The sequence below is a fragment of the Pantherophis guttatus genome, chromosome 4, assembly GCF_059756535.1.
Source record: "Pantherophis guttatus breed Tessera chromosome 4, ASM5975653v1, whole genome shotgun sequence".
Taxonomy (NCBI): domain Eukaryota; kingdom Metazoa; phylum Chordata; class Lepidosauria; order Squamata; family Colubridae; genus Pantherophis; species Pantherophis guttatus.
In genome coordinates this window covers 7,761,695-7,867,068 of record NC_142066.1, presented here as the reverse complement: position 1 = coordinate 7,867,068, position 105,374 = coordinate 7,761,695, and the positions used below count along the sequence as shown (strand labels likewise).

Below are 105,374 nucleotides of genomic sequence, written 5' to 3'. Positions count from 1 at the left end.
AAACTCCATTTCAGAAAAACTTAATTTTCTCTGTTTCGGAGGCCTCTGAAAGCCTCCGAAATAGAGCGTCAGAAAAACAAGCCTCTGAAGCTCTGTTTGGGGGCTTCTTTTCTGAAGCTCTGTTTGGGGGCTTCTTTTCTGAAGCTTCTTTTCTGATGCTTTTTTTAGCCTCTGAAACCTCTGTTTGAGAAGCTGGATGGGGCTACATTCAGAGTATAAGACACACCCAGATTTTCACCCTCTTTTTTGGGGGGAAAGGTGTGTCTTATACTCTGAAAAATATGGTAATGGGCATCAAAGATTAAGCTTAATTTTCAGCTAAGATGTTCTGCATTGCTTAGCTTTCTTTTCTTAAACTACAATGCCACTTACAGAAAATGAATATCAGGTGTCATGCCATAGCTGGGAGATGATTTGAATTGGTTCTATTAAAACTATTGATCTGGTACATATATTTGAAATATTTCCAACAAATTTGTATCTATATTCTTTAAATATTGGTAGGGGAAAATATTCCTTGGATATATTTTATATGAAAACAAGATAGGAAAATTAAATTTGATCAAAAGACTCAACAGAATTTTACTTGACTTTCTTTTAGCTGACATATGGCTCATTAGCCCCAGAGGCATTTTGGACCAGTAAGCTCTCTTCACTTTATTTTATGGTCCCCAAAGAGGATCATCAGTACAGTGGGATTATCCAACTGCTTCATCATTTCAGGTGGACGTGGATTGGGATATTTTCTATAGATAACAACAATGGAGAAAATTTCTTACAGAAAATGCAGCCTTTACTTTCCCAGAACGGAATCTGCTCAGAGTTTATAGAAAGGCTTGATCAACAAATCAACTGGGAAGCCTTCGGTGAATTTTTACAAACAATCTCACTGATTTTCATTAATATGAGGAATAGCAAAACCAATGTATTTCTTGCCTATGGAGAATCCTGGACAATTATGAGGCTACGATTTGTAGCATTTCTGGTGGATCCTGAAAGCAAGGAAATGGCATTATTTAGAAAGGTGTGGATCATGACTTCAAAGATTGATTTTGCACTGTCAGGCATTCAAATGAAATCAGATCTCAAGATGTACCATGGGGCTATTTCCTTCACTGTTCACTCAAGAGCAGTTGTAGGTTTCAGAGAATTTCTTCAGGCCATAAATCCTCTTTCAGACTGCAGAGATGGGTTTCGGCAATATGTTTGGGAACAATCATTTGATTGTTCATTTCCAAAAGCAGAGTTACAAGCAATGGACAATACTCAGTGCACTGAGGAGATGAAGCTAGAGAATCTTCCTGGGCCTGTGTTTGAAATGGAAATGTCTGGCCAGAGCTACAGTGTCTACAATGCTGTTTATGCTGTGGCTCATGCTTTGCAGTCTTATTACACATTGAGATTCAGTAGGAAGAAAACTATGATGGGTAAAAAAACTGATCTTCCAAATCTGCACCCTTGGCAGGTATTCCCTTTGTATTGGCCTCCTGCAACCCTCTGCCATTGAAAACAGGGCTCGGGAGGGCCCTTCAAAAGCTCCATTTTCACTGGCAGATACACTGCAGGCCGATCTTTCACTGTTTTCCAGGGTGGCCCTGCAGGCCAGATCTAAGCGCCCAGCAGGCCTGATACATCCACTAGGCCTTGAGTTTGACACCCCTGCAATAAGAGATACTTAAAATGATAACTGAGATTCTTTTTCATTGCTTCCTCCCAAAATAATCCATTCTTCAAGAACTTTCTGTGTGGCTCATGAAAATTTTCCTGTCTGACATACTGAACTTTCTGTCTCTACCAGCGTTTTAGAGGAGTGAACTAAAAGTGGTCCTTTTTACATGTGGCATCCATGGTATGAAACTAACATATGTTTGCCACAAACTCCACCTCTCATCTATCTATCAAAGAATGCTTGAGTCTCAGATTCCAAAATTTTGCTAAAGGGAGTTAGTCAGATTTCAAACTCGCAAACAGCTTTCTACCAATTAGGAAAGATTAGTTGTGATCTGTCTTGAATTAGTTGTTTAAGTCGGGAACCCAAATCATAAGTTACATAATGCCAAAAACCTATTTTCCTCCTGTTCCTATTCATTCTTACCTTTCCTTAAAGTAATATCAAATTAATAATAGACTGGACATATATATTTCTCTGCAATATCAATTATCAAATTTCTAAGCATAGAAGTTTAATAATAGTTATAGGAATAGTAGCAATGAGTGAATGAAATTTAAATATGATGTTTTCTTCTCTACTATATTGCTTTTAATTGCCTCTCTCTTCTCTTTCAAGTAGCTCCATTCATTTCTTCAAGGCATTTCTTTTAACAATTCAGCTGGGGAGAGTGTGTTCCTGAATAAGAAAGGGGAAGCAACAGGTGGATTCGATATTACCAACTTGATCACTTTTCCAAATAGATCCTTTCAACGAATTAGAGTTGGAAAGCTGGATCTACAGGCTCCAAACGGGAAGGAATTATCCATTGATGAAGATATGATTGTCTGGAATACAGCTTTTAACCAGGTATCGAATTAGTGAATTGACCGTGCCTTAATCCATTATGATCCCATATTGAACCTAGTCTCTTTCAAAATCTGATTTCTGGATTTTAAAGAAACAATGGAATATTCTTTTCAAATGTTGTTGATGATCAAGCACTCATTAAACTGACCTTGCTATGCAATATAAAAATTGCATTACAATACTATAAGATCCCAAAATGTACTTGAGTCACCAGAATGCCAAAGAGAGGGACCCAAGTAGAGGCTTGGAGAAAATATCAGCTTTTATTTGTACGAAGAAGAGCGGGATCGACCATACCACTACATGCAGACAAAGGGGATGCAGTGAAAGGCCACAACTTGCAGAACATATGACGTCCTTTTATACTTTCAGAGACTTCAGCTTAGTACCCAATTCTGGCCCCCTGGACCATGCCTTCCTTTGGCAGTGCATCAAGGAACAGCGGGGTTGAGTGACTAGCAACAGAGGGGCTGGGTGCTTAGCAACACAGGTATTTGCCCGATTTAACCCTGCCAATCCATGACATACCCCACTTCTTGAGATGTGCACTAGGCACCGAGTTATACAAAAAAACAAACCAAGATAACAGAAGTTTGATCACTGATAGAAGCAAATGACAGAGGCAATTCTAATTCTTAGCAAAGCAATTCTTACAGAAGCAAAACAGCAAATCAAACCAAGTCTACTGACTCTACTATTATCTCCCACTAATTCTACCTATTCTATTATTATTATTATTATTATTATTATTATTATTATTATTTAATCTTTAGTGAGATTCACAGCCTTTGAGGCTGGTTAATAGCTCAGCAGCTCGAGTCCTAACCAAGGACCTAGGAACTGTTAAGGTATCAGTTGAGGATGCAAGCTGTTCCGAGTAAGGTAGTTTTTTGTAGAGTCAAAATGTTCAAGTCCGGCAAATTTAGAATTTCTAAATAGCGGGGTAGCCCTTTGGGTATTATTATTATTATTATTATTATTATTATTATTATTATTATTATTATTATTATTTCCCTTCATCTTTCGGAAACTTCACACCATGTTTAACTATTAGGTTTGCATTTCCATTTGAAATCACAAGACTGGCCATGTTTCCATGAGATTGTCACCATATGCAATTATTTGTTCCCCCCTGCCTTTCAAACAGGAACTTTTGTACATCATTTTAATTTCTACTTTTAAAATTTCTACATCTTTTTAAATTCAGTGTCCTTTGGGAAGTCAAACATAATTCCTCTCCCTTTAGGAGGAAAAAATCAAACTGTTTTAAATATCTCCAATTTCAAAACCTTTTATGTTTATCACCAGGTTCCTCCACTTTCTCGATGTAATGACCCTTGTATCCCTGGATCCTGGAAGAAAGGGATTGAGGTGGATCAGTTCTGCTGCTATGACTGTGTTCCATGCCCAGAAGGGAAGATTTCAAATCTAAATGGTGGGTAGACATTCTTCTTTGAACTTAAGGAACTTTTACTAAACCAATTTAGGATGCATAATGTTAAGTGAGTTTCAATGGTGTAGAATTACTATAATGACAAATTCATTGATTTTTCTTCCAGATATGGATGACTGTTTCGAATGTTCAGAAGATCATTATCCAAATGAAGAAAAGAATGGATGTATCCTGAAACTGGTGATATTTCTAACCTTTGAAGAAACTTTAGGAATTGGTTTGGCCTCAGCAGCTCTTTGTTTCTTCTTCTTGACATCTTTGGTACTTGGAACTTTTATTAAGCACAGGGATACTCCCATTGTCAGAGCCAACAACCAGTCACTCACCTACACCCTGCTTGTCTCTCTTCTGCTCTGTTTTCTTTCCTCTTTAGTCTTTCTCAGCCAACCTGGCAAAGTAACCTGCCTTCTCCGACAATCAATGTTTGTCATCACTTTCTCAGTAGCTATTTCTAGTGTACTAGCCAAAACCATCACTGTAGTTGTGGCTTTCATGGCCACTAAACCCGGTTCTCAGATGAGGAAATGGGTGGGGAAAAGATTGGCTTTTTCTATTGTCCTTTCATGCTCCATCATCCAAGTGTGTATTTGTAGTATTTGGTTGTTGACATCACCCCCTTTCCCTGAGTTGGACATGCACTCAGAGCTCCAAGAAATGATTTTACAGTGCAATGAGGGGTCAGCTTTCTTCTTCTACTGTGTCTTGGGCTACATGGGTATCTTGGCCATTGCCAGTTTTATTGTGGCTTTTCTTGCCCGTAAATTACCTGACAGCTTTAATGAAGCCAAGTTCATCACCTTCAGCATGTTGGCCTTTTGCAGTGTGTGGATCTCCTTCTTTCCAGCCTATCTAAGCACAAAAGGAAAAGCCATGGTAGCTGTGGAGGTCTTCTCCATCTTGTCCTCCAGCACTGCATTACTGGGATGCATATTCTTGCCAAAATGCTACATCATTGTTTTGCGGCCAGACCTCAACCACAGGGAGCAACTCACAAAGAGGAATTAGTACATCCCTGACAGGAACCGTGACACAGTGATTTTTTCTTCTAACCAAACCTGGAGGTGTGTGTGGGGGTAGAGGTTGGAATGCATTGCCAGACAAAACACTGATCTTTCTCTTGGGAACCAAGGTCATCTCCACAAGTGTCAGATGAAGAATGGTAGTGCCTAAAGAGCCTGCCTAGAATATGACCAGTAACACTTGGGGAGGGAATCATTTGCTATTTTAATTATACTGAAATGCTGGAAAATGTTTAGAGTTGGTTTTCCATTTAAGTGTGCCGATATGATGTACCCAATAAAAAAGCTCTTTGCGGAAGATTTCAGCCTTGGAGTTTTGATTGGCTTGGGCTCATTAGGCGGAACCTGGACAGTATCCCTGGCACATCTGAAGCTGTGGTGCTACAATTTCTGTGGCAAATGAGTCATGGTAGCCTCAAAGATGCTTTTTTTAAAAAGGCAACTGGACTGGGTTTTTTTCATGGAGGAAGAAAAAATTTCACTTCTCATCCAAGAAGCTTCATTAATTCTGGCAGGGTGGTTGAACTATGAAGGGATCAGTTCTGACAGGATGGCAGAAGGGTTGGCAGCATCAAATTTTCTTTGCAGTCATCTGGTCTTAGCATTCTCCCTGAGAGCTTTTGAGGCCACCTGTATCAGAGTGCAAATGGGGGTGAAATCTCCTTGGAACTGCTGAAGGGAAGTTCCTTTGACGTTCCAGTTTTTCACCATTTGTTGCTGCTCAAAGAAGAGCCTCTAAGCACTATGTGTTCTCACCAACTCTCAGAATGATATTGTAGGGGGGGAAATTGTATGAATTGAAAGAAATGTTAGATTCTGGGTGAAGAGGTAAGGACATTCAGTATTTCATCCATTAGGGAGGCTAGTTTATGGAAAAATGCTAGGAATGTTCATGCCCCCAACTTTTTGCAGCAACTCCACCAGTATCTCTCTGAAAAACCCCATCACTCCAAACTCCCAGCTCCCTGCCAGGCTCCACCCCAGGAATTCATAGATGAAGGAGATAATAAGTGCTGAATGTTTGATGATGCACCACTCTCCACTTTGGTCATTCATATCCCAAGGGTGAAGGGTGACATTATAGATATTTTCCATCCCGCAACACCTGTGTCAACTGTTGATTTGGACAAGGGGAAGGCGGACTTCTTTGAAATGGCTTTGCTCCCATCACTCCCAACTTTTTATCAGAACTTGGATACTAAAGAAACCATGGAAGGGTGGGAGATTTGCTTTGAACATGTGTTATAAAGGTGGTGGACTGTAACTTTATATGTTTACAATCTATTAAATAAATGAGCCTCACGAAGATTTACAAACTAAACTGTTTTATTTACGAAAATAAATAAAGCCTATTCAAGAGAATATCAGTTGTCAGTTTCTTCCTTAAGTATCTTGTCAGCTCTTTCTACAATCATCCTGTACAATTGGAGTTCGGGCCTTTCTTCCTCAGAAGAGAGAGGCTTTAATAGCTTCAACTCTTCCTCTGATCCTGAACAGGTTTAGCCTGCTGGCAAGCAGCTTCTAATATACTGTTTCAGTGACAGTTAGGGAAGTGACAGTTAGAAAAAGCCCGAGAGATTCAAAGCCAGGAGCTGCACTCCGATTGGCTTATTCAATTATCTAAGCCAAAGGCCATTAATAGGCACAGCAACTGTGAGGGAATTTATTTTCTCACAACATGCAATGAAAGAAGGGGAGAGGCAGGTGATATAGGAGACTTTTTAAATTTGCTCTTCATTGTCTATAGAAATAAAGAAGTGAAGATGAATTAGAGGATCAAAGGTGGCTTGTGATGCAATTTCAGAGAAAGAATCTGATATTTTTGTGCCTTTGCAATCCAGACTACTCCTTTCATTGAACTTTCTCTATAATTTCTATTTTTTAAATGGACTTTAATTTGGTCTAGTGGTTAAGGCACTTGACCAGCATGCATGAGACTATGAGTTCAAGTTCTGCCATGAAATTTAACTGATTGACATTGGGCCAAGTCACTCTGTCCCTCTGCCAACTGACCTCACAGGGTTGTTGCTGTCAGGAAAATAGGAGGAGGAAGGTGTGAGCTGGATATGTTTGCCACATTGAGTTATTTGTAGAAATAGTAAATTCAATATTCAGTAAAAAAATAAATAAAATAAAATAAAGTAAAATAAAAATGAAATAAATGAATAAATCTGTGAGGGATCTCATGAAGATCGATGGTTCATTGAGGGCACTTCCAAGAAAAGTCAGCACACAAGGATGCAATCAAATTAAGTCTTTATTTAGAGGAGCCTTGGTGGCGCAGCAGCTTAAGCAGCAGCTTAAGTGGTGCTAAAGTGATACCAGCTGCCTGCAATTACTGCAAGTTCGAATCTCACCAGGCTCAAGGTCGACTCAGCCTTCCATCCTCTCAAGGTAGGTAAAATGAGGACCCAGATTGTGGGGGCAATAAGCTGACTTTGTATAAAAAAGAACACCGTTTGGGGGGAGGGCAAAAGCCCTACTAAGCAGGTATATACAAAAGTATGAAAGCTATTGCTTAACGCATTGTAAGCCACCCTGAGTCTCCAGAGAAGGACGGCATATAAATTATTTTTTTAAAAAAAAGTAAAAGTAGAGTAAAATAAGTTCCCTGGCATGGGGGCATCCATGCCTGGATTGAGCCCATGGTTCAGTCCTGTAGGAAGTTAGAACAAGAGCCAAAGAGCAGCCCCTGTGCAGGGGTTCTTATAGAGGTCCTTTGGCCCCTCCCTTATAAGGTGTGTGAGGGGCTGCAGGGCCATTAACCCACCCCAATGGGGCTGCAGGGGCCGGAGCCCCTTGACCCACCAGTGGGATCAAAAGTCCCTCTTTGCTCCCATCTGGTGGCCTTTTAAGAAACTGCCATGGCTGGCACAAAACACCTAACAATTCCCCTTCTTGCCAGCCAATGACATGTGATGGTGAATATGTGTGAGAGGGCGAGCAGGTGTCATAGACATACAGATGCATCGTTTACAGGACCAAACACAAACGCTTGCACAGAAGGTTGTGTCAGTCAATGGGCATAGGTTTTGTGAACAGGTCAGCTAACTGGTTGGTTGTGTTACAATGTTTGATGTGTAAAAACCCCATTCTGACAAGCTGCCTGACATTCTTGTAGTGGATGTCTATGTGGTGGGACCTAGAGCCCACCGCGTATTTATTTATTTATTTATTTATTTATTTATTTATTTATTTATTTATTTATTTATAATTTAATTTCTATACCACCCTTCTCCCGAAGGACTCGGGGTGGTGTACAGACAATTAAAACACAATATATATACATCAATTTAAAAACTAATTAAAAGTATTAAACAATTTTGGCCCAGAATTAAAACCCAAAATTAAAACACCCAATTTAAAACCATTTACAAGGATAGCCTGGCCTGGCGGAACAGTAGGGTTTTAAGAGCGCAGCGAAACACATGGAGGTCGGAGATCTTACGTATTTCCAGGGGCAGTTCGTTCCATAGGGCAGGAACACCCACAGAGAAGGCCCTCCCCCTGGGTGTTGCCAGCCAACACAATTTGGCCGATGGCACCCTGAGGAGACCCTCTCTGTGGGAGTGAACTGGCCAGTGGGAGGCTACTGGTGGCAGAAGTCGGTCTCGAAGATACCCAGGTCCTAAGCCATGGAGCGCTTTAAAGGTGGTAACGAACACCTTGAATCACACCTGGAAGACCACTGGGAGCCAATGCAGCTCGTGCAGGAGAGGTGTCACGTGGGCGCAACAAGTCGCGCCCATAACTACCCACGCGGCTGCATTCTGGACCAGTTGGAGCCTCCGAGTGCTCTTCAAGGGGAGCCCCATGTAGAGAGCATTACAGTAGTCCAGCCAGGAGGTGACAAGGGTGTGAGTGACCATACGCAAGGTGTCCTAATCCAGAAAGGGCTTCAACTGGCGGATCAGGCGGACCTGATAAAAAGCCCCCCTGGCCACAGCTGTCATGTGCTCTTCTGAAGACAGCCGTGCATCCAGGAGGACACCCAGATTGCGAGCCCTCTCTGTGGGGGCCACGATCTCCCCCTCAATAGTCAGCGATGGCACCAGCTGACTATATCAGGACGCCGGGAGCCACAGCCACTCGGTCTTGGAAGGGTTGAGTCTGAGCCTATTTCTCCCCATCCAGACCCGCACAGCCTCCAGGCAGTGGGACATCACATCAAGGGCATCATTGGGGTGGTCTGGGGTGGTCTGGGGTGGAGATGTACAGCTGAGTGTCATCAGCGTACTGATGGACTCTCACACCAAAACCATGGATGATCTCACCCAGCAGCTTCACATAAATGTTGAACAGAAGGGGTGAGAGGACCGACCCTTGTGGCACCCCCCAATCAAGGCTCCTCGAGGTTGATCTCTGCCCTCCTGCCAACACAAACTGCGAACAGTCAGAGAGGAAGGAGGAGAGCCACCGTAGCACAGTGCCTCCTATTCCTAACCCCCTCAACCACTGCAGCATGATACCATGGTCGATGGTATCAAAAGCCGCTGAGAGACCTAATAGAACCAGGACAGAGGAGCAACCCCTGTCCTGAACCCGCCAGAGATCATCCACCAATGCAACCAATGCCGTTTCTGTGCCTGAAGCCCAACTGGTATGGGTCCAGATAGATAGCTTCATCCAGATACCGGGGAAGCTGTCGTGCCACCACATTCTCAACAACCTTCGCCACGAAGCGAAGGTTGGAGACCAGATGGTAGTTAGCTAATATAGCTGGGTCCAGGGATGGCTTCTTGAGGAGGGGCCTCACCACCACCTCTTTCAAGGCAGCGGGAAAGGCACCTTCACTCAAAGAAGCATTTATAATCCCCTGGAGCCAGCCTCGTGTAACCTTCCAGGAGGCCAGTACCAACCAGGAGGGACACGGGTCCAATAAACATGTGGCAGCACTAATCCTACCCAGAATCCTGTCCACGTCCTCAGAAGCCACGGGATCAAATGCCCCCGAGATTCCAATTGTGGCCATGTTATCTTCCTGAATTTGGATGGGCAGAGTAAGAGGTGCCCAGTTGCTCGTTACCAGAGCATTGAACCAAATCAAGCCATTTGTAGTGTTCGATAGCCTGGCATATTCTGCCTTGGCCGTGGAACAAGAAACAAATTTTTGCTGCCTAACATGCCAATGGATAGGACAGCCATTTAGCAGTATGAGGAAACCAGAGGTGCTCCACCTACTCTTGGTGCACCAGCCCAGTCTGGGTCCGAGTAAGTGGAGAGCTGGGCCAGCTTCCCCTTCTCTGGCTCCAGCATAAGGAGGGCATCGTCCGTGCCCCTGAGGTACCTAAGTACCCTCTTGACATCATTCCAATGGAATTCCTTTGGTTTTTCCATGTGCCTGAACAATAGATTTATGGCTAGAGCTATGTCAGGCCTGCTCCAATTGCTAATGTATAGTAAGGAGCCATTACAGATCTGTATAATTTATTGTCTGTGAATTCAGGGCTGTCCTTGTGATCGTGGCCATAGTAGTCACTTTGTATGGGGCTACGCATTGGGTTAGACTCTGCCATTTTGCATTTGGCCAACAACTCCTCAATCTGTGGGATAATGCAAATCCTTTTTTAGTGGCCAAGATATGCACATCCAGGTACCTGTCAACCCGCCCAAGGACTTCAGGGTAAATTTTTCCCCCAGGGCCTTGGCAAATTCATCACATCTTTCCTTGCCAGGCCCTACATATAGGAGGTCATTCATGCAAATTCCCCCATCTTTTTGACCATGGGGAAGCTCACATGGCCTAACCTCCAATGAAAGAGGTGGGCACATTTGGTATGAAGTAGCTTCCCCACTGACACCCCCTTGGCTCTGGTTGCCTTGGGCTGTGCTGGCACCTTAGGCCTTTTCTTGGGCTTATCTGCCTTAGGTGCCTGCTGAGGTTTGGGTTTCTTGCCCGCATTGGCCTTGGAGGGCCGTGAGGCTGGCTGTGGGGCCTCTCTCTCTCTCTCTGCATGCAGGCCCCTTCTGGGATGACACCCTGTGGGCTGTCTCTTGTCACTGGGTATCGGGGGAGAAATATGGCAAACCATTTATAATGGTAACACTCCCAGGTTATTGGCAATAGAGGGAGCATGCAATACACCTTCAACATTGCCCAGCCCTGGTGGCCTTTTAAGAAACTGCCATGGCTGGCACAAAATACCTAACAAAATCAGATGTGGCAAATGAAAAGGATTAGAAGATGAAGCATGTACGATGAAGTTGTGATCCAAATTCCACCCATTTTGTCCCTGCATAGTCAGAAGGATGTCATTTCCATGCCATCAAGCATTCATTTCCTGTTATGTTTATTAAAATTGCCATGAATCCTAAATCCTTTGTGGAGGACTCAGCCAGCTGGATCAATTGGGCAGGAGAGTTTTTTGTTTCAACCTCCCTTTGAGTTGTATAGTGCATGTAGTTAAGTGCGTATAGTTAAGTGTGTATAGTCAAGGCTATGGTTTTCCCAGTTGCAATGTATGGCTGTGAAAATTGGACCATAAGGAAGACTGAGCACCAAAGAATTGAGGCCTTTGAACTATGGTGCTGGAGAAGACTCCTGCGAGTCCCTTATTTATTTGTTTGTTTGTTTGTTTGTTTGTTTGATTGATTTACATGCTGCCCTTCTCCAGAGACTCAGGGCGGCTTACAATGCATTAAGCAATAGCCTTCATACTTTTGTATATACCTGCTTAGTAGGGCTTTCAGCCCCCCCTAAGCGGTGTTCTTTTTTATACAAAGTCAGCTTATTGCCCCCACAATCCGGGTCCACATTTTACCTACCTCGAAAGGATGGAAGGCTGAGTTAACCTTGAGCCTGGTGAGATTTGAACTTGCACTAATTGCAGGCAGCTGGCAACTAAGTGCTACTTTAACAGCACTTAGTTCACTGCGCCACCTTGGACTGCAAGGCAATCAAACCGGTCAGTCCTAGAAGAGATCAACCCTGACTGCTCTTTAGAAGGCCAGATCCTGAAGATGTAACTCAAATACTTTGGCCACTTAATGAGAAGGAAGGACTCACTGGAGAAGAGCCTAATGCTGGGAAAGATTGAGGGCAAAAGAAGAAGGGGACGACAGAGAATGAGGTGGCTGGATGGAGTCACTGAAGAAGTCGGCCTGAGCCTAAATGGACTCCAGGGGATGGTAGAGGACAGGAAGGCCTGGAGGAACATTGTCCATGGGGTCGCGATGAGTCGGACACAACTTCGCGACTAACAACAACAACAACCACCTTTGAGTTATATTTCCGCTTCTTGGCTGGGTCTACTCTTCGTGAAATTCTTCTGGGAGATATATTCTACCAAGAGTTCACAGGATTACATTGTCTAAAATGTTGATCTGCTAGATGGAACGTAAATTCCTTATCAGAATCAGCTTCCTGTTTTTGCTCAGAAGAGCAGGCAAAATTAGGCAGTTTGGTTCTCCAACATGGCAGTGTTGGCAGCTGACAAGGAGTTCAACTAAAGGAAAAACTCATTGTTAGAGTTGAATAAAGCAATGGTGAGGCAGCTCTGAAGAGAAGACGAAAATCATTAGCCTCCATCTTAGAGATATATCCTTGCTATCTATTCTAATCCTTTCCCTGGAGGCTGGTGGACCTAGTCCCAAGCTGAGTTACCATCAGTGATGGAGACACAAGTAATTTTATAGAGTAAATTGAGATTTTGCCCTGGTTTTACAATATCTGGCCCTGATGAAACAAGTTGTACATCAGAAAGAAGTAAGAGAAATAAAAATTAGAATTTACATTCATTAGGAAAAATAAGTCATAGTGTTGCTTTCTCTAAAATTATGTACAGTGCACACCTGGCTATTAGAGAAAAGAACAACAGCAAGAATTCCATTGTGTATTTTTAAATGAATTTCCTGCAGTTTGACATATACAATTTTAAAAAAATGTAAAGGTACAAAATGGGGACCCTGCCTTTAAAATGGGACAGTTCATGATGATATTTGCATAAGCCCTTGATGTATAATGAGGCTCTTGGAATGTAAGGTTCAGTAAAGAATCTGTATTAATTTAGAGCTTCCTTCCTTCCTTCCTTCCTTCCTTCCTTCCTTCCTTCCTTCCTTCCTTCCTCCCTTCCTCCCCCTCACTCCTTCCTCCCTTTCCTTCCTCCCTCCCTTCCCTCCCTCCCTTTCTTCCTCCTTTCCTCCCAATCCCTCCTTCCTTCCTTCCTTCCTCCCATCCCCCATTCCTCCCTTCCCTTCCTCCCTTCCCTTCCTTCCTTCCTCCCTCCATTCCTCCCCTCTCCCTCCTCCCTCCCTCCCTCCCTGACAGCTAACAACCCACTACCCCAAATGAATGTAGTAACAAAAATTGTTCCACAGCTTTCTTAAAAGCCTCATCTGGTTCTCTGAGGAAATTTTCAATACTCACTATCTAAAAGCATAATTTGCTTGGAAGTTGACCTTTTGAATCCACTATTAAACTCAGAGAAAAGATTAGATATCACAGAAGATTACTTCCTTCCAGGGGTGGGTTCTAGTTACCTTTACTACCGGTTCGCAATGGTGCCACACGTGCACTCTTCTGCGCATGCGCAGGAGCATTTTGATGACATCAGGGTCAGTGGGCGGAGCCTCCCACCGGTTCTACTACTGGTTCTATAGAATCCGTGCGAACCGGGGGCAACCCACCACTGCTTCCTTCCCCTATTGGAATTCCTATCTTGATTTTGCTGTTTCATTGGGATTTAGCTACTCAGAAAATTAGCCTAGTATAGGGAAGCAGATGAAAACTTGCTCTTCCTGACATTTTGCTCCCTTGCACGTGACACATGACCGGCTTCCTCATATGTTCCAGAATTAGCTATCTGTCTATGTAACCATGCCCTGAATGCCCTACTGACCTCCTTATTTTTTTTTTCACAGCAGCCCAAAAATTGTCTCTGCTGTAATATAGAAAATTAAATGAGCAAAGATTTTAAATATAAGATTTTACACAGATCTCAGGAAGTACTGTTGGAAGAAATATTCATTTGGGATCAGTTCCAAGTGGGGAGAAAGACACTGGAAATGTGGAGGCTAATTGGAAAGAAGGTTTATTGGTGGACAGGACCACATGGGTTTGAATGCCTGGTGCAGCTAAACACATGAGTTGAGAGACAGAGGTATTTATACCCTCTCTTGAACCTTGCCCTTGAGCTTCCTATTCCTGTGCATGAAATGTATTCTATTGGTTGTTATCAAACTCCCAGGGGACTGTGCAGGGGCCATAGCAAACTTTGTAGGCAGTCAGAATCAGGTTTGGTTGAATCTTGGGCTGATGTAATGTCCCCTGGTGCCATGTGGTTAGTTCTGCTGCAAGATGGGTAGAGGGCTAATCCTATTATATCCTAGGGGTGAAGGTCTTTTGTCTTGTAGAAAGGCTGGCCCAGTCTTTTGTCTTATAGATAGGCTGGCCCAGTCTTTTGTCTTGTAGATAGGCTGGCACCAAAATATCTGCTTTGGGCAGGGAGCTGAGGCTGAGTTTCTGTTTCCTTTAAGATTTTTATTTCTGTTTTAGGGAAATATTCTGCCTTTTTAATAGTTTCTAAGATATTTCATTCTTCTAGGAGAGGGGTGGGTGCAAACTTTCTACAGTACATTGTGAAACACCTTCTAGGGAGATCTGGAAATGACGGAAAACTCCTTAAATTGAGGAAATTCCAAAATATCTATGCATGTTAATACTGTACAAAGGAAGGTGAACTGCATTTAGTATTCACAGTAAAAACAACATAATTTTCAAAAAAAAAGTGTATTTTGTGTTGAAATACACAACACACAATGTACATTCCCCTCTGTACATTTTATTAGCAGTTGTGTATTTCAATAAGAATTTAAACATCAGACACTTATTCTTTCATCAAAAACAAAGTAATTATCTCCTACAGGAATCACCATATTTTCTTCACTAAGCAACAACATCAAAGACTGTGGAGAAAGTTATTTCAATTCAACAACAGTCAATGTATCTTGAACCCCAGAGAGATTGACACAAAGATAATAATGGCTGTGTGTCAGTCATTGCTACAGGTTTCCTGCCTCTATTCTCCACTGCCAGAATATCTGTTCAAACTCTGTTGCTATTCAAGACACGAACTTGCACTCTCCTGAATCTCCAAATACCCAATGGTGAATTTTCTGATTAGATGCACACTCAGATATAAACCTTGAATTAATCATTGTATTAGCTATTGGAGTAATACGACCTTTCCTGTAGGATAGGATGAAAACGACAGAGACATTGTCAATAATGAACATGTTGCTGATTTTTCTGGTGCATAAAGTAGGTTCTTTGAGCTGCCCTGCAAGTAATGCTTTCGCTGTTCCACATGAGTGGTACCAACCTGGTGACTTCATCATTGGTGGGATAGTGTCTCTCACCTATTACAACCTTCATGAAATTGATTTTAAGGAACCTCCTTATAAAACATCTGATGACACACCAAGGTAAGGATTCTTTTTTTCTTTTTCTAATGTTAATCAGTTTCTCAAAAATTGCTTTTGAGAGTAAAAGGTTCTCAGTATAAATATACTGGCTTTATATCCAATCAAAATCTACCTTTCAAATGTTTTTAGTTATGAAATAAACCTTTTTCTTTATTTTATGGTGAAATGTTTGTCATATAATGTATGAAACTTTGGTGCAAAACATCTTTTGAAGAACATTTAGTAAACTTAAGATAATATTTTTTTAAAAAAAATCTGTATTGTCACTCTGAGAAAAAACATTAATTCAATAAATGACTGATACATGCTGGAATTGTTCATATTCCATTTTGGGCGAAAAGTTAGGGAATGAATTCCATGAATAGGTTTCCACGAAAAAAGCATTCTTTTTATTTCTTGTAGCACATATTTTTTTTTGCAAATCGTGCAAATAATGTAAAAAATCAATTTTGAAGTGTGTACAAATTATTGAGTATTTTAGAAAACCTATTACTCTCCTACCTTCATCAGAGAAAGAAATGTTTGTTATCTCATATAGAAAGGATTCTTATGAGAATTTTCCAACTTCCCTTTTTCAACTGGGGTGTTTAAATCATTTGCAGTATAATAAGCAAATTCTACCAGCACATCCTTGTCTTGGCCTTTGCTGTGAAGGAGATCAATGAGGACTTCCAGATCTTACCTAATGTCACTCTTGGGTTCCACATCTATGACAGTTACTATGATTCAAGGAAGACCTATCGCAACACCCTGGACCTGCTTTTCAAATCCCCGAAATTTATCCCTAACTACAAATGTGATCACCAGAAGACTCTCATGGCTATCATTGGGGGACTGGATTTTGTCACATCATTTTATATAGCTGAAATTACAGGATTGTTTAAGATTCCACAAGTAAGTTCTGAAAGGGTTGAGCAGAAAATTCTTAATTTTATGGTTGTTAACAGAATAATTAATGGGAATCAAACAAGATATTCTACATGGCTTAAGGTGTACTACTTGGCCTTCTTTTCTGAAACTACAATGCTAGTTACAGGAAGTGAGTATCAAGGATCAATACCTGAGGGAAGATTTGAATGGCTTCTTTTAAAACAATTGATCTAGTACATGTCCTTGAAATATTTTCATGCAATGAGAACATCCTCAGAATGACAGAGTTAGAAGGGACCTTGGCAGTTTTCTAGTCCAAGAAATCTGTTAGTATATTCTCAAAAAAAAGGTTGCTAGGGGGAAAACGTTCCTTGGATATATTTTATACAAAAACAAGATAGGAAAATTAAATTTAATCTAAAGACTCTAAAGAATACTACTGGAATTTCTTTCAGCTGACATATGGCTCATTAGCCCAAGAGGAAATTCAGACCAGTAAGCTCTCTTCACTATATTTCATGGTCCCGAAAGAGGATCATCAATACATTGGGATCATCCAACTGCTTCACCATTTCAGGTGGACGTGGATTGGGATATTTTCAGTTGATAACAACAATGGAGAAAATTTCTTAAAGAAAATGCAGCCCTTACTTTCAAAGAATGGAATCTGTTCAGCATTTATAGAACAACTTCCTCAACAAGTCCACTTGGAAAGATTCCCAGAACTTTCTCAAATGATCACCATTATTTCCATTAATATGAGGAATAGCAAAGTCAATGTGTTTCTTGTCTATGGAGAAGCCTGGATAATTATATGGCTAAGATTAATAACATTTCTGGTAGATCCTGAAAGCAAGGAAACGGCATTATTAAGAAAGGTGTGGATCATGACTGCACAGATTGATTTTGTATTAGCAGGCACTCAAATCACATGGGACCTCCAGATGTTCCATGGGGCTATTTCCTTCACTGTTCACTCAACAGCAGTTGCAGGTTTCAAGGAGTTTCTTCAGACCATAAATCCTTTTTCAGACTACAGAGATGGGTTTCGGCAATATGTTTGGGAACAATTATATGATTGTTCATTTCCAAAAGCAGAGTTACAAGCAATGGACAATACTCAGTGCACTGGGGAGATGAAGCTGGAGGATCTTCCTGCACCTGTGTTTGAAATGGAAATGACTGGCCAGAGCTACAGTGTCTACAATGCTGTTTATGCTGTGGCTCATGCTTTGCAGGCTCTACACATGTTGGGTTTCAATTGGAAGAAAACTATGATGGGTAAAAAAACTGATCTTCCAAATCTGCAGGCCTGGCAGGTATTCTCTTTGAATTGGACTCTTATTTCAGTGAGCACTTTGATGTAGAATTATGTTTTGAACCCATTCCGGAAAAGTCTTAATATTTTCTGCATGTAGAATCAAGTTAATTATGAGAAGACCATAGAAATAAGAAAGAATGTCTTGATAGAACAATGAAGTAATGCAAAAACTTGCCTTCAAGAATCCTGGGTGCTACATAACTGGAGATTTTAAGGATTGTTTTGGAGAGTCATTTGTCTAAATTGTTGTAGGGTCTTCTCCTTGAGCAGAGTTGTGTACTAGAAGACCTCCAAGGTCCCTTCCAACTCTGTTGTGTTATATAAAACAGATACAGAAAAATTGGTTTGTGTTCTTATTTTGTCATTCAGGTATTCTGCTATTCTGATCACTCAAAAGCTGCTATAAAAAAATCATGATTTAGGTATTAGTAGGAGTTATTTAATAAATTGCCATAGATTGCACAATGAGTAAGTTAAAATGTGGATAATTTACATTATTTTTCATTGTCTATTCCAAAAAATAATCAATTCTCCAAGAACTTTTTGAGTGGCTCATGAACTTTTCATGAGTGACAAGCTCAGCTTTCTGTCTCTATCAGAGATTTGGAGGAATGAAGTGGTGGTCCTTCTTAGATGTGGCTTGCATAGTTTGAAACAATTCTATGTTTGTAATCATTGCTTCTCATTTATCTATCAAAGAATGCTTAAGTCTCAGATTCCAAAATCTGTCTAAAAAAAGTAATCAGACTCTCAAATAACTTTGTACCAGTGAGGAAAGATTAGATATGGTTTCTCTTGAATTAGTTTTTTGTTTTTTGTAAATTTAATTGGATAAAGTGACATCATTCCAAAAGCTTATTTTCATTCTGCTTCTGTTGATTGTTATATTTCCTTAAATTAATATCAAATAATTAATGGAGTGGACATGTACACTTCCATGCAATATTGATGATCAAATATCTAAGCATACATATTTAATAATAGTTATTGGAATAGGAAGAATGAGCGAATGAAACTTGAATATGTTGTTCTCTTCTCTGTTATATTACTTTCAATTGTCTATCTCTTCTATTCTCTTTCAAGTAGCTTCATTCATTTCTTCAAGGCATTTCTTTCAACAACTCAGCTGGGGAGAGAGTGTTCCTGTATGAGAAAAGAGAAGCAACAGGTGGTTTCGACATCACAAACTTGATCACTTTTCCAAACAGATCCTTTCAGAGAGTTAGAATTGGAAAGCTGGAACTAGAAGCTCCGAAAGGGAAGGAATTATTCATTGATGAAGATGTGATTTTCTGGAACCCAACTTTCAACCAGGTTTCAAATTATTGTATCAAACATGCTTTAATCCATTATGTTCCGATATTGAACATCATCCCTTCAGAAATCTGATTTCTGGTTTTTTAAAATAAAGAGTGGCACGTTCTTTTCAAATGTTGTTGATGATCAAGCACTCATCAATGTGACAAAATGATATCATAATACAAAAGCCATCTTTGCATATTTGGTTTGCATTTCCATTTGAAATCACAAAAGTGGCCATGTTTCCATGAAATTGTCACCCTGTGCAATTATCTCCTCTCCCTGCTCTTCAAACAGGACCTTTTCTACATCATTGTGGTTTCTACATCTTTTTAAGTTGTGGATGAAATTAATAAATTCAGTATTATTTTTCATGAGATTGTCATCAAATGTTATTATTTTCTCACCCTGCCCTTCAAACAGAAAAGTTTGTACATCATTGTAATTTCTACTTTTTTTAATTCCTACATCTTTTGATCTATCCTTTGTCAAATAAAAAATAATTCCCCTCCATAAAGGAGAAAAATTAAAACTCACCAATTTCAAAACCTTTTATGCTTTTCACCAGGTTCCTCCACTTTCTCGATGCAATGACCCTTGTTTCCTCGGAACTTGGAAGAAAGGGATTGAGGGAGATCAGTTCTGCTGCTATGACTGTGTTCCATGTCCAGAAGGGAAGATTTCAAGTCAAAATGGTAGGCTAGGAATTCTTCCAGACTTCATTAGACTTAAGCAAACTTTAATAACCTACTTGGATGCATAAAATTAATAAGATGATTTTCAATAATATGGAATAAAGGAGAATATTTGTAGCTCACGGTTGGAATGAGGGGTCCTTGGTGCTCTCTGAGCTTGCTTGTTTTCTTGCAGTTATTTCATTACCGTAACTAGGTAACATCATCAGTGTGAGTAAGGAATGCTGTTTGTTGTCAGTTGTGTGGATATCCAGTGTAAGGACTTTATTTAATCTAGCCCAAACACACTTCTGCAACCCAGAAAAACAGAAAAAGGAAATGGAGCATCTATACAACACGTTGCAACAAAATATACACCCACACAACTTTATCAAAATGTCCGTTATAACTCAATCCAATATAGCACAACCAACACAAACCCTAAAAAGAATTATACTGCCATACATCAAGAATATCTCAAAAGCCATGATCAGACTATATCAGGGGTCTCCAACTGTGGCAACTTTAAGCCTGGTGGACTTCAACTCCCAGAATTCCCCAGCCAGCAAAGTTGAAGTCCGCCAGGCTTAAAGTTGCCAAGGTTGGAGACCCCTGGACAACTGCATGGAATCAGTGTAGCACACAAGCCAACAAGCCAACTGAAGCACTTCAAAACATCCTGAGCAAACCAAAAGACTGAGCAACCCCAGAAGAAAAACAAGAGTCATGTAAACATATAATGTAAGAACTGCAACAACCACTATCTAGGACAAATAGGCAGAAGACTGGCCGAATGCATCCATGAACACCAACTGGCGATCAGAATATATGAAGAAAATTCTTTAATTTCACAACATATAGACAGATTTAACTATAGTTTCAATTGGGAAAATGTGACAATCCTAGACCAGGCCAAGTCCAAAAATGCCAGGGAATGTCTACACTCCTGGCACTCTGACAAATCAGCCATCAATAAAGACATAGACATTAACAACATCTACAGACTATGCAAAAGAGGCAATCAATCAGACCAAAAGAGAACAAAAAGACTCCAGCACCTCTTCACCAGTAATCAGCACCCAGATCAGCATAAATTAACTCCAAGTTAACTTCACACCAACAATCAAGTAAAAAATACCCCAATCAAGAAAATGCCAAAGAGCCATCAGTAACAGCCGAACCAAAGACTCTCTAAGACGTCCCCATCCACACAGACAGGCAAGACACCAGAATATAACTGACAGCAAGCAGCACTCCTTACTAACACTGTGATGGGATCTAGTTTGGGGTAATGAAACATCTGCAAGAGTAACAAGCAAGCTCAGAGAGCACCAAGTACCCCTCAATAATATAGAATGCCTAAATGAAAAAAAATGCCCTTGATTTTCCTTCCAGATATGGAAGATTGCTTTGAATGTCCAGAAGATCATTATCCAAATAAAGAAAAGAAAGGATGTATCCAGAAAGTGCTGGTTTTTCTAACTTTTGAAGAAAATTTAGGAATTGGTTTAGCCTCTGCAGCTCTTTGTTTCTTCTTCTTGACATTTTGGGTACTTGGAACATTTATTAAGCACAAGGATACTCCCATTGTCAAAGCCAACAACCGGTCACTCACCTACACACTCCTTGTCTCTCTTCTGCTCTGTTTTCTCTCCTCCTTGCTCTTCCTCAGCCAACCTGGCAAAGTGACCTGCCTTTTCCGACAACCAACTTTTGGCATCACTTTCTCAGTGGCCATTTCTAGTGTACTGGCCAAAACCATCACTGTGGTTGTGGCTTTCATGGCCACGAAACCAGGATCTCAGATGAGGAAATGGGTGGGGAAAAGATTGGCTTTTTCTATTGTCCTTTCATGCTCCATCATCCAAATATGTATTTGTATTGTTTGGTTGTTGACATCTCCCCCATTCCCTGAGTTGGACATGCACTCAGAGTCCCAAGAAATGATTTTACAGTGCAATGAGGGTTCAGCTTTCTTCTTCTACTGTGTCTTGGGCTACATGGGTATCTTGGCCATTGCCAGCTTTATTGTGGCTTTTCTTGCTCGTAAATTACCTGACAGCTTTAATGAAGCCAAGTTCATCACCTTCAGCATGTTGGCCTTTTGCAGTGTGTGGATCTCCTTCTTTCCAGCCTATTTGAGCACAAAAGGCAAAGCCATGGTAGCTGTAGAGGTCTTCTCCATCTTGTCCTCCAGCGCTGCATTACTGGGATGCATATTTCTGCCAAAGTGCTACGTCATTATTTTCAGACCTGACCTCAACCACAGAGAGCAACTCATAAAGAGGAATTAGTTCCCCAAGTGTATATGTATACATCCAAATTACACTGTATTTTTCTCTGTGTCATTTAATATATATGTGGTTATGAGGGTATATGCATCATTTTGTATTTCTTTATTTTGTCATGTTTATGTAGTGTATATTGGAGGGGGTGGATCTCTGAGAGCTGTATGCAATGAAATTTCCTTTTAATGTATGCCGATTATTGTACATTTAAAGTGACAATAAAGTTATTCTAAGTCTAAGGTGCCACATTTTTAATATTTTCCAAGATTCTTTCATAAAGCACTACTTATATATAGTAAAAGGCTAATTACCATTTATGAATATATGTTTAACATAGCCTTCCATCATGCTCTGAAGACCCTATTATTCCAACAAGCTGGTCTGATGGGATAAAGGATTTTAAATTGGGTTTTGATAGGGGTTTTAAAATGTTTTTAGTTGGGTGTTTTAAATTCGGTCAACGATTGAATTATTTTAATTAAATTTTTGTTGTATATTGTTTTTACCATGGCTGTTCACCGCCCTGAGTCCTTCAGGAGAAGGGCGGTATATATATATATAAAATTATATATTTTATAGAAATATATAATTATATAATTATATATATATATATAAAATTTATATATATATAAAATTATAGGATATCAGTTTCGGATTTGTTAGGCTTCTTCGAAATGAAAACTTATTGGGTTTGTGAATCCCATACATTTAACTGCAATTTAGAATAGACTTTCATACTGGGTCATAGCCATTTATTTTCTGTCCATAAATCTATCTTCATTGAAACCTGTTTTCAGATTTCAGTAACATGGAAAATTTGATGAAATTAAATTAAATGTGTTTTCCTTCTGCTTCATCCTTTATTCAAAGTTGTGCTGACCAAAGAAAGAAATAACTTTATTGTCATTGTACGTGTATACACAGTATACCCATACAACAAAATTCACTTAACACCGAAAGACCAGGTCCAACACACATAACAACTCCCAAACATACTGCCACCCACCACAATTCTCTACCCCTAAACCACCCAAACATCCACACAACAGACCAAGTAATGCTGTCCAACAGCTCACTGATGGTGGCCCTTTAGTTCATTGTTGACTGCAATTATAGCTGTGGGATAAAAACTATTCAGAAAACGTGTGGTCTGAGTTTTAATTGTTCTGTATCTTCTGCCGGAAGGCAAAAGTCCAAAAAGATTGTAAGCAAGATGGGAAGAGTCTCTGAGAATGTTATGCAACTTTCTTAAACAGCGAGATTCGAAGATGTTGCCCACGGCTGGTTGCTGGAGTCCAATGATATTCTGGGCAGTTTTAATGATTCTCTATACAGCCTTTTTGTCCACTACAGAGCTGCTCCCATACCATGCAAGAATGCCATATGTCAGAACACTCTCAATGGTGCTGCAATAGTAAGACAGAAATAGATGCTGAGATAGATTTATTTTCCTGAGCATTCTCAGGAAGTACAGCCTCTTTTGTGCCTTCTTCACAAGCATGTTAGCATTCATAGTCCATGAGAAGTCCTCTGAGATATAAATGCCCAGAAATTTAAAACTATCCACCCTCACCATTTATGTACAATGGTAGAGGTACTTCTCTCTTCCTGCTGAAGTCAATTATAAGTTATTTAGTTTTTGTGGTGTTAAGTATGAAATTATTTTCATTACACCACAATGTCAGCCCTTGTACTTCCTTCCTGTAAGCAGACTCATTGTTCTTATTAATGAGCCCCATAAAGACCATAATAATGATTTGAATTGGTTTGGAATTAGAAGTCTGGCATTTTTTCATTAAAGCAAGGGTGAAATCCACTACAATTCATAGGAAAAAAATGTGTACTTGTCACTGATTGAGGAAGGGACGACAAAGATGAAAATATCTGGGGGAAAATTGTGAGTGTTTCCCTACATGGAGATGATTGATAAATATATAGGTATGTAGGTAGGAATGAAGAGAGAGAGAGAAAGAGAGAAGGAGGGACAGAGAAGCAGAGTGTCTATGGACAGGACAAGTGGCCTAAATTAATATGAAAGTGCAATCCTCATTGCAGTTATGGTCAATGTTATAAATATAAACTCAAAGTACAACTTAGAAAATTGTCTAGATCTCAATAATAGTCCAACCCCTTGCCCAAGCAGGAGAGCCTATGCCATGCCAGACAATTGCCTGTCCAATCTTTCCTTATAAGCCACCAATGATAGAGTTCAAAACTTCTTAAGGAAAGCATTTCCAATGTTTACTTATTCTCACTGTCAGGAAATTTCTCCTTAGTTCTAAGTTGGGTCTCTTGTTGGTAAGTTTCCATCCATTACTTCTTGCAAATATTGGAACACTGCTACCATGTCACCCATAGTCTTCCTCTCCATTAGACTTTACAGTGTGACAAATGGTCATAAGTTACCTTTTTCAGTGTTATTGTAGCTCTTTGCTGTCCATTAGAAGTTCAGACTCCTTGCATTTCTAATACAGTAAAACAGAGCTCTGGCTTCTACTATTGAGCTGATGATCTGAAGAAAGACATTAAAAATAAATGTTAGGCTACAATGCCTCTTTTCTCCTTTATATGCTCTATCACATACTGTAGATATCTACTGTGAATTCACACTTGGTGCATTTTAGTTTGTGAGATTTTCAACAGTCTTCTGTTCAGCAATGAAAGTAAAATGAAATGAGAAAGGGATGGGAGAAGAGGGGGGAGGAGGAGGAGGAGGAGGAGGAGGAGGAGGAGGAGGAAGAGGAAGAAGAGGAGGAGGAGGAGACCATAGTTAGACCTAAAGCTACAGTTTCCTATCCATTTCCAAACAGAATAAAACAACTTACTGCCTTCTCATAGCTAATATAAGCAGAAGGGTCACCCAACTGATACACAAAGGGGGGAAAACTATCAAATTTTATTTGTTTATTTATTAATTTGTTTATCAAATTTATTTGCTACCCATGGTTCAGGTGACTCTGAGGGTTTACATCATCAACAAGAGATATCCCCTCCCTTCTAAGGTGGTCCAAAAGGAAGAGGGGGCCAACTTATTTACCAAAGCACCTGAAGTTAAGACAATAAGCAATGGACAGAAACTAATTTAGGAGAGAAAATTCCTAACAATGAGAACAATCGATCAGTGGAACAAATTGCATTTGGAAATTGTGTGCGCCCCAACTTCCTTTTAAGGCTTTTAAGAAGAGACTGGACGGCCATTTGTCACAAATAGTATAGGTCTCCTGCGTGAGCAGGGGGTGGACTAGATGACCCCCAAGGTCCCTTCTGACACTGTTACTGTTACCTCTTAAAGTAAGTCAATGACAAAATATAATATCTATGCAACTTAATGCTATGCAAAGAACGGTGGACTAACTTATCATTCATTGTACAAAACAAAATAAAATAAGTTTCAAAAAATCAAGCGTATTTTGTATTGCAAATTCCCCTCTGTACATTTTATTAGCAGGTATGCATTAAAAAAAAACAACAGTTTAACCATCAGCCACTTATTCTTTAACCAAAATAATTATCTCCTATAGGATTCGCTATATTTATTAACTAGTCAAAACATCAAATTTTGCACAGAAGGCTATTCCAATTCAACAACAATCAACACATTGTGTCTGTATGGTTATATGAACTCCAGGGAGATTGACACAAGGGTAACCATGATTGTGTCAGAGCCATTGCTACATCTGTTCAAACCCTGATGATATTCAAGACACCAATTTGCACGCTCGTGGATCTTCAAATAGACAATGGTGGGTGTTCTGATTAAGGGCACTCTCAGATTAAAAACCTTCCATTAATCTCAGGATTCACCATTGTAATAATTCAAACTTCCCTCGGATGTAGGATAGGAGAAGGTGGAAGAGACACATTTTTAAGAATCAAGATGTTGCTCCTCTTGATGTTACTGATGAAGAAAATAGTGACTCTGAGCTGCCCTGCGAGTGATTCTTTCCTTGTTCATCATGAGTGGTACCAGCCTGGTGACCTCATCATTGGCGGGTTGGTGTCCCACATCATTTACAATTTCTATGAAATTAAGTTTAAGGAAAATCCTTGTATAAGACCTTATGACTTATCAAGGTAAGGATTTTATTTCTAATCTTAATAAGCTCCCCCAAAATTGTTTTTATGAGTAAAATGTCGGTGTTATGTGTAATCTATGTAAGGAGCTGTGGTGGGGCAGCAGTTAGAATGAAGACTATGAGTGAATGCTTTCTCCAGGAGTGGATCCTGAAGGGTTCAAGGTTGACTCAGCCTTTAATCCTTCCAAGGTCATTAAAATGGGGACCCAGATTGTTGGAGGCAATATGTGGACTCTATAAGCCACTTAGTGATGGCAGTATAAGTGAAGCCGTATATCTGCTATTGCTAATCTAATTATCTCCATCTCTTTCTACTTATGGGAGAATAAACAATTTTCTTTACTTTATGGCAAAGTGTTTGGCATATAATATATGAGACTTTAGTGCAAAAAATGTTTTGAAGAACCTTTAAGGTATTTTTTTTAAAAAAATCTGTATTTTCACTCTTAACAAAACTTGCGTACAACAAATGACTGATCCTGCTGAATTGTGAAATCAGTTAGAAATAAATGTGTACCGTGAAAAAAAGCACTGTTTTTGTTTCTAGTAGTAGATATTTGTGGAAAAGCATGGCAATTCTGTATTAAAAAAAAAAAAACTTTGTACAAATTATTGAACATTTTAGAAAGCCTATTATCTTCCATGAGAGAAAAGTCTGATATTTACATAGATATAATGCCATTTGATGAGAACTGTCAATTTCCTTGTTCAACTGGGGTATTTAAATCATTAGCACTACAATAACGAAATTCTACCAGCATGCCCTCGCCTTGGCCTTTGCTGTGAAGGAGATCAACGAGGACTCCCAGATATTACCTAATGTCACTCTCGGATTCCACATCTATGACAGTTATTACAATTCAAGGATGACCTATCGCACCACTCTGGACCTGCTTTTCAAATCCCAGGAATTTGTCCCTAACTACAAATGTGATAGCCAGAAGAATCTCATGGCTATTATTGGAGGATTGGGTTTCGATACATCATTTTATATAGCTGAAATTACAGGTTTCTTCAAGATTCCACAAGTAAGTTCTGAAGGGGTTGAAAAGAAAATTCTTCATCTTATTGTTGCTGTGGAATAATTAATATGCAGTTAAAATTAGGCTTAGGTTTGTGTTGATACGTTCTGCATGGCTTAAGGTCTAATACTTAGCTGTCTTTTCTGAAACTTCAATGCCAGTTATATGAAGTTAGTTTCTGAAGACATTCCGTAGCTGAGGGAAGATTTGAATGTGTATTCCATATTTCTTGGAATTACTTCAGATACATATAACAGTATTACATGTATTTGAAGTAATTCCAAGTAATCCCTTTCTATATTAATAATTTGAAGAAATGCAGGAAAAAAAACATTCCTTGGATTTATTTTATATAAAAATTAGAAAGGACAATCAGATTTGATCTAACAACTCAAGAGAATACTATTCCATTTTCTTGCAGCTGACATACGGCTCATTAGCCCAAGATGCATTTCAGACCAGTAAACTCTCTTCACTATATTTCATGGCCCCCAAAGAGGACCATGAGCACATTGGGATTATCCAACTGCTTCTTCATTTCAAATGGACTTGGATTGGGATTTTTGTGGTTGATAACAACAATGGAGAAAATTTCTTACAGAAAATGCAGCCTTTGGTTTCAGAGAACGGAATCTGCTCATCGTTCATAGAAAGGCTTTCAGAACAAATATACTTGGAAGACTACATAAAACTTGATCACACCCTCTCACATATTTCCATTCATTTGATGAGCAGCAAAACCAATGCATTTCTCGTCTATGGAGAATCATTGGCAATGATGTGGCTGAGAGTTGTCATGTTTCTGGTAGATCCTGAAAGCAAGGAAACAGCATTATTAAGAAAGGTGTGGATCATGACTGCACAGATCGATTTTCTACTATCAGGCACTCAAATCAGTTTGGCTTTCCAGATGTTCCATGGGACTATTTCCTTCTCCGTTCATTCAACAGCAGTTGCAGGTTTCAAGGAATTTCTTCAGGCCATCAATCCTCTTTCAGACAGCAGAGATGGGTTTCTGCACAATGTTTGGGAACAATCATTTGATTGTTCATTTCCAAACCAAGAATTACAAAAAATGCATAGTAGGCAATGCACTGGGAAGATGAAGCTGGAGGATCTTCCTGCACCTGTCTTTGAAATGGAAATGACTGGCCACAGCTACAGCATCTACAATGCTGTTTATGCTGTAGCTCATGCTTTGCAAGCTCTGTACATGTTAAGGTTTAATAAGAAGAAAACTAAGATGGATAAAAAACCAGACCTTCCACATCTGCAAGCTTGGCAGGTATTCCCTTTGCATTGGACACCTCTTTTATTTTAATGAGCAGAATTACTTTTTGGAACCATTCTGGAAAATCGTAATATTTTCTACATCTTCAATGAAGTTAAATGTGATCAGTGAGAAGCCACTATATGAAAATTTGTTTAGATGGCAGTAGGAGTTATGTGTTGGTTGCCTAATAAGAGATGATTAAAACAAGTCATTTAGATTACTATCCATTGTCCCCTACAAAAATAACCGATTGTCTAAGATACTTTGTGTGGCTCACAAAGTATCTTGGAGAATTGGTTTTCCAGGAATTGGCTTTCGGGTTCCATGGGTTGAGTTTTCTGTCTCTATCAGAGTTTCAGAGGAATGAGAAAAAAGATGGCCCTTTTTCAATGTGGCATCCATAGTATGAAACAACCATAGGCAGGGGGATGGGAAATCATGCCTCTCAGCTGCACCAATGGAATTTATTCCTCAGTCATAACAAGACACAGTCTGGCCGAGCAAGTCAAGGTCATCTCCATAGATACCAGCAATGGAAGGAGGGAGTGACTTCTACAACTCGTGAAATTACCTCGTTGGGGAATGTGACAGGTGAAACACTTTGGTAGGGGAGGGTGAAACAGGGTCAGAGGCAACGCGCGAAGGGGGTGAAGTCAGAATTGGCTTCACCTAGGTTATGCTGACATGGTGCTCCTAATAAAAGACTGGGTTTTTATTGCCAGATGGCTTGAGACTCTTAATTGCATTAGGGCACTGGTCAGAAGCCTGACACCTGTTTCCAATAATTTCCAACTCTCCTCTATCTATGGAAGAATGCTTGAGTCTCATGTTCTAAAATCTGGCTAAAGGAAATTAATCAGACATCAAACTGTTTTATAGCTTTGTACCAATCAAGAATGATTAAATATGACCTGGTTTTAGTCAACTGGAGGGGCCTATTTTATAATGGAAGACATTTGGATATTTTCTATTTTTCCTTAAAATAATACCAAATTAAAAATAGGGTGGAAATATACTCCCTGTCTCTTTCATTCTCTTTCAAGTAGCTCCATCCATTTCTTCAAGGCATTTCCTTTAACAATTCAGCTGGGGAGAGAGTGTTCCTGAATGAGAAACGGGAAGCAACAGGTGGATTCGACATCATCAACTTGATCCCTTTTCCAAACAGATCCCTTCAGAGAGTTAGAGTTGGAAAGATGGATCTCCAGGCTCCAAAAGGGAAAGAATTATTCATGGATGAAGATTTGATTGTCTGGCACCCAACTTATAACCAGGTATAAATGGAGTCATTGATGCAACCATGCCTGGATCCATTTTTTTTTAAAATTTGATTTATATGCCGCCCTTCTCTGGAGACTCAGGGCGGCTTACAATGCATTAAGCAATAGCCTTCATACTTTTGTATATTTATACAAAGTCAGCTTATTGCCCTCACAAACTGGGTCCTCATTTAACCTATCTTAGAAAGGATGGAAGGCTGAGTCAACCTTGAGCCTGGTAAGATTCGAACCTGCAGAAATTGCAGGCAGCTATGTTAATAACAGGGTGCATTAAACCACTGTACTACCAAGGCTCCATTAGGATCCCATATTGAACATAGTCAGTTTAGAAATCTAATTTCTGTTTCTTAAAATAAGACACGACATATTCTTTTCCAAATGATGTTAATCATCAAGCATTGATCAAATGGACAAAATGATATTATAACAAACAAACACAAAAGCCATGTTGCCATATTTGGCCTAAATTTCCATTTGAAATCACAAGAGTGCCCATTTTCCCATAAATTTTCACCACATGCAATTGTTTACTCTCCCTGCACTTTAAACAGGAACTTTTGTATATTATTGTAATTTCTACTTCTTTTAAATTTATATTTTACATCCAAGTCCATAAACTGAGAAGCCATTTGGGAATCTGAAAATAGTTTTACTCCATAAAAGAGAAAAAAATCAGAATTTGTTTTAAAAATCAAACTTTTCAAAACGTTTTTTATGCTTATCACCAGAACATTCCGTTTTCTCAATGCAATGATCCTTGTTTCCCTGGATATTGGAAGAAAGGAATTGAGGGAAATCAATTCTGCTGCTATGACTGTGTTCCATGCCCAGAAGGGAAGATTTCAAAACAAAATGGTACGATAGAAATTATACCAAAATTCATTGGAATTAAGTGAACTTTAATACGCTACTTTAGGATGTCTAAAAGTGATTTTTCAATAATTTGGAAGTTCTAGATGACAAATTCCTTGATTTTCCTCGCAGATATGGATGACTGTTTTGAATGCTCAGAAGATCATTATCCAAATAAAGAAAAGAATGGCTGTATTCTGAAACCAGTGGTGTTTCTCAATTTGGAAGAAACTTTAGGAATTGTTTTATCCTCAGCAGCTCTTGGTTTCTTCTTCTTGACATCTTTGGTACTTGGAACTTTCATTAAGTACAAGGATACTCCCATTGTCAAAGCCAACAACCAGTTACTCACCTACATCCTGCTTGTGTCTCTTCTGCTCTGTTTTCTCTCCTCTTTCTTCTTCCTCAGCCAACCTGGCAAAGTGACCTGCCTTCTCCGACAATCAATATTTGGTATCACCTTCTCAGTAGCCATTTCTAGTGTACTGGCTAAAACCATCACTGTGGTTGTTGCTTTCATGGCCACTAAACCAGGATCTCAGATGAGGAGATGGGTGGGGAAAAGATTATCTCTCTCTACTGTCCTTTCCTGCTCTCTCTTCCAAGTATGCATTTGTATCCTTTGGTTGTCAACATTTCCCCCATTCCCTGAGTTGGACATGCACTCAGCGCTCCAAGAAATGATTTTACAGTGCAATGAAGGGTCAGCCTTCTTCTTCTACTGTGTCTTGGGCTACATGGGTATCTTGGCCATCGCCAGCTTTATTGTGGCTTTCTTTGCCCGTAAGTTACCTGACAGCTTTAATGAAGCCAAGTTCATCACCTTCAGCATGTTGGCCTTTTGCAGTGTGTGGATCTCCTTCTTTCCAGCCTATCTGAGCATGAAAGGAAAAGCCATGGTAGCTGTGGAGGTCTTCTCCATCTTGGCCTCCAGCGCTGCATTACTAGGATGCATATTTTTCCCAAAGTGCTACATCATTGTTTTGCAGCCTGACCTCAACCAAAGGGGGAAACTCATAAAGAAGAATTAATACCGTATGTGATATTTATGCCTAGAAGAAATTGCTGAAAAAGAAATAGAAAGACTGTTTGCTGTCCACAATATGGACAGTATATACAGTATATAAAACTTTTTACTTTTGTTAAACAACAATTTATGTTGGATATTTTTGATTATTAAGATTTATTGCGATTGTACCTTCCAAGAGAAGTGTTCATGTTGCTCTGTTTTCAACATTTTGCAAGATTCTTTAATCTAATCTTTTCTCCCTTTCAACACTCTTATTGCTTTCTTAATTCCTGTTAGGATGTTTGAGATATTGACACAACCAATTTCCAATGTCTGTAGTGACATTTTCATGGTTTTTCTACTTTCAATTCATAAAGCACTACATAAATTTAGTAAAATTTACCCAGAAGCAAATTGTCAGCCAATGCAACTCCTGCAGGAAAGGTGACACGTGGACATACCTGGGTCTGAACAAAACCATGGTGGTGGCTGCATTTTGAATCAATTGGATTTTCCAGATATTCCAGCAGCTCCATGTAGGTCCCCATGTAGAGTTCTGATTTATTAATTAGTGGCATAGTGTCCCACATAGTTTATCAATTTTATGAATTGAAATTTAAGGAACATACTTGTATAAAACCATATAGCATCCCATTGTAAAAGGTTTTTTTTCTCCTTTTTATAATCTTAGCCAATTCCCCCAAAATTGCTTATATGAATAAACAGTGTTTCAGCATACAGTAAATTTAGGCTTTGTTTCTAATCTACAACATCTCTGTCTTTCAAATGTTTCTAGTTATGGGAGAAGAAATACCGTATTTTTGGAGTATAAGACGCACCTTTTATCCCCCAAAAAGAAGGTGATAATCTGGGTGCGTTTTATACTCTGAATGTAGTCCTGCCCAGCCTCGCACACAGAGATTTCAGAAGCTGAAAGAAGCCTCTGAAAGGAGCTTCAGAAAAAAGCCACTGAAAGGCTTTTGTCTAAAATAATATGGCAAGCAACAAAAGAAGAATCAGTAAAGGTTCTAACCAAACTATGCTAACAAATCTGGAGAATGACACAATAACCAGCAGAGGTTAATCTATATACCAATACCAAAGAAAGGAGATTGAACAGAGTACAGATAGTCCTTCAGAATAAAAGCCTCTGAAAGAAGCTTCAGAAAAAAAACCCTCCAAAAAGAGCTTTTCTGAAGCTCTGTTTCAGAGGCTTTCAGAGGCAGAAAAAAAAGTTGTTTTTCTGAAATGGAGTTTCAGAAGTTTCAGAGGCAGAAACAAAAGCAAGTCACAGAGCTCACAACCAACAAACCTTTTTTCTAAAATTCACCTTTGGGAACAGCTGATTGGGGATATTCCGGGAGGCTGATTCACCCACCAATCAGCTTTTTTCTTATTTTCCTCTCCAAAAACTAAGGTGTGTCTTATACTCCGAAAAGTACGGTAATATTCTTTAGAATATGTTAAAGTCTTTGTCAGAGAATGTATGAAATTTTGATGCAAGAAATATTTTAAAGTGTTTTAGAGAATGGAAGGTAATTTATTTTTAAAAAATCTGGGTTGTTTCTCCTAAACATTCCTACAATGGATGACTAATCCCTGTTGGATCTGTTCATTTTAAGATAGATTTTCTCATTAGGTGCATTCTCAGATATAAGCCTTGGATCAATCTTTCAATGAAGTATTGAATTATAAGTACTTCCAAATCAGTAGAATAGGAGGCAATCCATTTTCACAATGACAAAAAGCATGAAGATGTTTCTTGTGATGTTTTTGGTACACGAAGTAGTTGCTCTGGGATGCCCAGCAAGTGATGCTTTCCTTATTCCACATGAGTGGTACCAGCCTGGAGACTTCATCATTGGTGGCATGGCATCTTACTTCAGTTACCACCTTTATGAAATTAAATTTAGTGAAAATCTTTCTTAAAAACCTTATGAAATACCAGTGTAAGATTTTTTTTCTCTGTCTAATCTTACCCAGATTTTCAAAAATCCTTTATATGACTAAAAGTTATTTGTGCATAAGTGTAGTATTTTTAATATTCTATGTCTTCTCTTTCTTTCAATTGTATCGGTTATGAAAGAAGAAATTACCCTCTTTACATTATTTTAAAGTTTTTCACTTTAAACATTTGTACATTTCACTGAAATGTACAAAATTTCAGATCAAGAAGTTCTATATGAACATTTTCTGAGGGAAAGATAATTTTTAGAAAAGTTTGACGTTATCTTCTCCTCACAAAACATATATACAGTAGAATCATTTCTTGAAAAACTCAGATTAAATATAACACTTTGAAAAAAGTCAGTATTTATATTTTTGCAGTATATATTGGTGGTAAATCATGGAATACTGTATAAAAGTGGAACTCTGTAGTAATTATCAATAAAGTACAATATTTTAGTTCATATTTTAAAATGAACAGATCCAACAGGGATTAGTCATCCATTGGAGAAACAACACATATTTTTTTAAAATAAATTACCTTCCATTCTCTAAAGCACTTTAAAATATTTCTTGCATCAAAATTAGTAAAATTCTTGCATCTTGCATTAGTAAAATCACACTGGGAATATGGTATCCAGTTCTGGTCACCACACTATAAAAAAGATGTTGTGACTCTAGAAAGAGTGCAGAGAAAAGCAAGAAAGATGATTGGCTAACACGTATGAGGAACAGTTGCAGGAATTAGGTATGCCTAGCCTAGTAAAGGGGACGTGGTGGATCAATGGCTAAGACACTGAGCTTGTCAATCAAAAGGTTAGCAGTTCAGTGCTTCAAATCCCTAGCGCTGCATAATGGGGTGAGCTCCCGTTACTAGTCCCAGCTTCTGTCAACCTAGCAGTTTGAAAGCACGTAAAAAAATGCAAGTAGAAATATAGGGACCAACTTTGGTGGGAAGGTAACAGCATTCTGTGCACCTTTGGTGTTTAGTCATGTTGGTCACAAGACCATGGAGATATCTTCAGACAGCGCTGGCTCTTTGGCTTTGAAATGGAGATGAGAACCTAGAGTTGGGAACGATTAGCTCATATGTGTGAGGGGAACCTTTACCTTTAGTCTAGTAAAAAGAAGGACTGGGATGACATGTTAACAATGTTCCAATATTTGAGGGGCTGCCACAAAGAATACGGGGTTCAATCTATTCTCAAAAGCACCAGAAGACAACACAAGACAAAAAACAATGGATGAAAAATAATCAAGGAGAGAAGCAACCTAGAACTAAGGAGAAATTTCCTAATGGTGAGAGCAATCAACTAATGGAATAGCTGGCCTTCAGAAGTTGGGGGTGCTTCATCACTGGAAGCTTTGAAAAGGAGCCTGGACAACTACCGGAATTGGTTTGAAATGGTTTAGGATCTCCTGCTTGAGTGGGAGAGGTTCGATTAGAAGACCTCCAAGTTCCTTTGCAACTCTATTATTTTATGTTCTTTGTATTCTCCCTTCCATCTCATCCTTTATTTAAAATGTATGCTGACTAATCATCATAATAAAGAGTAACTTGATTTGGTTTGCAATTGCAAGTCCGGAAATTTTCAAGAAAATCAAATCTGATAGAGGAAGAGATCACAACATGAAAATACCGGGGAGGGGGAGGTTTTGTCTGCAGACCAGAGAGACGTGGTCTCACATGCTGCCTGCATCCTACAGATGGGGCTTAGCTTCTTTGTGAAGCCTGATTGGGGACCCCTGCTTTCGCTTATGTTAAAGTGTTTGCAATAGAAGGCAGGTTTTTGTATATACCACACAAAAACTTCAGTACAAGGAATCTTTTGAAGATTTTTAGTGAGCTTAAGATATATTCTTTTTCAGTTCTGCATTTTTACTCCTTGAAAAAAATACCTACAATAAATGACCGATACCTGCTGGATCTATTCATATTTTATTTTGTAAAAAAAATGGTAGAAAATAAGTGTGGTAACCTTGAAAAAAGCATTATTTTTTATTTCTACAATTTCAACAATTAAATACACATTCTATTGCAAGTGTTCCACAGGCTATTTTCATTGGTCTTTGCTCATAAAAAAAAATAGCTGAACCATCAACCACTTATTGTCTAATCAAAACAAAACAAAACAAAAAATCTCCTAGAGGAATCAGCATATTTTCTTAGCTAGGCTTAAATATAAATATAAGGCTGCACAGAAGGGTATTTAAATTCAACAACAATCCAGGTATCTGTTTGGCTAGAAAGCAAGTCTTGAACCACTGGGAGATTGGCACAAGGGGTAATTAGAGCTTTGTCAGACTCATTGCTTCAAGTTTCTATCCTCTGTTCTCTTCTGCCAGAATATCTGTTCAAATCCTGGAAGTATACAAGATACAAATTTGCGCTCAGGTAGATCTTCAAATAGAAAATGACAGACTTTTCTCATTAATTGCATTCTCAAATATAATCCTTAGATGAAGTATTGGATTATCTATACATTCCAATTGGCAGGATGGAAGACAAAACATCTGCACAATAACAAAAGCATCAAGATGTTTCTTTTGATGTTTTTGGTGCAAAGAGTAGTTACTCTGAGCTGGCCTGCAAATGATGCTTTTCTTGTTCCACATGAGTGGTACAAGGCTGGAGAATTCATCATTGGTGGGATGATGTCTCACATTGTTTACCAGTTTTATGAAATAAAATTTAAAGAAAACCCTGCCATAACACCTTATGGTATACCAATGTAAGAATTTTTTTTTGCTAAAAAAAAACAAAACCCTGATATAAGTAAAAGCAGTTTGTGCATAAATACTCTATATAATTCTTTTAATGTAATCTATGCTTTCTGTGTCTTTCAAATGCATCTGGTTCTGGCAGAAGAAATAATCTTCTTTACATTATTTTAAAGACTTTCACGTGAAACGTACAAAATTTCAAATCAAGAAGTCTCTTATTGAACATATACTGAGGTTAAGGTAATTTTTAAAAAAGTTTGACATTATCTGTTTTCACAAAACATACATATAGTACCTGAGTAGTACACATGCTGAAAGTATTCATATAAATTTCTGTGAAAATCTCATGGAAAATAAATATAGTACTACTTGTATTTGTTGCAGTATATGTTTGTTGCACATTATGGAAATATTGTGTAAAAAGTAAATTTGAACTCTTTACAAATTACCAATACAGGACAATATTTTAGTTCAGGGTTGAAATAAGGGGTTTTTGGTGACATTGGTTGTTTTCTTGCAGAGATTTCATTATCCAAACTAGATACCATCCTCAGTGCTAAATTGGGATGATGTTACCTACTTTGGGTAATGAAATATCTGCAAGAAAGAAACCAAGCTCCGAGAATATCAAGGACACCTCTGTAAAAATTATTAAGAATTTTAGAAAGGCTGTTACCTTTCTATTACCATCAAAGAAAGAAATTTGTTATTTATACAGAAAAGATGCCTCCTTATAAGAAGTGTCAACTTATATTTTCAACTAAAATAATCAAATTATTTGCAGTGTAATCACCAAATTTCATCAACACGTCCTTGCTTTGGCCTTTGCTGTGAAGGAGATCAATGAGGACTCCCTGATCCTACCTAACATCACTCTTGGGTTCCACATCTATGACAGTTACTACAATGCAAGGATGACGTATCGCACCACCCTGGACCTGCTTTTCAAATCCCAGGAATTTCTCCCTAACTACAAGTGTGATAGCCAGAAGAATCTCATGGCTATCATTGGGGGATTGGATTTTGCCATATCATCTTATATAGCTGAAATTATAGGATTCTTCAAGATTCCACAAGTAAGCTGTGATGGGATCGAGTAGGAAAATTCTATATGTTCTTGTTGTTGTTATGGAATATTTAATGAGCATCCAAGATTAGGCTTAGGTTTGTGTTAGGGTGTTGTGTATGCATCAGGTCTATTACTTAGCATCCTTTTCTGAAACTAAAATGTGGAATGCAGAAAGCAAGTATCCAGAGTCATTCCATACTTGAGTGAAGATTTGAATGTAGTATACTCTTTGGATGTATTAAAACAATTGATCACTGTCTTTGAAATAGTTTTATGTAATTTCTTTCTCTATTAATAGCTAGAAGAATTCTAAGAAAAAAATGTTCCTTGAATGTATTTCATATAGTTTTGATTCAACATTTCAACAGAATATTATTCCGCTTTCTTATAGCTGACATATGGCTCATTAGCCCAAAAGGAATTTCAGACCAGTAAGCTCTCTTCACCTTATTTCATGGCTCCAAAAGAGGACCATCAGTATATTGGTATTATCCAGCTACTTCATCATTTCAGGTGGACATGGATTGGAATTTTTGCTGTTGATAACAACAATGGAGAAAATTTCTTACAGAAAATGCAGCCCTTACTTTCAGAGAATGGAATCTGCCCAGCGTTCATAGAAAGGCTTTCAAAACTAATTCACTTGGAAGGCTTGCAAGAATTTTATCAAACAATCTCAATGATTTCCATTAATATGATGAATAGCAGAGCCAATGCATTTCTTGTCTACGGAGAATCCTTGGCAATTACGTGGCTAAGAGCTGTCACATTTATGGTAGATCCTGAAAGCAAGGAAACTGCATTGTTTAGAAAGGTGTGGATCATGACTGCACAGATTGATTTCATATTATCAGGATTTCAAGTCACTTGGGATCTCCAGATGTTCCATGGGGCTCTTTCCTTCACTGTTCATTCAAGAGCAGTTGAAGGTTTCAAGGAATTTCTTCAGACCGTAAATCCTCTTTCAGTCTCCAGAGATGGGTTTCTGCAGGATTTTTGGGAACAAGCGTTTGATTGTTCATTTCCAAAACCAGAATTACAAGAAATGCATAGTAATCTGTGCACTGGGCAGAAGAAGCTAGGAGATCTTTCTTCACCTTTGTTTGAAATAGAAATGACTGGCCACAGCTACAGTGTCTACAATGCTGTTTATGCTGTGGCTTATGCTTTGCAAATTCTCTACACATTGTATTTTAATAGAAAAAAAACTATGATTGGTAAGAAAACTGACTATCCATATCTTCACGCTTGGCAGGTATTCCCTTTGCATCGGATACTTCTTTCATTTCAACAAGCAGTTTGATGTAGAATTGTGTTGCCAACCTACTGTGGAAAGTCTTAATATTTTCTATGTGTGGAATCAAGTTTAGTATGAGAAACTATCTAGAAATAAGGATAAAATTCCTGACAGTGAGAATAATCAATCAGTGGAAAAGCTTGCCTTCAGAAGCTATGGATGCTCCAACACTGCATATTTTTACAAAGTGATTGGATAGTGATTTGTTTAAAATTGTATAAGGTCTCCTCCTAGAGCAGCGTATTGGGCTAGACCACGTCCAAGATCCCTTTCATCTCTGTTATTCTGTTCTGTATAAAATAGGCACAGAAAAAGTAGTTTATTTTGAGCCTTAGCTTTCCTGACTTCATTTTTGCAAGTTTGAGCTATTTGCTGATATTCTGCCTTGGTTATTTTCTCCCCTTCCACTTTTTATACTTGTCCTTTTTCTCCTTCAGTTTATCAGAGATTATTTTGTGCAGCCATACTGATTTCTTTTGAGATCTGTTATTTTTCTCATTTGTTGGAATTGTGCTAGACTGGGCTTTTGTAATGTCACTTTTTGTCACTTCTTGGGGTGTTTTCACTATGAGAATTCTAATCTATGGAATATCTTACAAGCTCTCTCTAAGTATGTTGAAATCAGCTTTCTTGAAATCCAAGACTCTAGCTTGATTGTGTTCTACCTTTTCTGTTTGCAGAAATTAAATTCCAGTATTGCATAATCACTCCCATGTAACATTCCTGTAACTTCAACACCTTCTTTCATTTCATCTTTCTTAATGAGAATTAAGTCCAGTGTGGCTGACCCTCTAGCTCCCTTCACTACCTTTTATCATGTTTAGGTATCATTAAGAGCTATCTAGGAAAACATCATAGCTTGTACAATAAGAGATATTTAAAATTATAATTTAGGTTACTTTTCATTGCCTTCTCCAAAACTAAATAGTTCTCCAACTACTTCTTCCAGGCTCATGAATTTCTCAGGATTGAGAAGCTGAGCTTTCTGTCTTTATCAGAATTCAAGAGGAATGAATTAGATGATGTTTCTTTTCAGAAGTGGCATCTGTGCTTTGGAACAATATCTATCTATCTATCTATCTATCTATCTATCTATCTATCTATCTATCTATCATCAATCTATCATCTATCTATCCATCCATCCATCCATCCATAATCCATTCTTTACAATAATCTCAATATCACATCTATCTATTGAATAATGAGTCTCAAATTTCCAAATCTGGCTAAAGGAAATTTGTAATATTTCAGATTATCAAATATATTTATATATTCCCTATGGGAAGATTAGCTATGTTCTAGGTTTCGTTATTGTTTAAATAATTGAAGGAATTTGATTAATCCCAATAATTTACTTTCATTCTGCTTTGGTTCATTCTTATCATTTCTTTAAATAATATCAATTTAATGATAGAGCAGCCATATACATTTCTATGAAATATCAATTATCAAATTTCTAAGAGTACATATTTAATAATTGTTATAGGAATGGGAAGAATGCATCAATGAAACTTGAATACAGTGTCCTCCTCTCTATTACGTTGTATTCAACCCCCTTTCTCTTTCATTCTCTTTCAAGTAGCTCCATTCATTTCTTCAAGGCATTTCTTTTAACAATTCAGCTGGGGAGAATGTGTTCCTGAATGAGAAAGGGGAAGCAACAGGTGGATTCGACATCACCAACTTGATCACTTTTCCAAACAGATCCTTTCAGAGAGTTAGAGCTGGAAAGCTGGACTTAGAGGCTCCAAAAGGGAAGGAATTATTCATTGATGAAGATGTGATTGTCTGGCACCCAGCTTTTAACCAGGTATCAAATTACTGTATTGTTTACAGTATTGTTTACATGATTAATCCATTATGATCCCATATTGAAAGCAGTCTGTTTACAAATCTGATTTCTGTTTTATTTTAAATAAACAATGGCATATTCTTTTCAAATGTTGTTGATGATCAGACATTTGTCAAATTGCCGAAATGACATTACAATACAAAAGGATGCTTGCATGTTTGCATCATTGTAATTTCTACAACTTTTTAAATTGTTGATGAAGTTGATGAAATCAGTATTTTTTGGGGAAGTCAAAAGTATTTTACCTCTGTAAAGGACAAAAATTACATACTGTTTTAAGTATCTCCAATTTCAAACCCTTTCATGACTATTGCCAGGCTCATCCACTTTCTAGATGCAATGTCCCCTGTTTCCCTGGATCCTGGAAGAAAGGAATTGAGGGCAATCAATTCTGCTGCTATGACTGTGTTCTATGCCCAGAAGGGAAGATTTCAAAACAAAATGGTAGGTTAGGCATTCTACCAATTTTCACTAGACTTAAGCGAACTTTAATGAACTACTTTGATGCATACAAATAATAAGGTTGATTTTCAGTAATCTGGAATGTCCAGGTGACAAATTCCTTGATTTTCCTTCCAGATATGGATGACTGTTTTCCATGTTCAGAAGATCATTATCCAAATAAGAAAAAGAAAGGATGTATCCTGAAACTGGTGGTGTTTCTAACTTTTGAAGAAACCTTAGGGATTGGTTTATCCTCAGCAGCTCTTGGTTTCTTCTTCTTGACATCTTGGGTACTTGGAACTTTTATTAAGCACAGGGATACTCCCATTGTCAAAGCCAACAACCGGTCCCTCACCTACACCCTCCTTGTCTCTCTTCTGCTCTGTTTTCTCTCCTCTTTGCTCTTCCTCAGCCAGCCTGGCAAACTGACCTGCCTTCTCCGACAATCAATGTTTGGTGTCACCTTTTCAGTGGCCATTTCTAGTGTACTGGCCAAAACCATCACTGTGGTTGTTGCTTTCATGGCCACTAAACCAGGAACTCAGATGAGGAAGTGGGCGGGGAAAAGATTGGCTCTTTCTACTGTCCTTTCCTGCTCTCTCTTCCAGGTATGTATTTGTATCCTTTGGTTGTCGACATATCCCTCATTCCCTGAGTTGGACATGCACTCAGCGCTCCAAGAAATGATTTTACAGTGCAATGAAGGGTCAACTTCATTCTTCTACTGTGTCTTGGGCTACATGGGTATCTTGGCCATTGCCAGCTTTATTGTGGCTTTTCTTGCCCGGAAATTACCTGACAGCTTTAATGAAGCCAAGTTCATCACCTTCAGCATGTTGGCCTTTTGCAGTGTGTGGATCTCCTTCTTTCCAGCCTATCTGAGCACAAAAGGAAAAGCCATGGTAGCTGTGGAGGTCTTCTCCATCTTGGCCTCCAGTGCTGCCTTACTGGGATGCATATTTCTGCCAAAGTGCTACATCATTGTTTTCAGACCTGAACTAAACCACAGAGAGCTACTCATAAGGAGGAATTAGTTCCCCAAGTGTATATGTATACATCTAAATTACACTGTGTTGTTTCTCTGTGTCCTTTAATATATATGTGGTTATGAAAGTATATGCATAATTTTGTATTTATTTATTTTGTCATGCTTATGTAGTATATATTGGAGGTTGTGCCCCTCTGAAAGCTGTATGCAATGAAATTTCCTTTTAATGTATGCTGATTATTGTACATTTAAAGTGACAATAAAGTTATTCTAAATCTAAGTTGCCACATTTTTACCATTTTCCAAGATTCTTTCATAAAGCACTACTTAAATATAGTAGAAGGCTAATTACCATTTTATGAATATGTGTTTAACATAGTATTATAGGATATCAGTTTCGGATTTGTTAGGCTTCTTCTAAATGAAAACCTATTGAGTTTGTGAATCCCATACATTTAATTGCATTTTACATTAGACTTTCATGCTGGGTCATAACCATTTGCTCTCTGTCCATAATTCTATCTTCATTGCAACCTACTTTCAGATTTCAGTAATATGGAAAATTTGATGAAATGAAATTAAATGTATCCTTCTTTCTGCTTCATCCTTTTTTCAAAGTTGTACTGACCAAAGACCGTAATAAAGAGTGATCTGAATTTGTTTGAAATTAGAAGTTTGGCCTTTTTCTTTTTCTTTTTTCCCCCAAGGTTTTTATTTTTTTTACATGCATACCTGAGTATCTTACATTTTAGTACAAATAAAATAAGATTCATCATATTTATTAGGTTTGACAAGTTTATATAATTCTGGTAATAGTACGCATATTTTTGTTGAGTTTAATCTTTCATTATTTAATTATTCAATATTTCAATATGTTATTTTTATGCCAATCACCATTTTATTCAAACATGCTTAATACTACCATCGTTCAAATTCTGAATTCCCCTCTTGTTATTATTTCATCTTATTATGTAAAAATGTGTGTTCCATTGATCCCCCTCTCTCTAGTTTCCATCCCTATTCTAACTTTTAATTATGCCATTATTATATTTTAAAAAGATTCCCTTTCTATCCATCATCTCTTGCCCACTTTAAAGCATTAATTGTTCATTTCTTAGCTTGCCTCCCATATTCCTCTCTTGGATATTTATCTCTATCTGCTTCCACATCTTGACCAATTAGCTTCACATAAATGTTGAACAGAAGGGGCGAGAGGACCGACCCTTGTGGCACTCCCCATGCGAGATGCCTCGAGGTCGACCTCTGCCCCTCTGCCAACACGAACTGCGAGCGGTCGGAGAGGAAGGAGGAGAACCACCACAGAATGGTGCCCCCTATTCCTAACCCTCTCAACCGCTGCAGCATGATATCATGGTCGATGGTATCAAAAGCCGCTGAGAGATCTAATAGGACTAGGACAGAGGAGCAACCCCTGTCCCGAGCCCTCCAGAGATCATCCACCAACGCGACCAATGCCATTTCTGTGCTGTGCCCCTGCCTGAAGCCCGACTGGTACGGGTCTAGATAGATAGTTTCATCCAGGTGCCTGGGCAGTTGTCGTGCCACCACACTCTCAACAACCTTTGCCACAAAACGAAGGTTGGAGACTGGACGGTAGTTAGCTAATTCAGCCGGGTCCAGGGAAGGCTTCTTGAGGAGGGGCCTCACCACCGTCTCTTTCAAGGTGGCGGGAAAGGCACCCTCACTCAGAGAAGCAGTTATAATCCCCTGGAGCCAGCCTCGTGTAACCTCCCGGGAGGCCAGTACCAACCAGGAGGGACACGGGTCCAATAAACATGTGGCGGCACTAATCCTACCCAGAACCCTGTCCACATCCTCGGGAGCCACAGGATCAAACTCCTCCCAGGTAATATTCTCAAGACCTACCCTCGTCTCCTCCCCCGGACTCACCCAGTCGGAGTCCAAGCCTTCCCGAATCCGAGTGACTTTATCGTGCAGGAATTGCACAAAATCCTCAGCTCGACCCTGCAAGGGATCTTCCTGCACTCCCCCCCGAAGAAGGGAGTGGGTCACCCTAAACAGGGCGGCTGGGCGGTTCTCTGCAGATGCGATAAGAGCGGAAAAATGGTTAGATTTTGCCGCTTTTATCGCCACTAGGTAGGTCTTGATATAAGATCTCACCTGTGTCCGGTCGGAATCAGAATGACTAGTCCTCCAAATGCTCTCTAGGCGTCTTTTCTGACGCTTCATCTCTCTCAGCTCCTCAAAGAACCAAGGAGCTAATTGAGATCGGCATCGGGTCAGAGGCCGCAAAGGCACAACGTGATCCAAAGCTCCGGCGGCCGCACTCTCCCAGGCGGCCACCAGCTCTTCAGTCAAGTCGTGTGTCAGAGTCTCAGGAAACGGCCCAAGCTCTGTCAGGAACCTTTCAGAATCCATCAGGTGCCTGGGACGGAACCATTTGGTCGGGGGGAAGCGTAGGAAAGTCCAAGTGAAGGAGCAAATGATCTGTCCATGACAAGGGTTTAATATCTAAGTCCCCTCTACCAAGATCATTCAACCACTGACCAGAGATGAAAATCAAGTCCAGAGTGTGTGCCCCTATGTGAGTGGGGCCTTGAACTAACTGGGTCAGGTCCATGGCCGTCATGGAAGCCATGAACTCCCAAACCACCTCTGACGCCTCACCCGCGGATGGAAGGTTGAAATCCCCCATGACAATAAGTCTGGGGGTATCCACCACCACCCCGGCGATGACATCGAGTAGCTCGAGTAGGGTCGCTGCCACGTGGCAAGGAGCCAGGTACTCAGTCAGCAAACCCATCTGCACCCCACGGCCCCACTTCACAAAGAGGGACTCACATCCGGCTATCTGAGGAACAGTGGTCTCCCTCGGACAAAGACTCTCCCTAATAATCACCGCCACTCCCCCACCCCTCCCCTGGGCCCTTGGCTGATGAAATGCATGGAAACCTGGTGGGCACATTTCAACGAGGGGGACCCCCCCCTCTTGGCCCAACCAGGTCTCCGTAATACCTGCCAGGTCCGTAATACCTGCCAGGTCCGCACCCCCCTCCAATATAAGATCACAGATGACATCACAATGATGTCATCAGGGGAGAGGTTTGATTTATTGGAGTTTCTTATAATGTTGTAAACCTTTGTGAGATCATCAGATTCATCATTGTCATCCAGGCCAAATAAAATAGCATTTGGACATTTTTGTTCACATTCAATGGCGTCTTTGATAAGTAGGGATATATTACTTGTTGGGTTTGAATTATTTGCTGGGTTGATGGTTACTTGTGATTGAGATTGAAGTGGTTGTTGTTGAGTTGAGGTAGTATTTTGAGGTAGTAGATGTTGAATTGAGGTAGTATTTTGAGCATTTAGGTATTTATTTATCATTTCTATATTTTTTTATAAAAAAAACTTTTTAATATATTTTTTTATAAAAAAACATACAAAACTTCTTAAAATGAAGGAATGCCAAAATATCTATGCATCTTAATGCTATGCAAATGAAACTGAACTGCATTTATCATTCATTGTCAAAAAAGTAAAACAAATTTAAAAAATCATGTGTATTTTGTACTCCAAATTCCCCTTTGTAAATTTTATAAGCAATTTGAAAAAGCATTTAAACATTGGCCATGTATTCTCTTATCAAAAGCAAAGTAATCACCTCCTACAGGAATCCCCACATTTTCTCAACTAGGTAAAAACATCAAAGACTGCATAGAAGACTATTTCAATTCAACAACAATCAATGTATCTTGAACCCAAGGGGATTGCAACAAGGATAATAGTGGCTGCATGTCAGAGTCATTGCAATGAGTTTCCTCCCTCTATTCTCCTCTGCCAGCGTATTTGTTCAAACCCCTATGATACTCAAGACATGAAAATTCTCATGGATCGTCAAATACCCAATGGTGGATTCTCTGATTAGGTGGACTCTCAAATCTAAACCTTGAATTAATCATTGGATTAGCTATTGGAATAATACAACCTTTATTGTAGGATGGGATGAAAGATGGAGACATTTTCAAGAGTGAAGATGTTGCTCCTTCTAATGTTTCTGGTGAAGAAAATAGTGACTCTGAGCTGCCCTGCAAGTGATGCTTTCCTTGTTCCACATGAATGGTACCAACCTGGTGACCTCGTCATTGGTGGGATGGTGTCCCACATCTTTTACAACCTTCAAAAAATTAATTTTAAGGAACATCCTTGTATAACACCTTATGACATACCAAAGTAAGATTTTTTTCCCCTTATCTTAATCAGTTTCCCCAAAATTGCTTATGAGAGTAAAAGGTTTTCAATATAAATGTAGGCTTTATATCTAATCTAAGTGTCTCAGTCTTTCAATTCTTTCTAGTTGTGGCAGAATAAACAACTTTCTTTACTTCACGGTAAAGTGTTCATCATATAATGGATAAAACTTCGGTGCAAAACATCTTTTGAAGAACAATTAGTTAGCTTAAGGTAACATTTCTTTTTTTAAAAAAATCAGTATTGTCAATCTTAACAAAACATACATACAATAAATGACTGATACATGCTGGGATTGTTCATATTCCATTTTGTGGGGGAAAAAGTTAGCAAATAAATGGGGTTCCCTGGGAGGGAAAAAACACTAGTTTTATTTCTTGTAGCAGATATTTGTTGCAAATCATGCAAATATTGTAGAAAAAGCAAATTTGAACTTCATTCAAATTATTCAGCATTTTAGAAGAACTATTATCTTGCTCTTTTCATTGAAGAAAGAAATGTTTGTATAGAAAAATATAGAAAGGATGCCACCTTATGAGAATGGTCAACTTCCTTTTTCAAGTGGGGTGTTTAAATCATTTGCAGTGTAATAACTAAGTTCTACCAGGACATCCTTGCCTTGGTCTTTGCTGTGAAGGAGATCAACGAGGACTCCCAGATCTTACCTAATGTCACTTTTGGATTCCACATCTATGACAGTTACTATAATTCAAGGATGACCTATCGCACCACTCTGGATCTACTTTTTAAATCCCAGGAATTTGTTCCTAACTACAAATGTGATAGCCAGAAGAATCTGGTGGCTATCATTGGGGGATTGGATTTTGTCACATCATTTTATATAGCTGAAATTATTGGATTCTTCAAGATTCCACAAGTAAGTTCTGAAGGGGTTGAAAAGAAAATTCTTAATCGTATTGTTGTTATGGAATAATTAATGCGGATCAACAGGTTTCTGTTAAGAGATTCTGCATGGCTTAAGGTCTACTACTTAGCATTTTTTTCTGAAATGACAATGTCAGCTACAGGTAATGAGTATCAGGGCTCTGAGTATCTTAGCTGAGGAAAGATTTGAATAGCTTCTATTAAAAGCTGGTTGGACTAGAAGACCTCCAAGGTCCCTTCCAACTCTGTTATTCTATTCTAAAACAATTGATCTAGTACATAAATTTGAACTAGTTCCAAGGTATTTGTTTCTATATTCTTTAAAGAATGCTAGGGGAATATGCTGCTTGGATATATTTTATATGAAATCTAGATACGAAAATTACATTTTATTTAAGAACTCAACAGAATACTACTGGCCTTCTTTTAGCTGACATACGGATCATTAGCCCGAGAGGAAATTCAGACTAGTAAACTCTCTTCAGTTTATTTCATGGTTCCAAAAGAAGATGATCAGTACATTGGGATTGTCCAACTGCTTCGTCATTTCAAGTGGACATGGATTGGGATATTTGTTGTTGATAACAACAATGGAGAAAATTTCTTACAGAAAATGCAGCCCTTACTTTCACAAAACGGAATCTGCTCATCGTTCATAGAAAGGATTGCTCAACAAGTCCACATGGAAGCCTTCCATGAATTTTATCAAACAATCTCAATGACTTCCATTAACATGATGAATAGTGAAGCCAATGTGTTTCTTGTCTATGGAGAAGCCTGGACAATTATATGGCTAAGATTAGTAACATTTGTGGTAGATCCTGAAAGCAAGGAAACTGCATTATTAAGAAAGGTGTGGATCATGACTGCACAGATTGATTTCATACTATCAGGCGTTCAAATAAAATGGGATCTCCAGATGTTTCATGGGGCTCTTTCCTTCACTGTTCATTCAAGATCAGTTGCAGGTTTCAAGGAATATCTTCAGACCATAAATCCTCTTTCAGACAACAGAGATGGGTTTCGACAGCATGTTTGGGAACAATCATTTGATTGTTCATTTCAAAAACCAGAGTTACAAGAAATGCATAGTAGGAAATGCACTGGGGAGATGAAGCTGGAGGACCTTCCTGGGCCTGTGTTTGAAATGGAAATGACTGGCCAAAGCTACACCATCTACAATGCTGTTTATTCTGTGGCTCATGCTTTGCAGGATCTACACACGTTGGGTTTCAATAGGAAGAAAACCCTGATGGGTAAAATATCTGATCTTCCAAATCTGCAACCTTGGCAGGTATTCCCTTTGCATTTGACACCCTTTTTTATTTCAATGAGCAGTTTGACATAGAATTGTCTTTTGAACCCATTGTTGAAGGTCTTAATATGTTAATTTATAATTCTGCAACTTACTTATGATAAAAAAAAATGCAGACATAATGAAAAAATATTGATAGTGAGAACAACTAACTAGAGTAAAAAATTCCCATCAAAGGTCCTGGGTGCTCCATCACTGGAGATTTTTATGAACAGATTAGGCAGCCATTTGTCTGAAGTGTTGTAGGGTCTTCTCCTTGAATAGGGTGTTGTACTAAAAGATCTCAAAGGTCCTTCAAACACTGTTATATTGTGTGGTATAAAATAGATACAGAATGGCTGGATACTGTTGTTTGATCCTGTGGCTCCTGAGGATGTGGACAGGGTTCTGGGTAAGATTAGTGCCGCCACGTGTTTATTGGACCCGTGTCCCTCCTGGTTGGTACTGGCCTCCCGGGAGGTTACACGAGGCTGGCTCCAGGGGATTATAACTGCTTCTTTGAGCAAGGGTGCCTTTCCTGCCGCCTTGAAAGAGGCGGTAGTGAGACCCCTCCTCAAGAAGCCTTCCCTGTACCCGGCTGAATTAGCCAACTATCGTCCGGTCTCCAACCTTCGTTTTGTGGCGAAGGTTGTTGAGAGCGTGGTGGCACGACAGCTTCCCCGACACCTGGATGCAGCTATCTATCTGGACCCGTGCCAGTCGGGCTTCAGGCAGGGGTACAGCACAGAAACGGCATTGGTCGCGTTGGTGGATGATCTCTGGAGGGCTCGGGACAGGGGTTGCTCCTCTGTCCTAGTCCTATTAGACCTCTCAGCAGCTTTTGATACCATCGACCATGGTATCATGCTGCGGCGGTTGAGGGGGTTGGGAATAGGGGGCACCGTTCTGCGGTGGTTCTCCTCCTTCCTCTCTGACCGCTCGCAGTTTGTGTTGGCAGGGGGACAGAGGTCGACCTCGAGGCATCTCGCATGGGGAGTGCCGCAAGGGTCGGTCCTCTCGCCCCTCCTGTTCCACATTTATGTGAAGCCGCTGGGTGAGATCATCCGTGGTTTTGGGGTGAAGTGTCACCTGTACGCTGACGACACTCAGCTGTACATCTCCACCCCAGACCACCCCAACGATGCCCTTGATGTGATGTCTTGCTGCCTGGAGGCCGTGTGGGTCTGGATGAGGAGGAACAGGCTCAGACTCAACCCTTCCAAGACCGAGTGGTTGTGGCTCCCGGCGTCCCGATATAGTCAGCAGGTGCCATCGCTGACTATTGGGGGTGAATCTTTGCCCCCCACAGAGAGGGCTCGCAATCTGGGTGTCCTCCTGGACGCATGGCTGTCTTTAGAAGAACATATGACGGCCGTGGCCAGGGGGGGCTTTTATCAGGTCCGCCTGATTCGCCAGTTGCAGCCCTTTCTGGATCGGTACACCCTGTGCACAGTCACTCACGCCCTTGTTACCTCCCGGTTGGACTACTGCAATGCTCTCTACATGGGGCTCCACTTGAAGAGCACTCAGAGGCTCCAAGTGGTCCAGAATGTGGCTGCGCGGGTGGTTATGGGTGCAACCCGTTGCGCCCACGTGACACCCCTCCTGCGCGAGCTGCACTGGCTCCCAGTGGTCTTCCGGGTGCGATTCAAGGTGTTGGTTACCACCTTGAAAGCGCTCCATGGCATAGGACCCGGGTACCTTCGAGACCGTCTTCTGCCACCAATAGTCTCCCACAGGCCAGTCCGCTCCCACAGAGAGGGTCTCCTCAGGGTGCCATTGGCCAAGTCATGTCAGCTGGTGACACCCAGGGGGAGGGCCTTCTCTGTGGGAGCCCCAGCCCTGTGGAATGAACTGCCCCCGGAAATTCATAAGATTTCTGACCTCCGGGTATTTCGCTGCACACTCAAGACCCTATTGTTCCGCCAGGCTGGGTTAGCAATATAATTTTAAATTGGATGTTTTAAATTTTTGGGGTTTTAAATTAAGCCAAATTTATTTAATATTTTTAAATTATTTTAAATTGATGTTTATTCTGTTTTTAATTAGGCTGTACACCACCCTGAGTCCTTCGGGAGAAGGGCGGTATAGAAATAAAATTATTATTATTAAAAAATTATTATTATTTGGTTATTCTGATATTCTGATCTTTCAGAATCTATTATAAAAATCATGATTTAGTTGTCAGTAGGATTTCTTTAATAAATCACCATAGCTTGCACAATAGGAGATAGTTAAAATGATAATTTAGGTTACTTTTCATTGTCTCTTCGAAAAATAATCAATTCTCTTTCTGTGTGGCTCGTGAACTTTTCATGAGTGACAAGCTGAGCTTTTTGTCTTTATCAGAGATTTAGAGGAGTAAAATAAAAGTGGTCCTTTTTACAGGGGCCTGGTGGCTCAGCAGACTGATAGCATTGTGATTAACACCAGCTGTCTGCAATTACTGTAAGTTCGAATCTCACCAAGCTCAAGGTTGACTCAGCCTTCCATCCTTTCTAAGGTAGGTAAATTGAGGACCCAGTTTGTGGGGGCAATAAGCTGACTTTGTATAAATATACAAAAGTATGAAGGCTATTGCTTAACGCCTGGATTATTGTAATGCTCTCTACATGGGGCTCCCCTTGAGAACCACCTGAAGGCTCCAACTGGTCCAGAATGCGGCCGCGCGGGTGGTAATGGGAGCAATGTGGCGCTCTCATGTAACCCCCCTCCTGCACGAGCTGCACTGGCTCCCAGTGGTCTTCCGGGTGCGCTTCAAGGTTTTGGTTACTATCTTTAGAGTGCTCCATGGCTCAGGAGCAGGGTACTTACAAGACCGCCTCCTGCCACCAATAGCCTCTCACCGACCAGTTCGCTCCCATAGAGAGGGACTCCTCAGGGTGCCGTCGGCCAAACAATGTCGACTGACGGCCCCCAGGGGGAGAGCCTTTTCTGTGGGGGCACCTACCATCTGGAACGGGCTTCCCCCGGAGTTACGAAACATCCAAGGCTTACGCATATTCCACCGTGCCCTGAAAACATTTCTATTCCAACAAGCTGGTCTGGCCTAACTCTCCCTTTTTAATTGGCTTTTAAACTGGCTTTTAAATTGGGTTTTAAACCTCTTTAGATAAATTTGGATGTTTTTAATCTTTGAGCCTAAATTACTTAATCTGTTTCTTAATAGTTTTTAACTTCTATATGTATTTGTATTTATTATGGCTGTTCACTGCCCTGAGTCCTTCGGGAGTAGGGCGGTATACAAATATGAAAAATAAAATAAATAAATAAATAAACGCATTGTAAGCCGCCCTGAGTCTCCGGAGAAGAGCGGCATATAAATCAAATTTTTTTTAAAAAAATCCATACTATGAAACAAACTTATGTTTGGAATAGTCTCTACCAGGAGTGAAATCTACTTACCTTCCCTACCGGTTCGGAAATGCATGTTCTGCACGTTAGCGCATGCTTCGTGCACACGCTTGGACCCTCTGTTTATGCGCAAAGCCTGCGCAAAACCAGGAAGTAACAACGTCCGGCTGGATGGGCGGAGCCTCACACTGTCGCCGCTACCAGTTCTCTGAACCACGTGCTTCTGCCACTACCGGTTCGACTGAACCAGTCCAAACCGGTAGCATTTCACCTCTGGCCTCTACCTTACTTTTATCTATTGAAGAAAGCTTGAGTTCTAAAATCTGGTTAAAGTAAGTTAGTCAGAACTCAGATTCTCAAATACCTTTGCACCAATGAGGAAAGATTAGATATGAACTACAGATAGTCCTTACTATAGACTTACAACAATTCACTTACTGTCCGTTTGAAGTGAGTAATGACCATTTTTCACCCTTATGACTGCTGCATCATTCTCAAGGACATGTAATCAAAATTCAGATGCTTGGCAACTGAGTCATATTTATGACAGTTGCAGTGTCCTGGGGCCATGTGATCACCTTTTGTGACCTTCTGACGCGCAAAATGTCAGAAAACAAAATGTCAGAAAACAAAACAAGACCCGAAGGCCTAGAGGTGGAGCTCTTGCCTCACAATCAGGAGGTTGTGAGTTCGATCCTAGGTAGAGGCAGATGTAGGGTCTCCTGCTTGGACTCGATGACCTGCAAGATCCTTTCCAACTCTGTTAATCTGTTAAAAAAAATTAATGGGAAAGCCAGATTCACTTAACAACAGTGTAATGAACGTAACAACTGCAGTAATTCACTTAACAAATATGGCAAGAAAAATCGTAAATGGGGAAAATCTCACCTAACACATTTCTCACTTTAGCAACATAAATTTTGGCTTAATTGTGATTGCAAATCGGGGACTACCTTTGTCTTAAATTAGTTGTTTAAGTAATAGGCCTAAAACAAAATTGAAGAAAGTCACACAATTCCAAAAACCTATTTTCATTCTGCTTCAGTTAATTCTTACTTTTCCTTAAAATAGTATCAAACAAATAATAGTGTGGACATGTAGATTTCCATGCAATATTGATTATCAAATTTCTAAGTATAGATATTTAATAATAGGTATTGGAATGGAAATAATGAGTGGATGAAATTTGAATATGATGTTCTCTGCTATATTGCTTTCAATTCCCTCTCTCTTGTATTCTCTTCCAAGTAGCTCCATTCATTTCTTCAAGGCATTTCTTTTAACAATTCAGCTGGGGAGACAGTGTTCCTGAATGAGAAAGGGGAAGCAACAGGTGGATTCGACATCACCAACTTGATCACTTTTCCAAATAGATCCTTTCAGAGAGTTAGAGTTGGAAAGCTAGATCTACAAGCTCCAAAAGGGAAGGAATTAATCATTGATGAAGAGCTGATTGTCTGGAATTCACCTTTTAACCAGGTATCTAATTAGTGATCAGTCTGTTTAGAAATCTGATTTCTGGTTTTGTAAAATAAACAGTGGCACATTCTTTTCCAATGTTATTGATGGTCAAGCACTCACCCATTTGACGAAATTATAATACAATACAATACAATACAATACAATACAATACAATACAATACAATACAATACAATACAATACAATACAATACAATACAATACAATACAAAAGCCATGTTTGTGTACTTGGTTTGCATTTCAATTTGAAATCATAAAAGTGGCCATGTTTCCATGACTATGTCATGAGGTGCAATTATTTACTCACCATTGTCCTTCAAACAGGACCTTTTATGAAGCATTATAATTTCTATATCTTTTTTAGTTGTTGATGAAGTTGATAAATTCCATATCATTTTGGAAAGTCAAAAATAATTCATCTCCATAAAGGAGAAAGATTACAAACTGTATTAAATATCTCACTTTTCAAAGCCTTTTATGCTTATCACCAGGTTCTTCCAATTTCTCGATGTAATGACCCTTGTTTCCCTGGATCCTGGAAGAAAAGGATTGAGGGGGATCAGTTCTGCTGCTATGACTGTGTTCCATGTCCAGAAGGGAAGATTTCAAATCAAAATGGTAGGGTAGCAATTCTACCATTTTACATTATCCTTAAGTAAGCTTTGGTGAATAAAATGAAGAAGGTAATTTTCAATAATATGGAATGTCTAGATGAAAAAAATATGCTTGATTTTCCTTTCAGATATATAGAATAACAGAGTTGGAAGGGACCTTGGAGGTCTTCTAGTCCAACTCCCTGCTTAGGCAGGAAACCCAACACCACTTCAGACAAATGGTTATCCAACATCTTCTTAAAAACTTCCAGTGTTGGAGCGTTCACTACTTTTGGAGGCAAGTTATTCCACTAATTAATTGTTCTAACTGTCAGGAAATTTCTCCTTAGTTCTAAATTGTTTCTCTCCTTGATTAGTTTCCACCCATTGCTTCTTGTCCTACCCTCAGGTGCTTTGGAGAATAGCTTGACTCCCTCTTCTTTGTGGCAGCCCCTGAGATATTGAAACACTGCTATCATGTCTCCCCTAGTCCTTCTTTTCATTAAACTAGCCATGCCCAGTTCCTGCAACAATTCTTCATATGTTTTAGCCTCCAGTCTCATCATCTTTGTTGCTGTTCTCTGCACTCTTTCTAGAGTCTCCACATCTTTTTTACATCATGGTGACCAAAACTGGATGCAATTTCCAAGTGTGGCCTTACCAAGGCATTATAAAGTGGTATTAACATTTCACGTGATCTTGATTCTATCCCTCTGATTATGCAGCCTAGAACTGTGTTGGCTTTTTTGGCAGCTGCTGCACATTGCTGGCTCATATTTCAGTGGGTGGTGAAAACCTGGAAACTTTCAGATTCGGGTTTTCCCAGATGTGCCCATACAACACCTCTAATAAAATGGAACTTTGAGGAAACTCAAGCCTTGGAGTCTCTTTTGTTGAAGTGTTTCTTGGAACCCTGACAGCTAGGTTGACTCACTCCTCCTTAATGAGATCTTGAATGAGAAGAGCATTGTTGTTAAGCAACTTTGCATTAAGCAACGGCTGAACACCAGGGCCTCTGAGAGTATGCAATCTAGGAACTGGGAGTGAGTTCAGGGGACTGGAATACACGGGTTATTCTGGTATAAAATTCTACCAACTTTCATTATACTTAAGCAAACTTCAATATACCATTTGAGGATGCATAAAATTAGTAAGGTAATTTTCAATAATTTGGAATGCCTTGACAAATTTCCTTGATTTTTCTTCCAGATATAGATGACTGTTTTCAATGTTCAGAAGATCATTATCCAAATAAAGAAAAGAAAGGATGTATTCTGAAATCGGTGGTGTTTCTAACCTTTGAAGAAACCTTGGGGATTGGTTTAGCCTCAACAGCTCTTTGTTTCTTCTTCTTGACATCTTGGGTACTTGAAACTTTTATTAAGCACAGGGATACTCCCATTGTCAGAGCCAACAACCAGTCACTCACCTACACCCTGCTTGTCTCTCTTCAGCTCTGTTTTCTCTCCTCTTTGCTCTTTCTCAGTCAGCCTAGCAAACTGATCTGCCTTCTTCGACAATCAATGTTTGGCATCACTTTCTCAGTGGCCATTTCCAGTGTACTGGCCAAAACCATCACTGTAGTTGTTGCTTTCATGGCCAATAAACCAGGATCTCAGATGAGAAAATGGGTGGGGAAAAGATTGGCTCTTGCTATTGTCCTCTCCTGCTCTCTCTTCCAGGTATGTATTTGTATCCTTTGGTTGTCGACATTTCCCCCATTCCCTGAGTTGGACATGCACTCAGCGGTCCAAGAAATGATTTTACAGTGCAATGAAGGGTCAGCTTCATTCTTCTACTGTGTCTTGGGCTACATGGGTATCTTGGCCATCGCCAGCTTTATTGTGGCTTTTCTTGCCCGTAAATTACCTGACAGCTTTAATGAAGCCAAGTTCATCACCTTCAGCATGTTGGCCTTTTGCAGTGTGTGGATCTCCTTCTTTCCAGCCTATCTGAGCACAAAGGGAAAAGCCATGGTAGCTGTGGAGGTCTTCTCCATCTTGGCCTCCAGTGCTGCATTACTGGGATGCATATTTCTGCCAAAGTGCTACATCATTGTTTTCAGGCCTGAACTAAACCACAGAGAGCTACTCATAAGGAGGAATTAGTTCCCCAAGTGTATATGTATACATCCAAATTACACTGTGTTGTTTCTCTGTGTAATATATATCTTTAATATATATGTGGTTATGAAAGTATATGCATAATTTTGTATTTATTTATTTTGTCATGCTTATGTAGTGTATATTGGAGGTTGTGCCCCTCTGAAAGCTGTATGCAATGAAATTTCCTTTTAATGTATGCTGATTATTGTACATTTAAAGTGACAATAAAGTTATTCTAAATCTAAGTTGCCACATTTTTACCATTTTTCCAAGATTCTTTCATAAAGCACTACTTAAATATAGTAGAAGGCTAATTACCATTTTATGAATATATGTTTAACATAGTATTATAGGATATCAGTTTCGGATTTGTTAGGCTTCTTCAAAATGATAACCTATTTAGTTTGTAAATCCCATACATTTAACTGCATTTTACATTAGACTTTCATGCTGGGTCATAACCATTTGCTCTCTGTCCATAATTCTATCTTCATTGCAACCTACTTTCAGATTTCAGTAATATGGAAAATTTGATGAAATGAAATTAAATGTATCCTTCTTTCTGCTTCATCCTTTTTTCAAAGTTGTACTGACCAAAGACCATAATAAAGAGTGATTTGAATTTGTTTGAAATTAGAAGTTTGGCCTTTTTCTTTTTTTCCCCAAGGTTTTTATTTTTTTTACATGCATACCTGAGTGTCTTACATTTTAGTACAAATAAAATAATATTCATCATATTTATTAGGTTTGACAAGTTTATATAATTCTGGTAATAGTACACATATTTTTGTTGAGTTTAATCTTTCATTATTTAGTTATTCAATATTTCAATATGTTATTTTTTTATGCCAATCACCATTTTATTCAAACATGCTTAATACTACCATCGTTCAAATTCTGAATTCCCCTCTTGTTATTACTTCATCTTATTATGTAAAAATATGTGTTCCATTGATCCCCCTCTCTCTAGTTTCCATCCCTATTCTAACTTTTAATTATGCCATTATTATATTTTAAAAAGATTCCCTTTCTATCCATCATCTCTTGCCCACTTTAAAGCATTAATTGTTCATTTCTTAGCTTGCCTCCCATATTCCTCTCTTGGATATTTATCTCTATCTGCTTCCACATCTTGACCAATCATTTTAAACATTTCTCCCTTCTCAGCTCTATTCCATTGTCTAATTTTCGAGATAACTGCTCTTGCCCCTATCTCTCTTCCAAAAAAGTCTTCCTGCAACTCCAGTTCCTCTTTTAATTCCCTTAAAATACTCTCCCCTCAGCTTGTTTCATCAGTCATTATTATTTTTATTTTTATCTCCTTGTTCTCATTTTGTTTTATTTGTTGGTTTGTCTCTGTTTTTTCATCTACTCTTTCAATTGGATCCTCCTCTTCCTGAGCATCTTGGACACTCCTTGTCCTTTGTGTCATCTTTTCCAGCTCTTCATCTATGTTCCGCATTTTATTCATAATCTCCTTATAGCTTCTTGTCAAAGTATTGTTAATACTCTGAATTATTGACACCATTTCTTCCGAAATTCCACTCATTTCTTGCTGATGGAGCATCTCGTTTAATTTTATTTTGTTTCTTTTTTGTCCAATAGTCAAAAAACCAGATATTCAAACCAAAGTCACTTCTCAAAAAGTTCAATATTTATGAATCTTTATATCCCAAAGCTAATTGGCCTGTTCCTCTGGATAGTCCCAAAAATTGACGTCTTTTAAGTTCTTATTAGAGTTCATGGGAACGGATTCTTTGCAATATGGATAAGTCTGGATGTGAGCGAAGTTTGTTATGGCTGATGTTGGTTTTGGCAATTGAATTTATTGTATGTATGAATATGCATTGTTATATTTGAACTCAGGGCCATTTCTTGAAATTTCAATAATAATAATAATAATAATAATAATAATAATAATAATAATAATAATAATAATAATATTATTATTATTATTATTATTATTATTATTATTATTATTATTATTATTATTATTATTATTATTATTTTATTTCTATACCGCCCTTCTCCCGAAGGACTCAGGGCGGTGTAGAGCCAATTTAAAAACACAGGACACAACAATGATTAAAAATTAAAATAATTAAATAGATTTGGCCGATTTAAAACCCCAAAAATTTAAAATACCCCAATTTAAAATTATTATGTTGATAGCCCTGCCTGGCGGGGGAGACAACAGGGTCTTCAGTGCGCAGCGAAACACCCGGAGGTCGGAGATCTTACGTATTTCCGGGGGCAGTTCATTCCACAGGGCTGGGGCTCCCACAGAGAAGGCCCTCCCCCTGGGTGTCACCAGCCGACATAACTTGGCTGATGGCACCCTGAGGAGACCCTCTCTGTGGGAACGGACTGGTCGGTGGGAGGCTATTGGTGGCAGAAGACGGTCTCGAAGGTACCCGGGTCCTATGCCATGGAGCGCTTTAAAGGTGGTAACCAAAACCTTGAATCGCACCCGGAAGACCACTGGGAGCCAGTGCAGCTCACGCAGGAGGGGTGTCAAGCGGGCACAATGAGTTGCGCCCATAACCACCCACGTGGCCGCATTCTGGATCAGTTGGAGCCTCCGAGTGCTCTTCAAGGGGAGCCCCATATAGAGAGTGTTACAGTAGTCCAGACAGGAGGTGACAAGGGCATGAGTGACCGTGTGCAGGGCGTCCCGGTCCAGAAAGGGCTTCAACTGGCGGATCAGGCGAACCTGATAAAAGGCCCCCCTGGCCACGGCTGTCATATGCTCTTCTAAAGACAGCCATGCATCCAGGAGGACACCCAGATTGTGAGCCCTCTCTGTGGGGGGCAAAGATTCACCCCCAATTGTCAGCAATGGCACCTGCTGACTATATCGGGACGCCGGCAGCCACAGCCACTCGGTCTTGGACGGGTTGAGTCTGAGCCTGTTCCTCCCCATCCAGACCCGCACGGCCTCCAGGCAGTGTGACATCACATCAAGGGCATCGTTGGGGTGGTCTGGGGTGGAGATGTACAGCTGAGTATCATCAGCGTACAGATGACACTTCACCCCAAAACCATGGATGATCTCACCCAGCGGCTTCACATAAATGTTGAACAGAAGGGGCGAGAGGACCGACCCTTGTGGCACTCCCCATGCGAGACGCCTCGAGGTCGACCTCTGCCCCCCAGCCAACATGAACTGCGAGCAGTCGGAGAGGAAGGAGGAGAACAACCACAGAATAGTGCCCCCTATTCCTAACCCTCTCAACCACTGCAGCATGATACCATGGTCGATGGTATCAAAAGCCACTGAGAGATCTAATAGGACTAGGACAGAGGAGCAACCCCTGTCCCGAGACCTCCAGAGATCATCCACCAACGCAACCAGTGCCGTTTCTGTGCTGTGCCCCTGCCTGAAGCCCGACTGGTACGGGTCTAGATAGATAGCTTCATCCAGGTGCCTGGGCAGTTGTCGTGCCACCACACTCTCAACAACCTTTGCCACAAAACGAAGGTTGGAGACCGGACGGTAGTTAGCTAATTCAGCCAGGTCCAGGGAAGGCTTCTTGAGGAGGGGCCTCACCACCGTCTCTTTCAAGGTGGCGGGAAACGCACCCTCACTCAGAGAAGCAGTTATAATCCCCTGGAGCCAGCCTTGTGTAACCTCCCGGGAGGCCAGTACCAACCAGGAGGGACACGGGTCCAATAAACATGTGGCGGCACTAATCCTACCCAGAACCCTGTCCACATCCTCAGGAGCCACAGGATCAAACTCCTCCCAGGTAATATTCTCAAGACCTACCCTCGTCTCCTCCCCCGGACTCACCCAGTCGGAGTCCAAGCCTTCCCGAATCCGAGCGACTTTATCGTGCAGGAATTGCACAAAATCCTCAGCTCGACCCTGCAAGGGATCTTCCCGCACTCCCCCCCGAAGAAGGGAGTGGGTCACCCTAAACAGGGCGGCTGGGCGGTTCTCTGCAGATGCGATAAGAGCAGAAAAATGGTTAGATTTTGCCGCTTTTATCACCACTAGGTAGGTCTTGATATAAGACCTCACCTGTGTCCGGTTGGAATCAGAATGACTAGTCCTCCAAATGCTCTCTAGGCGTCTTTTCCGATGCTTTATCTCTCTCAGCTCCTCAGAGAACCAAGGAGCCAATTGAGATCGGCATCGGGTCAGAGGCCGCAAAGGCACAACGCGATCCAAAGCTCCGGTGGCCGCACTCTCCCAGGCGGCCACCAGCTCTTCAGTCAAGTCGTGTGTCAGAGTCTCAGGAAATGGCCCAAGCTCCATCAGGAACTTTTCGGGATCCATCAGGCGCCTGGGACGGAACCATTTGGTCGGGGGGAAGCGGTAGGAAAGTCCAAGTGAAGGAGCGAATGATCTGTCCATGACAAGGGTTTAATATCTAAATCCCCTCTACCAAGATCATTCAACCACTGACCAGAGATGAAAATCAAGTCCAGAGTGTGTGCCCCTATGTGAGTGGGGCCTTGAACTAACTGGGTCAGGTCCATGGCCGTCATGGAAGCCATGAACTCCTGAACCACCTCTGACGCCTCACCCATGGATGGAAGGTTGAAATCCCCCATGACAATAAGTCTGGGGGTATCCACCACCACTCCGGCGATGACGTCGAGTAGCTCGGGTAGGGTCGCTGCCACATGGCAGGGAGCCAGGTACGCAGTCAGCAAACCCATCTGCACCCCACGGCCCCACTTCACAAAGAGGGACTCACATCCGGCTATCTGAGGAACAGTGGTCTCCCTCGGACAAAGACTCTCCCTAATAATCACCGCCACTCCCCCTCCCCTCCCCTGGGCCCTTGGCTGATGAAATGCACGGAAACCTGGTGGGCACATTTCAATGAGGGGGACCCCCCCTCTTGGCCCAACCAGGTCTCCGTAATACCTGCCAGGTCCGTAATACCTGCCAGGTCCACACACCCCTCCAATATAAGATCACAGATGACATCACAATGATGTTTGGTTTATTGGAGTTTCTTATAATGTTGTAAACCTTTGTGATATCATCAGATTCATCATTGTCATCCAGGCCAAATAAAATAGCATTTGGACATTTTTGTTCACATTCAATGGCGTCTTTGATAAGTAGGGATATATTACTTGTTGGGTTTGAATTATTTGCTGTTGCTGTTGATGGTTACTTGTGATTGAGATTGAAGTGGTTGTTGTTGAGTTGAGGTAGTATTTTGAGGTAGTGGATGTTGAATTGAGGTAGTATTTTGAGCATTTAGGTATTTATTTATCATTTCTATATTTTTTTATAAAAAAATAATAATATATTTTTTATAAAAAAACATACAAAACTTCTTAAAATGAAGGAATGCCAAAATATCTATGCATCTTAATGCTATGCAAATGAAACTGAACTGCATTTATCATTCATTGTCAAAAAAGTAAAACAAATTTAAAAAATCATGTGTATTTTGTACTCCAAATTCCCCTTTGTAAATTTTATAAGCAATTTGAAAAAGCATTTAAACATTGGCCATGTATTCTCTCATCAAAAACAAAGTAATCACCTCCTACAGGAATCCCCACATTTTCTCAACTAGGTAAAAACATCAAAGACTGCATAGAAGACTATTTCAATTCAACAACAATCAACGTATCTTGAACCCAAGGGGATTGGCACAAGGATAATAATGGCTGCATGTCAGAGTCATTGCAATGAGTTTCCTCCCTCTCCTCTCCTCTGCCAGCGTATTTGTTCAAACCCCTATGATACTCAAGACATGAAGATTCTCATGGATCTTCAAATACCCAGTGGTGGATTTTCTGATTAGGTGGACTCTCAAATCTAAACCTTGAATTAATCATTGGATTAGCTATTGGAATAATACAACCTTTATTGTAGGAGGGGATGAAAGATGGAGACATTTTCAAGAGTGAAGATGTTGCTCCTTCTAATGTTTCTGGTGAAGAAAATAGTGACTCTGAGCTGCCCTGCAAGTGATGCTTTCCTTGTTCCACATGAGTGGTACCAACCTGGTGACCTCGTCATTGGTGGGATGGTATCCCACATCTTTTACAACCTTCATAAAATTAATTTTAAGGAACATCCTTGTATAACATCTTATGACATACCAAAGTAAGATTTTTTTTCCCCTTATCTTAATCAGTTTCCCCAAAATTGCTTATGAGAGTAAAAGGTTTTCAATATAAATGTAGGCTTTATATCTAATCTAAGTGTCTCAGTCTTTCAATTCTTTCTAGTTGTGGCAGAATAAACAATTTTCTTTACTTTATGGTAAAGTGTTCATCATATAATGTATGAAACTTAGGTGCAAAACATCTTCTGAAGAACAATTAGTTAGCTTAAGATAACATTTCTTTTTTAAAAAATCAGTATTGTCAATCTTAACATAACATACATACAATAAATGACTGATACATGCTGGAATTGTTCATATTCCATTTTGTGGGGGAAAAAGTTAGCAAATAAATGGGGTTCCCTGGGGGGAAAAATACTAGTTTTATTTCTTGTAGCAGATATTTATTGCAAATCATGCAAATATTGTAGAAAAAGCAAATTTGAACTTCATTCAAATTATTCAGCATTTAAGAAGAACTATTATCTTGCTTCTTTCATTGAAGAAAGAAATGTTTGTATAGAAAAATATAGAAAGGATGCCACCTTATGAGAATGGTCAACTTCCTTTTTCAAGTGGGGTGTTTAAATCATTTGCAGTGTAATAATTAAGTTCTACCAGCACATCCTTGCCTTGGTCTTTGCTGTGAAGGAGATCAACGAGGACTCCCAGATCTTACCTAATGTCACTTTTGGATTCCACATCTATGACAGTTACTATAATTCAAGGATGACCTATCGCACCACTCTGGACCTACTTTTTAAATCCCAGGAATTTGTTCCTAACTACAAATGTGATAGCCAGAAGAATCTGGTGGCTATCATTGGGGGATTGGATTTTGTCACATCGTTTTATATAGCTGAAATTATCAGATTCTTCAAGATTCCACAAGTAAGTTCTGAAGGGGTTGAAAAGAAAATTCTTAATCGTATTGTTGTTATGGAATAATTAATGTGCATCAACAGGTTTCTGTTAAGAGATTCTGCATGGCTTAAGATCTACTACTTAGCATTTTTTTCTGAAATGACAATGTCAGGTACAGGTAATGAGTATCAGGGCTCTGAGTATCATAGCTGAGGAAAGATTTGAATAGCTTCTATTAAAAGCTGGTTGGACTAGAAGACCTCCAAGGTCCCTTCCAACTCTGTTATTCTATTCTAAAACAATTGATCTAGTACATAAATTTGAACTAGTTCCAAGGTATTTGTTTCTATAATCTTTAAAGAATGCTAGGGGAAAATGCTGCTTGGATATATTTTATATCTTTATCTTTATCTTTATTTGATTTGTATACTGCCCTACTCCCGAAGGACTCAGGGCGGTGAACAGCCAAACAGTAAAATACATAAATACAAAATTTAAAAAACAGGATAAAATCGAATTAAACAATTTGGCCCAGACAAATTAAAACACCCCAATCATTTAAAAAACAGATTAAAATTTGCATATTAAAAAGAAAAGAGGGAAAAGATTAGGCCAGGCCCGCCTGGTGGAATAAAAAGGTCTTCAAAGCACGGTGGAAGGTGCGCAGATCCAGGATCCTCCGAATCTCCGGGGGGAGCTCATTCCAGATAGTAGGTGCCCCCACAGAGAAGGCTCTCCCCCTAGGGGCTGCCAGTCGACATTGTTTGGCTGACAGCACCCAGAGGCGCCCCTCCCTATGAGAGCGTACCGGCTGGTGGGAGGCTATTGGTGGTAGTAGGCGGTCCCGTAGGTAACCAACCATGGTCCTAAGCCATGGAGCGCTCTAAAGGTGGTAACCAAAACCTTGAAGCGCACCCGGAAGACCACCGGGAGCCAGTGCAGCTCGCGCAGGAGTGGTGTTACATGGGAACACCATGTCACTCCCATTACCACCCACGCGGCCGCACTCTGTGCTAGTTGGAGCCTCTGGGTGCTCCTCAATGGGAGCCCCATGTAGAGAGCTAGATAGGAAAATAGGAAATCTAGATAGGAAAATTACATTTTATTTAAGAACTCAACAGAATACTACTGGCCTTCTTTTAGCTGACATATGGATCATTAGCCCAAGAGGAAATTCAGACTAGTAAACTCTCTTCAGTTTATTTCATGGTTCCAAAAGAAGATGATCAGTACATTGGGATTGTCCAACTGCTTCGTCATTTCAAGTGGACATGGATTGGGATATTTGTTGTTGATAACAACAATGGAGAAAATTTCTTACAGAAAATGCAGCCCTTACTTTCACAAAACGGAATCTGCTCATCGTTCATAGAAAGGATTGCTCAACAATTCCACATGGAAGCCTTCCATGGGTTTTATCAAACAATCTCAATGACTTCCATTAATATGATGGATAGTGAAGCCAATGTGTTTCTTGTCTATGGAGAAGCCTGGACAATTATATGGATAAGATTTGTAACATTTCTGGTAGATCCTGAAAACAAGGAAACTGCATTATTAAGAAAGGTGTGGATCATGACTGCACAGATTGATTTTGTATTATCAGGCATTCAAATCACATGGGATCTGAAGATGTATAATGGGGCTATTTCCTTCACTGTTCACTCAAGAGCAGTTGTAAATTTCAAGGAATATCTTCAGACCATAAATCCCCTTTCAGACAACAGAGATGGGTTTCGACAGCATGCTTGGGAACAATTATTTGATTGTTCATTTCCAAAACCAGAGTTACAAGAAATGCATAGTAGGCAGTGCACTGTGGAGTTGAAGCTGGAGGACCTTCCTGGGCCTGTCTTTGAAATGGAAATGACTGGCCAAAGCTACACCATCTACAATGCTGTTTATTCTGTGGCTCATGCTTTGCAGGATCTACAGATGTTGGGGTTCAATAGGAAGAAAACCCTGATGGGTAAAATATCTGATCTTCCAAATCTGCAACCTTGGCAGGTATTCCCTTTGCATTTGACACCCTTTTTTATTTCAATGAGCAGTTTGACATAGAATTGTCTTTCGAACCCATTGTTGAAGGTCTTAATATATTAATTTATAATTCTGCAACTTACTTATGATAAAAAAAAATGTAGACATAATGAAAAAATTATTGACAGCGAGAACAACTAATTAAAGTAAAAAAAATCTCATCAAAAGTCCTGGGTGCTCCATCACTGGAGATTTTTATGAACAGATTAGGCAGCCCTTTGTCTGAAATGTTGTAGGGTCTTCTTGAATAGGGTGTTGTACTAAAAGATCTCCAAGGTCCTTCAAACACTGTTATATTGTGTGGTATAAAATAGATACAGAATAGCTGGATACCGTTGTTATTCTGTCATTTGGTTATTCTGATATTCTGATCTTTCAGAATCTATTATAAAAATCATGGTTTAGTTATCGGTAGGATTTCTTTAATCAATCACCATAGCTTGCACAATAGGAGATAGTTAAAATGATCATTTAGGTTACTTTTCGTTGTCTCTTCCAAAAATAACCGAATCACTTTCTTTGTGGCTCATGAACTTTTCACGAGTGACAAGCTGAGCTTCTTGTCTTTATCAGAGATTTAGAGGAGTAAAATAAAAATGGTCCTTTTTACATGGGGCATCCATACTATGAAACAAACCTATGTTTGGAATAGTCTCTACCAGGAGTGAAATCTACTTACCTCCCCTACCGGTTCAGAAGTGCATGTTCTGCACGTTAGCGCATGCTTCGTGCACACGCTTGGACCCTCTGTGTATGCGCAAAGCCTGTAACAACATCCGGCTGGATGGGCAGAGCCTCACACTGCCACCGCTACCGGTTCACTGACCCACACGCTTCCGTCACTACCGGTTCAACTGAACCAGTCCAAACCGGTAACATTTCACCCCTGGCCTCTACCTTACTTTCATCTATTGAAGAAAGCTTGAGTTCTAAAATCTGGTTAAAGGAAGTTAATCAGACCTTAGACTCTCAAATAGCTTTGCCTCAATGAGGAAAGGTTAGCTATGAACTACAGATAGTCCTTGACTTACAACAATTCACTTCCTGTTCGTTTGATGTCACAACAGTACTGAAACAAAAGTGACTAATGACCATTTCCAACTTCCGGTTGGTGATTTGCAGCGACAGGGTGTGGAGTGAGTGCTCGCTGCTCCTCTACACCTTTTTTCATCGTGTTTTGGGGATCCCTTGGGGGGCATGGGGCCCAGAGAGTCCTGCGGACAAGAGGGGAAGCCAGGCGAGTGGGAAAGTGGGGTGCAACCACTTCTCGCTGGACCCGGCGCCTCTGTCAAGCCAACGCAGTGAGCCGGCCACTAATGGCGGGCCTGAAGTTGCAATAACCGACAAGTGACGGGAAGTTAAGAAGGAGATCGGAGGTGCGGTGCCAGATCGAAAACCTTATTCCCATACCCTGGAGTGATTTAGCGCTGAAAGAGGAGGTTGGTGGAGTCGGGAGAGGAGCGTTTTGACCTGATGTGAGGCGGCGACGGAGAGGGTAAAGCGGATTGCAGCTACGGAGACCCGACAACCCGACGAGCTGACGAGAGTTACGGAGGGAGTAGTTCGTTTTCTTAAAGAGCTCCAGATGGTGCGGTGAGAAGGAAAAAGTTAAGGAAAAGTCTATTGGGGCAGTTGGGTGCTGTTTGGTGAACGAAGTGAAAAAGAAGAAGGAGAAATTTGCGATCCGCCTTTGAGAGCTTTAGAGAGCTTTAGAGAAACAGGAAGTGCGCCCATTAAAGTGGAAGACTGTAACAGCAGAGGACCGACAAGGAGACACTCTAGCCATGAGCTTTTACCACTGAGAAGCGTCAGAATCAAACAGAGCTGAGAGGCGAAGACCTAAAGCTGGGCGATTACCGTATTACATCACAGATATATTCCTACTCATTTTCCCTCCTGCTCTTTTGAGTATTTGTGATTCTAATACCCAGAACTTTGACTTTGTCTTGGATAAGTACTTTTAAAATCACCAAAAAATTTTATTATACTACCAAATAGATTTCCTTAGTGTTAAGATACTTTGAAGTCATAAATTGATTAATGAAGTGATTGGATAAAATTTTATATCAGGATTTAGATTTGAATTTATTGAATTGATATATTATATATATTTATTTAGGTATATTTATCTTATTTACTGAACCTATTTAATCCTAAATATTTATTTCTATTTCTAATAGTTATTTTATAGATTTATTTATTTTATAGTAATTTTGTATATATTAAGGGTTTAATTTTAGATATATAGGAATTATTGAGAGAATTGATAAATTTATTAACCTATTCATTAACTTAACTTATTAATTGTCCAACTTATTAATTTATTAATACATCTACATTAACAAATTATATTAAGACTGTACTTAGCTTCATAAGAACCCTACTTTTACCTATTGCAGTTAGCTGGTTACGTAGAACTATCATATTATAGTAATCTAAAATCAAGTTCTATTTTAAACCTATTAAGAGATCAGTGGGAATCAATTAAGGAGGTTGGGACCTAAGATATTGCCCCGGAGTAAAACGTAAAAGGTGGCAAGCGCCAGTGGATGACCATTTGGAGAAAGATAGAGAATATAATTAGAGATCAAAAAGCGCTTTTGAAAGAAATGGCAAGTTTGACATCAACAATCGCAAAAACCAATAAAAAAGTGCCATCCATTCCCACGTTAGCAATGTCATCTCCAGCTACCCAGAAATTAGCAGAGGGTCTACAGAAAACAGACAAACCCCCAGCAACTCCAACGCTGCAAACGGTACAATCGTCTCTGTTAACAATACAAGAAACCATGCTTGCGATGCAAGAAAAACTTTTGAATAGCCATTCTGAACTGAAATTAGACATACATGGACTTGATGCCAAAATGAATGAGATTCAAATTTCGATCGCTAGTAATGAAAACAGAATCCAAAAAGCGGAACAAAGAATAGAAAAAAACGAGAAGAAATTGGACATAGTCGATCAAACCCTGTTGGCGCAGAATAAAGAAACAGAAGACGCCCTAATACAACTCGAGATGGACAAGGCCTCATTTTACTTGCGATTCCAAAATATAGTGGAAGACAAAGAAGACGACCTAGGAGATAAGATGGCCGAGTTGATTGCAGAGACTCTCCAACAGGATAAGCAAGAAATAATTCGAGAGATTGACGAAGTCTACAGAGTCCAAACAAACTACGTGAGAAGGAACAGGCTCCCTAGAGAAGTTCATGTTCGTTTCGCTAGGAAAAAAGTGAGAGACATTTTGTATAATATAGCTAGGGAGGAAAAAATTATCTTTGGGGGAAAAGAAGTGAACATCTTAAAACAAATTCCAAGAAGAGTGAGGGAGAGGAGGAAAAATTATAAATTTTTGACAAACCAATTAAATAGGAGAAGTATAATATTTAGGTGGCTCTTGCCAGAAGGAATGTTAATATCTTGGCAAGGGAGGAAAATCAAAATCGATTGTGTGAGTGACGCCCAAGACTTCCTAGAGCAATTAAGGGGAGGTGAAGAGGAACAAATTAGTAAGGAGGAAAACGAAATAGTAAACACTGAAGAAGACACATCTCAAGAACAAATCACAACAGAAGATATAGAAGAGGAGAAGAAAAAGGAAGACACAGAAGAAAGGGGGAAAAAATCTAGACCAGTGAGAGCAGTAACATTAAAAGGTAAATAAGAACCAGAGACTAGAGAACAGTTACAGGAATGAACGATACTAAGATCTTATCATTAAATGTGAATGGTTTAAATGATTACAAAAAAAGGAGGATAATATTGTCAAAATTGGCGAAACAAAATCCCGACATAATTTGTATCCAAGAGGTTCACATAAAAAAAGACGAAGCCAACTATTTAAATTACACTAAATTTGGTAAAGTATTCTTTTCATTAGCTGAGAAAATAAAAAGGGGGGGGTGGCTATTTATGTTAAGAAAGGAATAGAGGCAGAATGTAAATACAAAGATGAAAAAGGGATAATACTTATAGGAGAAATAACGAGAGGAAATTCCAAGGTGTTATTGGTTGGGGTTTATGCCCCGAATAAAAAACAAGGGAAATTTTACCGGAAATTGCATGAACAGCTGGCAAAATGGGCAAATAACGAAATATGTATGCTAGGGGACTTTAATGGAATAGTAGATCCAAAATATGATTACAAATGCGATATAACTAAAAAGAATAAAAGATCTCCCTTACCAAAGACCTTCTTTGATTTAGTGGACGAGATAAACCTAGCTGATATGTGGCGCACCTTACACCCTCATGACAGACAATTTACTTTCTATTCAATGCCACAAAACTCCTGGTCTAGAATAGATATGGTCTGGGCTACCAGGAAACTGGGCCTAGAAATTAAAAAGGTTAACATGTGCATAAATGCTTGGGCAGACCATAAGTTCCTTGAAATTAGCTGGCACCACGGTACAAAGAAAATACAACAGAGATGGAGTCTAAGGACTAAGTTGCTATATGAAGAAGAGTTTATACTGAAATTGAACGAAGAAGTTAAACGCTTCTTCATAGAAAATGGAAACCGAGAGACAGCCAAAGAAATTGTGTGGGATACTATGAAGGCATATGTGAGAGGGGTTGCCATCTCATATACTGCCTTCAAAAACAAGGATAAAAGAAAGAGTAGAGAAGAGCTCACCAATAAGCTATTGCAAGCTGAAGATAAACTCCAGCAATGTCCGGGGGATGAGGCGATCAAACAACAGTGGTCGATGACGAGACATAGATTGAATTTATTGGACCAGGAGGAAATGGCGCAAAAAATAAAAAGATCCAAGCATTATTGTTTTGAGAACGCTAACAAGTCAGGGAGATGGCTGGCGTATAAACTAAAAAAAGAGAGGGAAAAAAATCAAATATTAGTATTAGAAGATTCTCAGGGTAATTTGCTGACGAAAGAAGAAGATAAATTAGAGAGTATAAGAAAGTTTTATGAAGATCTATACAAAAGTGAAGGAATTGCGTTAAACAAGGTAGAACAGTATTTGTTGGAAGCCAAACTACCGTTAATCCCTGAAGAAGAAAAGGAAATGTTAAATGAAAAGATCACTATAGAGGAATTAAAAATGGCCCTTTCCAAAATAAAGAGGAACAAAACTCCAGGCCCAGATGGTCTCCCCGGGGAATTATACCAAAAACTTGATGATGCCCTAAAACTAGAGTTACTAGAAATACTAAATGAGGCTTTGGCGGGTATCACAATCCCAGATTCATGGAGGGAAGCGTATGTGACGCTGATACTGAAAGAAGGTGCCGACCCGAAACAGATATCCAACTACAGACCTATTTCATTGTTGAACGCAGATTATAAATTGTTTATGAATATAATTGCGGAGAGGCTCAAAAAATTTTTAAATCGCTGGATACATAAAGACCAAAATGGTTTTCTCCTAGGGAGACAGATCAGAGATAACCTGAGAATAGTTCTAAACACCTTTGAATATTACGAACAACATCCTGAAAAACAGCTGGCCTTAATGTTTGTCGATGCCCAAAAGGCATTCGACAACTTGAATTGGGCTTTTATGATAAATCAAATTGACCTAATGGGATTCGGTACCAACTTTAGGAAGATGCTTGAAAATATCTATAAAAATCAGAGGGCAAATATACTAGTGAATGGAGACAGAACCCAGTCGTTTCAGATCCAAAAAGGAGTCAGGCAGGGATGCCCCTTATCTCCCTTATTATATATTTTGGCACTAGAGGTGCTACTTAGAAAGATAAGAGCTAACAAAGATATCAAAGGATTAAAGATTAGGAATGAAATATTCAAAACCCAAGCTTTTGCTGACGATGTAGCCCTCATAATGGAAGATCCATTAGAATCCGGTTTAAAATTAATGCAGGAAATTCAGGACTATGGAGAGGTGGCAGGCCTTAAACTCAATAAGGATAAAACTAAAATAATAGCGAAAAACATGATAGATCTACAAAAGGAAGAATTGGAAGATTTATTAGGCCTCCAGACAGTTAGGAAAATAAAATACTTGGGAATATGGATCACTGCGAGATTCTCCTCATTAAAAGATGATAATTATATCCCCCTTCTGCAGAAAACACACCAAGACCTTGAAAGATGGAAAAAGCTCAAATTGTCTCTGATTGGTAAAATTGCAGCGATTAAAATGAATATTTTACCTAAAATTTTGTTCCTATTCCAAAACATTTCATTTTCATTAGACAAAAAATTCTTTTTCGACTTGAACAAATACATCAGAAACTTTCTGTGGGAGGGCAAGAAATCGAGGATTTCTTTCAAGATACTCCAAGGGAAAAGGAATTTGGGAGGCTTTGGGCTCCCGGACTGGGAATTATATCAAAAGGCGGCAAAAATGATTTGGATCAAGGAGTGGATCAAGTTACAAGACAGGAGAACCCTGATTTTGGAAGGACATGACCTCCTAGAAGGATGGCACTCCTACCTTTGGGATATAAAAAACAAGAAAAAATCTTATTTCCACAAACACAAAATTAGGGAGACTCTTATTCGTACGTGGGTCGAAATTAGGCAGAGGGTTTATACCAAGGTACCCAACTGGCTTTCCATTATGGAAGCATTGGCGGCATGAAACAGGAGAGATGAGTATAAATGGAGTACATACAAGGACATCCTCGATGAAGAAGGGAAACTTAAATCGCTGGACCTATTGAGGGACCAGGGCCTAAACTTGGATTGGTGGAACTATTTCCAGATTAACTCAAGATTCCAAAAAGATAGAGACAAATTTGGTATAGCAGTAAAATACGGATACTTTGACAAAATTATTTGGGGAACAGATAAGAAAATGTTAACAAAAATCTATAACTTTTTACTAGATGAAGATAAGGCAGAGTCCATAGCAAAAAATCAACTGAACATCTGGGAAAAAAATTTAGGACACAGACTAAATTTTAACGATTGGGAGATAGCTTGGAACAAAATCTACAAAATAACCAGATCGACAACGTTTAGGGAAAATCATTACAAATTGTTACACAGGTGGCATCTAGCCCCAGCGAGGCTAGCTAAGATGTTTCCAAATCTCTCTCCCACATGTTGGAAATGTGGAAAAACGGTCGGCACCTTTTACCACCTATGGTGGACTTGCCCTGAGACTAAAAAGTACTGGTCCAAAATCAGACATTGGCTCTGTGAAATAACGGGGCAAGAGGTAGCCCTAGCCCCAGAGCTTTTTCTCCTAGGCATAACCGAAGAAGGCTTTAACAACAATAAAACCCAACTGATAATCCAGATTATAACTGCGACTAGATTAGCCTTCGCAAAATGCTGGAATAACAAACTTATGCCCTCAGAAGAAACCTTAATAAATAAGATCCTAGAGTGCGCAGAAATGGCGAAACTGACAAGTGAGTTAAAAAATGAGGACGATTCAAAATATTATGACGTATCGGATATTTGGTATCACTGGTTGAACAATAAGATGAAAACATGACTCTAGAACTTTGACCTGGCACATGAATTATAGTTATATTGTATAAAATATTGTATAGTTAAGGATGAAGCTTTTTTAATTTTTGTTTCACTATATTGTATAAACACTGCACCTCCGAAAGGAGAGATAGATTATACTAATGACCATTTTTCACCATTATGACTGCTGCAGCATCCTCATGGACATGTGATCAAAATTCAGATGCTGAGTCATATTTATGACAGTTGCAGTGTTCTGGGGTCATTTGTGATTAATGGGAAAGTCAGATTCACTTAACAACAGTGTAATGGTCTTAACAATGGCAGTGATTCACTTAACAAATATGGCAAGAAAAATTGTAAATGGGGCAAAACTCACCTAACACATTTCTCACTTTAGCAACATAAATTTTGGCTTAATTGTGACTGTAATCACAATTACCTGTATCTTAAATTAGTTGTTTAAGTAATATGCCTAAAACAAAATTGAAGAAAGCCACACAATTCCAAAAAACTATTTTCATTCTGTTTCAGTTAATTCTTACTTTTCCTTAAAATAATATCAAACAAATAATAGAGTGGACATGTAGATTTCCATGCAATATTGATTATCAAATTTCTAAGTATAGATATTTAATAATAGGTATTGAAATGGAAAGAATGAGTGGATGAAATTTGAATATGTTGTTCTCTGCTATATTGCTTTCAATTCCTTCTCTCTTGTATTCTCTGTCAAGTAGCTCCATTCATTTCTTCAAGGCATTTCCTTTAACAATTCAGCTGGGGAGACAGTGTTCCTGAATGAGAAAGGGGAAGCAACAGGTGGATTCGACATCACCAACCTGATCACCTTTCCAAACAGATCCTTTCAGAGAGTTAGAGTTGGAAAGCTGGATCTACAAGCTCCAAAAGGGAAGGAATTAATCATTGGTGAAGAGGTGATTGTCTGGAATCCAGCTTTTAACCAGGTATTGAATTAGTGATCAGTCTGTTTAGAAATCTGTTTTCTGGTTTTGTAAAATAAACAGTGGGACATTCTTTTCCAATGTTATTGATGGTCAAGCATCACCCATTTGACGAAATTATAATACAATACAATACAATACAATACAATACAATACAATACAATACAATACAATACAATACAATACAATACAATACAATACAATACAAAAGCCATGTTTGTGTACTTGGTTTGCATTTCAATTTGAAATCATAAAAGTGGCCATGTTTCCATGACTATGTCATGAGGTGCAATTATTTACTCACCATTGTTCTTCAAACAGGATCTTTTATGAAGCATTATAATTTCTATATCTTTTTTTAGTTGTTGATGAAGTTGATAAATTCCATATCATTTTGGAAAGTCAAAAATAATTCATCTCCATAAAGGAGAAAGATTACAAACTGTATTAAATATCTCACTTTTCAAAGCCTTTTATGCTTATCACCAGGTTCTTCCAATTTCTCGATGTAATGACCCTTGTTTCCCTGGATCCTGGAAGAAGGGAATTGAAGGGGATCAGTTCTGCTGCTATGACTGTGTTCCATGCCCAGAAGGGAAGATTTCAAATCAAAATGGTAGGGTAGCAATTCTACCATTTTACATTATCCTTAAGTAAGCTTTGATGCATAAAATGAATAAGGTAATTTTCAATAATATGGAATGTCAAGATGAAAAAAATATGCTTGATTTTCCTTTCAGATCTAGAATATTAAATAACAATGTTGGATGGGACCTTGGAGGTCTTCTAGTCCAACCCCCTACACCACTTCAGACAAATGGATATCCAACATCTTCTTAAAAACTTCCAGTGTTGGAGCATTCACAACTTCTGGAGACAAGAGCCTTGATAGTATAGTGGTTTAGTGCACCCTGTTATTAACACAGCTGCCTGCAATTTCTGCTGGTTCGAATCTCTCCAAGGCTCAAGGTTGACTCAGCCTTCCATCCTTTCTAAGGTAGGTGAAATGAGGACCCAGTTTGTGGGGGCAATAAGCTGACTTTGTATAAAATATACAAAAGAATCAAGGCTATTGCTTAACGCATTGTAAGCCGCCCTGAGTCTCCGGAGAAGGGCGGCATATAAATCGAATTTAAAAAAAAAAAAAGTTGTTCTACTGATTAATTGTTCTAACTGTCAGGAAATTTCTCCTTAGTTCTAAGTTGCTTCTCTCCTTGATTAGTTTCCACCCACTGCTTCTTGTCCTACCCTCAAGTGCTTTGGAGAATAGCTTGACTCCCTCTTCTTTGTGGCAGCCCCTGAGATATTGGAACACTGCTATCATGTCTCCCCTAGTCCTTCTTTTCATTAAACTAGCCATGTCCAGTTGCTGCAACCATTCTTCATATGTTTTAGTCTCCAGTCTCATCATCTTTGTTGCTTTTCTCTACACTCTTTCTAGAGTCTCCACATCTTTTTTACATCATGGTGACCAAAACTGGATGCAATATTCCAAGTATGGCCTTACCAAGGCATTATAAAGTGGTATTAACACTTCACGTGATCTTGATTCTATCCCTCTGATTATGCAGCCTAGAACTGTGTTGGCTTTTTTGGCAGCTGCTGCACATTGCTGGCTCATATTTCAGTGGGTGAGGAAAACTTGGAAACTTTTAGATTCGGGTTTTCCCAGATGTGCCCATACAACACCTCTAATAAAATGGAACTTTGAGGAAACTCAAGCCTTGGAGTCTCTTTTGTTGAAGTGTTACTTGGAACCCTACAGCTAGGTTGACTCACTCCTCCTTAATGAGATCTTGAATGAGAAGAGCATTGTTGTTAAGCAACTTCACATTAAGCAACAGCAGCCGAACACCAGGGCCTCTGAGAGTATGCAATCTAGGAACTGGGAGTGAGTTCAGGGGACTGGAATACACAGGTTATTCTGGTATAAAATTCTACCAACTTTTATTATACTTAAGCAAACTTCAATATACCATTTGAGAATGCATAAAATTAGTAAGGTAATTTTCAATAATTTGGAATGCCTAGATGACAAATTTCCTTGATTTTTCTTCCAGATATGGATGACTGTTTTCAATGTTCAGAAGATCATTATCCAAATAAAGAAAAGAAAGGATGTATTCTGAAATCGGTGGTGTTTCTAACCTTTGAAGAAACCTTGGGGATTGGTTTAGCCTCAGCAGCTCTTTGTTTCTTCTTCTTGACATCTTGGGTACTTGAAACTTTTATTAAGCACAGGGATACTCCCATTGTCAGAGCCAACAACAGGTCCCTCACCTACACCCTCCTTGTCTCTCTTCAGCTCTGTTTTCTCTCCTCTTTACTCTTTCTCAGTCAGCCTAGCAAACTGACCTGCCTTCTTCGACAATCAATGTTTGGCATCACTTTCTCAGTGGCCATTTCCAGTGTTCTCGCAAAAACCATCACTGTGGTTGTGGCTTTCATGGCCACTAAACCAGGATCTCAGATGAGAAAATGGGTTGGAAACAAATTGGGCTTTTGGACTGTTCTTTCTTGCTCTCTATTCCAAGTATGGATTTGTATTCTTTGGTTGTTCACACATCCCCCATTCCCTGAGTTGAACATGCACTCAGAGATCCAAGAAATGATTTTACAATGCAACGAGGGATCAGCTTTCTTCTTCTACTGTGTCTTGGGCTACATGGGTATCTTGGCCATTGCCAGCTTTATTGTGGCTTTTTTTGCCCGTAAATTACCCGACAGCTTTAATGAAGCCAAGTTCATCACCTTCAGCATGTTGGCCTTCTGCAGTGTGTGGATCTCCTTCTTTCCAGCCTATCTGAGCACAAAAGGCAAAGCCATGGTAGCTGTGGAGGTCTTCTCCATCTTGGCCTCCAGTGCTGCATTACTGGGATGCATATTCTTGCCAAAGTGCTATGTTATTGTTTTGCGGCCTGACCTCAACCACAGAGAGCAACTCATAAAGAGGAATTAGTACCCTATATGATCTTTATTGCTAGGAAAAAAATGCTGTAAGGACTTTTCGGGTATTGACTCAAAGCATGGCCAATATTTGATGTGCTCCTATCATGATATTTATACCTTCTAATTATAAACCACTACATTAATATACTAAAAGTCTGAATATCATTTTGTAGACATGAATTTAACCCAGTATCATGGTTTCTGAATGCTGTACATTTCACCTTGTTGTTGTTTTTTTTAAATATTATGTTAGATCCATTCTAGACCACTCATTTTTAATCTATAAATTTAGGTCCACTGTAACTGATGATCACATTTTAACAACATGTAAAACTAATGAAATGAAATGTGTTCTGGTTCTGCCTCTTCCTTACTTCTGCCCAATAACTATAATAAAGAGTGATTTTATTTGTGTAGGAGAAAACTGGTAGAGCCAGGGGGATGAATGAAAAAGGGATCAATTTAGAGCAGTGGTGAAATCTAAAATTTGTTACTACCGGTTTTGTGGGCATGGTTTGGTGTGTGTGTGGGGGTAATGTGACTGGGTGGGCGTGGCCAATTTTTTTAACTTTTAAAACCATTTTTTCTACAACCTCTTCGGTGAAGAGGTTGTTAAAAAATGCTTTGAAAAGGCTCTGAAGATCCCAGCTGAGTTGCCTGATCATCAGAGGCTTTTTTTCTTTAAAATGCCTCTGCCGATCAGGCAACTCAGCTTGGCTCATCAGAGTCTTTTTTTTTTTTTTTAGTTCAGGGTTTTTATTCATTTCTGCAACAAAATGAATCTTATTCTTTAGAAAAAAACATACAAGATATATAAAAAGATAGATAGCCTCTGATGATCAGGCAACTCAGCTTGGATCATCAGGCATCGTCTTGGATCGTCAGCTTGGATCGTCAAACTCAGCTTGATAATCAGGCAACTCAGCTTGGATCGTCAGGGGCATTTAAAAGAAAAAAAACCTCTGATAATTGTGCGGCTCAGCTGGGCATGGGGGGGGCAGAGATTTTTGCTACCAGTTCTCTGAACCACCCGCCTCCATCGCTACCGGATCGGGCGATCTGGTCCAAACCGGGAGCATTTCACCCCTGGTTTAGAGACCTTTCATAGCCACAAGTGCAACCCCCCCATGAATGCCATTGACCATTATCTATTTCTAACCATATGATGTCCATTTGTTGAGTGGATTTCTCTGCATAGATTTTAAGCAAAAAATCAATTTACTTGAAGCTTAATGTCTGGATTTGTTTTTTCTTGTGCCTGACATTAATCTCCACTCCCAAATTTGTTTACTGAAGAGCAATGGGTTTCCACCAGCATGGCGTCCAACAACCAGAAGCAGTGGCTGACCATGCAACATTGTATTGAATGTATATACAATACAACAGATGCAGCACTTGTTGCAACCAGCACCCCTGGCACCTCTGACACAACAGCAGCCCCACAGTAAAGGTAAAGGTTCCTTTCGGACATATGTGCTAGTTGTTCCCAACTCTAGGGGTCAGTGCTCATCTCCATTTCAAAGCCGAAGAGCCAGCGGTGTCCGAAGACGTCTCCGTGGTCATGTGGCTGGCATCACTCAATGCCAAAGGTGCACGGAACGCTGTTACCTTCCCACCAAAGGTGGTCCCTATTTTTCTACTTGCATTTTTATGTCCTTTCGAACTGCTAGGCTGGCAGAAGCTGGAACAAGTTACGGGACCTCACCCCGTTACTTGGCACTAGGGATTCAAACTGCTGGACTGCCGACCTTTCGAATCGACAAGCTCAGCATCTTAGTCACTGAGCCACCGTGTCCCTTCAGCCACTCAATAGTACAATCCATATTGCAGAAGAGTCATGGAAACAAGTTACCAGTTAAATACACAGATTTTCTAGATATTTTGGGGGAGGAGGAAGTAGCAGTTCTTTTCCCACAGAGAGACCACAACTGTAATATAGACCTTGTTCTTCGGGTTATTTATTTATTTATTTATTTAATTTTTATACCGCCCCTTCTCCCGAAGGACTCGTGGCGGTAAACAGCCAAGATTAAAAAACTTACAATATAAACATTAAAATACATTTAAAACAAAATTAAATCCCTAATGGCTTTCCCCAATTTAAAACCCCTTACCCATAAAATTCACCAATAAAAATTTTTAAGCCAGCCCGGCTTGCCGAAATAGGAACGTTTTCAGAGCCCAGCAAAAGGTTCGGAGGTCCGGGATCAGTCGTATCCCTGGGGATAGATCATTCCAGAGGGTGGGTGCCCCCACAGAGAAGGCTCTTCCCCGGAGGGTCGCCAGTCGACATTGCCTGACCGACGGCACCCTGAGGAGACCCTCTCTGTGGGAGCGTATTGGCCGGTGGGAGGTTATCGGTGGCAGAAGGTGGGCTCGTAAATAACTGGGCCCTAAGCCATGGAGCGCTTTGAAGATGAGGACCAGTACCTTGAAGCGCACCCAGAAGACCACTGGAAACCAATGCAGCTTGCGCAGGAGAGGTGTTACATGGGAGCACCATGTCGCCCCCATAAGTACCCGCGCAGCTGCATTCTGCACCAGTTGGAGCCTCCGGGTGCTCCTCAAGGGGAGCCCCATGTAGAGAGCATTGCAGTAGTCCAGGCGGGAAGTGACGAGGGCATGAGTGACCGTGAATAAGGAGTCCCAATCCAGAAAGGGGCGCAACTGGTGTATCAGGAGAACCTGATAGAAAGCCACGGCCATCATATGCCCAATATGAGAGAGTAACTCATAATACCCAATATGAGAGAGTAACTCACGTCAATTAAGGGATGCCTCAATACTATATTACCAGGATCAAGGCACATAAAAACTCTTCAACCATGGGAGCTTTATGGGAGCAACAGATGGATGATCTCCTAGGAGTCCCACCATGTACTATATCCCCAGTTTCAATGGAAGGGAGGCATTGACCAGGGGGGCCTTCGCACAGGTTTGCCTGGTGCGCCAGTTGCGCCCTTTTCTAGACCGAGATGACCTTTGCACTGTCACTCATGCCCTGGTTACTTCCCGCTTGGATTACTGCAATTCCCTCTACATGGGGCTACCCTTGAGGTGCACCCGGAGGCTCCAGCTGATCCAAAATGCAGCTGCAGGGGTTGTAACGGGAGCCCCTCATTACTCCCATATAACACCTCTCCTACACAAACTACACTGGTTACTAGTGGTTCTCTGGATCCGCTTCAGGGTGCTAGTCCTCACCTATAAGACCCTTCATGACTTAGGTCTGGTATATTTGCAGGACCTTCTCCTGCCTGCCTCCCACTATCCTGTTTGCTCACATAGGGTTGCTCTCCTCAGGGTACCATCAGCGAGCTAATGCCGTCTGTCGACGTCTAGGGGGAGGGCTTTCTCTGTGTGCTCTCCCACACTCTGGAATGAGTTACCTACCGAGCTCCGTATGGCTCCTGATCTCCGCTCCTTCCGTCATGACTTGAAAACTTGGCTGTTCATATAAATGGGCTGACTATGATTCTGGGTTTTAATATTTTATTATTTATTACTTATTTGGTTTTAAGGGGATTTTATTGTTGCATGCTTTTTAACTTGTTTTCGCTGCCCTGAGTCCTTCGGGAGAAAGGCGGCATATAAATACATGAAATAAATAAATAAATAAATTGAAGTACATAGACAGAATAGTAGTACCTCTATTTTAGATATTAATTTTAGTAACTGGAACAGGGAAGTGGATAATAGGCCAGAACACACAGGTGTAGTTGATTACCGTATTTTTCGTACTATGAGACACACTTTCCCCCCCCAAAAAGTGGGTGGAAATGTCTGTGTATTCACTTATAGAGCAAATATTGCAGCGGGGGGGGAGTACGTCATCGTTGTTCACTGCTGCCTGTCATCACTGCCGCCTGTCACCACTGCTGCCATTCACCATCTCTGAGGAATGCTGGAGTCTTTGCTGCTGAGCAGTTAATTGGCAATTGGATTTGCCTCCTGGAATACCACTGATCAGTTGTCTAAGCAGCGGGGATTGCTGCCGCCACCGATTGCTGCCACCATTCGCCACCACCACCAATTGCCTCTGATTGCTGCCTCTGGATGACGGCAGTGAACGGTGGTGGTGAACGATGATGGTGATCAGCGGCGGCAGCGATAGGCGACGGTGATAGGAAATGGTGGTGATCCCTGCCACCTAGAACAGCTGATTGGTGGTATTCCAGGAGCAAATCCAATCACCAACCAGCTGCTTGGCAGCAAAGGCTCCATCATTCCCCGGCAGTGGCAGCGGCTCAGCTCAGTTGACTGGTGGTGGGTGCAATGGAGCAGAGCACTGACGAGCCATGTGCTGGGGCTGTGATAATGTGCTGAAGCTGACCAGGCTATTTGCTGTTTGCTGCAAAGATGCTAGCCAGATGAATACTGAATGGATTCCGGGAGGCAGAGCCACATATTTTTTTTCTTTGTTTCCTCCTCTAAAGGTAATGTGCATCTTATGGTCCGGTGCATCTTATACTGTGAGGTAGTGTAGGTAGTTAGAGAGTGCTGACTCATGTACATGAAATGTACATTATAATTGGTTGCTGTAAGTATTAAGGGGGAGTTTCCCTTTTTTCCAGACTTTTTTTTCAGTGTGTTCTGTATACTGTTTAACTTGCCTCATGATATTCGTGTATTTCAGACTATCTTGGGTTTTTTCTTTCTGGATAATGACAAAGACTGCTGTAAATTTAAATGTTAAATATAAGACATATATAAAGTTTGTGTCGGTGTCTCCAATTACCTGCCACACAATTCCTTAACAGGTTACGGGCTCATCATTGCCCTGAACTACCAATAGTAAATTTCTCTTAAGTATAAAGACAGTCTGATGAGATGATGAAAGATCTTTTCTGAGCTCAAAGAAGGTTGAGGACAATTAGCTTGTGTTACAAGACAGTTAATGCTATCTGTTACAAGAATTGGAAGAGGTTTTTCCTTTGGCTCATCTTAACGAGTCTAACTATCTCTCATAGAACTTAAAAATGGAGGGAGGATGTTTGGACAATTGTAAGCAATCCTCCAGCAGATCTTGGTGAGGAAGTGGATCCATTCATATTCTATTTTGTGAAAAAATTGTAGAAAATAAATGTGGTAGTTTCAAAAAAACACTTTCAACAATTTCAACAACTAAGCATATACTTTATTGCAAATCTCTCTTATATTACTTTCATTGGCATTTGGTCATTTAAAAAAAAAAACTGTTGAGCCATAGCCATATCTCATCAAAACAAAATTATTATCTTCTACATGAATCAGCATGTTTTCTTAGCTAGGCCAAAACACCAAAGACTGCACAGAAGGGAATTATATTCAATAACAGTCAAGGTATCAGCTTGAACCACAGGAAGTTTGGCACAAAGGTAATAATAGCTCTGTCAGACACATTGCTTCAGGTTTCTACCCTCTGTTCTCTTTTGCCAGAGTAGCTGTTCAAATCTGGGTGGAATTCAAGATACAAATTTGCACTCATGTGGATCTTCAAATAGAAAATGATAGATTTTCTCATTAGGTATATTCTCAGATCTAAACCTTGGATCAATCTTTAGATGAAGTATTGAATTAGGTGTACTTCCTGATTGGTAGGAATGAAGGCAAACCATTTTCACAATAACAAAAGCATGAAAATGTTATTTCTGATGTTTTTGGTACACAAAGTAGTTACTCTGAGCTGCCCTGCAAGTGATGTTTTCCTTGTTCCACATGAGTGGTACCAGCCTGGTGACTTCATCGTTGGTGGCATGGCATCTCACATGGGTTACCACTTTTTTGAAATTAAATTTAGTGAAAATCCTTCTATAAAACCTTATGATATACCAGTGTAAGTTTTCTCTATCTAATGTTACCTAGATTTTCAAAGGTGCTTCATATGACTAAAATGTTCTTTGTGCACAAATGCAGGGTTTTTAATATAATCTATGCCTTTCTTTCTTTCAATTGTATCGTGTTATGAAAGAAGAAATAACATTCTTTACATTATTTTTGAGTCTTTCACATGAAGTGAACAAAATTTCAGATTTTTTCAGATTTCAGATTCAAAAAGTCTCTATTTGAACATTTACTGAGGTAAAAATAATTTTTAGAAAGATTTGGCATTACCTCTCCTCAAAAAACATGCATAGAGGCACAATTTTTACAGAGGCAGGATTGAGAGCGTCTTAACAAAGTGCATTACTGTTTGGTTTGGGGGCAGCAGTGCCTCAAATAGAAAGTCCATTCAGAGAGTAGTAAGGACAGCTGAGAAGTTTAGAGCAAGCACGCTTGCTGTTATTCAGGATACTGTTTATAAGCACTATGTGCTTAGTGCTCAACCGTTTTTCTCACCACGTACATGTATACATCTGAACTAGACTGTATTGTTTTTCTATGTGATATAATATATGTGGGTATATACATAATTTTGTATTTATTATTTATTTGTTTTGCCATATTTATGTAGTACCTATTGGAGGTGGTGACCCTTTGAGAGCTGTATGGAACAAAATTTCATTTTAATGTATGCCAATTAGTGTACATTCAAAGTGACAATAAAGTTATTCTAAGTTCTAAAAAAAGTAATACAGGATATAAGTGATTCCCGCAGAATCTGTTCCTATACCATTTTCTGAAAACATCATAGAAAATAAATACAATACTTTGAAAACAGTCACTACTTGTAATTCTTGTGGTACATATTTGTTGGAGGTCATGGAAAGGCTGTGTAAAATAAATTTGAACTGTGTAAAAATTACCAATAAAGGAGAATATTTTAGTTCTGGATGGAAATGAGGGGTCCTTGGTGCTCTCTGAGATCTGTTGTTTTCGTTCAGACATTTCATTATCCAAGCTAGATAACATCCTCAGTGCCAGGCAGTGATGATATTACCTACTTTCCATAATGAAATGTCTGCAAGAAAGCCACCAAACTCAGAGAGCACCAAAGATCCCCTGTAGAAATTATTAAGATTGTTAGAAAATTGATTATATTTTACTACTATCATATAAAGAAATACTTGTTATTTACATAGAAATGATGCCACATTATACAAACTGTCCATTTCCTTTCTGAACTGGGTAATTAAAATTATTTGCAGTGTAGTAACCAAATTCTACCAGCATGTCATTGCCTTGGCTTTTGCTGTGAAGGAGATCAATGAGGACTCCCAGATCTTATCTAATGTCACTCTTGGGTTCCACATATATGATAGTTATTACAATGCAAGGATGACCTATCGCACCACTCTGGACCTACTTTTCAAATCCCAGGAATTTGTCCCTAACTACAAGTGTGATAGCCAGAAGAATCTCATGGCCATCATTGGGGGACTGGATTTTGTTACATCATCTCATATTGCTGAAATTACTGGATTCTTCAGAATTCCACAAGTAAGTTGTGAAAGGGCTACAGGGAAAAAATATACATTCTGTTCTTGATGTTCTTTTGTTTTAATTATGGATCATTAAAGATTAAGCTTAGGTTAGTATAAAGATATTCTCCCTGATTTAAGGTCTATTATTTAGCATAATTTTGAAACTTCAATGCCAAATTATATATCAATTACCAGATCAAACAAAAGGAAAACCTTCTGCACACAAAATCCACCCCTACCTTCTATAATTTTGCAAACAACAAACTGAAAGAATCGAGATCCAACTCACTCCTAAAAGGACCTAACAATAAAACTGTAATGATGAAACTGTTAAAGCTAACCTCCTTAACACATTGTTTGGCTCAGTCTTTGTAAACAGCAACAACTCATGCCCAGGATTTCCTAATCATATCACAAATAACTACAATTGATTTTACAGAAGACAACATTGAAAAGGCACTACACAATCTAAAACCATCTGTTTCTATTGGACCTGATGGACTATGTGCATATTTCTTAAAAAAGCTTTCCACTGCCTTGGCAGAACCTCTAAGTATAATCTTTGAAAAATCTTTCAGGACCAGCTTCTTGCCCAACCTATGGTCTCTAGTCACGGTCATCCCTATCTTCAAAAAGGGAGTCTAGTTGAAAATTACAGACCAATCTCTTTATGTTGTGTCACCTGCAAAGTCATGGAATCAATCATTAACCAATCCATTAATCTACACTTGGAGACAAACAACCTACTTTCTAACAAACAATTTGGTTTCAGGGATATTTTATCCTGTAATCTGCAACTCCTACACTGCAAAAACATATGGACTACACAACTCGATCAAGGCAAAGCAATAGATGCAATTTACATAGACTACCTGATTCAGTGGTACACAACAAACTACTTCTAAAACTAAAATCTTATGGCATTTCTGGACCCCTGCATAAATGTATAGCTGTGTTCTTGTCAAACAGGCAACAAGTGGTAAAAATAGGGAGCGCTCTATCAAATTCTGTACATGTTAACAGCGGTGTCCCCCAAGGCAGTGTTTTAGGGCCAACACTCTTTCTACTTTACATAAACGACTTTTGCGATTATATTAAAAGCAATTGCGTTCTCTTCGCTGATGATGTAAAACTATTCAACACCACCGACAATGCAGCTACCCTTCAAAAAGACCTTGACTATGTGTCAGAATGGTCAAACAAGTGGCAACTTCAAATCTCAACCAACAAATGCTCTGTCTTACACATTGGCAAAAAAAATAAATAAATAAAAATCAGAACATAAAATACAAGCTGGATGGATATGACCTTGTAGACAACCCTCACTCTGTCAAGGACCTTGGAGTACTCATCTCTAATGATCTAAGTGCCAGAGACCACTGTACCTACATTGCCAAAAAGACATTAAGAATTTTTAACCTAATCTTGCGTAGCTTCTTCTCTGGTAATATTGTACTACTAACTAAAGCATACAAAACATTTGCTAGACCAATTCGTGAATACAGCTCATTTGTCTGGAACCCGCACTGCATTTCAGACATAAATACAATCAAGAGAGTCCAGAGATATTTTACGAGAAGAGCCCTCCATTCCTCTAACCGCAATAAAATACCTTATGCCACCAGGCTTCACATTTTGGTCTTAGACAACTTAGAACTACGCCAACTTCAGTCTGACCTAAGCATAGTACATAAAATTATCTGCCACAATGTCTTTCCTGTCAATGACTACTTCAACTTCAACCACAACAACACACGAGCGCACAATAGATACAAACTTAAGGTAAACCGCTCCAAACTCGATTGTAGAAAATACGACTTCAGCAACAGAGTGGTCAATGCCTGGAATGCACTACCTGACTCTGTGGTTTCATCCCTAAACCCCCATAACTTTAACCTTAGACTGTCTACTGTTGACATCACCCCATTCTTAAGAGGTCTGTAACGGGCATGCATAAGCGCACAAAAGTGCCTACCATCCCTGTCCTAATGTCTCATCTCATGTATTCATAATCATGTTTATACTTTTATCTGTAATCTTATATATGCTGGACAAATATATATATATATAAAAAAACTACAAGAAGTGAGTATCCACAGACACCCCATTTTCCTGATGGAAAAGAGCTGTCCTTGATGAAACAGGTGTCTATCAAAATAATTGATCAATTTTATGTGTTTGAAATAATTCCAATAAATTCATTTCCATATTAATACCTAGAAGAATTTCAGGAAAACAATTCCTTCTTGGATATATTTTGTATGAAAACTAGATCAGGATAATAGTATTTGAACTTACAGTTCAAGAGAACATTATTCTACTTTCTTGCAGCTGACATATGGCTCATTACACAAAGAGGCATTCGAGACCAGTAAGCTCTCTTCACTTTATTTCATGGTCCCCAAAGAGGACCATCAGTACATTGGAATTGTTGAACTGCTTCATCATTTCAAGTGGATGTGGATTGGGATTTTTGCTGTTGATAACAACGATGGAGAAAATTTCTTACAGAAAATGCAGCCCTTACTTTCAGAGAATGGAATCTGCTCAGCATTCATAGAAAGGTTTGCTCAACATCTCCAGTTGGAAAACTTCCGAGAAATAATTCAAAGTATCTCAATTATTGCAATGCATTGGATAAATAGCAAAGCCAATGCATTTCTTGTCTATGGAGAATCAGTGACAATTATGTGGCTGAGAGTTGTCACGTTTATGACAGATCCTGAAAGCAAGGAAACTGCATTATTTAGAAGGGTATGGATCATGACTGCACAGATTGATTTCATATTATCAGGATTTCAAATCAGTTGGGATCTCCACATGTTCCATGGGGCTCTTTCCTTCACTGTTCATTCAAGAGCAGTTACAGGTTTCAAGGAATTTCTTCAGACTGTAAATCCTCTTTCAGTCTCCAGAGATGGATTTCTGCAGGATGTTTGGGAACAAGCATTTGATTGTTCATTTCAAAAACCAGAATTACAAGAAATGCATAGTAGGAAATGCACTGGGGAGATGAAGCTGGAGAATCTTCCTGGACCTGCCTTTGAAATGGAGATGACCGGCCAAAGCTACAGCATCTACAATGCTGTTTATGCTGTGGCTCACGCTTTGCAGGCTCTATACACATTGCATTTCAATAGAAAAAAAACTATGAGGTGTACAAATTCTGACCTTCCACATCTCCAAGCTTGGCAGGTATTCCCTTTGCCTTGGACACTTCTTTTATTTCAATAAGCAATTTGATGTAAAATTATGTTTTGATCTCATTGTGGAAAGTCTTAATATTTCCTGCATGTGGAATCAAGCATGAGAAAGCAACCTAAGAAACAAGGAGGAATTTTCTGATGGGGAGAACAATGAACAATTAACTAGTGGATCAGCTTGCCATCAGATGCTCCAACACTGGAAATTTTTATGAAGAGAACGACAGCCACTTATCTGAAATATCATAGTGTCTCCTCCTTCACTAAGGTGTTGAATTAGAAGACCTCCAAGTCCCTTCTGACTCTGATATACTGTTCAGTCTAAAATAGATACAGAAAAAAATGGTTTCTGTTGTTATTCTAATCATTCAGAAGCTACTGTATGAATTATGGTTTATATGTCACTAGACGTTATTTAGTAAATGACCAGACTTTGTACAATAAGAGATAATCAAAATGATAATTTTGATTAATCTTCATTTTGTCTTCAAAAATAATCAGTTCTCCAAGAACTTTGTACATGGTTTATGAACCTTTCATGGGGAACAAACTGAACTTTCTGTCTCCATGAAAGTAGCCCTTCTTAGATGTGGCATCCATAATATGAAACATGAAACATGTTTGCAATAATCTCTATTTTGCATCTCTCTATGGAGGAATGCTTGACACACAAATTCTAAAATTTGGTGAAAGGACATTAGTCAGATCACAGACTGTCAAAGAGCTTTCTATCAATGAGGAGACATTAGATATGATCTAGGAGGCATTAGTTGCTTAAGTATTGAATCTAAACCACAATTTAAAGAGTTACAAAATTTCAAAATCCTTTTTTTCATTCTGTTTCAGTAAATTCCTTTTATTAATATCAAATTAAAGATATAGTGTAGACATGTACATTATCATACAATATTGATTATCAAATTTCTAATATTATAGGAATGGGAAGAATGAGTGAATGAAACTTGGATATGATTTTCTCTTCTCTATTATATTGCTTTTAACCCCTTCTCTCTTTTATTCCCTTTCAAGTAGCTCCATTCATTTCTTCGAGGCATTTCTTTTAACAATTCACCTGGGGAAAGAGTGTTCCTGAATGAGAAAGGGGAAGCAACAGGTGGATTCGACATCACCAACTTGATCACTTTTCCAAACAGATCCTTTCAGAGAGTTAGAGTTGGAGAGATGGATTTACAGGCTCCAAAAGGAAAGGAATTATTCATTGATGAAGATCTAATAGTCTGGCACCCAACTTTTAACCAGGTATCGAATTAGTGATTCCACCTTAATCCATTATGATCCCATATTGAACATAGTTTCTTTAGAAATCTAATTTCTGTTTTTTTTTTTAAATAAACAATGGCATGGTCTTTCAAATGTTGTGGATGATCAAGGATTCCTCAAATTGACAAACATGATATTACAATGTAAAAGCCAGGTGTCAGGTTTCATTGCTATCTTAAATAAACTTCATTCTCAAACGCAAAGTCTCTAATGAATCTTTTTTCTTTATTTAAGAATAGAAAACGACATGCCTGAACTCTGCTGCAGCCAAGATTGGCACCTCCTTCCAAACCCCTCCCTTTCCGTTCTTCAACCCCAATGTCTCATTGGCCACCATGCAGATCCATCTCTTCGTCCCATGCACTTTCTTTTCACAGGAATTTCCCCCCTCCCTCTGTTGCCCAAGTAACGCTATCTGCTGAAGAGCCAGGAACTAGGTGAAAGTTCATCCCAGCATTAAAGCAAGTCTTTCTGTGTCTTTCATTGATTTCATGTCAGCGCTGAAAGAGATCATAATTTGGAATGCTGACACCAGGATTGTATATTTGGTGGGCATTTCCACTTGAAATCACAAGAGTGGCCATGTTTCCATGAGATTGTCACCAGGTGTACTGATTAAATTACCCTGCTCTTCAGACAGGAGCTTTTGTACGTCATTATAATTTCTACATTATTTAAAGTTTTTCATGAAGTTGTTACATTCTGTATCCTTTTGGGAAGTCAATAATCATGTTACCCCATTAAGGAGAAAATTCAGAAACTCTTTTAAAACTTCTTTTCAAAATATTTTCATGTTTATCAGCAGGCTCTTCCACTTTCTCAATGTAATGATCCTTGTTTTGCTGGATCCTGGAAGAAGGGGATTGAGGGAAATCAGTTCTGCTGCTTTGACTGTGTTCCATGCCCTGAAGGGAAGATTTCAAATCAAAATGGTAAAGTAGAAATTTTATCACATTTCATTCGACTTAAGCAAACTTTAATAGACTACATGGGTGCATAAAAATAATGTGATTTTCAATAATTTGGAAGGCCTAGATGACAAATTCCTTGATCTTTCTTCTAGATATGGATGACTGTTTACAATGTTCAGAAGTTCAATATCCAAATAAAGAAAAGAAAGAATGTATTCTGAAACCAGTGGTGTTTCTGACCTTTGAAGAAACTTTAGGAATTGGTTTAGCCTCAGCAGCTCTTGGCTTATTCTTTCTCACATCTTGGGTACTTGGAACTTTTTTTAAGTACACGGATACTCCTATTGTCACTCCTCCTTAATAAGATCTTGAATGAGAGGAGCATTGTTGTTAAGCAACTTTGCATTAAGCAACTGCAGCCGAATCCCAGGGCCTCTGAGGGTATGCAGTCTAGGAACTGAGAGTGAGTTCAGGGGACTGGAATACACCGGTTATTCTGGTATAAAATTCTACCAATTTTCATTATACTTAAGTAAACTTCAATATACCATTTTAGAATGCATAAAATTAGTAAGGTAATTTTCAATAATTTGGAATGCCTAGATGACAAATTTCCTTGATTTTTCTTCCAGATATGGATGACTGTTTTGAATGTCCAGAAGACCATTATCCAAATAAAGAAAAGAAAGGATGTATTCTGAAACCAGTGGTGTTTCTAACCTTTGAAGAAACTTTAGGAATTGGTTTAGCTTCAGCAGCTCTTTGTTTCTTCTTCTTGACATCTTGGGTACTAGGAACTTTTATTAAGTACAGGGATACTCCCATTGTCAGAGCCAATAACCGGTCCCTCACCTTCACCCTGCTTGTCTCTCTTCAGCTCTGTTTACTCTCCTGTTTCTTCTTCCTCAGTAAGCCTGGCAAAGTAACATGCCTTCTCCGACAATCAATGTTTGGCATCACTTTCTCAGTGGCCATTTCTAGTGTACTGGCCAAAACCATCACTGTGGTTGTGGCATTCATAGCCACTAAACCAGGATCTCAGATGAGGAGATGGGTGGGGAAAAGATTGGCTTTTTGTATTGTCCTTTCTTGCTCTATCTTCCAGGTATGTGTTTGTATTCTTTGGTTGTCGACATTTCCTCCATTCCCTGAGTTGGACATGCACTCAGAGTCCCAAAAAATGATTTTCCAATGCAATGAGGGGTCAGTTTTCTTCTTCTACTGTGTCTTGGGCTACATGGGTATCTTGGCCATCGCCAGCTTTATTGTAGCTTTTCTTGCCCGTAAATTACCTGACAGCTTTAATGAAGCCAAGCTCATCACCTTCAGCATGTTGGCCTTTTGCAGTGTGTGGATCTCCTTCTTTCCAGCCTATCTGAGCACAAAAGGAAAAGCCATGGTAGCTGTGGAGGTCTTCTCCATCTTGTCCTCTGGTGCTGCATTACTGGGATGCATATTCCTGCCCAAATGCTACATTATTGTTTTTCGACCCGAGTTAAATCAGAGAGAGAAACTCATAAAGAAGAATTAATACATCATGTGATCTATCTGGTTCAGTGGAACTGTTGAAAAAACAAATAGAAATACTGCTGTCTACAGGAGACATACATAAAGTTTTAGAAACATAGACTTTTTTTTAAAAGAAGGATTTATGTAGAATATTTGTGACTACTAAAATTTATTTTGATTGCCCATTTCAACATAAATGTTCATGTTGCTGCATTTTCACAATTTTTCAAGATTTTTTAACCTAATCCTTTCTGCATTTTAACATTGTTGACCTTGACTTTGATAATCTAGGTTTCTTGGTTCCTATTGAGATATTCCACATAGTGACTTGACCAATGTTCAATTTTTGTAGATACATTTTCATGGCTTTAATGCTTTCTGTTCATAGACCACTAAATACACATAGTAAAAAGCTAATTATCATTTTATGAATGTATATTTAACATGCTATTATGGAATATCAGTTTTGGATTTGCTGGGCAAGTTCAAAATGAAAATTCATTGACAGGATATAAAGAGTTAATAGCTGTAAGCTGATGAGAAGTTGTAAGCAACTGGAAGCTGATGCAATAGTATGAGGCAGCAGAGTTACTGTCACTTTAAGAAGCAGGGTGAGAAGCTGCCTATATAAAGGAAACCATAAGAGGGCTTTCGTTCTCCTCAAGCCTTCTCCTCATGCTTCTTGTTCTCTCGTCTTGTATATATCAATTGCTCTCCATGATCAGTAGCTGTAAAGGTATTTAACCACGCATAAGTCTGTAAATATTTCACTGTAGATAAAACTACTGTTATTCATATAAAATGGCTCTGTGTGCTGTGTACTGTGTTTTGCTCCTGGGTTTATCTCATATTACTAGTTACGCTGCCTAAACTCTCATATTCATTGAGTTTGTGAATCCCAGCTCTCTATGGGGCTTTCCTTGAAAAATATCCAGAAGCTCCAATTGATTCAAAATTCAGTCACACATATGGTTTTGTACAGACCCAGGTGTCCACGTTTCCTGAGTGGACGTTTCCTGAGAGAGCTGCATTGGCTGCCACTTTGTTTCTGGGCAAAGGTTTTTATACCTTTAAATCCTAACATGGTTGGGTCCATGTTATTTGAAGGACGGCCTCATCCTGGTCACAGCCACCTGACCCACCAGAGTGGGAAGGCAGGGAATGTTGAGGGTCTTCTCCCCAAAGAAAGTACATGTGGAAGGATTCAGAAGATGGGCTTATGGTGGGTCCTTCTCTTTGGAAGATCTTTGAAATATCATGCTTAGATTGAACCCCATTTTGATAGACCTGAAGACCTGGTATTGCCCTTTGAAATCCAGAGTGGATGGAGCCCATTAAGTGGCTTAGATAATTTATTGTTATCCGCAGGAGTCTGTGTGTGTGTGTGGGTGGGTGAGTGGGGTTAATGTTGAGAGGGTGGCCTGGTGTTGGGGCCTCCTGAGGGCTGAATCGGGATGTATTCACATATAAGCACTTTACCAGCGGTGGGGACCCGACCATCGGACCAACTGCCGTGAGAGGGCGGTTTTTTGGACCTGATCCCTGGACACTGGATGTACTGACTCTATTGCTGCCACTTCACCACAAATGGGGGTGGACCAGCTGACCTAATCACCGTGAGAGGGTGGTTGGATCGATTTTCCCCCTTGGATTGTGGTCGTTGTGGATTGTGACTGTGTCCTCCGTTGTGAGGGGACAGTGGACTTGGTCCTGTGAATTTTGTGTGAGATTCCTCACTTCCCTACCTTCTTCCCTGTCCTTTTAAGACCCTTAGGATATGGTCATGGCGAGCCACTATGACCAAACTGTACTCAGCAGCGGAGCTTCTTGGTCTGCGAGACTCCCCCCTCTCATAGGCTTGGCCCTCCACTCTATCGAGGGCCTACCTCGATGACGGGCTTTGGAACCCCGAGAGGTGGCATGTCGCAAAGAGGGGGTTGCGGGGTTTTTTAAAATTGTCTATGTCTAACCTTTTAAGGGGTTTGGGGAGGGGGGAGGGGGGTGGTATTGGAATTAGGGGCGTGGGTTTGGGGGATAACCCACCAAGGGGAGGGTCGGGCTTGGCCACGACACGCGGCGGGGCGGGTGGGGGACCCGGGGGCAATGGAGGGGGTCGAGCTTGTTCGGACTGTGTTTTTACCATCAGTACTGTGAGTGGGAGGGGTAGATATGGCGGGAGCAGGGGGCCATATCATGTTAAGGGAGCACGCACCCGCTGTCTCCAAGCGGTAGGGTGCTCCGGCCCCCAAGGCTCTACCCGTTTGCCAGGTTGCACAGATCCTCACGGCCCGGGCCTTCGTCTGATGTTGTGCAACACCAGGTCCGTAGTAAATAAAGCCCCCCTCATCTGTGATCTTGTTCAGGAGGGGGGAGCGGACCTGGCGGGTATTACGGAGACCTGGTTGGGCCCGGAGGGAGGGGTCCCTCTGGTAGAAATGTGCCCACCAGGCTTCCGTGCATTTCATCAGCCGAGGTCACAAGGGAGGGGCAGGGGAGTAGCGGTTATTATTAGAGAAGGCCTTAGGCCCAGGGAGACCACTGTACCTCAGACAGCTGGTTGTGAGTCCCTCCTTGTGAAGTGGGGCCATGGGGTTCAGATGGGTTTGCTGATCACGTACTGGCTCCCTGCCGCGTGGCAGCAACCCTGCCTGAGCTACTCAACATTATTGCTGCGGTGGCGGTTGATACCCCCAGACTTATGGTCATGGGGGATTTCAACCTGCCATCCGTGGGTGAGACGTCTGAGGTGGCTCGGGAGTTCATGGCTTCCATGACGGCCATGGATCTGACCCAACTAATTCATGGCCCTACGCACACTGGGGGAAACACACTGGACTTGCTTTTTGTCTCTGGACAGTGGTTGAGTGATCTTGAGATAGGGGATGTAGTCATCGAGCCCTTGTCATGGTCGGATCACTCTCTCCTTCACCTTGACCTTCGTACCGCGGCACCCCGCTGCAGGGAGGCGGAACCGATAAGATGGTACCGCCCCAGGCGCCTGATGGAACCCGATAGGTTCCAGACGGAGCTTGGGCCAATTCCTGAGGTTCTGGCTCACGCCTCGACTGGAGACCTAGTGGCCGCCTGGGATAGGGCGGCCGCTGGGGCCCTGGATCGAGTCATGCCTTTGCGGCCTCTGACCCGGCGCGGATCTCGCCTGGCTCCTTGGTTTACCGAGGAGCTGAGGGAGATGAAGCGCCGGAAAAGACGCCTAGAGAGTAGTTGGAGAGCTAGTCTTTCTGAATCGGACCGGACACTGGTTAGATCCCATATTAGGACTTACCTAGTGGCGATAAAAGCAGCAAAATGTATGCATTTTGCTGCTCTTATTGCGTCATCAGATAATCGCCCGGCCGCCCTGTTTAGGGTGACCCGCTCCCTGCTCCACCAGGAAGCGCGGGAGGACCCCTTGGAGGGAAGAGCCGAGGACTTTGTTCAGTATCTGTATGACAAAATCACTCAGATTCGGGAAGGTCTGGACTCTGACTGGGTATCCAGCGAGAGTGACGGAGGCAGGTCTTGAGACTGTTATCTGGGATGAGTTTGATCCTGTGACCCCAGATGACGTGGACAGGATTCTGGGTAGATTGAACGCGACCACATGTTTGTTGGACCCGTGTCCCTCTTGGTTAGTGCTGGCTTCCCGGGAGGTGACGCGAGGCTGGCTCCAGGGGATTATAAATGCTTCATTGGGTGAGGGTGTCTTCCCCGCCGCCCTTAAGGAGGCGGTGGTGAGGCCCCTCCTCAAGAAGCCTTCCCTGGACCCGGCAATATTGGCTAATTATGGTCCAGTCTCCAACCTTCGTTTTGTGGTGAAGGTTGTTGAGAGTGTGGTTGCGGGACAGCTTCCCCAGTACCTGGATGAAGCGTCGTATCTGGATCCGTTCCAGTCGGGTTTCAGGCCTGGATACAGCACGGAAAGGGCATTGGTCGCGTTGGTTGATGATCTCTGGAGGGCTCGGGACAGGGGCTGCTCCTCTGTCCTGGTCCTGTTAGATCTCTCAGCGGCTTTTGATACCATCGACCATGGTATCATGCTGCACCGGTTGGAAGAGTTGGGGGTGGGAGGCACCGTACTAAGGTGGTTCTCCTCCTTTCTCTCCGACCGGTCACAGTCTGTGTTGACAGGGGGGCAGAGGTCGACCCCGAGGCACCTCATATGTGGGGTGCCGCAGGGATCGATCCTCTCGCCCCTTTTGTTCAACATTTATGTAAAGCCGTGGTTTTGGGGTGAAGTACCATCAGTACGCGGATGACACCCAGCTGTACATCTCCACCCCGGACCACCCCAACGATGCCCTTGAAGTGATGTCCCAGTGCCTGGAGGCCGTACGGATCTGGATGGGGAGGAACAGGCTCAGGCTCAACCCATCCAAGACCGAGTGGCTGTGGTTTCCGACGTCCCGATATAGTCAGCTAATGCCATCGCTGACTATTGGGGGCAAATCATTGGCCCCCACGGATAGGGCTCGCAACTTGGGTGTCCTCCTGGATTCACGGCTGTCGTTAGAAGAGCATGTGACGGCCGTGTCCGGGAGGATTTTTTCATCAGGTTCACCTGATCCGCCAGTTGCGTCCCTATCTAGATCAGGACTCCCTACAAACAGTCACTCATGCCCTCGTTACTTCTCGTCTGGATTACTGCAACGCTCTCTACATGGGGCTCCCCTTGAGGTGCACTCGGAGGCTCCAACTGGCGCAGAGTGCGGCCGCGCGGGTGGTGATGGGAGCGACATGGAGTTCCCATGTGACACCTCTCCTGCGCGAGCTGCACTGGCTCCCGGTGGTCTTCCGAGTGCGCTTCAAGGTTCTGGTTATCACCTTCAAAGCGCTCCATGGCTTAGGACCTGGTTATTTACGGGACCGCCTGCTACCACCAATAGCCTCCCACCGGCCAGTACGCTCCCATAGAGAGGGGCTCCTCCGGGTGCCGTCGGCCAAACAATGTCGGCTGTCGGCCCCTAGGGGGAGAGCCTTCTCTGTGGGGGCACCTACGATTTGGAACGAGCTCCCCCCGGAGATACGTAGCATCCCGGATCTGCGCACCTTCTGCCACGCGCTTAAGACTTTTCTATTTTATCAAGCTGGCCTGGCCTAAATCTTCCCCCTTTTAAATGTGGAAATTTTAAATTTTTAAATTTTAAATTCGTCTTTTTATAGGGGTATGGGTAAGGCATTTTAAATTGGGGAGCCATTTTAGATTTAATTCTGTTTTAAATGTATTTTAATTGTTTATATTGTATGTTTTTAACTTTGGCTGTTCACCGCCCCGAGTCCTTCGGGAGAGGGGGCGGTATAAAAATCTAATAAATAAATAAATAAATAAATAAATAAATAAATAAATAAATAAATAATGTTATTGTTTTTATTGTATATATATCAGCCCAGAAACCCTGAAAGTGAATGGGCAGCCATATAACATCAAAAACAAAAATGACTGACACCTGCTCGATCCGTTCATATTCTCTTTTGTGAAAAATTGGTAGAAAATAAATATAGTAACTCCAAAGAACACTTTCAACAATTTCAAAACTAAGCATATATTTTATTGCAAATCTCCGTTATATTATTTCCATTGGCATTGGCTTATTTTTTAAAAAAATAGTTGAACCATTAGCCAATTACAATCTCATCAAAACAAAATAATTATCTCCTACAGGAATCACCATGTTTTTTCCTAGCTAGGCCAAAACACCAAAGGCTGCACAGAAGAGAAGGATATTCAAAAACAATCAAGGTATTAGCTTGGAGATAAAAAACACTTGAATCACAGGAAGTTTGTCACAAGGGTAATAACAGCTCTGTCGACTCATTGCTTCAGGCTTCTACCCTCTCTTCTCTTCTGCCAGAGTATCTGTTCAAATCCTGCTCCTATTCAAGAAACAAATTTGCACTCATGTGGATCTTCAAATAGAAAACGATAGATTTTCTCATTAAGTGCATTCTCAGATATGAACCTTGGATCAATCTTTAGATGAAGTATAGAATTATAGGTACTTCCCATTCAGTAAGATGGGAAGCAAACCATTTTCACAATAACAAAAGCATGAAGATGTTTTTTCTGATGGTCTTGGTACACAAAGTAGTTACTCTGAGTTGCCCTGCAAGTGATGCTTTCCTTGTTCCACATGAGTGGTACCAGCCTGATGACTTCATCGTTGGTGGCATGACATCTCACATGAATTACCATTTTTTTGAAATTGACTTTAGTGAAAATCCTTCTATAAAACCTTACGAAATTCCAACGTAAGATTTTTTTTCTCTGTAATGTTACCTAGATTTTCAAAAATACTTCATATCACTAAAAAGTTCATTGTGGACAAATGCAGGGTTTTAAATATAATCTATGCCTTTCTTTCTTTCAATTGTATCATGTTATGAAAGAAGAAATAACTTTCTTTACATTATTTTAAAGTTTTTTACATGAAATGAACAAAATTTCAGATCAAGAAGTCTCTATTTGAACATTTACTGAAGTAAAGATAATTTCTAGAAATTTTTAGTGCCAGGCACGGATGATGTTACCTATTTTGGGTAATGAAATGTCTGCAAGAAAACCATGAATAATGACTGGTATACTAACAGTAGAGTTACTTATACACACTGTTCTCCAGATGTGGAATTCTTAACTGTCATTTATCGGCCATTTTATATATCTAGAGAGATTTCTGATATAGTTATCACTGCTGTCTAAATTTTTGCAGTATATTCATCAAATTTCATCAACATATCCTTGCCTTGGCTTTTGCTGTGAAGGAGATCAATAAAGACTCCCAGATCTTACCTAATGTCACTCTTGGGTTCCACATCTATGACAGTTACTACAATTCAAGAATGACGTATCGCACCACTCTGGACCTACTTTTCAAATCCAAGGAATTTGTCCCTAACTACAAGTGTGAAAGCGAGAAGAATCTTATGGCCATCATTGGGGGACTAGATTTTGTCACATCATCTCGTATTGCTGAAATTACAGGATTCTTCAAAATTCCACAAGTAAGTTGTGAAAGGGCTAAAGGGAAATATATATATATATATATATATATATATATATATATATATATATATATATATATATATATATATATTCTGTTCTTGATGTTCTGTTGTATTAATTAAGGATCATTGAAGATTAAGCTTCAGTTTCCATTAAAATGTTCTCGGTGACTTAAGGTCTATTAGTTAGTATAATTTTGAAACTACAATGCCAAATACAAAAAGTGAGTATCCACAGACATTCCATACTTGAGGAAAGATTTGAACATACTTTTCTCTGCTTCTATCAAAATAATTGATCAACCTTATGTGTTTGAAATAGTTCCAATAAATTCCTTTCCATATTTATACTTAAACGAATTTCAGGAAAATAATTCATTCCTTGCATATATTTTATATAAAAAATAGAAAGGACAATCAGATTTGATGTAACAACTCAAGAGAATACTACTCCACTTTCTTGCAGCTGACATATGGCTCATTACCCAAAGAGGAATTTGAGACCACTAAACTCTCTTCACTTTATTTCATGGTCCCAAAAGAAGACCATCAGTACATCGGGATCATTCAACTGCTTCATCATTTCAGGTGGACGTGGATTGGGATATTTTCTGTTGATAACAACGATGGAGAAAATTTCTTACAGAAAATGCAGCCCTTATTTTCAGAGAACGGAATCTGCTCATCGTTCATAGAAAGGCTTTCACAACTAATCCACATAGAAGACTTCCAAGAAGTAATTCAAAGAATCTTAATTATTTCCATGAATTGGATAACTAGCCAAGCCAATGCATTTCTTGTCTATGGAGAATCATTGACAATTATGTGGCTAAGATTTGTCACATTTATGACAGATCCTGGAAGCAAGGAAATTGCATTATTTAGAAGGGTATGGATCATGACTGCACAGATTGATTTCATATTATCAGGATTTCAAATCAGTTGGGATCTCCACATGTTCCATGGGGCTCTTTCCTTCACTGTTCATTCAAGAGCAGTTGCAGGTTTCAAGGAGTTTCTTCAGACCATAAATCCTCTTTCAGACTACAGAGATGGATTTCTGCAGGATGTTTGGGAACAATCATTTGAGTGTTCATTTCCAAAACCAGAATTACAAGAAATGCATAGTAGGAAATGCACTGGAGAGATGAAGCTGGAGGATCTTCCTGGACCAGTCTTTGAAATGGAGATGACCGGCCAAAGCTACAGCATCTACAATGCTGTTTATGCTGTGGCTCATGCTTTGCAAGCACTATACACATTGCATTTCAATAGGAAAAAAACTATGAGGTGTAAAAATCCTGACCTTCCACATCTCCAGGCTTGGCAGGTGTTCACTTTGCCTTGGACACTTTTTTTATTTCAATACGCAGTTTGTTGTAAAATTATGTTTTGATCCCATTGTCGAATGTCATAATATTTTCTGCAAGTGGAATCAAGCATGAGAAAGCAACCTAGAAATAAGGAGGACATTTTTATGAAGAGAAGGACAGCCACTTATCTGAAATATCATAGTGTCTCCTCCTTGACTAAGGTGTTGATTTAGAAGACCTCCAGGTCCCTTCTGACTCTGATATATTGTTCTGTCTAAAATAGATACAGAAAAAAGTAGTTTCTGATGTTATTCTGATCATTGAGAAGCTACTGTATGAATTATGGTTAATATGTCACTGGAAGTTATTTAGTAAATCACCACACATTGTACAATAAGCAATAACTGAAATGATAATTTAGATTACTCTTGATTGCCTTCTCCAAAAATAATCAATTCTCCAAGAACTTTCTACATGGCTTCTGAACCTTTCATGGGGAACAAGCTGAGCTTTCTATCTCTAACAGAGTTTTAGAGGAATGAAATAAAAATTTCCCTTCATAGATGTGGAATCCATAGTATGAAACATGAAACACATTTGTAATAATCTCTATCTTGCATCTCTCTATGGAGGAATGCTTCAGCCTCAGATTTTAAAATCTGGCAAAAGGAAATTAATCAGATCACAAACTGTCAAAGAGCTTTCTATCAATGAGGAAAGACTAGATATGATCTAGATGGAATTAGGTGCTTAGGTAGTGAATCTAAATCATAATTTAAAGAGAGACAAAATTTCAAAATCCTTTATTTCATTCTGTTTCAGTTAATTCTCACGTTTCCTTTTATTGGTATCAAGTTAAATATATAACTTGTAGACATGTGCATTATCATAAAATATTGATTATCAAATTTCTAATATTATAGGAATGGGAAGAGTGAGTGAATGAAACTTGGATATGATTTTCTCTTCTCTATTATATTGCTTTTAATTCCCTCTCGCTTTTATTCCCTTTCAAGTAGCTCCATTCATTTCTTCGAGGCATTTCTTTCAACAATTCAGCCAGGGAAAGAGTGTTCCTGAATGAGAAAGGGGAAGCAACAGGTGGATTCGACATCACCAACTTGATCACTTTTCCAAACAGATCCTTTCAGAGAGTTAGAGTTGGAGAGATGGATCTACAGGCTCCAAAAGGAAAGGAATTATTCATTGATGAAGATCTAATTGTCTGGCACCCAGCTTTTAACCAGGTATCAAATTAGTGAATCCACCATGCCTTAATCTATTATGATCCCATATTGAACACAGTTTCTTTAGAAATCTAATTTCTGGTTTTTTTTAAAATAAACAATGGGCTATTCTTTCAAATGTTATGGATGATTAAGGATTCCTCAAACATGATATTACAATGTTCAGAGTTCAGAGTTTACTTTATTGATTAGCCCTTGGGCCATATCAAAGTGCAGAGTTCCAGACACAAATGATTATTAAAATCTGATAAAAACAATTTAAAATAGAATTGGATATAATGCAATTTAAGATGAAATACAGCTTAAAATGATAACTTTGATTAGCCTATTGGCCATATCAAAGCACAAGGTGCAAACACGTATCGCCAATAAAAACTTATACAAACAATTTAAAATAAGAGTAGGGTAAAATACAATAGTTATACAATAAGATACAATATAATTTAACACATAAATATATAAAATAGAATAAAATGACATAAAATTATATTTCCGTGTCACCCTTACAATCTATCCAAATCAGTCCCACGTGATGCAGATCTCAATCGAACCATTTTGTTTAAATACTGCGCTGTGTTAAATGTTATTTTCAGGCTCTGGCTGCACATAAAGTAAGTTGTTTTGATATGGGGATCCCAATGGGTCATTCCTTTGGTATATGGACCCAGGTACCTGTCTCTCACCCTCTTATACAAGTAACAGTCAAATAGGATGTGAGCCTGGTCTTCTACCTCTGCCGCTCCACAAATGCAAAGATACTCATTGTAGGGTATAGAATTTTACAATGTAAAAGCCAGATATTGAATAGGACAATTAGCTTAATGGAATTAGTGGAGGCGAGAAAAAAACAGAAAAATAACAAAACACCAGGTCCAGACAGACTCCTGGCAGAATTATATAAGATATTTCAACAATCACTAGATGAAACCCTGTTAGAAATTTTCAATGAAGCACTTATGAAGGCCAGAATACCTACCTTGTAGGTATTCTTACCTACCCTCACCCTTATCCCAAAAGAGGGTACAGATCAAGAGCAAATCAAAGACTATAGACCCATCTCACTATTAAATGCAGATTATAAACTATTCACATTGATATTTTCAGAAAGACTAAAAAAAGTAATACATTAATGAAAAACCTCACCAAAAATCAGGAGAAAGAATTAAAATCAACATTCTACCACAAATATTATTCTTGTTTCAAGTAGTACCTATAAAATTTTTTTGGGGGGGATTCTTTAAAGATCTAAATAAATTAATAGCAAACTATATTTGGCAGGGGAAAAGATCAACAATTAAAATACAATCATTACAAGATAGTAGGGAAAGAGGAGGTTTTGGACTCCCAGATTGGGAAATTTATTACAAAGCTACAACACTTATTTGGATCAAAGACTGGATGGAATTAAGAAATAAAAGAATCCTAACATTAGAGGGACACTATTTACAAAGAAGGCGGCATGCTTTTTTATGGGAAGGAAAAAATAGACAACACAGTTACTTTCAGAGACTTATTAATTAGAGATGCATTACTACAAACATGGCAAGGGATAAAACAAAATCATTACGATAAAATCCCAGAATAGTTATCTCCAATGTAGGAGCTAATATATCTGAATGTTCTGGACATTGACAAAATTAAAAGATACAAGGATTTATTAAATAGTCAAGGTGAATTGAAAATAAGGCAAGAATTAAAAGAAGAGGGTACAGACATTGATTGGTGGCCGTACATGAAAATACAATCTAGATATAAGACAGATACAATACGGATTCCAAAGAGAAATATACGAATTAGATAAAATCCTTCTAGAAACAGAAGATAAATTGCTAAGAAAAAATTATAATTATTTATTAAATTATAAAATGGAAGAGGAAGTAGTTAAAGAAAACACGATAATTTGGGCAAAATATTTTGGATATAACCTTGAATTGGAGAAATTGGAGAAATTATGGAATGAAAATTATAAACTGACAATGTCTGTACCTTATAAAGAAAATATGTACAAAATGTTCTATGGGTGGCATTTGCCACCAGCAAGACTGGCTAAGGTGTTTCCCAATACCCGATCAACGTGCTGGAAATGCAAGGAACAAAGAGGAACGTATTACCACATGTGGTGGAGGTGTCCCAAAGCAAAACAGTACTGGAGTCAACTTAGATTACAATTAGAAGACATAACCAAACAACACATAGAGATAAAGCAGGTAATATTTTTATTAGGAATACTCCCAGGGTCTTATAAAAAAAATGCAATATTTAATTCTCCATATTATCACAGCAGCAAGAATAATATACGCACAGAATTGGAAAAACAATAATATACCAACCGAAGATAATTTGATTAGAAAAATTTTGGAATGTGCAGAAATGAACTAATTTACAAAGGAGATACAAGAAAAGGAGGAAACAGAATATCATATAGTGGGAGAAAGAGTATGAATGGTTAGAGGAGAGAGATAAAGGGCAAGGAAAGATCAAATAAGGAAGATATAGGAGTAGAAATGTAATAAATAAGAGGAAACAGAATGCAGATTGTAGAAGCAGAATGCAGATTGTAGAAATGAAATTGTGTACACTATTATTTATATGTATATTTGTAAATAAATTAATATTAGAATTGTATGTATAAAGGATACATTGAAATAAGGGAGAAAAAAAATGGATAAATAAGAAATGTTTGGTCATTCCAAAATTGTTAGAAAGAAAAATTTGTTTAAAGATTCTTTTTTGTTTTTTGAAAAAATGCTTAATAATAATAAAAAAAGAAGAAGCCAGGATTACCTATTTGGTAGGCATTACATTTCCACTTGAAATCACAAGAGTGGCCATGTTTCCATGAGATTGTCACCTCCATTTGTACTTATTTATTTACCCTGTTCTTCAGACAGGAGCTTTTTTATATCATTACAATTTCAACATTATTTTAAGTTGTTGATGAAATTTTTACATTCTGCATCCTTTTGGGAAGTCAATAATTGTGTTACCCCATTAAGGAGAAAATTCGGAAACTCTTTTAAAAACTCTCCTTTTCAAAACATTTTCATGTTTATCATCAGGTTCTTCCAATTTCTCAATGTAATGACCCTTGTTTCCCTGGATCCAGGAAGAAGGGGATTGAGGGAAATCAGTTCTGCTGCTTTGATTGTGTTCCATGCCCTGAAAGGAAGATTTCAAATCAAAATGGTAGGCTAGGAATTCTCACATTTCATCAGCTTTAAGCAAACTTTACTAAACTACATGAGTGTTTTTCAATAATTTGGATGGCCTAGATGACAAACTCTTTCATTTTCTTTCCAGATATGGATGACTGTTTTCAATGTCCAGAAGATCATTATCCAAATAAAGAAAAGAAAGGATGTATCCTGAAACTGGTGGTGTTTCTGACCTTTGAAGAAATCTTAGGAATTGGTTTAGCTTCAGCAGCTCTTTGTTTCTTCTTCCTGACATCTTGGGTACTTGGAACTTTTATTAAGCACAAAGATACTCCAATTGTCAAAGCCAATAACAGGTTCCTTACCTACATCCTGCTTGTCTCTCTTCAGCTCTGTTTTCTCTCCTCTTTCTTCTTCCTCAGTAAGCCTGGCAAAGTAATCTGCCTTCTCCGACAATCAATGTTTGGAATCACTTTCTCAGTGGCCATTTCTAGTGTACTAGCCAAATCCATCACTGTGGTTGTGGCTTTCATGGCGACTAAACCAGGATCTCAGATGAGGAGATGGGTGGGGAAAAGATTATCTTTTTGTATTGTCCTTTCTTGCTCTCTCTTCCAGATATGTATTTGTATTCTTTGGTTGTCAACATCACCTCCATTCCCTGAGTTGGACATGCATTCAGAGTCCCAAAAAATGATTTTACAGTGCAACGAGGGGTCAGCTTGTTTCTTCTTCTGTGTCTTGGGCTATATGGGTGTCTTGGCCATCGCCAGCTTTATTGTAGCTTTTCTTGCCCGTAAATTACCTGACAGCTTTAACGAAGCCAAGTTCATCACCTTCAGCATGTTGGCCTTTTGCAGTGTGTGGATCTCCTTCTTTCCAGCCTATCTGAGCACAAAGGGAAAAGCCATGGTAGCTGTGGAGGTCTTCTCCATCTTGTCCTCTGGTGCTGCATTACTGGGATGCATATTCCTGCCCAAATGCTACATTATTGTTTTTCGACCCGAGTTAAATCAGAGACAGAAACTCATAAAGAAGAATTAATACATCATGTGATCTATCAGGCTCAATGGAACTGTTGAAAAAGGAAATAGAAATACTGCTGTCTCCAGGAGACATACATAAAATTTTAGAAACATAGACTTTTTTAAAAAAGAAGGATTTATATAGGATATTTGTGACTGCTAAAATTTATTTTGATTGCCCGTTTCAACATAAATGTTCATGTTGCTGCATTTTCACAATTTTCCAAGATTTTTTAACCTAATCCTTTCTGCATTTTAACATTCCTGTTGAGCTTGACTTCGATAATCTAGGTTTCTTGGTTCCTATTGAGATATTCCACATAGTGACTTGACAATGTTCAATTTTTGTAGATACATTTTCATGGCTTTTATGCTTTCAGTTGATAGAGCACTAGATAAACATAGTAAAAAGCTAATTATCATTTTATGAATGTATATTTAACATGCTATTATGGAATATCAGTTTTGGATTTGCTGGGCAAGTTCAAAATGAAAATTCATTGACAGGATATAAAGAGTTTGTCAGGGTGGCAATAAGTCCCATTCCGCTTTTGGGTAATTGAACCTTGATTAGAGAACGGATCATGCCCTTTCCTTGCAAGTATACCTTAAGAAAATAAACCCAAGATATATTCTAATAAACACATTTTATTATAAAGAAGTAAAAACAGTCTTACTAGCTAATTAATTACATCTTGGCAGCATTCCTGCCGGACCTCTTGGCAGGCGAACAAAGAAAGTTAGAAGAAAGTGAAAGAATGTGGACATGCGCAGTTAGCTTAAAGATAAGAGTTCTGATCAGCTACAGTAAGTCTTAGAGTTCAAGCACAGCTGGCAAATACAAAAAAACGCAGTGACAGACTTAATAACTGTAAGCTGATGAGATGTTGTAAGCAACTGGAAGCTGATGCAATAGAATGAGGCAGCAGAGTTACCATCACTTTAAGAAGCAGCGTCAGAAGCTGCCTATATAAAGGAAGCCATTAGATGGCTTTCCTTCTCCTCAAGCCTTCTCCTCATGCATTGTACTTCTTGTTCTCTCGTCATGTGTATATCAATTTCTCTCCGTGTATCAGTAGTTCTAAAGGTATTTAACCACACATAAGTCTATAAATATTTCACTGTAAATAAAACTACTGTTATTTATATAAAATGGCTCTATGTGCTGTGTGCTGTGTTTTGCCCCCTGGGTTTAGCTCATATTACTAGTTACGTTGCCTAATTAACATCCCCAAACTCAATGAATCTGACATTCATTGAGTTTGGGAATCCAATACATTTAACTGCATCTCATCGTTCAAGTGATTCTGAGGGTTTGCACCATCAACAAGAGATATCCTTTCCTTTCTAAGGGGGTCCACAAGGAAGAGGGGGCCAACTTATTTACCAAAGTACCTGAAAGCAGGACAAGAAATAATGGGTGGAAACTAATTAA

At 39.6% G+C, this 105,374-nt stretch overlaps 7 protein-coding genes across 9 annotated transcripts; all 7 read left to right on the top strand.

Moving 5' to 3' along the window:
- Positions 1-2,488: 2,488 nt before the first annotated feature.
- On the top strand, positions 2,489-5,290 carry LOC117656334 (vomeronasal type-2 receptor 26-like). Its single transcript, XM_060684851.2, has 3 exons — positions 2,489-2,518; positions 3,827-3,953; positions 4,078-5,290. The coding sequence occupies exons 1-3, from the start codon at positions 2,489-2,491 to the stop codon at positions 4,974-4,976; spliced, it is 1,056 nt and encodes a 351-aa protein (XP_060540834.2). The 3' UTR covers positions 4,977-5,290.
- An 8,623-nt stretch (positions 5,291-13,913) lies between these two features.
- LOC117657170 (vomeronasal type-2 receptor 26-like) lies at positions 13,914-22,103 on the top strand. 3 transcript variants are annotated; one of them, XM_087891730.1, is made up of 4 exons: positions 13,914-15,412; positions 18,812-18,917; positions 19,471-19,597; positions 21,710-22,103. In XM_087891730.1, the coding sequence occupies exons 1-4, from the start codon at positions 15,189-15,191 to the stop codon at positions 21,868-21,870; spliced, it is 618 nt and encodes a 205-aa protein (XP_087747856.1). In that variant the 5' UTR covers positions 13,914-15,188; the 3' UTR covers positions 21,871-22,103. The 3 variants fall into 3 exon arrangements, with proteins under 3 accessions (XP_087747856.1, XP_060540835.2, XP_087747857.1); XM_060684852.2 differs by having other exon boundaries at positions 20,972-22,103; XM_087891731.1 differs by having other exon boundaries at positions 21,687-21,765.
- A 3,638-nt stretch (positions 22,104-25,741) lies between these two features.
- On the top strand, positions 25,742-31,398 carry LOC148113653 (vomeronasal type-2 receptor 26-like). Its single transcript, XM_087893241.1, has 4 exons — positions 25,742-25,938; positions 29,404-29,509; positions 30,244-30,370; positions 30,500-31,398. The coding sequence occupies exons 1-4, from the start codon at positions 25,742-25,744 to the stop codon at positions 31,396-31,398; spliced, it is 1,329 nt and encodes a 442-aa protein (XP_087749367.1).
- A 16,433-nt stretch (positions 31,399-47,831) lies between these two features.
- On the top strand, positions 47,832-55,643 carry LOC148113652 (vomeronasal type-2 receptor 26-like). Its single transcript, XM_087893240.1, has 3 exons — positions 47,832-47,906; positions 53,434-53,560; positions 54,745-55,643. Exons 1-3 carry the CDS (start codon positions 47,832-47,834, stop codon positions 55,641-55,643), a joined length of 1,101 nt encoding a protein of 366 aa, XP_087749366.1.
- Positions 55,644-67,302: 11,659 nt separating this feature from the next.
- Positions 67,303-76,109, top strand: LOC148113651 (vomeronasal type-2 receptor 26-like). The gene is made up of 3 exons (XM_087893239.1): positions 67,303-67,860; positions 73,497-73,623; positions 75,068-76,109. The coding sequence occupies exons 1-3, from the start codon at positions 67,303-67,305 to the stop codon at positions 75,964-75,966; spliced, it is 1,584 nt and encodes a 527-aa protein (XP_087749365.1). The 3' UTR covers positions 75,967-76,109.
- A 7,128-nt stretch (positions 76,110-83,237) lies between these two features.
- Positions 83,238-88,783, top strand: LOC148113650 (vomeronasal type-2 receptor 26-like). The gene is made up of 3 exons (XM_087893238.1): positions 83,238-83,315; positions 85,631-86,494; positions 88,586-88,783. The coding sequence occupies exons 1-3, from the start codon at positions 83,238-83,240 to the stop codon at positions 88,781-88,783; spliced, it is 1,140 nt and encodes a 379-aa protein (XP_087749364.1).
- Positions 88,784-102,821: 14,038 nt separating this feature from the next.
- LOC117656333 (vomeronasal type-2 receptor 26-like) lies at positions 102,822-105,086 on the top strand. The gene has a single exon (XM_087894415.1). It carries the CDS (start codon positions 103,032-103,034, stop codon positions 103,956-103,958), a length of 927 nt encoding a protein of 308 aa, XP_087750541.1. The 5' UTR covers positions 102,822-103,031; the 3' UTR covers positions 103,959-105,086.
- The last annotated feature ends 288 nt before the right edge of the window (positions 105,087-105,374 follow it).

Bases quoted from the DNA above. Each gene is read 5' to 3' on its own strand.
- LOC117656334 (XM_060684851.2), top strand. From the start codon at position 2,489: ATGATTGTCTGGAATACAGCTTTTAACCAG. The intron at 2,519-3,826 runs GTATCGAATTAG...GTTTATCACCAG, and splicing joins GGAATACAGCTTTTAACCAG to GTTCCTCCACTTTCTCGATG. The intron at 3,954-4,077 runs GTGGGTAGACAT...TTTTTCTTCCAG, and splicing joins GAAGATTTCAAATCTAAATG to ATATGGATGACTGTTTCGAA.
- LOC117657170 (XM_060684852.2), top strand. From the start codon at position 15,189: ATGAAAACGACAGAGACATTGTCAATAATGAACATGTTGCTGATTTTT. The intron at 18,918-19,470 runs GTTTCAAATTAT...GCTTTTCACCAG, and splicing joins GGAACCCAACTTTCAACCAG to GTTCCTCCACTTTCTCGATG. The intron at 19,598-20,971 runs GTAGGCTAGGAA...TTTTCCTTCCAG, and splicing joins GAAGATTTCAAGTCAAAATG to ATATGGAAGATTGCTTTGAA.
- LOC148113653 (XM_087893241.1), top strand. From the start codon at position 25,742: ATGTTGCTCCTCTTGATGTTACTGATGAAGAAAATAGTGACTCTGAGC. The intron at 25,939-29,403 runs GTAAGGATTTTA...TTTTCCAAACAG, and splicing joins AGACCTTATGACTTATCAAG to ATCCCTTCAGAGAGTTAGAG. The intron at 29,510-30,243 runs GTATAAATGGAG...GCTTATCACCAG, and splicing joins GGCACCCAACTTATAACCAG to AACATTCCGTTTTCTCAATG.
- LOC148113652 (XM_087893240.1), top strand. From the start codon at position 47,832: ATGGGTTTCGACAGCATGTTTGGGAACAATCATTTGATTGTTCATTTC. The intron at 47,907-53,433 runs GTAGGAAATGCA...GCTTATCACCAG, and splicing joins AGAGTTACAAGAAATGCATA to GTTCTTCCAATTTCTCGATG. The intron at 53,561-54,744 runs GTAGGGTAGCAA...TTTTTCTTCCAG, and splicing joins GAAGATTTCAAATCAAAATG to ATATAGATGACTGTTTTCAA.
- LOC148113651 (XM_087893239.1), top strand. From the start codon at position 67,303: ATGTCATCTCCAGCTACCCAGAAATTAGCAGAGGGTCTACAGAAAACA. The intron at 67,861-73,496 runs GTGAGAGACATT...GCTTATCACCAG, and splicing joins TTCGTTTCGCTAGGAAAAAA to GTTCTTCCAATTTCTCGATG. The intron at 73,624-75,067 runs GTAGGGTAGCAA...TTTTTCTTCCAG, and splicing joins GAAGATTTCAAATCAAAATG to ATATGGATGACTGTTTTCAA.
- LOC148113650 (XM_087893238.1), top strand. From the start codon at position 83,238: ATGGCCATCATTGGGGGACTGGATTTTGTTACATCATCTCATATTGCT. The intron at 83,316-85,630 runs GTAAGTTGTGAA...ACTTTCTTGCAG, and splicing joins GATTCTTCAGAATTCCACAA to CTGACATATGGCTCATTACA. The intron at 86,495-88,585 runs GTATTCCCTTTG...CATGTTTATCAG, and splicing joins CACATCTCCAAGCTTGGCAG to CAGGCTCTTCCACTTTCTCA.
- LOC117656333 (XM_087894415.1), top strand. From the start codon at position 103,032: ATGACAAACTCTTTCATTTTCTTTCCAGATATGGATGACTGTTTTCAA.